Genomic DNA, 101,775 nt, shown 5'->3' on the forward strand with positions numbered 1-101,775 from the left:
AGGCTGGAAACAGTTATTGTTAAATGTGTTTCCATGACCTCCATGTTTTTTTTCCCAACCTAAGTTGTTATATTTTATGTTTTTTTTTATGTGGTGGTGTTGTGATATTTTCAAAACTCCAGAAAAAACAAAAAATGGGAGGAAGGGGGTGGAGGGTAAATGGACTGATGACTGGATATAAAGCAGTAGGCATTGTCAAGGTTGACAATTGTGGAGAATCCTCACATAAGAGTAGAGAAGGCTGGAGGTATGGTGAAGAGGTAAGTGTCTGTATGTTGTATGTGAAGTGCTCATGAAGGGAATATGGCTGAATTCATTCACCAAAAGCTACAGTACTGTACAGTGAAAAAAAGCAGAGACCAGCAACAGAGCCTTATGGGACCCCGATAAAGAAGAGTGGAGCTGAGGATGTGCTAGAGGTGGGACATTGAAAGAACAGTTTGATAAGAAAGAAGTGAACATGGAAAGGTGTTACAAGTAGTTTCTTATGATTAGATAGGAAAACAAAATGAAGCACACCACAGTGCACTCAAACAGAAGTGTATGTTTTATTTATTAACATTAAAAGAGTTCCATAAAGTTAAATTAAAAAAAAAAGAAAGAAAAGTTGGATTTAACCATTTATACTTCACAACGGCCTAAATGTGTCTCTCTTCCCATGTACAAAACAAAAGATATCTGACCACATTTAATTACTGAATGACTAAATATATAGAACAAAACGCACACTTTTCAGATAACATAATACCAAAGCCTAAAAAGCAAATACTGACTACAAAATGTGAACTTTTCCACAATAAGCTGGAAATTCTATAGTCTTATAAACCTAAAAAAAACAAGTATGTTCTGAAACTACAAATCACGCAATGCTGAGGGGATCATAAAGCACTGCATTACATATTTCTACCCTAAAGTCCGATACAAACCAATAACACTTCTGTTATAAATCTTCAAGACCAGTGGTTCTCAACCTGGGGTACTCGCTGTAGTAGCGGGGTGGGACACACAGGAAAGTAGTATCCTGGGGAACACTAGTCCTATGCATAACAACAGGACCCTAATGTAAAAGCCTGTCCCTGTATAAGAAAGAATGTGGACTGTAATTTTGGTGTCAATTGTACATAAATTGTAATGCAGTATGTGACAAATACATATGTACAATTTATGCTATTCTTGTTTTTACAAGTATTTCTTTTATATATGGTTTCACCTAAACAACATTTGTATCTACATGCAATTAATAGTCATTACAAATGTTTAGCATATGGTCGAGGGAATAACACAAATAGGCTGCCAGGGGTTACCACATGTAAAGTCACAGAGAACCACTGTTCTAGACAGAAAATAATTCCACTTATTTTCACCTAATCAGTGTCATTAGCCAATTGCAAAGTGTTATAATATTGTTAGTGATGCTATCTCCTGCCTGGATAATAAGGGGAGTATTTATTTAAGCATGGAGAGAGATAAAGTGGAGAGAGATTAAGCACTAATCAATCAGCTCCTGTCATTTTTTCCTATAATTAAAATTAAAAGACGATTGGTTGCTGCTTTATCTCTCTCTGCTTTGATAAATAACCCCCTTAGGGAGGAAGCTATTCATTTTTTTTTTTTTTACTGAAATTCTTCTTTGAGCTATGTGATAAAAATATACACATGTAAAATGTACATAAAGCAAATTGGTGATATATCCTTCTACAACTGTATTAAATCTATGTGTGGATTTTTGTTTGTTTTAAAACCGGCCTCTGACAAAATAGCTGTTTTGTTAAGGTAAAACTCATACCTACAGTAAACACTTCTTCACTGCATTTCCTGCGTTTACAGTGCATTCTTGTGGAGGTGTGTGGTAATGCACTCAAACACCCATACTGCAGCGCAACACAATTCAATACATGTAAAATCACAATTATCTATTGTCTCTTGTGGTACAATATTACATGTGCTTTATTTAGATTAGAAACACATCTTAAACACCTAACACCAGTAGTCTAAACAACCCTTTATTAATGCATTAAAGATGGAGATTAAGTCACTAAAACACACTGCTGCACAAATGAAACTCTGGTCTAGGAACAAGTCCCAATTCTACACCTGTGTGTGCTATTTTGTCCCCCACCCCTATGAGGCAACATCTGGCCTACAACTACTTGACAAGTTAAAATACCAATTTGATTTTGTAGAAATAAAAACCACACTTGTTTTTCACTGTAACACTATTTTCTATGAATCTTCATAGCATGTCAAGAACAAAAAACTATTTCTTGTGACACGATTATTGAAAAGCATACTGCATTGGGAATGGTTAGCATAAATAATACCTGCTCTATGGAGTGTAGCTTCAAACAGCTAGTCTTACTGTACATATATACTGTGACGTCATGCATGGGGAAATGCTGAGATTAAACATGCACAACTGACAAAAGCTGCTAGGCCGCCTAGTGTCCCTGGCACATTTACATGTTGCATTTTCTTTTTCACTTCCACTAATCAAAGTCACGATTGGTCAGCACCAATGGAGCAGCCAGTGTCCAAACATACAGGGCAATGCACACCCAACTTGAGGAGATCTTCACCCAAACAGATGGCCATTTGCTAGTCATTGTCTCATATGAAGAATCAGGGCTGGAAAGGATTAAAAAAAGGAACAGTTTAGTGAAAAATATATTTAACACCTGAAAGCATGAAACATAATTCAAATAAGAACAATGCAATTTCCAATTACATCTATACAATATGGATATAGTCTATTTTTGGTCCAATTTATACATGTATACAGGCACTCTGTTATGTTGCATGTTACAATGTAACAACTGTGATATGTTGTTAATGAATGGAAACCTCTCTGCATAATTGCATTATACCTATTCTAGCCTTACATTGGATTTTAAAAGTGGGTGGAAATGAGGTCACAGATAAACTGAATTTTAAGATTTGTTGCTTTTTATTATAGCTTGTAACCCAGGGTTAATCCTGCATTAATATTCCTTGTGATGTATTACTAGAGATCAGGGCTCTTTCTTTTATACAATTGTTTTGTTTTGAAATAATGGAGATAAAGGGGTTTGTGCAGCCCATGTGATGGTCAGAGGGTCGTGTGATCCTTGAAAACAAAATTGCCTATAAATCCGAGTGAGGTCATTAATGAAAACATTTTATGCTTGAACGACAATCATCTACGGTCTGTAAATGGGGAACCCACCTGTACCAGTTGGTAAGTGTCATCATGATGTACAATGATGCCAAAAACAGCATGAAGTGAAAGAATGAGTAGCTGTAAGTAACCCCATCTCGTTCATTGTCCACAGCACGGTTCACATCCTCAGAATCACCCAGAGAGCCATCACTCCTGCTCCCATCTTCTATCAGTGTGGACTCATCACTGGTTAGAGTCAGTTTGTTCACTTGGCTGTTAGATGATGTTCGAATGCTGAGTACAAAAAGAATCATTAGAAACAAATATAGCATAAATATAAGACTGGATATTCACATACAGACAAAAAAAGGTAACAGAATGAATGTAAAGCAAAACATAAAATAAGATTTTACTCACCGGTAAATCTATTTCTCGTAGTCCGTAGTGGATGCTGGGACTCCGTAAGGACCATGGGGAATAGCGGCTCCGCAGGAGACTGGGCACAACTAAAGAAAGCTTTAGGACTACCTGGTGTGCACTGGCTCCTCCCACTATGACCCTCCTCCAGACCTCAGCTAGGATACTGTGCCCGGAAGAGCTGACACAATAAGGAAGGATTTTGAATCCCGGGTAAGACTCATACCAGCCACACCAATCACACCGTATAACTCGTGATACTATACCCAGTTAACAGTATGAAATATAACTGAGCCTCTCAACAGATGGCTCAACAATAACCCTTTAGTTAGGCAATAACTATATACAAGTATTGCAGACAATCCGCACTTGGGATGGGCGCCCAGCATCCACTACGGACTACGAGAAATAGATTTACCGGTGAGTAAAATCTTATTTTCTCCAACGTCCTAAGTGGATGCTGGGACTCCGTAAGGACCATGGGGATTATACCAAAGCTCCCAAACGGGCGGGAGAGTGCGGATGACTCTGCAGCACCGAATGAGCAAACTCTAGGTCCTCCTCAGTCAGGGTATCAAACTTGTACACTCTTGCAAAAGTGTTTGAACCCGACCAAGTAACAGCTCGGCAAAATTGTAAAGCCGAGACCCCTCGGGCAGCCGCCCAAGAAGAGCCCCTTTCCTCGTGGAATAAGCTTTTACAGATTTAGAGTGCGGCAGTCCAGCCGCAGAATGTGCAAGTTGAATCGTGCTACAGATCCAGCGAGCAATAGTCTGCTTAGAAGCAGGAGCACCCAGCTTGTTGGGTGCATATAGGATAAATAGCGAGTCAGTTTTCCTGACTCCAGCAGTCCTGGAAACATACATTTTTCAGGGCCCTGACTACGTCCAGTAACTTGGAATCCTCCAAGTCCCAAGTAGCCGCAGGCACCACCATAGGTTGGTTCACATGAAACACTGATACCACCTTAGGAAGGAATTGGGAACGAGTCCTCAATTCCGCCCTATCCATATAAAAAAATCAGATAAGGGCTTTTGCATGATAAAGCCGCCAATTCTGATACACGCCTGGCCGACGCCAAGGCCAACAGCATGACCACTTTCCACGTGAGGTATTTTAGCTCCACGGATTTAAGTGGCTCAACCCAATGCGACTTCAGGAAATCCAACACCACGTTGAGATCCCACGGTGCCACTGGAGGCACAAACGGGGGCTGACTCTGCAGCACTCCCTTAACAAAAGTCTGAACTTCAGGCAGTGAAGCCAGTTCTATTTTGGAAGAAAATCGATAGAGCCGAAATCTGGACCTTAATGGAACCCAATTTTAGGCCCATAGTCACCCCTGACTGTAGGAAATGCAGAAATCGACCTAGCTGAAATTCCTCCGTTGGAGCCTTCCTGGCCTCACAGCACGCAACATATTTCCGCCATATGCGGTGATAATGGTTTGCGCTCACTTCTTTCCTAGCTTTAATTAGCGTAGGGATAACTTCCTCCGGAATGCCCTTTTCCTTCAGGATCCGGCGTTCAACCGCCATGCCGTCAAACGCAGCCGCGGTACGTCTTGGAACAGACAGGCCCCCTGCTGCAGCAGGTCCTGTCTGAGCGGCAGAGGCCATGGGTCCTCTGAGATCATTTCTTGGAGTTCTGGGTACCAAGCTCTTCTTGGCCAATCCGGAACAATGAGTATAGTTCTTACTCCTCTCCTTCTTATTCTCATTACCCTGGGTATGAGAGGCAGAGAAGGGAAAACATACACCGACTGGTACACCCACGGTGTTACCAGAGCGTCCACAGCTATCGCCTGAGGGTCCCTTGACCTGGCGCAATATCTTTTTAGCTTTTTGTTGAGGCGGGACGCCATCATGTCCACCTGTGGCCTTTCCCAACGGTGTACAATCATTTGGAAGACTTCTGGATGAAGTCCCCACTCTCCCGGGTGGAGGTCGTGTCTGCTGAGAAAGTCTGCTTCCCAGTTGTCCACTCCGGGAATGAACACTGCTGACAGTGCTAACACATGATTTTCCGCCCATCGGAGAATCCTTGTGGCTTCTGCCATCGCCATCCTGCTTCTTGTGCCGCCCTGTCGGTTTACATGAGCGACCGCCGTGATGTTGTCTGACTGGATCAGCACCGGCCGGTGTTGAAGCAGGGGTCTAGCCTGACTTAGGGCATTGTAAATGGCCCTTAGTTCCAGAATATTTATGTGTAGGGAAGTCTCCTGTCCATAGTCCTTGGAAGTTTCTTCCCTGTGTGACTGCCCCCCAGCCTCGAAGGCTGGCATCCGTGGTCACCAGGACCCAGTCCTGTATGCCGAATCTGCGGCCCTCTAGAAGATGAGCACTCTGCAGCCACCACAACAACGACACCCTGGCCCTTGGAGACAGGGTTATCCGCCGATGCATCTGAAGATGCGACCCGGACCACTTGTCCAACAGATCTCACTGGAAGATCCTTGCATGGAACCTGCCGAATGGAATTTCTTCGTAAGAAGCTACCATCTTTCCCAGGGCTCGCGTGCATTGATGCACCGACACCTGTATTTGTATTAGGAGGTCTCTGTCTAGAGACGACAACTCCTTGGATTTCTCCTCCGGGAGAAAACCTTTTTTTCTTGTTCTGTGTCCAGAACCATACCCAGGAACAGTAGACGCCTCGTAGGAACCAGCTGCGACTTTGGAATATTCAGAATCCAGCCGTGCTGTTGTAGCACTTCCCGAGATAGTGCTACTCCGACGAACAACTGCTCCCTGGACCTCGCCTTTATAAGGAGATCGTCCAAGTACGGGATAATTATTTCGGCCATTACCTTGGTAAATACCCTCGGTTCCGGGGACAGACCAACGGCAACGTCTGGAATTGGTAATGACAAACCTGTACCACAATTTTGAGGTACTCCTGGTGAGGAGGGTAAATAGGGACATGCAGGTAAGCATCCTTGATGTCCAGTGATACCATGAAATTCTCCAGGCTTGCAATAATCGCCCTGAGCGATTCCATTTTGAACTTGAACCTTCGTATATAAGTGTTCAAGGATTTCAATTTTAGAATGGGTCTCACCGAACCGTCTGGTTTCGGTACCACAAACATTTTGGAATAGTAACCCCGGCCTTGTTGAAGGAGGGGTACCTTGATTTCACCTGCTGTGGAAGTACAGCTTGTGAATTGCCGCCAGTACTACCTCCCTTTCTCCGAGGGCAGCAGGCAAGGCTGATGTGAGGTAACGGCGAGGGGGAGTCGCCTCAAACTCCAGCTTGTATCCCTGTGATACTACTTGCAGAACCTAGGGATCCACCTGTGGGCAAGCCCACTGGTCCCTGAAGTTCCCGAGACGCGCCCCCACCGCACCTGTCTCCACCTGTGGAGCCCCAGCGTCATGCGGTGGACTCAGAGGATGCGGGGGAAGATTTTTGATCCTGGGAACTGGATGTCTGGTGCAGCTCTTTCCTTCTTCCCTTGTCTCTGTGCAGAAAGGAAACGCCTTTGCCCCGCTTGCTTTTCTGAAGCCGAAAGGACTGTACCCGAAAATACGGTGCTTTCTTAGGCTGTGAGGAAACCTGAGGTAAAACAATTTCTTCCCAGCTGTTGCTGTGGATACGAGGTCCCAGAGACCATCCCCAAACAATTCCTCACCCTTATAAGGCAGAATCTCCATGTGCCTTTTAAAGTCGGCATCACCTGTCCAGTGCCGGGTCTCTAATACCCTCCTGGCAGAATGGACATTGCCTTAATTCTGGATGCCAGCCGGCAAATATCCCTCTGTGCATCCCTCATATATAAGACGACGTCTTTAATATGCTCTATGTTAGTAAAATATTATCTCTGTCAAGGGTATTAATATTGACAGGGTATCAGACCACGCTGCAGCAGCACTATTCATGCTGAGGCATTTGCAGGTCTCAGTATGGTACCTGAGTGTGTATATACAGACTTCAGGATAGCCTCCTGCTTTTTATCAGCAGGCTCCTTCAAAGTGGCCGTATCCTAAGACGGCAGTGCCACCTTTTTTTGACAAACGTGTGAGCGCCTTATCCACCCTAGGGGATATCTCCCAACGTGACCTATCCTCTGGCGGGAAAGGGTACGCCATCAGTAACTTTTTAGAAATTACCAGTTTCTTATCGGGGGAACCCACGCTTCTTTACACACTTCATTCACTCATCTGATGGGGGAACAAAACACTGGCTGCTTTTTCTCCCCAAACATAAAACCCCTTTTATGTGGTACTTGGGTTCATGTCAGAAATGTGTAACACATTTTTTATTGCCGAGATCATGCAACGGATGTTCCTAGTGGATTGTGTATATGTCTCAATCTCGTCGACACTGGAGTCAGACTCCGTGTCGACATCTGTGTCTGCCATCTGAGGTAACAGGCGTTTTTTTGAGCCCCTGATGGCCTTTGAGACGCCTGGGCAGGCGCGGGCTGAGAAGCCGGCTGTCCCACAGCTGTTACGTCATCCAGCCTTTTATGTAAGGAGTTGACATTGTCGGTTAATACCTTCCACCTATCCATCCACTCTGATGTCGGCCCCACAGAGGGCGACATCCCATTTATCGGCCTCTGCTCCGCCTCCACGTAAGCCTCCTCATCAAACTTGACGACACAGCCGTACCGACACACCGCATACACACAGGGAATGCTCTGACAGAGGACAGGACCCCACAAAGCCCTTTGGGGAGACAGAGAGAGAGTATGCCAGCACACACCAGAGCGCTATATAACACAGGGATCCCACTATAAATGAGTGTTTTTTCCCTTATAGCTGCTTATATTACATTATATATATATATATATATATATATATATATATATATATATATATATATAGCGCCTAAATTTAGTGCCCCCCCTCTCTTTTTTACCCTTATGTAGCTTGACACTGCAGGGGAGAGCCAGGAAGCGTCCCTCCAGCGGAGCTGTGAGGGAAAAATGGCGCCAGTGTGCTGAGGGAGATGGCCCCGCCCCTTTTCCGGCGGACTTCTCCCACTTTTTCTGGAATTCTGGCAGGGGTATTTTTACACCTATATAGCCTTCCTGACTATATATGGTGTAGATTTGCCAGCCAAGGTGTATTATATTGCCCTCAGGGCGCCCCCCCAGCGCCCTGCGCCCATCAGTGACCGGAGTGTGAGGTGTGCATGAGGAGCAATGGCGCACAGCTGCAGTGCTGTGCGCTACCTTGTTGAACACGGAAGTCTTCTGCCGACGATTTTCCGGAACACTTCTTGCTTTTGGCTCTGTAAGGGGGCCGGCGGCGCGGCTCCGGGACCGAACGATCGAGGTCGGGTCCTGTGTTCGATCCCTCTGGAGCTAATGGTGTCCAGTAGCCTAAGAAGCCCAAGCTACCACCAGTTAGGTAGGTTCGCTTCTTCTCCCCTTAGTCCCTCGCTGCAGTGAGTCTGTTGCCAGCAGGTCTCACTGTAAAATAAAAAACCTAAAATATACTTTCTTTCTAGGAGCTCAGGAGAGCCCCTAGTGTGCATCCAGCTCAGCCGGGCACAATATTCTAACTGAGGTCTGGAGGAGGGTCTTAGTGGGAGGAGCCAGTGCACACCAGGTAGTCCTAAAGCTTTCTTTAGTTGTGCCCAGTCTCCTGCGGAGCCGCTATTCCCCATGGTCCTTACGGAGTCCCAGCATCCACTTAGGACGTCAGAGAAATAACAATTTTGATGTTTGAACTGTGCAGGTTTATCTTGCATTTTCTTGAGGATCAGAGTACTGTTGGTTAATAAAATTCAGCTAATTGGTCTCTGCATGCCACTGCATGCTACAATAGTTCTACGAAAGTCCAGCCCACACATTTAATCATAGGCAAGAATGCCATTAGCCACACGCTTTACTGCACCGCTTCAGCTCCTGGGTAGAGCGCCCAGAGCTATTCAATCAGCAGCCCTTGGTAAGCATTTCATTCAGATTTCTGCCTGCACCCACCAAAGGCTAGCTGAACGTCCCCCATTGACTGTAATCACTGATAAAGAGGAGTGTTTTCAATACTGCTGTTGTAAAGGATATTTTAGGTTTACCAGTTAAAAAATAGATGTATACAGTTTTTCTATTTATAAATTGCAGTAGTGAGGTATCTGAGCTCCTGCATTTTTCACTTATGCTAGCCCATTGTCTTACATCTCTTAAAACGGCCACAGAGGCACTTCATTCACAATTCAGTCCCTGGTCCTTCTGGCTCTTTGCTTCAATTCACCAACAATTGTCTCAGGCAGGTACTCAGCCCTATTATAGAGTCTTGTAACATACTTAGGCACAGATTTATGAAGCCTTGGAGAGTGATAAATTGCACAGTGATAAAATACCAGCCAATCATCTCCTAACTGTAATTTTTCAAACACAGCCTGTAACATGGCAGTTAGGAGCTGGTTGTTTGGTACTTTATCACCGTGCAATTTATCACTCTCCAAGGCTTGATAAATCTGTGCCTATGGGGTAAATGTATGAAGCAGCGATAAGAGTGGAGAAGTGAGCCAGTGGAGGAGTTGCCCATGGCAACCAATTGGCTGCTTCGTATAATTTTATAGTATGCAAATTTGTAAATGTTACTTCAATGCTGATTGGTTGCCATGGTCAACTTCTCCCACTGGCTCACTTGTCCAATCAAGTACACATATCTAATCAAAAGGCTTCTGCAGTAATTGAAACATCTGTTAAGCAACAACAATCTTTCTCTCGTATATAATACACACACATACCTGGAGTACAGAACACAGAGCAGGAAGAGAACAAGTCCCACAATTCCTTGAGCATCCCACCATTGCACTACTTGAATTTGTCCTGGAGTAGTAGTTGTATTGTAGCCAATTATGCCAAGCAAACTGGGATTGCATTTCCGATCTATGAGACATCATGGGACAAAGAAGTGAATTGTGTATAGAAAGCTGTACTCATTAGTACAACACCACAAACAACTACATACATATGCATACCTGGCTCGTTGGTCATGGCAGACCAAGTCAGATACATGGTGTAAATAGTTATCACAGAAGACTGCAGCAGACCGGATCTGGGCTGAGATTCCTTAGACAGAAGCAGAAGTACAGATACATGCAATGTATGTTGTGTTTCTTAAAATCAACTTCATTACTTAATACAGTACATCTATTAACAAGGCTCAGGTATGAAAAGCATGTCATTTATTCATAGGACTATTTTTTATAGCTGTACAACTTTCAAGTTATCAGGTAGGCCAACCCATCTAAAACAGTCATGGAATTAGGTTATCCATATGACAGAAGTAGCCATACTTAAAATATTACTAGGTTTCCTCTCTATCTAAGGAAGAGGACCGAAAACACTGCCCTCTGCTATCTCTTATAGGAATAAGGACTAGAAAACAAAAGCTCCCACCAAATGCTGCAACTTGGCCAGCATTAGCTCAGGTTTGGTTGCACAAGTTGTATGTGACGGGTCAGAGTTTTCTTTTTTGCCTGAATTTGGGCAGCATAGGAACCAAGAGAAAAATCTAAGTGGAGTTCTGGGATATTTTAAATCTGTACTCCTAGAAGGAACACTTTAAGCAAGGACAAAAGTATTAAAGCTATTGAGCATTCTTAGGGGTATATTCAATTGAAGTCGGATCCATTCTGACATTCATTTGTCGGAATGGATCCGACCTGGGCTATTCAAATGACATCTCAATTCGACCCGTGGCTCTCCCCGTCTAACCCCCCCAAGCTCTCTGCCTCTCCAGTCCCTCCTCTCTGTCCCTGCATCACAGCCGCCGCTCACGGCAGCGTCCACCCGGCTCCAGCAAGCGAGGTCTCGTTTGACGGCCTGATAGTTGAGAGGGAGATTTTAACCAGGAAGGGTCTTCCATTTCAAGGTAGTTTCCACTATGGTTCAGGTCCGTAAGGTGATTCTTCCAAATACGGTGGTAATGTTTGGAGGTAAATATGTTTCTTGGTGTGAGGGTCGAAAATGTTCTCCTGTGGACTTTCGTATGGGCCGCTTTCTACTGTTCCTGCAAGCAGGAGTGGATAAGGGCCTAGAGTTAGGCTCCATCAAGGTTCAGATTTCGTCTCTCTCCATCCTCTTCCAGAAATAACTGGCGGTACTTTCTGAAGTACAGACCTTTCTAAAGGGGGTGTTGCACAATCAACCACCCTTTGTTCCTCCCACTGCTCCGTGGGACCTCAATGTGGTACTGACCTTTCTCCAGTCGGATTGGTTACATAGGGTTGCCTTAAATACCTAACGTGGAAGACTTATGTTACTGGCCTTGTGTGACGGAATTGGGGGGCCTTGTCCTGTAAGAGCCCATACTTGGTGTCTCATGAGGATAGGGCGGAGCTCAGAATTCGCCCACAATTTTTGCCAAAAGTGGTGTCGGCCTTTCATGTAAATCAACCTATTGTGGTTCCTGAGTTATCCGACACTTCTGTTGCTCCAAAGTCCCTGGACATTGTGAGGGATTTGAGGATTTACATCAAAAGACTGCTCGACACAGGAAGTCTGACTCGCTTTTCGTCCTTTATGATGATCCAAGCAGTCCACTGCTCGTTGGCTCAGCTTGACTATTCAACAAGCCTATACTTCGGCTGCTCTGCCGCTGCAGAGTTCTGTTCAGGTCCACTACACAAGTTTCTTCCTGGGCGGCTGCCCGGGGCGTCTCGACCTTACAGTTGTGCGGTGCAGCTACTTGGTCCGGTGTGACCACGTTCGTTAAGTTCTACAGGTTCGACACCTTGGCCAAGGATGACCTTCAGTTTGGTCAGGCGGTTTTGCAGGGGTCTCAGCACTCTCCCACCCGTTCTGGAGCTATGGGACGTCCCCATGGTAGTATCCACTAGGACGTTAGAGAAAATAGGAATTTAATACCTACCGGTAATTCCTTTACTGGGCGACCGCCTCAGTGCTTCGTTTTTTAAAGTGTTCTATTAATTAATACATTTCTTATGAAGAAATCAGGATTCTATTTAGAGGCAATCATAGGTATCACTGTTTTCAAAGCAATCCTTTCAGCATTATTTTTACAACCAAATCATAGGCTACAAAAATGTAAAAAGCACTGCAGTCCTCAATAGTTTACCCCAACTAACATGCCTCTATCAGCCAGCAAGCTTAGGGGTACATACCTGGATCTTCGGCAGAACGGACATCATAGAAGCTCCAATACATAAAAGCAAATTCACACTGATAAAAGCTTTGTTTTCAGAACAGCCCTCGGGATGGGTGTAATAGACATAGAATAGCACTACAGCTACCAGTGACAAGGCATAGTTTATGCCAGTAGCTGACAGCAATGCTGCGGAAAAAGAGAGAGACATATATTGTGGATTTTACAAATATACATATATGATTTGATTACTCAATAAATCACACTTTAGTGTACTTTGGATGCAATACATATGCCAGATTAAGTATATTATAGGTATACTATAATGAAAAAAAATAAAAAAAGAAGTCTTTAGAATCTGTAATTACACAGTGCTACATAGTCTGACTCACCTGCGTACCAGCACCGAGAGTTTCCTTCTTCCATCTTTTCAACCCAGGACTCATTCCAAGAGTGAGCAAAATCAATCAGCAACACTAGCTGGATGAGGATGAAGCAGAATGCCCCTCCCATTCCAACATAGAACCACACTGCAATCAATTACAAAAAAATAGTGTGACTACAGGAAAAGGAAAATCAGAGAGGACATTAGGGAATAAAAGATAAGTACACTGGGAAGCTAAAAACTGAATGTAAAAAAATAAATTACATATTTTGATGCGTGTAATTTATTTGCAACTTTAATTCTGCAATGTAAGTCACGCCAAAAACATTGGAGAGTTCAGATTTTATTGAACAGGTGGAATTTATTTTTTGTACGGACCTAGAATTACCCATAAGAGTAAATTTATTTATGTATGTATGTATGTATGTATGTATGTATGTATGTATGTATGTATGTATGTATGTATGTATGTATGTATGTATGTATGCATGCGGTTTATCATATTGAAAAAGAAAAAATAAGACAATTCCCACCTTAATATGGTAGTTGTGTAAAAAAATCATTTTACATTGAAATGATACACTTAAGCATTAGGCAACCAAGAAAAAAAACTGGCACAAACAACAAAATGGAGAATAGTTGTTATACACCCATCAGTAAGCAAATTAGTAAACATAAAAGAAGCTATGACATACTAGCTGGCAGGGCTGGACATCCCAATAACTCCAGTTATGATACTTATACATAGTCAGAACGGGGTGCAGTTACATTACCATCTGTCAGGATCCCGGCGGTCTGGATACAGACCACTAAATCCTGGCAGTCGGAATCCCGACCCAAGCCCAGAATTCCCACTTGGGTGGTGGTCCATGCCACCACCTGACGGGGGATATAATCGATTGGTACCCTTTGAGCCCCGGTGGCAAACACATAAAGCCCGCGAGGGGACACTGCGCTTGCCGCCAAGTTCGTGAGCAATACCAGTGAAGCTTCTTGTTGAGTCGAGAAGCCATCATGTCTGTTTGTGGGCAGCCCCACCGGTGGATGATCTGCTGGAACACTTGATGGTGGAGTCCCCACTCCACCGGGTGGAGATCGTGACGACTTAGGAAGTCTGCTTCCCAGTTGTCTACACCCGGAATGAAAATTGGCTCTTGCATTTCTTTCAACCCAGAAGAGTATCTTTGACACTTCTCGCATGCAGGCTCTGCTTCTTGTCCATCCTTGTTGATTAATATACTCCACTGCTGTTGAGTTGTCCGACTGTACTTGGATTGCGTGATCCTTGAGCAAAGGAGAGGCCTAAAGCAGAGCATTGTAGATCACACGAAGTTCCAGAATGTTGATCGGAAGGAGGCTTTCGTGGGCTGACCACCTGCCCTGAAACTATGCCACTTGGGTGACCGCTCCCCATCCTCTCAGACTCGCATCCGTCGTGAGGAGGGTCCAATCCTGAATCCCGAAACTCCTGCCTTCCAGGAGATTGGAGGACTGTAACCACTACAAGAGGGACATTATGGCCTGAGGGGACAGCCGGATTAGCCGGTGCATCTGTAGATGTGAGCCGGACCACTTGTTCAGGAGATCCAATTGAAATGTTCTGGCATGGAACCTCCCATATTGGATTGCCTCGTACGAGGCGACCATCTTTACCAGCAATCGTATGCAAGGATGGACACTCAAGTAGGCCGCAGCACCATTCGGACCATCTCCTGAAGTGTTCTCACCTTGTCCTCTGGTAGGAACACCTTCTGTACCACAGTATCCAGCAACATGAACAGGAGCCGCTGAGTTGGCTCCAGGTGGGACTTCTGTAAATTGAGGATCCACCCATGGTGTGACAGAAGATGGATAGTGCGGTCGATATGGAGCAATAAAAGCTCCCTGGATCTTGCTTTTATCAGAAGATCGTCCAGGTAAGGGACCACATTGACCCCCTGGACCCAGAGATGGAACATCATCCCTGCCATCACCTTCCTGAACACCCTCTGAGCCATGGACAGGCCAAAAGGCAGGGCCTGGAACTGGTAGTGATCGTCCAGCAGGGCAAACCTCAGGTACACTTGATGAGGTGGCCAAATCGGAATATGAAGGTAGGCATCCTTGATATCCAGGGAGACCATGAATTCCTGTTCCTCCAGGCCTACAATCAGTGCTCGCAAGGATTCCATTATGAACTTGAAAACCTTTCAGGTAAGGGTTCAAGGACTTACCAAACCGTCCGGTTTCGGTACCACAAACAGGTTAGCGTAATAACCCTTGCCTCGTTGTGGTATAGGTACTGGAACAATGACGTGGGACTGGACCAACTTTTGGATGACCTGCATATCCTCCAAAGCTGGTAAGCTTGATTTGAAATCGAAGTTATGGTAAGAACTCATCGTTGATAACGTGATTTCTCTTATGTCCACAGGTATCCACAGGATAACATTGGGATATGGTTGAGCGACAGCGAAAATGGCACCAACACGGTCACAAGCTTTCTGGCGTCCCAGGATGCATCGGGGTTTCACCATATAGTCCCGCCCACTGACTCAGTCAAATTAGTTCTTTCCACAGCGATTTAGGCAGGAGCATCAGGTAGAAACCTATTTAGGCGATAAGAACACACATACACACCCTTCCATACAAGAGGGAAGAGGTTTAGCGATTGTCAAGATCCTCAAATCAGGTGCGTCAGGGTGGGATCCCTGTGGACATAAGAGAAATCACGTTATCAACGGTAAGTTCTTACCATAACGTCTATTTCTCTGGCTGGGTCCACAGGATAACATTGGGATTCCCAACGCCAATTTTAGTGGTGGGGACGCTCCTGATTACACAGGAGGACCTTTCGCCCGAAGTCTGCGTCATGAGAGGCAAAAGTATCCAAGGCATAATGTCTAATGAATGTGTTTATGGAAGACCATGTGGCTGCCTTACAAATCTGTTCTGCTGAAGCACCCTGTTGTGCTTCCCATGAAGGACCTACCTTACGTGTAGAATAAGCAGAGACATTAGCCGGAGTAGGGAGATCTGCATGAGAATAAGCTTCTGATATTACCATTCGGAGCCATCTTGCGAGCCTCTGCTTACTAGCAGGCCATCCTCGTCTATGAAATCCGTAGAGGATGAAGAGAGAATCTGTTTTCCTGATGGCACTAGTACGATCTATGTAGATTCTTAAAGCTCGGACTACGTCCAGCGACGCTTCTCCCGCAGATAGTCCCGATACCTGAAAAGCTGGGACTACAATCCTTCATTAAGGTGAAACTTTGAAACCACCTTTGGAAGATAACCAGATCTCGTTCTGAGAACTGCTCTGTCTGGAAAAAAAATTAGGAAAGGAGACTTACACGATAACGCTCCTAAATCTGACACTCTTCTGGCTGACGCCATTGCCAGTAGAAAAAGCACTTTAGCCGTTAACCATTTAAGATCTGCTCTCTTAAGCGGTTCAAACAGAGGACCCTGGAGGAATTTAAGAACTAAATTCAAATCCCAGGGAGCTGCAGGAGGAACAAATGGAGGTTGAATATGTACAACTCCCTGAAAGAAAGTACGTATATCCTGTAAATCAGCAATCTTTTGCTGAAACCATACAGTTAACGCTGATACTTGAACTCTCAAGGAAGCTACTTTCAAACCTTTATCCAATCCTGCTTGAAGGAAATCCAAAATCCTGGATACTTTAAAAGATCTTGGATTCAAACTTTTTTCAGTACACCAATGAATGTAGGCTTGGCATATTCTACGATACACACGAGCTGAAGAAGGCTTTCCTGCTCTAAGCATAGTTTGGATTACTTGTTTTGAAAATCATCTAGCTTCTAAGATAGAGGTTTCAACAGCCACACAGTCAAAGACAGACGATTCAGATGGCTGTGACAACAAGGACCCTGCATTAGCAGATCTGGACGTTGAGGGAGCCGTATCGGTGCTTCCACGGACATTCTCAGTAGATCTGTGTACCAATGCCTTCTTGGCCAAGCTGGAGCTATTAGAATTATTGCTCCCTTTGCTTGCTTTATTTTTCTCACTATTCTGGGTAACAGAGATATTGGAGGGAACAGATACGCCAGATGAAATTTCCATTCTACTGACAGTGCGTCTACAAGGACCGCTCCGGGATCCTTTGTTCTCGATCCGTACCTCGGAACTTTGTTGTTTAGACGAGATGCCATGAGATCTCTCTGGTAGACCCCATCTGTTCACTAGTGTCTGAAACACTTCTGGGTGTAATGCCCATTCGGTTTCCTGAATGGTGTGTCGACTGAGAAAATCTGCTTCCCAGTTCAGAACACCTGGGACAAACACTGCTGACAATGCTGGGGGATGGAGCTCTGCCAATCTTAGAATGGGCATTACTTCCTCCATCAATCTCTTGCTGTGAGTTCATCCTTGATGACTGAGGTACGCTACTGCTGTCGCATTGTCTGAGCGAATCTGGACCGGTATTCCTTGCAGACTGCCCTTTGCCTGAACTAGAGCCATATAAAATGGCCCTTATCTCCAACAGAGTTATTGGCAGGCGACTTTCCCTTGTGGTCCATTTTCCCTGGAACCAAAGGCTTCCGAGTACCGCACCCCAGCCTTGCAGACTGGCATCTGTTGTCAGGACTTGCCATTCTTTTATCCAAAAGGGTCACCTCTTGTTTAAATGATCTGTCTGTAGCCACCACGCTAGCGACCTTTTTACGTTTACTGGAAACTTTATCATCTGCTTTTTTATCGTCTGATGAGTTCCGTTCCATTTGGTCAGAATAAGGTGCTGCAATGGTCTGGAGTGGAATTGCGCATATTCCACCATGTCGAAGGTTGATACCATCAGACCCAACAGTCGCATTGCTGCATGGACTGACATTGTTTGGGCGTGCAACGCTTCCTGAGCCATGACCTGCACCCTTGACTATCTTTTTCTCTGGTAAGAGAACCTTCTGTAGGTCTGAATCCAATATGGCCCCCAAATGAACAATCCGCTGTGACGGATTCAGAGACTACTTTTTCCAATTTATGAGCCACCCGTGTCTCTGTAAACAAACTATTGTCTGTTGAAGATGGCTCAAAAGCAACTCCTGCGAACGTGCTAGGATTAACAGGTCATCGAGGTATGGGAATATTCTTATCCCCTGTTTGCGCAGACAAGCTGCCATAACCACCCTGGGTGCTGTTGCTAGCCCAAAGGGCAAAGCTTAGAACTGAAAATGTTCCTGGAGGATGGACAACCTGAGGTAACACTGATGAGACATTGATATAGGCACATGTAGGTAAGCATCCTGTACATCCAGAGATACCATGTAATCTCCTGGTTCCATAGCCAACATTATGGAGCGTAATGTCTCCATGTGGAACCTTGGGATCCAAATGTATTTGTTTAACATTTCAAGATTGAGAATTGGTCGAAATGACCCATTCGGTTTCTGGATCAGAAATAGATTGGAGTAAAACCCCTGTCCCCTTTGTGATGGAGGTACTGAGACAATCATGTCCCTTGGTTGCTTGTAGAGGCTACTGGAACCAAGCCGTAGGAAGGGAGCTGCATGTATGGGTTAATAGTGTAACCTAACCCTTGAGGTGGTGCTACCGGAGTTAACATGTCCGCTATTGAAGATAAAGTCTTTGCGAACATATTCCATGGTGGCTCTGTTGGTGGTTGAACCAACTCCTGTTTTTTACTTTGCTGAAAAGCAAAACAGTTCGCACACAACCCCTCATAAGTGACCAATTGGTCCATACCAATTAACCCTGTCTTACAAGATAAGCATGTTAGGGATGTAGGAGTGCTTGATAAATTCTCCTCGTCACTTTTGCCGCTCACAGACATGGTAATAATCTGTTAATGACTACACAATTTGTGACTGAAAATCACCTATATATGGATATATAGAAGTGAGATCAATCTGACCACAGCCGTGCACCCGAATTGAGGGTCAGAACAGGACTGACAACATAGAAAAGTCAGCACACATACTAGCAGTCAGTCACATGTTAGGCATTAAACATTGTCATATGAGAATACAACGCCCATAACAACTAACAAGTAAGTAGGAAAATTGTACTTCTGTTTTTAACTGTTTTTTTCAAACATCACATGCAGAAACAACAGTAATTATACAGATCTCATATGCAATATGTACTAAAAATTAACAATTCAAACTAACAAGTAGAGAGAATTTTTAGTACTGTATACCCTTCCTCCATAGAGCGGGATACAGGGAGACTCACCACACTTCCATATCCAAGCAAATGCGCTCGCAAGACGCTGAGTGGATTCAGACGCTACTGATGTACACTACCGCTACTGATAACGGACACAGTCGCTCACTGACGGACACGGACGCTCAACAACTTCTACGTGTATGCAGACGCTAAGGCCTGCGACTCGGTCTAGGCGGGATCTCTAGTGTACACAACCGCAGCGTCTAAGCTGCGACAGAGTAGCGTCTGAGACGGAAGTGAGGTCATTTAGTTCATGGACGGGAGACACGCGGAAACTGGTCATGAACTCGGAGGAGGGGTGGCCAGGAGAGCGTCTGAATCCCCCTGTTGACTTAAACTCTAAGGATCGCGGCCTCTACCTAGTCCTGGCGCCTATGATCCCTAGAGCGTAGCGCTGTCTCACTCAAGATGTTCGGCGCATCAACACACTGTTTGTAGTCTCCACCAATACAGTGTAGCGGTGTCCAGACCCCTCTAGTAAGAGGAAATCCATAGACTTACCTTCCCCCCATGCTCCGGCCACAGCCTGGTTACGTCTGCTGGACCTGCTAGAACATCCGACACAGACGCCCGCGTACCACGAGGGTAAGCGTTGTTGCGACCCGGCGGGGAGTTGTTGGAGCGACTCTTTCCAGTATGCGTTTAATACGCTGTTAAGAAAAGTCGCTCAAAAAACATAGTAAGTCTATAAAAATAACATAATAAAAGCTTCATTCACAGCAGCCCTGTGACCGTGCGGCTTCCTGCCGCACCAAGCAAAAAACGGATTTGACTGAGTCAGTGGACGGGACTATATGGTGAAGCCCCGATGCATCCTGGGAGGCCAGAAACCTTGTGACCGTTTTGGTGCCATTTCCGCTGTCGCTCAACCATATCCCAATGTTATCCTGTGGATAATCCTGTGGACCCAGCCAGAGAAAAATCGTTAGGGAGGAGCACCGTCGAACTCCAGCTTGTAGCCCTGAGAAATTAGATCCCTGACCCAGGTATCCTGGCACAAAGCCTCCCAGACATGGCTGAAGTAACGCAGTCGATCTACCACCTCGAGATCCCCTCAGGGTGGGTGGGCACCGTCATACTGAGGTCTTAGGGGAAGCAGAACTGGTGGTCTGGTCCTGAGAGCTTGCAGGGTTTCTTGACTTACCTCTGGTGCCTATAGTTGCATTTGAGACACCTCTGGCCTTAGATCAAAATCTGTTAGACCGAAAGGACTGAACAGACGGCCCCGTGTAGGAGCGTCTCGATGGCGGGGCCCCAGAGGGGAGAAACGTGGATTTCCCAGCCGTTACTTTGGAAATCCACGTATCCAACTCAACCCCAAAGAGCCATTCCCCGAAGAGGGGAGGGATTCCACGTCCGCAATCCACTGATGCAACCACAAAGCCCTGCATGCCGACACTGTCATGGCAGAAGACCTAGCGTTAATATTTCCCATCTCCTTGAGTGAGTCACGCAGGACGTGTGTAGTGTCCTGCATGTGTTTGAGGAGAGTCACCATAGTGACCAGGGGAATAGCCCCGGAGAGGACCTCCTAATCTGAGTAGCCCACGTATGAATGACATGTGTCATCCAGCTATGACCGGCCTTTGCGATACACCTGCTGCCATGTAAATAGATTTTAGTGTAGTCTCTATTTTCCGGTCCCCAGGATCCTTAATGCTGAAAGGTGCAAATGGGAAAGTGCGCAAAAACTTTTTTGACACTGGTAATTTTTTGTCTGGATTTTTCCAAGCTAACTTAAATAGGTCATCTAACTCTGCAGAATCAGGGGAAGTGACATTAGGCTTGTTTTGTGTAAAGAAAAACGACTGCTGTGACGCAGCGGCCTCTAGAGGCAGCTTTAACACTTCCCATATAGCCAAAATTAGGGGTTCAATACCCTGAGCAGAATCTGAATCCCCACTAACGGGATCCAAGTCCTCCTGTATATCCTCATCTTTATCAGAGAGCAGAGCAGGTAGATCACGCTTTTGTGGACCTGCATGAGAGAGAGAGGGGGGGCGTGTAACATCTGCACAAGCAGCTAAGTCTGCAACAGCTTGTTGTAGTAGCTGAGTTTTCTGTACATTAGCAGTGAGCTGGGATGACATATCAGACATCATAGTTTTAAGAGACCCTAGCCAGTGGGGCTCTGGACTCTCTCCCCCAGCCCCTTCACTGATTTGTGAAGATTGGCTGCATTGTTCACAAGAAACAAAATCAGATGACAATGGAGAGAATCTGGTGTGGCATACACTGCACAGTTTGTGTTTACCCATGTTTCACAGTAAGCACAATGACATACACATAGACAGTAATACTTTGTAAGCCTGCCCTTACTGTATGTGAGGGGAGACACACAGAGAAAGAGACACCAGCACAACCCTAGCTGCACTGCCCCAGTGAGGCCGACAGCTAACTATAACACAGCAAATACTAGTAAATTCTGTCCTGGAGAGGACATAGATGGTGTACAATAGCAGCTCTTCTCCTTTGCTTCACCCTGTACCAGATTTCCAGCGTGTCTTGTGAGGCAGGAAGCGCTGTGTGTGCTGTCCATGGCTGCATTAAGCAGAGGAAGGCGCCAAAATGCCTCTGGTCCTGCTCTGAGTTAGCTCCACCCCCTCCAATTGCGCCAGAGCTATAATGATATTTATACTGGCAAAGTCTCCTGTGTGGCTTAAAAACATTGCACAAGTGCTAGTTCAAGCTAATATAAGCCAGTCTACACGGGGACTCTAGCGGGACCCCCCCAGGAGGGTCCCGTAAGCCGCTCCTGCGTTCAGCCGCATTTTGAACCAGGGGACCTCCCCTAGCAGGACCCCCGGTTTGTACTCACCACAGACATCACCTTCAGGCTAGTGTTAGTGGTGTGCGGCGTGCTGCGATTGTGACAGCCAAGGTGCAGTCTCCAGCGGGACGCTGAACAAACAACCTCTCAGGACAGTGGTCCTGCAGCGGGGAAGCGGCTCTGCACCTCGCAAGGCCGGTGACCTCCCCCCCCCCCCCCACTGGTGCAAGTGGGCTATTTCATCTGCCTACAAGCTGCCGGCTACCAGTCCTCCCATTCACTTGCTGGAGAATCGGAGGACGCTCATAGAACGGTGCTTTCAGCCTTGAAGCACAATTGCCGGTAATACATAATAAGATTTTACTCACCGGTAAATCTATTTCTCGTAGTCCGTAGTGGATGCTGGGAACTCCGAAAGGACCATGGGGAATAGCGGCTCCGCAGGAGACTGGGCACAACTAAAGAAAGCTTTAGGTCACCTGGTGTGCACTGGCTCCTCCCACTATGACCCTCCTCCAAGCCTCAGTTAGGACACTGTGCCCGGACGAGCTGACATAATAAGGAAGGATTTTGAATCCCGGGTAAGACTCATACCAGCCACACCAATCACACCATATAACTCGTGATACTACACCCAGTTCACAGTATGAAATACAACTGAGCCTCTCAACAGATGGCTCAACAATAACCCTTTAGTTAACAATAACTATGTACAGGTATTGCAGACAATCCGCACTTGGGATGGGCGCCCAGCATCCACTACGGACTACGAGAAATAGATTTACCGGTGAGTAAAATCTTATTTTCTCTGACGTCCTAGTGGATGCTGGGAACTCCGAAAGGACCATGGGGATTATACCAAAGCTCCCAAGCGGGCGGGAGAGTGCGGATGACTCTGCAGCACCGAATGAGAGAACTCCAGGTCCTCCTCAGCCAGGGTATCAATTTTGTAGAATTTTGCAAACGTGTTTGCCCCTGACCAAGTTGCAGCTCGGCAAAGTTGGAAAGCCGAGACCCCTCGGGCAGCTGCCCAAGATGAGCCCACCTTCCTTGTGGAATGGGCTTTTACAGATTTTGGCTGCGGTAGTCCAGCCGCAGAATGCGCCAGCTGAATTGTGCTACAAATCCAGCGAGCAATAGTCTGCTTAGAAGCAGGAGCACCCAGTTTGTTGGGTGCATGCAGGATAAACAGCGAGTCAGTTCTCCTGACTCTAGCCGTCCTGGAAACATAATTTTTCAAGGCCCTGACTACGTCCAGCAACTTGGAATCCTCCAAGTCCCTAGTAGCCGCAGGCACTACAATAGGTTGGTTCAAGTGAAAAGCTGATACCACCTTAGGGAGAAACTGGGGACGAGTCCTCAATTCTGCCCTATCCATATGGAAAATCAGATAAGGACTTTTATATGACAAAGCCGCCAATTCTGATACACGCCTGGCCGAAGCCAAGGCCAATAACATGACCACTTTCCGCGTGAGATATTTTAGATCCACGGTTTTTAGTGGCTCACACCAATGTGATTTTAAGAAACTCAACACCACGTTGAGAACCCAAGGTGCCACTGGAGGCACAACCGGGGGCTGAATATGCAGCACTCCTTTTACAATGTCTGAACTTCAGGTACTGAAGCTAGTTCTTTCTGGAAGAAAATCGACAGAGCCGAGATCTGTATCTTAATGGAGCCTAATTTTAGGCCCATAGACACTCCTGCTTGTAGGAATGCAGAAATCGACCTAGTTGAAATTCCTCTGTTGGGGCCTTTTTTGGCCTCACACCAAGCAACATATTTCCGCCATATGCAGTGATAATGTTTTGCAGTTACATCTTTCCTGGCTTGAATCAGCGTAGGAATGACTTCCTCCGGAATGCCCTTTTCCTTTAGGATCCGGCGTTCAACCTCCATGCCGTCAAAGCGTAGCCGCGGTAAGTCTTGGAACAGACAGGGCCCCTGCTGCCGCAGGTCCTGTCTGAGCGGCAGAGGCCATGGGTCCTCTGATATAATTTCTTGAAGTTCTGGGTACCAAGCTCTTCTTGGCCAATCCGGAACCACGAGTATCGTTCTTACTCCTCGCCTTCCTATTATTCTCAGTACCTTTGGTATGAGAGGCAGAGGGGGGAACACATAAACCGACTGGTACACCCACGGTGTTACCAGAGCGTCCACAGCTATCGCCTGAGGGTCCCTTGACCTGACGCAATATCTTTTATAGCTTTTTGTTGAGGCGGGACGCCATCATGTCCACCTGTGGCCTTTCCCAATGGTGTACAATCCTTTGGAAGACTTCTGGATGAAGTCCCCACTCTCCCGGGTGGAGGTCGTGTCTGCTGAGAAGATCTGCTTCCCAGTCGTCCACTCCGGGAATGAACACTGCTGACAGTGCTAACACATGATTTTCCGCCCATCGGAGAATCCTTGTGGCTTCTGCCATCGCCATCCTGCTTCTTGTGCCGCCCTGTTGGTTTACATGGGCGACTGCCGTGATGTTGTCTGATTGGATCAGTACCGGCTGGTTTTGAAGCAGAGGCCTTGCCTGACTCAGGGCATTGTAAATGGCCCTCAGTTCCAGAATATTTATGTGTAGGGAAGTCACCTGACTTGACCAAAGTCCCTGGAAGTTTCTTCCCTGTGTGACTGCCCCCCAGCCTCAAAGGCTGGCATCCATGGTCACTAGGACCTAGTCCTGTATGCCGAACCTGCGGCCCTCTTGAAGATGGGCACTCTGCAGCCACCACAGTAGAGATACCCTGGTCCTTGAAGACAGGGTTATCAGCCGATGCATCTGAAGATGTGATCCGGACCACTTGTCCAACAGGTCCCACTGAAAAGTTCTTGCATGGAACCTGCCGAATGGGATTGCTTCGTAGGAAGCTACCATTTTTCCCAGGACTCGCGTGCAATGATGCACCGATACCTGTTTTGACATCATGTAGTCCCCTTCTTCCAGGTTCGCAATCACTGCTCTGAGTGACTCAATCTTGAATTTGAACCTCTGTACGTAAGTGTTCAAAGATTTTAGATTTAGAATCTGTCTCACCGAGCCGTCCGGCTTCGGTACCACAACAGTGTGGAATAACACCCCGTTCCCTGTTGCAGGAGGGGTATCTTGATTATCACCTGCTGGGAATACAGCTTGTGAATGGCTTCCAAAACTGTCTCCCTGTCAGAAGGAGACATCGGTAAAGCCGACTTTAGGAAACGGCGAGGGGGAGACGTCTCGAATTCTAATTTGTACCCCTGAGATATCACCTGAAGGATCCAGGGGTCTACTTGCGAGTGAGCCCACTGCGCGCTGAAATTCATTGAGACGGGCCCCCCACCGTGCCTGATTCTGCTTGTAAAGCCCCAGCGTATACGGAGGGCTTGGCAGAGGCGGGAGAGGGTTTCTGTTCCTGGGAACTGGCTGATTTCTGCAGCCTTTTTCCTCTCCCTCTGTCACGGGGCAGAAATGAGGAACCTTTTGCCCGCTTGTCCACGAAAAGACTGCGCCTGATAATACGGCGTCTTCTCATGTTGAGAGGCGACCTGGGGTACAAACGTGGAATTCCCAGCTGTTGCCGTGGCCACCAGGTCTGAAAGACCGACCCCAAATAACTCCTCCCTTAATAAAGCAATACTTCCAAATGCCGTTTGGAATACGCATCACCTGACCATCGACGTGTCCATAACCCTCTACTGGTAGAAATGGACAACGCGCTTAGACTTGATGCCAGTCGGCAAATATTCCGCTGTGCATCACGCATATATAAAAATGCATCTTTTAAATGCTCTATAGGCAAAAATATACTGTCCCTATCTAGGGTATCAATATTTTCAGTCAGGGAATCCGACCACGCCAACCCAGCACTGCACATCCAGGCTGAGGCGATTGCTGGTCGCAGTATAACACCAGTATGTGTGTAAATACCTTTTAGGATACCCTCCTGCTTTCTATCAGCAGGATCCTTAAGGGCGGCCATCTCAGGCGAAGGTAGAGCCCTTACAAGCGTGTGAGCGCTTTATCCCCCCTAGGGGGTGTTTCCCAACGCACCCTAACCTCTGGCGGGAAAGGATATAATGCCAATAACATTTTAGAAATTATCCGTTGTTATCGGGGGAAACCCACGCATCATCACACACCTCATTTAATTTCTCAGATTCAGGAAAACTACAGGTAGTTTTTCCTCACCGAACATAATACCCCTTTTTTTGGTGGTACTCGTATTATCAGAAATGTGTAAAACATTTTTCATTGCCTCAATCATGTAACGTGTGGCCCTACTGGAAGTCACATTCGTCTCTTCACCGTCGACACTGGAGTCAGTATCCGTGTCGGCGTCTATATCTGCCATCTGAGGTAACGGGCGCTTTAGAGCCCCTGACGGCCTATGAGACGTCTGGACAGGCACAAGCTGAGTAGCCGGCTGTCTCATGTCAACCACTGTCTTTTATACAGAGCTGACACTGTCACGTAATTCCTTCCAACAGTTCATCCACTCAGGTGTCGACCCCCTAGGGGGTGACATCACTATTACAGGCAATCTGCTCCGTCTCCACATCATTTTTCTCCTCATACATGTCGACACAAAAGTACCGACATACAGCACACACACAGGGAATGCTCTGATAGAGGACAGGACCCCACTAGCCCTTTGGGGAGACAGAGGGAGAGTTTGCCAGCACACACCAGAGCGCTATATATATATACACAGGGATAACCTTATATAAGTGTTTTTCCCCTTATAGCTGCTGTATAGTTAATACTGCGCCCAATTAGTGCCCCCCTCTCTTTTTTTTTAACCCTTTCTGTAGTGTAGTGACTGCAGGGGAGAGACAGGGAGCTTCCCTCCAACGGAGCTGTGAGGGAAAATGGCGCCAGTGTGCTGAGGAGATAGGCTCCGCCCCTTTTTCGCGGACTTTTCTCCTGCTTTTTTATGGATTCTGGCAGGGGTTAAATGCATCCATATAGCCCAGGAGCTATATGTGATGCATTTTTTTGCCATCCAAGGTGTTTTTATTGCGTCTCAGGGCACAGCCCCCCAACGCCCTGCACCCTCAGTGACCGAAGTGTGAAGTGTGCTGAGAGCAATGGCGCACAGCTGCAGTGCTGTGCGCTACCTTGTTGAAGACAGGACGTCTTCTGCCGCCGATTTTCCGGACCTCTTCTGCCTTCTGGCTCTGTAAGGGGGCCGGCGGCGCGGCTCTGGGACCCATCCAAGCTGGGCCTGTGATCGTCCCTCTGGAGCTAATGTCCAGTAGCCTAAGAAGCCCAATCCACTCTGCACGCAGGTGAGTTCGCTTCTTCTCCCCTTAGTCCCTCGATGCAGTGAGCCTGTTGCCAGCAGGTCTCACTGAAAATAGGATTTTGGTACTTACCAGGTAAATCCTTTTCTTTGAATCCATAGGGGGCACTGGAGTACTCTTGGGATATGGACGGGCTTCCGTAGGAACAGCACTGAATATTTAAATTTAGAAACACTCCACCCCTCCATATCCCCGAGCACTTCTCAGTGTTTTTTACTGAGCCGAACAGGAACTATAGAGATGTTGACAATGGAGTATTACATATAACATAACTGACAATAACGAAGTTAACACATAACGTTACTGACAACTAAACAGTTGACACCCTAACCAGCACTTGTAATTTGAACCAGTCGGTGAAAGTGTGTTACCATAAGATCCTCAGAACTAACCACAAGTAGGTAAAACTGCTCTGGGTGGGCGTCCAGTGCCCCCTATGGATTCAAAGAAAAGGATTTACCTGGTAAGTACCAAAATCCTATTTTCTTTATCATCCACTAGGGGTCACTGGAGTACTCTTGGGACGTACCAAAGCTTCCCCCGTGGGCGGGAGAGCTGTTTGGCACTTGTAACACTAGGCGGCCAAAGCTAGATGTTGATGCCGCAAAAGTATCAAACTTGTAAAAGCGCACAAACGTGTGCACTGAAGACCATGTAGCCGCCCGGCAAAGCTGCGTCGCAGAAGCCCCACGACCAGCTGCCCATGAAGTTCCCACAGAACGTGTGGAATGAGCGGTTACTGACGTAGGCGGTTGTAACCTAGCATGAAGGTAAGCCTGACGTATGGTCAGTTTTATCCATCTGGATAAAGTTTGTTTAGATGCTGGCCAACCTATCTTGGCAGCATCATAGAGAACAAATAACGTATCCGTCTTACGAACTGAAGACGTTCGGGATACATAAACGCGTAATGCGCGTACCACATCCAGAGTTCCAGAATGTGCTGTCAACACAGGAACTACTATTGGTTGATTGATGTGAAAAGATGACACTACCTTTGGTAAGAAGGCGGGATTCGTCCGAAGTTCCGCTCTGTCATCATGAAACACCAAATACGGTGGCTTGCATGACAAGGCACCCAAATCCGAAACACGCCTTGCCGAAGCTAAGGCTAGGAGAAAAATTGTTTTCCAAGTGAGAAACTTTATATCCACTTGTTGTAAGGGTTCAAAATATGAAGACTGTAAGAACTCCAAAACCAGATTCAAGTCCCATGGCGCTGTAGGTGGAATGAATGGAGGCTGTACCCTGAGTACACCTTGGAGAAAAGTGCGTATAGACGGCAATAGAGCCAATCGTCTTTGAAAGTAAATTGACAAAGCAGATACCTGCACCTTTAGTGTAGATAAACGCAATCCTCCATCTAACCCTGTTTGTAGAAACAACAACAGGCGGCATACCTTGAAAGCTGATGTCGGAAATTTCCGAGCTTCACACCAACCTATATAGGCACGCCATATTCTGTAATAATGAGCTGCCGTAACCGGCTTCCTAGCTCGTAACATGGTTGGTATAACTGAATCTGGAATGCCCTCTCTTCTTAAGAGGGCGGTCTCAACAGCCACCCCGTCAAACGCAGCCGCGCTAAATCGGGGTAAAGAAACGGACCCTGTTGTAACAGGTCTGGACGTATCGGGAGCGGCCAAGGATCGTCTGCGAGTAATCCTCGGAGATCCGAGAACCAAGCTCTCCGAGGCCAATGAGGCGCCACTAGTATGACTGTGACCGACTCTCTTTTGATCCGTTTTAGCACCAGAGGGAGCAGCGGAAACGGTGGAAACAGATACACAAGACTGTACGGCCACGCGACAGTGAGAGCATCCACCGCCACTGCCTTTGGATCTCTTGTTCTGGACACATACTGGAACGTTTGGTGATTGTGTCGAGATGCCATCAGGTCCACCTGAGGATAACCCCATCGCTGAACCAACATGTGAAACACTTCTGGATTTAATGACCATTCGCCTGGATGAAAATCCCGACGACTGAGATAATCCGCTTCCCAGTTGTCCACTCCCGGAATGAACACGGCCAACAATATCACCTGGTGGCATTCCGCCCAATTGAGGATTCGAGCTACTTCCCGCATTGCCATGCGGCTTCTCGTTCCTCCTTGTTTGTTGATGTATGCGACCGCCGTCGCATTGTCCGACTGCACTTGGACAGGCTGAGAGCGAATCCTGTGCACTGCTTGTCGTAGCGCATTGTAAATTGCGCGGAGTTCTAGAACATTTATAGACAGCAATTTCTCGTGATCCGCCCAGAGACCCTGGAGCTGACAATTTTGAATTACCGCTCCCCAACCTCTGAGACTGGCGTCCATAGTTAGAATTATCCAATTCCAAAGTCCGAACCGTCTTCCTGCGGTTAAATTGTGTTCCTTGAGCCACCAGAGCAGAGATACTCTTGCTATTGGCGACAACCTCACCCTGTGGTGAATCTGCAGATGCGAGCCCGACCACTGGGCAAGCACGTTCAGCTGAAATGGACGAGAGTGAAATCTTCCGAACTGAAGCGCCTCGAAAGCTGCCACCATTGTGCCTAAAAGGCGAATGCACAAGTGTACCGACACTGTGCGTGGCTTGAACACTAATTGTACTAGATGGCGTAGCATTTGTACTTTCTGTTGTGGTAGGTAAATTCTTTGATTGACCGTATCGAGAATCATACCTAGGAACTGAAGGCGTTGAGACGGAATTAGATGTGATTTCTTGAAATTTACAATCCAACCGTGGTGAACCAGTACATTGTATGTTAGCAGCGCATGTTGGGTAAGTATCTGCTGAGACGGAGCTTTGATGAGCAGATCGTCTAAATACGGAACTATTGTCACTCCCAGGGATCTGAGGTGAGCTATCATCACAGACATCACTTTGGTGAATACCCGAGGCGCTGATGACAGGCCAAACGGTAGAGCCTGAAACTGGTAATGGTTCTGGCGTATTGCAAACCGCAAGAATTTCTGATGAGGCTGCCAAATTGGAATGTGTAAGTACGCATCCTTGAGGTCTAGCGCAATCATAAATTCCTTGGTCTCTAACCCCGCAATTACCGAACGTAGAGACTCCATTTTGAATCTGTAGTAAGTTACGTACTGATTGAGCCCCTTTAAGTTCAATATTGGTCTGACTGAGCCATCCGGCTTCGAGACCACAAACAGACTTGAATAATAACCCTGACCCTGTTGGTGTACAGGGACCGGAATTAACACTGCCGAATCTAGTAGGGACTGAATGGCAATTTGCAAAACCGTCCTCTTGTCGTCCGACAGAGGCAATCCTGTCTTGAAAAACCGCAGAGGCGGAAGACAGTCGAACTCTATTTTGTAACCTTTTAACACTCAATTGCGGATCCAGCCCTCCGCGGATGTGTGGAACCACGCCACATGGAACGTCTGAAGGCGTGCTCCCACAATTGGAGAACCGAGATGGGCTGGTAACCCGTCATGCCACTGGCTTGTCGGTAACCTTAGCGTCTTGGCGAGTTGTGTTGGTTTGATGGAAACCACGTCCTCGACCACGTCTAGCAGGCGTGGCTGATCCTCTGCCACGTCCTCGAAAGGGCTGAGGTCTAAAGGATTTGAACGAAGGTCCAGCGTACCTTCTTCTTGGAGCCGGTGGAGGCAATGGTAAGAAAACCGACTTACCTCCCGTAGCCTCCGCAATCCATGCGTCCAATTCTGGACCAAACAACTTCTTGCCATCGTAAGGCAACGCCTCTATACTTCGTTTGACCTCTGCCTCCGCCTGATAAGTACGCAGGTAGAGTGCTCTTCGTGCCGTAACTAGCGACGATGAAATACGAGAAGTGAGCTGACAGACGTCAGTAGACGCTGTACAGAGATACTCTACAGCCTCAATCATTTGATTTACAAGAATTATTAGGTTTTCATCATGTAGAGAAGATTTGAGTTCTGTAAGCCATATTATGAGCGCCTTAGTTACCCAAATGCCAACCAATCCAGGTCTCAGCATCACACCTGCTGCTACATACATGGTTTTTAGCATAGTTTCTATCTTGCGATCTGAAGGATCTTTAAGCGTAGTAGCTGCTGGCACTGGTATGGTTAATTTCTTGGTAAGCTTTGACACTGAAGAATCAACTATTGGTGGATTCTCCCATGTACACGTTACCGAGTCTGGAAACGGATAACTAGACTTAAATCTGCGAGGTATAGAAAACCGTTTATCTGGATTCTGTCGTGTTTCTACTAACATCTGATTTAGAGAATCCGACACAGGAAAACTTACTGGCGTCTTCCGTCGTTTAGTAAATACGACCTGATCATTGGTGAGAGGCTGCTCAGCTTCAGGAAACCTTAGAGACTGACGTACCGCTCTGATGAGATCATCAATGCCGGAACTGTTAACATCCTCGCCATCTGACTCCACTTCGCCCTCCTCACCCTCATCGTGTTCCGTGAGGTCTGGCATGGAATCGTCAGAATGCAACATAGCAGACACTGGAAAATCATAAGACATATGAAAATTATCCCGTTTGCCCAAAATGGATTTGGACCTTACGCAAGGCTGAGATGCCTCCGGTAGTTCTGGCTGTCTCACCCTAGACTCAGATCTTATCGTTTCTCGCTCCAGACGAGCAGCGGTCATTTCTGTCTGTAATCTATCCAGTACATTTACTAACATACCCCACGGAGGGTCCGGTGAGGACATTGGTTGTAAAACTGGAGCAGAAATCGTATTCTGAACGGAATCCACAAAACATACTGTACATGTGGTAGATGCATCCGGTAACACACTGCCACATACTTTGCAATTATGCTTTTTAGTTTTTGCTGGTGCCTTACTCATTATGGCGACAGACAATACAATACACAACAAACAGACACCTGCACGACTCAGTAAAATAGCAATAAGGTGTCTCTGTATATATATCTGGCCAAGTGCAGTACACGTGGCCAGTACTAAGAAAATGTGATCCCAAATTCCCACTAACACCCCTGCGCCTCCGGTGGAGTAGAGATGTAGGACAGGAACGTTCTGGAATCACAGCAGGAAGACACAGGAAGCATGGTTAAACATGGCTGCCATGCTATCTTATACATATAATCTTAGTGCTGGTTACAAAACTTTCACTGATTATAATGCAACAATCCCTGCAGCCTCTTATCTGCTGCTGCAGTATTTCATATGCCGCTTATTGTGTGTCCCCCCTGTAATGGCTGCCTGCTCTTTTCGACTAAGAGCTGCGGCAGCGCAGCGTGTGGGGCCCCCGCGGTTATCGCAGAGCGCTGTGAGCCCGAGTGAGCCGCGTGTCATGGGTCCCGGAGTAATAGCGGCGGCCAGCCCCGTGAGCGAGAGAGCTGCGGCGGCCGGCGGCCTCTGAGAGGAGATCAGCGCCTGCACGGAGGTTGGGAGGGCGCTGAGTGGGGAGAGCAGCGGCGTGGACAGACGCCTGGAGCGCTAAGCACTAACAATGTCCCCACACCTCGGGGCGGCAGCGGGAGCTGACCGCCCCGTCTTTCACATACCTGAATCCTGCAGTTGTGCGGAGGCTCCGACGGGGCTTCTTAAACAAGCGCCGGCCAGCCTGTGCAGGAGGCTGTGTGCGTGTGTGGCTGTGAGGGAGCTCTTTCAGAGAGGCCCGACACGCCCGTGCTGCTATCAGCAGCTGCACTATCCCTGACCCTGCCTTTTGGAAGGGGGAAAGGGATGCGTCAAATAGTAGAAAAAATAAAAAATAAAAAATTTCTTCAAGTAACCGTGACTTCAGTTACCGAGCTGTTGCCACGTGCAGCACAGAAAAAACACTGAGAAGTGCTCGGGGATATGGAGGGGTGGAGTGTTTCTAAATTTAAATATTCAGTGCTGTTCCTACGGAAGCCCGTCCATATCCCAAGAGTACTCCAGTGACCCCTAGTGGATGATAAAGAAAATAAAAAACCTAATCTAAAACTTTCACTAAGAAGCTCAGGAGAGCCCCTAGTGTGCACCCTTCTCGTTCGGGCACAGAGATCTAACTGAGGCTTGGAGGAGGGTCATAGGGGGAGGAGCCAGTGCACACCAGATAGTCCTAAAGCTTTCTTTAGATGTGCCCAGTCTCCTGCGGAGCCGCTATTCCCCCATGGTCCTTACGGAGTCCCCAGCATCCACTTAGGACGTTAGAGAAATATAAAATGGGTCACACCGAACCATGCGGTTTCGGTACCCCAAACCGTGTGGAATAGTCACCCCGTCCTTGTTGAAGTAGGGGCACCTTGAGTATTACCTGCTGGGAATACAGCTTATTAATTGCCTCTAGCGCAGCCTCCCTGCCTGAGGGAGTTGTCGGCAAGGCATATTTGAGGAAACGGCGGGGGGGAGACATCTCGAATTCCAGCTTGTACCCATGAAATACTACTTGAATGAAACAGGGATCCACCTGTGAGCGAGCCCACTGATCGCTGAAATTGTTGAGACGGCCCCCCACCGTACCTGGCTACACCTGTGGAGCCCCCGCGTCATGCTGTGGACTCAGAGGAAGCGAGAGAAGAATTTTGATTCTGGGAACAGGCTGACTGGTGCAGCTTTTTCCCTCTTCCCATGTCTCTGTACAGAAAGGAAGCGCCTTTGACCCGCTTGCTTTTCTGAAGCCGAAAGGACTGTACCTGATAATACAGTGCTTTCTTAGTCTGTGAGGAAACCTGAGGTAAAAATATTTCTTCCCAGCTGTTGCTGTGGATACGAGGTCCCAGAGACCATCCCCAAATAATTCCTCACCCTTATAAGGAGGAATCTCTATGCGCCTTTTAAAGTCAGCATCACCTGTCCAGTGACAGGTCTCTAATACCCTCCTGACAGAATGGACATTACATTCATTTTGGATGCCAGCCGGCAAAAGATCCCTCTGTGCATCCCTCATATATAAGACGACGTCTTTAATATGTTCTCATGTTTTACAGGGTCACCGACCACGCTGCAGCAGCACGATCTGCAGGTCTCAGTCTAGTACCTGAGTGTGTAAATACAGACTTCAGGATAGCCTCCTGCTTTTTATCAACAGGTACCTTCAAAGTGGCCGTTCCTAAAACAGCAGTGCCACCTTTTTTGACAACCGTGTGAGCGCCTTATCCACCCTAGGGGATATCTCCCAGTGTAACTTATCCTCTGGCGGGAAAGGGTACGCCATCAGTAACTTTTTAGAAATTACCAGTTTCTTATCGGGGGGAACCCACGCTTTTCACACACTTCATTCATTCATCTGATGGGGGAACAAAACACTGCCTGCTTTTTCTCCCCAACATAAAAACCCATTTTTAGAGGGTTAATGTCAGAAATGTGTAACACATTTTTTATTGCCGGGATCAAGTCACGGATGTTCCTAGTGGATTGTGTATATGTCTCAACCTTGTCGACACTGGAGTCAGACTCCGTGTCGACATCTGTGTCTGCCATCTGAGTGAGCGGGCGTTTTTGAGCCCCTGATGGCCTTTGAGACGCCTGGGCAGGCACGGACTGAGAAGCCGGCTGTCCCACAGCTGTTACGTCATCCACCCTTTTATGTAAGGAGTTGACACTGTCGGTTAATACCTTTCACCTAACCATCCACTCTGGTGTCGGCCCCACAGGGGGCGACATCACATTTATCGGCATCTGCTCCGTCACCATATAAGTCTCCTCATTAAACATGTCGACACAGCCGTACCGACACACCGCACACACACAGGGAATGCTCTGACTGAGGACAGGACCCCACAAAGCCCTTTGGGGAGACAGAGAGAGAGTATGCCAGCACACACCAGAGCGCTATATAATGTGGGGATTAACACTATAACTGAGTGAAATTTCCCCAATAGCTGCTTGTATATATAATATTGCGCCTAAATTTAGTGCCCCCCCTCTCTTTTTAACCCTTTGAGCCTGAAAACTACAGGGGAGAGCCTGGGGAGCTTTCTTCCAGCTGCACTGTGAAGAGAAAATGGCGCCAGTGTGTCTGAGGGAGATAGCTCCGCCCCTTTTTCGCTGACTTTTCTCCCGCTTTTTTCTGGATTCTGGCAGGGGTATTTACCACATATATAGCATCTGGGGCTATATATTGTGGTATTTTTGCCAGCCAAGGTGTTTTGATTGCTGCTCAGGGCGCCCCCCCCCAAGCGCCCTGCACCCTCAGTGACCGGAGTGTGAAGTGTGTATGAGGAGCAATGGCGCACAGCTGCAGTGCTGTGCGCTACCTTGGTGAAGACTGATGTCTTCTGCCGCCGATTTTCCGGACCTCTTCTTGCTTCTGGCTCTGTAAGGGGGACGGCGGCGCGGCTCCGGGACCGAACACCAAGGCTGGGCCTGCGGTCGATCCCTCTGGAGCTAATGGTGTCCAGTAGCCTAAGAAGCCCAAGCTGGCTGCAAGCAGGCAGGTTCGCTTCTTCTCCCCTTAGTCCCTCGCTGCAGTGAGCCTGTTGCCAGCAGGTCTCACTGAAAATAAAAAACCTAAATCTATACTTTCTTTCTAGAAGCTCAGGAGAGCCCCTAGTGTGCATCCAACCTCGGCCGGGCACAAAATCTAACTGAGGCTTGGAGGAGGGTCATAGTGGGAGGAGCCAGTGCACACCAGGTGACCTAAAGCTTTCTTTAGTTGTGCCCAGTCTCCTGCGGAGCCGCTATTCCCCATGGTCCTTTCGGAGTTCCCAGTATCCACTAAGACGTCAGAGAAATGTGGTTTACGGTTTAAAAGTCAACATCTACTTTCAATATTAAGAACGGTCCACACTTGAACTTTTATTTTTACAAAGGTAAAGAGACTTATACGTTGTTAATAGTCATACTAATTTATCAGATATTTAAAAGAGACATTTTACATGGTATTCATACAGTGATCGATAAAAGGACTTTCTGTATACCCGATTCTATTTGTGCACACATATCCATTAATCTACCCTTCCGAAGAATAAAATTCTGTTGCCATTAATGTCTTGATACATTGTCATTTGCTGAGAAACATAATACATTGATATTTTAGAATTTTTATGTTAACTATATATTAAAAGTGCTATTTTAGCAGAAAATCCTTTTGTATGGTTCTAATTAGCGCAAGGCAAGTCACTTTCTTGCAGTTCTCCTCCCAGAAAGGAAGGTTTGGTTTGTTTTGTGCTATCACAGGCACAATACACCCTGCTACTATTCAAAAAAAATAAAAAAATAAAAAAATATATATATATATATATATATATATATATATATATATATATTATATATATATATATATATATATATATATATATATATATACACACACACATATACATACACTTACTTAGAATATAATTGTGTTTTGTAACATTGAGCGCCTAGAATAAGTAAATAGCAAGGGACATATAGCTGCCAAAAATCACCTGTTGTAAAGGGTCCTTCAGGAATGAAAAATGCACCAACTGTAATTCCAATGGCTGCGGCAAACTTAAAGAACCAGAGTCTGCAAATAAAGAAAGGTATTAAAATGATTCCATTGCTATCTACCTTCAATTTAATGATTACAGGAGAAAAAGAAACATTGTGGTCAGTTTCCTTTATGAGAACATACTGCTAAATGTTGTTTGAAAATTTAAATTGTAGAATTGATTTTTTTAAAAACTAAAAAAACATTGTTAATGACAACATAAAAGAATTGAGAGCCGTTAGTAATTTGCTATCTTAATGTGCCTGTTAACATGCACATGTTATACTATTGCCAACATGAATTAAAAACATCCAATTATAGAGCAAATGTACTAAGCCTAATAGAGAGAGAAACCACCAACCAATCAGCTCCTGTGACATGGCAGTTAGGAGCAGATGGTAAGGTACTTTATCATGCCCCAAGGCTTAGTACATATGCTTGCAAATATCTTGTGACTTATTTTAAAAAAATACTGGTACATTTGTGGTTACGAATTAATGTCTCACCCATTGTGAATTGCAGCCCGTGGATCCTGACTACTCTTCACTTTTATCATAAGGAGAGAAAAGAGGAGGAAAAACATGGCCATCCCAAAGCACACACGATACACAGCTTTGTACCCGACCAGCACATCACAGTTGACATGAGCACTCACTCCCGGGATCGTTGATCCCATTCCTCCATCACAAAAGCCTGGAATCTGCAACACAATTTTATTACAGATATGAATTCTTATAATTGTGATAATGCATCAAAGTGATTTCTTTCACACTAGCTTAAAAATAGTTCTAGATCTTTCTGACCTTTTTGAGATGTTCCTCCATCCCTGGAAATAACATCACACAAGCAACTCCGACCCCAAGAAGTAAGAAGAAGGCATAGATAAGCCGAGTCACTGTGGAATTATTCCCACTTGGGCAGCACCGGCACAGCAAACATGGGGCACTGCCACAAAGACAAGGGATCTGAAGAAGACATGTAAAATCACTGGATGCAGATCAAGAAATACATCAAATGGTACAGATACTAATAAGAACATTACAATTAGGATTAGTATATTACCACACACAAGACAGTAGACAACAGGAAACAATCTGAAATATTACAAGTCTATAGTGAGTCTTGTAATAGTCCTGCAAGAGGTCTTGTAATAGTGAGTAAGGTTAACAGATGCATACAGGGTTTACAGCTTCCAGCTGGCAGTATTTGGAGGGGGTGTGTATAGGGATGCTGGCCTTCAGAATCCTGGCCGTAGAATGCGCGGGGGGGGGGGGGGAAAGAATGATGCGAGACCCTTGCAGGCTCGCTGCGCTCGCCATGCTGGACACCCACGAGTGGGAATGGTCCCTGCTGATAGGCATGCCGACAGTCGGGATTGTGAGGGGGCGGGATGTAGGGGGAGGTACCATAACTACATCCCTTCGGAGGGGCGGCTCACAACCAATCTGATGTACTCATTATGGCATACTACTCTGATGTAAAAGTCCCCATTTAAGAAAAACAAAAACACAACTTTCCATTTAACGTCTAGACTCATGTTTCCTTGGATACCACTATGCCTACTCAAGCTACCCTGACTGACTTAGGTTACATAATAATGAAAACATAAAAAAGTTATAAAATATATTATCACTTAGAAGCGCAAAATATTCAATGTTAATACAATTTTAATAATAGTATAAGCAATAATGTATTGCTTTAATATCATTAAAATTGTATTAACTTTGAATATTTTGCGCTTCTAAGGGGTAATATATTTTATTACTTTTTTGATATTTTCTGTGTATATTGGCTACAGAGATACTTTATAGAAGCTGCATGTGATCAGAACACCATTTGGGGCTAATTACTACTTTTCTATTTTTTGGGTGCGATTCAAACGGACAACCTTGTCGTGACTGTAAAGCTGCATTAGCCCACCATACTACTAACGCAGCACTGTCTTTCAAGTGTTTCTAGTTATACACATACAACAGATTTTTATCATCTTAAATTGCGCCTGAAAATATATATAGAATTCTATAAATAATGAGACTGTATAGCAATTAGATGTGAGACCTGTAGTGGTTTGTAAATATCACACTCTCTTCGGGTTGGGCATGGCATAACGGCAATGACAATGCCGGCAGTCAGAATACAAACACCGACATCCCGACAGGCGGCCACAGCTAAACTAACCGTAACACTCCCTTCCTGCAACCTAACCCCAACCCTCCCCGGCATACTTCTGTTCAGAATTCCGGCGTCGGCATTCTGACAGCTGTCAGGATTTCAGTGCTCGTCTTCGGGATGCCAACTACATCCCCTCTCCATCTTCAGACATGCCATGTTTAATAAGTAATGGGATATGGAAAACCAAGTGCTCACCTATATTAACAATAGGATTTTAAATCCTTTTCTCGTAGTCCATAAGGGATATTGGGGACACATTAGTACGATGGGGTGTAGACGAGGTCCAAAGGAGCCAGTGCACTGTAAATTTCTTACACTGGGTGTGCTGGCTCCTCACCTCTGCGCCCCCTCCCACAGGCAGTTATAGGTAAAACAGTGCCCGAAGGAGAAATTACATATTTGAGAGAAGGAACATAACAACGAGAAGTGTGGTGAGATTTATACACCAGCACACCATAACATAGCTGGGCCAGCAACAGCTGGCAACATAAACAGCTACGGCTGAACAGGTAACACATAACAAAGAACCTGCAGAACGTCACCGCACAGAGGCGAACGCCCAATATCCCTTATGGACTACGAGAAAAGGATTTACCGGTAGGTATTTAAAATCGTATTTTCTCTAGCATCCATAAGGGATATTGGGGACACATTAGGCCGATGGGGATGTCCCAAAGCTTCCAGAACAGGCGGGAACGTGTGGAGACATCTGCAGCACTGCCTGCCCAAACTGGGTATCCTCTTTGGCCAGGGTATCAAACTTGTAAAACTTCACAAAGGGTGTTCTTCCCCGACCAGATAGCAGCTCGGCATAGTTGCAAGGCCGAGACTCCACGGGCAGCCGCCCAGGAAGAGCCCACTGATCTAGTAGAGTGGGCCTTCAGAGACTTAGGAACAGGTAAGGCTGCCGACACATAGGCCTGTTGGATAGTAAGTCGAATCCAACGAGCAATGGACTGCTTCGAAGCAGGTCAACCCTTCTTCTGTGCATCATAGAACACGAACAAGGAATCAGTCTTTCTGATCTGAGCTGTACGCTTGACATAGATCTTCAAGGCACGCACAGCATCCAATGCCTCCGGAGGAGCAGAAGCGTCAGAACAGGATGGAATCACAATAGGTTGATTCAGATGAAACGCGGAAACAACCTTTGGCAGGAACTGCTGTCTAGTCCGGAGCTCCGTTCTGTCCTCATAAAAGACCAAATACGGACTTTTATACGATAAGCCCCCAATTCTGAGACACGTCTAGCAGAAGCCAGGGCCAGTAACATCACCAGCTTCCACGTGAGGTAGTTGTCTTCTACCGTCAGAGGTAATGCCACATCCAAATCCCAAGGAGCCGTAGGCAGCACAAATGGAGGTTGGATGTGAAGCACTCCTTACAAGAAGGTCTGAACTTCAGGCAGCAGAGCCAACTTCTTTTGGAAGAAGATTGAAAGAGCCGAAATTTGAACCTTAGGGGATCCCAGCCGTAAGCCTTGATCCACTCCAGCCTGCAGGAAACGAAGGAATCTTCTCAAGTGAAAATCGGCATATGGCTATGTGCGTTCCTCGCATCAGGAGACTTATCTCCGCCAGATATTAGGATAGTGTTTTGACGTCACAGGTTTCCTGGCTTGCACGATAGTGACAATTACCTTTTTGGAAAGTCCATTGTGAGCTAGGATGTTCCGCTAAACTACCATACCATCAAACGAAGCCGCCGTAAGTCCGGGTAGACGAACGGGCCTTGTTGAAGACGGTCATGTCCAGAAGATCCATGTACTACACCCTCCGAGGCTAATCCGGGGCAGGCAGAATTGCTTGTACTCCTTGATGCCGAATCCTCTTGAGCACCCTTGGGATCAACGGAATCAGAGGAAATATGTAGAACAGCTGGTAAGGCCAAGGCGACGTCAGCGCATCCACTGCACACGCCTGAGGGCCTCTGGTTCGCAAGCAATAGGAGCGAAGTTTCTTCTTGAGGCGAGACGCCATGTCGATCTGGGGGCAACCCCACCGGTCGATGATCTGTTGAAACACTTGGGGATGTAGTCCCCACTCCCCTGGGTGGAGATCGTGGCAACTCAGGAAGTCCGCTTCCCAATTGTCCACTCCCGAAATGAAGATTGCGGATAGCGCTAGTGCATTTCTTTCCGCCCAGAGGAGTATTCTTGATACTTCTCGCATGCAGGCCTTGCTTTTTGTCGAATGATGTATGCCACAGCCGTGGCGTTGTCCGACTGTACCTGGATTGCTTTATCCCGGAGTAGAAGGGAGGCCTGAATCAGGGCATTGTAGATAGCCCGAAGTTCCAGGATGTTAATCGGAAGAAGGGCCTCTTGGGCAGACCACCTGCCCTGGAACTGCACCCCTTGGGTGACAGCCCCCATCCTCTCAGACTCACATCCGTCATGAGGAGAATCCAATCCTGATTTCCGAAGCGTCAACCTTCCTGGAGATTGGAAGACTGCAGCCAGCACAAGAGTGAAATACTAGCCCGGGGTGACAGTTGGATAATCCGGTGCATCTGAAGATGGGAACCGGACCACTTGTTCAGGATGTCCAGTTGATAGGGTCTGGCATGGAACCGTCCATACCGGATGGACTCGAACGAGGCTACCATCTTTCTCAACAATTTTATGCAAAGATTAATGGAATCTCGAGTCGGTTGGAGAACCATGCGAGAGGGTTCTCACCTTGTCCTCTGGGAGGAACACTTTCTGCGCTACAGTATCCAGTAGCATTCCCAGAAACAGGAGCCGCTGAGATGGCTCCTGGTGGGACTTCTGTAAATTGAGGATCCACCCGTGGTGTGACAGAAGGTGTATAGTGCAATCTACATGGAGCAGAAGGAGCTCCCTGGAACTTGCTTTTATCAGGAGTTCGTCCAGGTAAGGGACCACGTTGACCCCCTGGACCCTGAGCTGGAACATCATTTCCGCCATCACCTTCGTGTAGACCCTCGGAGCTGTAGATAGGCCAAAGGGCAATGCCTGGAACTGGTAGTGATCGTTCAGCAGTGCGAACCTCAGATACGCCTGATGAGGGGGCCAAATTGGGATATGGAGGTAGGTGTCCTTGATAACCAGGAACACAAGGAATTCCTGTTGTTCCAGGCCTGCGATCACTGCTTGCAAAGATTCCATCTTGAATTTGAAAATGCTTTAGGTAAAGATTCAAGGACTTCAGATTCAAAATTGGCCTCACAGACCCGTCCGGTTTTGGCACAACGAACATATCTTGTCCCTGCTGTTGCAGGGGTACTGGAACAATGACTTGGGACTGGACCAACTTTGTGATGACCTGTAGTAGCATAACACGCATATTTTCCACAGCTGTTAAGCTTGATTTGAAAAATCGTTAGGGAGGAGTTCCGTCGTACTCCAGCTTGTAACCCTGAGAAATAAGATCCCTTACCCAGGCGTTCTGGCAGGAACTTTCCCAAAATGTGCCTAAAGTGACGTAACCGGGCTCCCGCCTCGAGATCCTACCGGGGTGGGCGGGCACCGTCATGCTGATGTGTTTGCGGAAGCTGAACTGGTGCTCTGTTCTTGAGAGCCGGCAACGGCTGGCTTCTTAGGTTTTCCCCTGGTGCCTCTAGCTGCATTTGATGCACCTCTGGAACTAGATCGAAAACTGGTGGACCGAAAGGACCGAGTACACGGTCCCGGGTAGGTACGTCTAGCGGGCAAAGCCCCTGAGGGAATAAACACGGATTTCCCAGCAGTTTTGGAGATCCATGCGTTCAAATCGCCTCCAAAGAGCCATTCACCTGTAAAGGGAAGAGATTCCACATTACGTTTGGAGTCAGCGTCTGCAATACACTGACGCAACCATATGGCTCTGCGTGCTGACACAGCCATAGCAGTGGTTCTAGCATTAATTTTGCCAATCTCTTTTAGGGAGTCACAGAGGACTCTTGCCATGTCTTGAATGTGTTTTAGTAAAGCCACCGTATCAACTAGGGTCATGTCACCCGAGAGACCCTCCTGAATTTGAGTAGCCCAGGTGTGAATTGCATGTGTCATCCAGCAACCTGCAATGACCGGTCTTTGAGATACCCCTGCAGCAATGTAGATAGATTTCAGTGTGGCCTCAATTTTCCTATCCCTGGGTCCTTTACTGTAAAGGAGCCCGGAGCCGGGAGTACCGCCTTCTTAGAGAGGCGAGAGACCGAGACGTCTACAGACGGAGATTCTTCCCAGAACTTTCTACCCTCGGGGGCAAAGCGGAATGTATTCAAAAACCGTTTTGACACCTGATATTTTTTCTCTCGATTCTTCCAGGCTAGTTTAAATAAATCATCTAATTCCTTCAGGAAATGTAACAGTCATTTTGTCTTGAGGGAGCAAAAACGACTGCCGATTTGCAGCGTCCTCTAGGGGGAGCTTTGGCACATCACTTATAGCTAAAATGAGGGGTTCAATACCCTGTGTAGGAGTGGAATCCCCACCTATGGGATCCCCATCATCCTGTATTTCATCATCAGAATCTCATAAAAGTGTAGTGTGGACCTGCAGTAGAGAGGGAAGGGGAAGGGGGGGGGGGGGGGGGGGGGAGAGAGATGGGGAACATCAGCCATGGCAGCTAGATCTGCTACTGCTTTTTCAGTTCTTGTGTTTTGTTGGCATTTGCAGTGTGCTGAGATGACCTATCAGATATCATAGTTTTGATAGCCCCTAGCCAGGTGGCCTTGTGACTCTCCCCCTCATGTCCTCAGCATTTTGTGAGGACTGCTCACATGATATGGAACCAGATGAAAGAGGGGAGAGCACAGTTGTACCAGAAGTACTGCTAACAGCGCTAATAAAAAGTCTATGCAGACAGGTGTGAAGATCAATCAGTAATTTAATACAATGAATAAAAATAATAAAAATGCTAAAAAATGAAGCAATTAGGATAGTGTAATACACGTGTTAGAAATATTTAAAAACATAGCTGGCTGTAAAGTATCCAAATAGGGACCTGATAAGGACACAGTAATGTTATACATCCAGTGGTTGGTGGACCTTCATTTTCCTAAGCCAAGTGCAAGGGACTGTCTTTTCACAAATAATTACCAATCCTGCAGGTGATAATAAAAGATTCCCTGGCGATGGTCCAGCAAGACACAGTTTCCAGCACACCAGTTGTGGGAAATGTGAAAGTCCTCCGTATAGCAATAGGATGGACGTGTACAAAGAGTCCCAGGCTGTAAGGAGTCCACCGTCCAAATATTCTGGAAAGTATGGTGTCCACAGGTCCAACAAGTAGGTCCTACCTGTTGGACCTGTGGACACCATACTTTCCAGAATATTTGGACGGTGGACTCCTTACAGCCTGGGACTCTTTGTACACGTATTAAATTACTGATTGATCTTCACACCAGTCTGCATATACTTATTATTAGTGCTGTTAGCAGTACTTCTGGTACAACTGTTTTCCGTTTAGTTTGGATTGACTATCCAATTTCATACAGCTGCTCAGGTGAAACAGCTCTATCGAGCGCGAGGTACACCCACCTTTTTGAGTGAGGGGAATTTTTTTAACTAATTGAAAGAGGAGAGAATCTGGCACTAAATACACTGCACAACTTTTGTTTTACCATAATGAAAACACAAGCCACATACAACACAGACTGATTACAATGCAAGCCCGCCCTATTGCATGTGAGAGGAGACGCAGAGGAAGAGAGGGCCCAGCACACCCAATGCTGCAGAGCCCCAGTGAGGCTGTCAGCGTTTTTACATAACAGTGAGAACTGCTTATACAATGCAATTCCCTCAGAGGAATAAAATCTGTGCACAATTAGCGGCTCTCCCTCTAATTAACACCCTGTACCAGTGATCCAGCGTGTGACAGTCCGGAGGAGCTCTGAGGCTGCTGCTTATGCAGGGGAAGGCGCCAAAATGCCACTGAGCCTGCTCTGATGTAGCTCTGCCCCCCAAAATGGCGTCAGAGTTACAAAGTTATATTTATACTGGCCCTGTCTCCTAACTATGCTATAGCCTTACATGAATGTTTGGTACAGCCATCGCTAGGCAGTCTCACGCAGGGGATATAGCTGGTCCCCCCCAGGAGGGACCCGTATGCCTCACAAGCGCTTCTGCTGCACCAAGAACCGGGGGACCCCTCTAGCGGGGTCCCCAGTGTGTACTTGCCACCGATGATCACCTTCAGGCAGTGTTAGCGGTTGCGACAGCCAAGGCGCAGTGAACAAACAACCCCTCAGGACAGTGGTCCTGCAATGGGGAAGCGGCTCTGCACCTCACGAAGCCGGTGTCCGTCCCCACCTCTAACTCCAGAAAAAGAGGGTTTTTGATCCTGCACTGGCCTAGGTTCAAAGTAAATAGGTAATAGTAGAGAGGCCAAAAATGGACAATAATACTTAGATATTGGAAATTCCTATCTGTCCGTATGGCGGTGCGCCCAGAGTCAGAAAAGGGGAGACCAAATATAGGCAAAAAGAGAAAAGTATGACTCTTGTTTGGGCGCACTCTTATGTTATCTCAGTGTTAAATGATTGGTAATGTGACTGAAAGTTAATAATGTGGTCTCTATTTCTACTCTTTAAGATACACGGGAACTCAACAAAACAAGTTGGACATAAACAGCCATTGATATGCTCGATGGGAAAAAAGTCTCCCAAATTTAAAAATGTTCAGATCTTAATTATACCTAGATAAATGCATATCGGAAGATAGCTACATACTATGCTGCTTCCGTCTGCCAAAGATCTGTACAAACTGTGTTTGTATTAATGCAGCCCTAAATTGGGTTTAGTTCGTGAGTGGGAGAGCCCACACACAACTTAACAATTCTAATAATTAACCACTATGATGAATGAGTTAAACAGTGACAAATGAAAGTTCAAGAAAGTAGGATTTTGGTACTTACCAGGTAAATCCTTTTCTTTGAATCCATAGGGGGCACTGGAGTACTCTTGGGATATGGACGGCTTCCACCGGAAGAAGGCACTGAATAAATTAATTTTTGAGACTACTCCTCCCCTCCATATCCTCGAGCACTTCAGTGTTTTTTACTGAGCCGAACAGGATCGATAGAGAGATTGACAAAAGGAGAATTACCTATAATCTCACGGACAACAATAAAGTTGACACAAAACGTAACAGACAACTAAACAGTTGACACCCTAACTGATTAACCTTTGTTAAATTTAAACCAGTCGTGAAAGTGTGTTACCATAAGAACCACTGAACTTCCTAAAACAGATAAACTGCTCTGGGTGGGCGTCCAGTGCCCCCTATGGATTCAAAGAAAAGGATTTACCTGGTAAGTACCAAAATCCTACTTTCTTTTTCATCCACTAGGGGTCACTGGAGTACTCTTGGGATGTACCAAAGTTTCCTCCGTGGCGGGAGAGCTGTTTGGCACTTGTAACACTAAACGGCCAAAGCTAGATGCTGATGCCGCGAACGTATCAAACTTGTAAAAGCGCACAAACGTGTGCACTGAAGACCAAGTAGCCGCACGGCAAAGCTGTGTCGTAGAAGCCCCACGACTCGCTGCCCATGACGTTCCCACAGAACGTGTGGAATGAGCTGTTACTGATGTAGGTGGCTGTAACCTAGCATGAAGGTAAGCCTGACGTATGGTCAGTTTGATCCATCTGGATAAGGTCTGCTTAGAGGCTGGCCAACCCCTCTTAGCCGCATCATAGAGAACAAACAACGTATCCGTCTTACGAACCGTAGACGTTCGGGATACATAGACGCGTAATGCGCGAACCACATCCAACGTTTCAGCATTCTCTGTTAATACCGGAACTACTATTGGTTGATTGATGTGAAAAGACGACACTACCTTTGGTAGAAAAGCGGGATTCGTCCGAAGTTCCGCTCTGTCATCATGAAAAACTAAATACGGTGACTTGCACGACAAGGCACCCAGATCTGAAACTCGCCTAGCCGAAGCTAAGGCTAAAAGAAAAATCGTTTTCCAAGTGAGAAATTTAATATCCACTTGTTGTAAGGGTTCAAAGTAATCGGACTGTAAGAAATCTAAAACCAGATTCAAGTCCCATGGTGCTGTAGGTGGAATGAAAGGAGGCTGTATCCTCATTACACCCTGTAGAAACGTATGTATTGACGGCAACGAGGCCAATTTCCTTTGAAAGTAAATTGACAACGCAGATACCTGCCCCTTTAGTGTGGAAAGACGTAGTCCTCCATCTAACCCCATCTGTAAAAATAACAAAAGACGGGATAAATTAAAAGATGATGTCGGAAACTTCCGAGCTTCACACCAACCTATATAAGTACGCCAGATTCTGTAATAATGAGCTGCCGTAACCGGCTTCCTAGCTCGTACCATGGTTGGTATAACAGACTCCGGAATGCCCTCTCTTCTCAAGATGGCCTTTTCAACAGCCACCCCGTCAAACGCAGCCGCGCTAAATCGGGGTAAAGGAACGGACCCTGTTGTAACAGGTCCGGACGTAGTGGGAGTGGCCACGGATCGTCTGCGAGTAAACCGAGGAGATCCGAGAACCAAGTTCTCCGAGGCCAATGAGGCGCTATTAGTATGACTGTGACGGACCCTCTCTTGATCCGTTTTAGCAACAGCGGGAGCAGCGGAAACGGTGGAAACAGATACACGAGGCTGTACGGCCACGCGGCTGTGAGAGCATCCACCGCCACTGCCCCTGGATCTCTTGTTCTGGACACATATCGTGACACCTGATGATTGTGGCGGGATGCCATCAGATCCACCTGAGGGTAACCCCACCTCTGGATCAACATCTGAAACACTTCTGGATTTAATGCCCACTCTCCTGGATGAAAATCCCGACGACTGAGAAAATCTGCCTCCCAGTTGTCCACTCCCGGAATGAACACTGCCGACAATATCACCTGGTGATATTCGGCCCATCTGAGGATCCGAGCTACTTCCCGCATTGCCATGCGGCTTCTCGTTCCTCCTTGTTTGTTTATGTATGCGACTGCCGTCGCATTGTCTGACTGCACCTGAACAGTCTGAAAACGAAACATGTACACTGCTTGTCTTAGAGCATTGTAAATCGCCCTGAGTTCCAGAACATTTATGGATAGCGATCTTTCGTGATCTGCCCAGAGGCCCTGGAGCCGATAACTCTGAACTACAGCTCCCCAACCTCTGAGACTTGCGTCTGTTGACAGAATTATCCAATTCACGACGCCGAATCGTCTCCCTGCAGATAGATTGTGTATTTTTAACCACCAGAGAAGAGACACCCTGACTTGTGGCGACAATCTCACCCTGTGGTGCATCTGCAGATGTGATCCCGACCATTGCGCTAACACCTCCAGTTGAAACGGACGTGAGTGAAATCTTCCGAACTGAAGTGCTTCGAAAGCCGCCACCATTGTGCCTAAAAGGCGAATGCACAAATGTACTGAGACTGTGCGTGGCTTGAGCACTAATTGCACCAGATGACGAATGACCTGTACTTTCTGTTGTGGCAGGTAAACCTTTTGATTTACTGTATCGAGAATCATCCCTAGGAATTGAAGTCGTTGACACGGAATTAGATGTGATTTCTTTAAACTGACTATCCAACCGTGCTGAACTAGTACATTGTACGTTAGCAAAGCATGCTGGAGAAGCAATTGTTGAGACGGAGCCTTTATGAGTAGATCGTCCAAATACGGAACAATTATTACTCCTAGGGACCTGAGATGAGCTATCATCACGGACATTACCTTGGTGAATACCCGAGGCGCTGATGAGAGGCCAAACGGCAGAGCCTGAAACTGGTAATGGTCTCGCCTTATTGCAAACCTTAAGAAACTCTGGTGAGGTGGCCAAATCGGAATGTGTAAGTACGCATCTTTGAGATCCAGTGCAATCATGAATTCCTGTGGCTCTAACCCTGCAATTACTGACCTGAGAGATTCCATCTTGAATCTGTGGTAAGTGACGTAATGATTGAGACCTTTTAGGTTCAATATTGGCCTGACTGAGCCATCTGGTTTTGGTACCAGAAACAGACTGGAATAATAACCCTGCCCCTGTTCCTGCACGGGGACCGGAATTACAACTGCAGCATTCAGCAGAGACTGAATGGCAACCTGCAGAACTGCTTTCTTGTCGTCCGACACAGGCAGTCCTGTCGTGAAAAATCTTCCTGTCGGAAGATAATCGAACTCTATTTTGTAACCCTCTAATACTAAATTGCGGATCCACCCATCTGTGGACGTCTGCAGCCACGCCCCCTGAAAGCTCTGAAGGCGTGCTCCCACAATTGGAGATCCGAGATGGGCTGGGAGCCCGTCATGCCACTGGTTTGTTAGTGGTCTTAGTGTCTTGACGACGTGCATTGGATTGTCGGGCACTACGTCCCCGACCTCTTCTACCAGGCGTGACTGCTCCTGTGCCCTGCCCACGAAAGGGCTGAGTTCTAAAGGATTTGAACGCCGGACCAGAATATTTCCGTTTAGGTATAGTTGTAGGCGATGGAAGAAACACAGACTTTCCTCCAGTAGCCTCAGAAATCCATTTGTCCAATTCAGGACCGAAAAGCTTCTCGCCATCATAAGGCAATGCCTCTATACCTTTTTTAACCTCCGTCTCCGCCTGCCAAGAACGCAGCCAAAGTGCTCGTCGTACTATGACTAGCGATGAGGACAGGCGAGAAGTAAGCTGACAGACGTCAGTAGAAGCTGTACATAGATATTCAGCAGCTTCCCAGATTTGATCCGCGAGAAGTATAAGATGGTCATCTTGCAGAGCCGACTTGAGCTCTTTTATCCATACCATTAATGCTTTAGTAACCCAAATGCCAACCAACCCAGGTCTCAGCAGCACTCCAGCTGCTGTATACATGGACCTTAGCATAGCCTCTATTTTACGATCTGCAGGGTCTTTAAGCGTAGTAGCAGTTGGTACTGGTATGGTTAACTTCCTTGTAAGTTTAGATACGGATGAATCCACCGATGGTGGGTTCTCCCATGTAGCTGTCATGGACTCTGGAAACGGGTAACTCGATTTAAATCTACGAGGTATAGAAAACCGTTTATCCGGATTCTTCCGTGTTTCCAGTAACATTTTATTAAGAGATTCCGAAATAGGGAAACACATCGGAGATCTCTGTCGTTTAGTAAAGACTACCTCATCATTCGTCAGGGGCTCCTCAGTTTCCGTAAACTCCAGCGACTGACGTACTGCTCTGATGAGATTATCAATACCTGGGCTGTCAAAATCGTCACTATCTGACTGTTGGTCTATTTCGCCCTCCTCATACTCATGTTCAGTGAGGTCTAGTATCCCAGAGACTGGAAAATTATTAGGAAAAGGAAACTTATCTTTTCCACTCAAGGTGGACCTCTGACCAGATTGAGACTCCCCTGGTAACTCAAATGGTCTCATTTTAAACTCAGATCTTGCCGCCTCTCTTTCTTCACGAGAGGCGGCCAGCTCTGATTGTAAACCAACTAATACATCTGCAAGTAAAGCCCATGGAGGGTCCAGAGATGCTGGCTTTACTTCTGTGGAAATCGTATTTGTGGCTGTATTAACAACACATGCTGTACATGTGGTGGATCCATCAGGCAACACACTCTTACAGACATGACATGAAAAATGTTTCTTAGATTTTGCTGGTGTCTTACTCATTATAAAGACAGACAATACAAACTACACACAGACAGTCTGCACGACTCAGTAATAACACCAAAGTTCCTTGTATATATCAGGCAAGTGCAGTGCCTGCCAGCAATAAGAAAACTGACCCCCAAATTCCCCTAGTACCACTCTTAAGCCGAGATGTAATAATAAGAATTTACTTACCGATAATTCTATTTCTCGGAGTCCGTAGTGGATGCTGGGGTTCCTGAAAGGACCATGGGGAATAGCGGCTCCGCAGGAGACAGGGCACAAAAGTAAAGCTTTTACAGGTCAGGTGGTGTGTACTGGCTCCTCCCCCTATGACCCTCCTCCAGACTCCAGTTAGGTACTGTGCCCGGACGAGCGTACACAATAAGGGAGGATTTTGAATCCCGGGTAAGACTCATACCAGCCACACCAATCACACCGTACAACTTGTGATCTAAACCCAGTTAACAGTATGATAACAGAGGAGCCTCTGAAAGATGGCTTCCTAAACAATAACCCGAATTAGTTAACAATAACTATGTACAAGTATTGCAGATAATCCGCACTTGGGATGGGCGCCCAGCATCCACTACGGACTCCGAGAAATAGAATTATCGGTAAGTAAATTCTTATTTTCTCTATCGTCCTAAGTGGATGCTGGGGTTCCTGAAAGGACCATGGGGATTATACCAAAGCTCCCAAACGGGCGGGAGAGTGCGGATGACTCTGCAGCACCGAATGAGAGAACTCCAGGTCCTCCTTTGCCAGGGTATCAAATTTGTAAAAATTTACAAACGTGTTCTCCCCTGACCACGTAGCTGCTCGGCAGAGTTGTAATGCCGAGACCCCTCGGGCAGCCGCCCAAGATGAGCCCACCTTCCTTGCGGAATGGGCCTTAACAGATTTAGGCTGTGGCAGGCCTGCCACAGAATGTACAAGTTGAATTTTGTTACAAAACCAACGAGCAATCGACTGCTTAGAAGCAGGTGCACCCAACTTGTTGGGTGCATACAGTATAAACAGCGAGTCAGATTTTCTGACTCCAGCCGTCCTTTAAATGTATATTTTTAAGGCTCTGACAACGTCCAACAACTTGGAGTCCTTCAAGTCGTCTGTAGCCGCAGGCACTACAATAGGCTGGTTCAGGTGAAACGCTGATACCACCTTAGGGAGAAAATGCGGACGCGTCCGCAGCTCTGCCCTATGTCGAATGGAAATTTAAATAAGGGCTTTTATAAGACAAAGCCGCCAGTTCAGATACTCTCCCGGCCGAAGCCAGGGCCAGTAACATAGTCACTTTCCATGTGAGATATTTCAAATCCACATTCTTTAGTGGTTCAAACCAATTGGATTTGAGGAAATCTAAAACTACATTTAGATCCCACGGTGCCACCTTAGGCACCACAGGAGGCTGTATATGCAGTACTCCTTTGATAAAAATCTGGACCTCAGGGACTGAGGCCAATTCTTTGTGGAAGAATATTGATAGGGCCGAAATTTGAACCTTAATAGATCCCAATTTGAGACCCATAGACAATCCTGATTGCAGGAAATGTAGGAAAACGACCCAGTTGAAATTCCTCCATCGGAGCACTCCGCTGCTCGCACCACGCAACATATTTTCGCCAAATACGGCGATAATGCTTCGCGGTGACTTCCTTCCTTGCCTTTATCAAGGTAGGAATGACTTCTTCTGGAATGCCTTTTCCTTTTAGGATCTGGCATTCAACGCCATGCCGTCAAACGCAGCCGCGGTAAGTCTTGAAAAAGACAAGGACCCTGCTGAAGCAGGTCCCTTCTCAGAAGTAGAGGCCACGGATCGTCCGTGACCATCTCTTGAAGTTCCGGGTACCAAGTCCTTCTTGGCCAATCCGGAGCCACTAGTCTTACTCCTCTTTGCCGTATAATCCTCAATACCTTTGGTATGAGAGGCAGAGGAGGAAACACATATACCGACTGGTACACCCAAGGTGTTACCAGCGCGTCCACAGCTATTGCCTGCGGATCTCTTGACCTGGCGCAATACCTGTCCAGTGTTTTGTTGAGGCGAGACGCCATCATGTCCACCATTGGTTTTACCCAACGGTTTAATAGCATGTGGAAAACTTCTGGATGAAGTCCCCACTCTCCCGGGTGAAGGTCGTGTCTGCTGAGGAAGTCTGCTTCCCAGTTGTCCACGCCCGGGATGAATACTGCTGACAGTGCTATCACGTGATTCTCCGCCCAGCGAAGGATCCTGGCAGCTTCTGCCATTGCCCTCCTGCTTCTTGTGCCGCCCTGTCTGTTTACATGGGCGACTGCCGTGATGTTGTCCGACTGGATCAACACCGGTCTTCCTTGAAGCAGAGGTTCCGCCTGGCTTAGAGCATTGTAGATTGCTCTTAGTTCCAGAATGCTTATGTGAAGAGACTTTTTCAGGCTCGACCACACTCCCTGGAAATTTCTTCCCTGTGTGACTGCTCCCCAGCCTCTCAGGCTGGCATCCGTGGTCACCAGGATCCAATCCTGCATGCCGAATCTGCGGCCCTCCAATAGATGAGCCTCCTGCAACCACCACAGAAGGGATACCCTTGTCCTCGGCGACAGGGTTATCCGCAGGTGCATCTGAAGATGCGACCCTGACCATTTGTCCAACAGATCCCTTTGCATGGAATCTGCCGAAAGGGATTGCTTCGTAAGAAGCTACCATTTTTTCCCAGGACTCTTGTGCATTGATGTACAGACACCTTTCCTGGTTTTAGGAGGTTCCTGACCAGGTCAGATAACTCCTTGGCTTTTTCTTCGGGAAGAAAAACCTTTTTCTGAACTGTGTCCAGAATCATCCCCAGGAACAGCAGACGAGTTGTCGGCATTAATTGGGATTTTGGAATATTCAGAATCCATCCGTGCTGCTTTAGCACCTCTTGAGATAGTGCTAAACCCATCTCTAGCTGTTCTCTGGACCTTGCCCTTATTAGGAGATCGTCCAAGTATGGGATAATTAATACGCCTTTTCTTCGAAGAAGAAATATTATCTCGGCCATTACCTTTGTAAAGACCCGAGGTGCCGTGGACAAACCAAACGGCAGCGTCTGAAACTGATAGTGACAGTTTTGTACAACGAACCTGAGGTACCCCTGGTGTGAGGGGTAATTGGAACGTGGAGATACGCATCCTTGATGTCCAAGGATACCATAAAGTCCCCTTCTTCCAGGTTCGCTATCACTGCTCTGAGTGACTCCATCTTGAACTTGAACTTCTTTATGTATAGGTTCAAGGACTTCAGATTTAGAATAGGCCTTACCGAGCCATCCGGCTTCGGTACCACAAATAGAGTGGAATAATACCCCTTCCCTTGTTGTAGAAGAGGTACCTTGACTATCACCTGCTGAGAATACAGCTTGTGAATGGCTTCCAAAACCGTATCCCTTTCTGAGGGGGACGTTGGTAAAGCAGACTTCAGGAAACGGCGAGGTGGCTCTGTCTCTAATTTCAACCTGTACCCCTGAGATATTATCTGCAGGATCCAGGGATTTACCTGCGAGTGAGCCCACTGCGCGCTGTAATTTTTGAGACGACCGCCTACCGCCCCCGAGTCCGCTTGCGAAGCCCCAGCGTCATGCTGAGGCTTTTGTAGAAGCCGGGGAGGGCTTCTGTTCCTGGGAAGGAGCTGCCTGTTGCTGTCTCTTCCCTCGTCCTCTGCCTCGTGGCAGATATGAATAGCCCTTTGCTCTCTTATTTTTAAAGGAACGAAAGGGCTGCGGTTGAAACGTCGGTGCCTTTTTCTGTTGGGGAGTGACTTGAGGTAGAAAGGTGGATTTCCCGGCCGTAGCCGTGGCCACCAAATCCGATAGACCGACCTCAAATAACTCCTCTACGCATCGCCTGTCCACTGTCGTGTCCATAAAGCTCTTCTGGCCGAAATGGACATAGCACTTACCCGTGATGCCAGTGTGCAGATATCTCTCTGTGCATCACGCATATAAAGAAATGCATCCTTTATTTGTTCTAACGACAGTAAAATATTGTCCCTGTCCAGGGTATCAATATTTTCGATCAGGGACTCTGACCAAACTACCCCAGCACTGCACATCCAGGCAGTCGCAATAGCTGGTCGTAGTATAACACCTGCATGTGTGTATATACCTTTTTGGATATTTTCCATCCTCCTATCTGATGGATCTTTAAGTGCGTCCGTCTCAGGAGAGGGTAACGCCACTTGTTTTGATAAGCGTGTTAGCGCTTTGTCCACCCTAGGAGGTGTTTCCCAGCGCTCCCTAACCTCTGGCGGGAAAGGGTATAAAGCCAATAACTTCTTTGAAATTAGCAGTTTTTTATCGGGGCACCCCACGCTTCATCACACACGTCATTTAATTCTTCTGATTCGGTAAAAACTACTGGTAGTTTTTTCACACCCCACATAATACCCTGTTTAGTGGTACCTGTAGTATCAGCTAAATGTAACATCTCCTTTATTGCCAAAATCATATAACGTGTGGCCCTACTGGAAAATACGGTTGATTCGTCACCTTCACCACCGGAATCAGTGCCTGTGTCTGGGTCTGTGTCGACCGACTGAGGCAAGGGACGTTTTACAGCCCCTGACGGTGTTTGAGGCGCCTGGACAGACACTAATTGAGTGTCCGGCCGCCTCATGTCGGCAAACGACTGCTTAAGCGAGTTGACGCTATCCCGTAATTCCACAAATAAAGGCATCCATTCTGGTGTCGACCCCCTAGGAGGTGACATCCTCATATTTGGCAATTGCTCCGCCTCCACACCAATAACGTCCTCATACATGTCGACACACACGTACCGACACACAGCAGACACACAGGGAATGCTCTATACGAAGACAGGACCCACTAGCCCTTTGGGGAGACAGAGGGAGAGTCTGCCAGCACACACCAAAAAGCGCTATATATGACAGGGATAGCCTTATGATTAAGTGCTCCCTTATAGCTGCTTTTATATTAATATATTGCCATTTATTCTGCCCCCCCTCTCTGTTATACCCTGTTTCTGTAGTGCAGTGCAGGGGAGAGACCTGGGAGCCTTCCTGACCAGCGGAGCTGTGACAGAAAATGGCGCCGTGTGCTGAGGAGATAGGCCCCGCCCCTTTTTCGGCGGGCTCGTCTCCCGCTATTTAGTACATTTAGGCAGGGGTAAATATCTCCATATAGCCTCTGGGGCTATATGTGAGGTATTTTTAGCCTTTTTAAAGGTTTTCATTTGCCTCCCAGGGCGCCCCCCCCCAGCGCCCTGCACCCTCAGTGACTGCCGTGTGAAGTGTGCTGAGAGGAAAATGGCGCACAGCTGCAGTGCTGTGCGCTACCTTAAGAAGACTGCAGGAGTCTTCAGCCGCCGATTCTGGACCTCTTCTTGCTTCAGCATCTGTGAGGGGGCCGGCGGCGTGGCTCCGGTGACCATCCAGGCTGTACCTGTGATCGTCCCTCTGGAGCTTCATGTCCAGTAGCCAAGAAGCCAATCCATCCTGCACGCAGGTGAGTTCACTTCTTCTCCCCTCTGTCCCTCGTTGCAGTGATCCTGTTGCCAGCAGGAATCACTGTAAAATAAAAAACCTAAGCTAAACTCTCTAAGCAGCTCTTTATGAGAGCCACCTAGAATTGCACCCTTCTCGGCCGGGCACAAAAATCTAACTGGAGTCTGGAGGAGGGTCATAGGGGGAGGAGCCAGTACACACCACCTGACCTGTAAAAGCTTTACTTTTGTGCCCTGTCTCCTGCGGAGCCGCTATTCCCCATGGTCCTTTCAGGAACCCCAGCATCCACTTAGGACGATAGAGAAATAGGAATCCTGGAACAGACAGGAGAACATTAAACATGTTAAGTACCAAGTTTTTCTACAAAGCTTAACACTGCCAATACTGCTAATGTCTCCCCCCACCCCCACGACCTCCGTGTACAGCACCGGGTCGGGGCCTGTGGAACTTTGCATAGGGCCGTGTGAGCGGCCTGTACCTGTATGCCAAGGCAGCGGGGAACTCCTCGACTGATGCGGGCGGTCAGCGGGAGCAGAGAGCGTACTGCATAGAGCCGTGGAGCGGCCTATGCACACGCGCTCCCGGCCCGCCACACACAGCATAGAGTGGAGTGGCCTCCTGTGTAGCCAGGCAGCGGGGAACATATCGGCTGCTGCGGCGCAGGGAGCAGCGGTCTGCTAGGTTAAGATGCTGGGAGCGGCGGAGAGTGAGAGCGCGCTGCATAGAGCCGTGAAGCGGCCTATGCACACGCGCTCCGGGCAGCGGTCGTTAGTGAGTAAAACATGCCCAATACAATCCCCAATAGTGGGGCGGCAGCATAAGCTGACCGCCCCTACCCAACATACCTGGACCGTAACAAAAGTCTATGACGGGGCTTCTCATCCAAGCTCCGTCCAGCTTTTTGCAGGCAGCCTGCAGGTGGAGTGAGGGAGCTCTTTACAGAGAGGTCCGACACTCACGGCTGTTCTCAGCCGCTTCCACTGTCCCTGACCCACGCCTGTTAGAAGGGGGGAAAGGACGTGGAAATCCTTGAAAGGAAAAAAAAAACTTAGAAAAAATTCCAATACTTTGTGGACGAGCTCCACTATGCCTTCTAACTGTGTCGAGCACAGAAAAAACACTGAAGTGCTCGAGGATATGGAGGGGAGGAGTAGTCTCAAAAATTAATTTATTCAGTGCCTTCTTCCGGTGGAAGCCGTCCATATCCCAAGAGTACTCCAGTGACCCCTAGTGGATGAAAAAGAAATAGTAGGATTGAGTATAAGTGGTGATACGGCTGTTGGTGTTGTTTCTATAGGGAAGAGATTCTTCCTACTTCACTGGGTATTCCCTAGCAGTCGCCCGTCTAGGTACTGACCCTGCCCACCTCCGTTTAGCTTCCAAGATCGGACGAGATTGGGCGTGATCGTAGGGGTATGGTCGTAGGAAGATTTGACCCTATACCACCAATGAGAGTGCACCGAAACGGAAGGATTAATTCCTCCTCAAGAAAATAATGATGGGAATACGTGGGAAAGGCGAATAGCAACAGATAAGTAAGTGTGAATCTGCTGTCCACGTTAGACTGAAGAGACGTGTCTCCAGAGGGGACACGCTCCCCAGAATCGTTGATGAGAGTTCACAGAAGAAAGAAAAGTGAGAAAATAATAACAAGATAGAAAAAATAATAAGAGTGATTGAGATTGACAATTGAATTGAATTATGGTGGGTCCCTTTGGGTCACCTCAATCGTATAATATAAAATACACCACCTCTAACTCCCACTGTGCAGGTATGCTGTTGCCCAAACAGCATACCGAAATAAATAAAAGTTTAAAATAAAATGAAGAAAAACTCTGGAGCTAGCAGAGTGTGCATCCTCTCCTGAGGGCACCTATTTCTAAACTGCCTGTGGGAGGGGGCATAGAGGGGATGAGCCAGCCCACCCAGTGGAAGACATTTAAAGTGCACTGGCTCCTTTGGACCCCATCTATACCCCATCGTACTAATGTGTCCCCAATATCCCTTATGGATGCTAGAGAAATATCATTACTTGTTACTCTGGAGGTTGGTTACCTCGGGTTCCAATGTATAGGCAGACAATGTCTAAGTTGACACCATATGGTCGACAGATTCATTTCCCGTGTCAACCTTTTGTCAGTTTTGACCTAAGGCATGTCGGCCATATAGGGATGACCTAATGACAGTGGAACTAGACATTGTAGCTCCACTCCTGGTTACTTCCATAACTGTGCAGCTCCTAGAGGACTGGAGCTAGACGGAAGACTTAAGGCAAGCACCAAGGTATCGGATGATCAAAGTATCAAACTTCTCTGCTCGGAGACTTGACAGCTGATATGGTAGCACCTGCAAGTGTCTTACAAACAGCACTTGGCCTCAGACACTGGACCAGTTACAAAGGTGGGTATAACCATATAATCATTCTGTAAGGTATATTATAGGTATCCTGTTTGAGTAATACATTGTATAATAGAGATGAGCTCGTGGGCACAAAACCCACACATCCCATAGGTACTAAGCTAACATCATACAAGTGCAGTTAGCAGGGAAACTAACAAGACTGTCTGGTGCTGGTAATGGAATAGAACTTGAAAAGCCATGTGATATGCTTACGTCCTAAATCTGTCCTTGAAAAAGCAGATGTTCTCATACATCATCTTAAATTAATTATATATCATGTATCATTTATGCACAAATGCTTAAGAGATCAGTGCCGCTCTGCCATGCATCACACTAGGGAAGTTCTATGGTGTAAATGTCCCTGGATAATAATGCTCTAAACAGAATGGTGGAATAGCACACATAGGTATGGCTAATAAATACAGAAAGCAGGATGTATTAATATACATCGCCGCTGATCGCATATGTACTTACATATGCGATTAGCATTGCTGAGGATAGCTCTTCCGATACGAGCTGTCCTCCGCGATCCCCAGCGGCAGCCTGACTTCCGGGATTCGGCCCCAGGGAGTCAGTCTGCGCATACGCAGGGTGACGGGGCGGGCGTGGGGCATGCTGGGGGGGGGGGGATAGAATTTCACACAGCACTGCGGAGAGAAGCCCGTAGGCTTCTATGGGGTATTGACAGCAACAGCTAGCGAACCCCTCTGCGGCGCTGACCCTGGTGGCTGGGGCATAGTACATTCTGGAAATGCTGTAAACGGGAGTTTACTGTATTTTCCGTTTAGTACATCCTGCCCACAGTGAGAGCTGTGAATATAAAGCAGGCTTTCAGTAATTGTCCAAACATCACTATTTTTCCTGCTATTTCAGCAATAGTTAGATTTCATAGATAAGCCGATTGGCCTACCCTCCAGATAGGGAAATCAAGCAATTTTGCTTCACAATATTCAGGAAAGAGTGGAGAAATTACTGATTTTTCCAGTGTATATGGTTTATTGCATCATTGTGCCACTCCCATAGCTCAGAATGGGGGCTGAGAACTTAATTAACTTTTGTTAAAAATACAATTCCATAGTGTATAGTGTTATGTCCACTTGCATGCCAAGACTAGAAAAAGCAGTGCCGAACAGTGATATCTCAGCTGTTTCCTCCCATCGGGCATCGGTCAAGCATCCCCTCTGCAGTCTGTCAACAACCTCTTATGGCTGGGGTGGGCTATAAGTGGCCCACCAGCTGCTGCTGAACTACACATACCAGCATGCCCTGCAAGTTTTAGCATAGCCACATAGCAAAACTGTGTCAAGGAATGCTGGGAATGGTAGTTCTACAGTTGCTCATAGATGAATACTTTGGTTCAAACCAGTATGAAATTTGATAACATACAGAAATGCTCCTTAAATACTGGTCTTTTGATTAATATGTTTAATACGCAGTACAGTGTAATGTGTTTGTAGATAGATAGATAGATAGATAGATAGATAGATAGATAGATAGATAGATAGATAGATAGATAGATAGATAGATAGATTTGTCTTAAGTCACCAATGTATGGATGTATGTGCATGAGCAGACTACTAAACAGCTACAGTAAGTAGTAGTATTTCAGGTTGCAGAGCACATCATAGGGCACAGGAAGCTTGGCTGGGGCACCCACTTGTCACAAGAACTAGAAACAGCTACAAAATGATGATGCCAAATGTGGCGTTAGTTTCTGTACGAAACGTACAATTATTAATAAACAGACCCCTTAATTTGGCTAAGGAATTATCTGACTGCTAATAGATAACTCGTAATTTTGCTGTTTTGTGTGCAGTTAAACTATTTTACATCTAAAGTACATAACATCAATGTATTTAAGAACACACCACAAAATAAGAATTTACTTACAGATAATTCTATTTCTCATAGTCCGTAGTGGATGCTGGGGACTCCGTAAGGACCATGGGGAATAGCGGCTCCGCAGGAGACTGGGCACAAAAGTAAAAGCTTTAGGACTACCTGGTGTGCACTGGCTCCTCCCCCTATGACCCTCCTCCAAGCCTCAGTTAGGATACTGTGCCCGGACGAGCGTACACAATAAGGAAGGATTTTGAATCCCGGGTAAGACTCATACCAGCCACACCAATCACACCGTACAACCTGTGATCTGAACCCAGTTAACAGCATGATAACAGAGGAGCCTCTGAAAAGATGGCTCACAACAATAATAACCCGATTTTTGTAACAATAACTATGTACAAGTATTGCAGACAATCCGCACTTGGGATGGGCGCCCAGCATCCACTACGGACTATGAGAAATAGAATTATCGGTAAGTAAATTCTTATTTTCTCTAACGTCCTAAGTGGATGCTGGGGACTCCGTAAGGACCATGGGGATTATACCAAAGCTCCCAAACAGGCGGGAGAGTGCGGATGACTCTGCAGCACCGAATGAGAGAACTCCAGGTCCTCCTCAGCCAGGGTATCAAATTTGTAGAATTTAGCAAACGTGTTTGCCCCTGACCAAGTAGCTGCTCGGCAAAGTTGTAAAGCCGAGACCCCTCGGGCAGCCGCCCAAGATGAGCCCACTTTCCTTGTGGAATGGGCTTTTACAGATTTTGGCTGTGGCAGGCATGCCACAGAATGTGCAAGCTGAATTGTACTACAAATCCAACGAGCATATAGTCTGCTTAGAAGCAGGAGCACCCAGCTTGTTGGGTGCATACAGGATAAATAGCGAGTCAGATTTTCTGACTCCAGCCGTCCTGGAAACATATATTTTCAGGGCCCTGACTACGTCCAGCAACTTGGAGTCCTCCAAGTCCCTAGTAGCCGCAGGTACCACAATAGGCTGGTTCAAGTGAAACGCTGAAACCACCTTAGGGAGAAATTGAGGACGAGTCCTCAATTCTGCCCTGTCCGTATGAAAAATTAGGTAAGGGCTTTTATAGGATAAAGCCGCCAATTCTGAGACACGCCTGGCTGAAGCCAGGGCTAACAGCATTACCACTTTCCATGTGAGATATTTTAAGTCCACAGTGGTGAGTGGTTCAAACCAATGTGATTTTAGGAACCCCAAAACTACATTGAGATCCCAAGGTGCCACTGGAGGCACAAAAGGAGGCTGTATATGCAGTACCCCCTTGACAAACGTCTGAACTTCAGGAACTGAAGCCAGTTCTTTCTGGAAGAAAATCGACAGGGCCGAAATTTGAACCTTAATGGACCCTAATTTTAGGCCCATAGACAGTCCTGTTTGCAGGAAATGCAGGAAACGACCCAGTTGAAATTCCTCTGTAGGGGCCTTCCTGGCCTCACACCACGCAACATATTTACGCCAAATACGGTGATAATGTTGCACGGTTACATCCTTCCTGGCTTTTATCAGGGTAGGGATGACTTCATCCGGAATGCCTTTTTCCTTCAGGATCCGGCGTTCAACCTCCATGCCGTCAAACGCAGCCGCGGTAAGTCTTGGAACAGACAGGGTCCCTGCTGGAGCAGGTCCTTTCTTAGAGGTAGAGGCCACGGGTCCTCTGTGAGCATCTCTTGAAGTTCCGGGTACCAAGTCCTTCTTGGCCAATCCGGAGCCACGAGTATAGTCCTTACTCCTCTCCTTCTTATGATTCTCAGTACCTTGGGTATGAGAGGCAGAGGAGGGAACACATACACTGACTGGTACACCCACGGTGTTACCAGAGCGTCCACAGCTATTGCCTGAGGGTCCCTTGACCTGGCGCAATATCTGTCTAGTTTTTTGTTGAGGCGGGACGCCATCATGTCCACCTTTGGTTTTTCCCAACGGTTCACAATCATGTGAAGACTTCTGGGTGAAGTCCCCACTCCCCCGGGTGGAGGTCGTGTCTGCTGAGGAAGTCTGCTTCCCAGTTGTCCACTCCCGGAATGAACACTGCTGACAGTGCTATCACATGATTTTCCGCCCAGCGAAGAATCCTTGCAACTTCTGCCATTGCCCTCCTGCTTCTTGTGCCGCCCTGTCTGTTTACGTGGGCGACTGCCGTGATGTTGTCCGACTGGATCAACACCGGCTGACCCTGAAGCAGAGGCCTTGCTTGACTTAGGGCAGGCATGTCCAAACTGCGGCCCTCCAGCTGTTGTGAAACTACATATCCCAGCATGCCCTGACACAGTTTTGCTGTCAGAGAATACTAAAGCTGTGTCAGGGCATGCTGGGATGTGTAGTTTCTCAACAGCTGGAGGGCCGCAGTTTGGACATGCCTGACTTAGGGCATTGTAAATGGCCCTTAGTTCCAGGATATTTATGTGAAATGACGTTTCCATGCTTGACCACAAGCCCTGGAAATTTTTTCCCTGTGTGACTGCTCCCCAGCCTCTCAGGCTGGCATCCGTGGTCACCAGGACCCAGTCCTGAATGCCGAATCTGCGGCCCTCTAGAAGATGAGCACTCTGCAACCACCACAGGAGAGACACCCTTGTCCTTGGAGACAGGGTTATCCGCTGATGCATCTGAAGATGCGATCCGGACCATTAGTCCAGCAGATCCCACTGAAAAGTTCTTGCGTGGAATCTGCCGAATGGAATCGCTTCGTAAGAAGCCACCATTTTTCCCAGGACCCTTGTGCATTGATGCACTGACACTTGGCCTGGTTTTAGGAGGTTCCTGACTAGCTCGGATAACTCCCTGGCTTTCTCCTCCGGGAGAAACACCTTTTTCTGGACTGTGTCCAGAATCATCCCTAGGAACAGCAGACGTGTCGTCGGAATCAGCTGCGATTTTGGAATATTTAGAATCCACCCGTGCTGTCGTAGTACTACTTGAGATAGTGCTACTCCGACCTCTAACTGTTCCCTGGACCTTGCCCTTATCAGGAGATCGTCCAAGTAAGGGATAATTAAGACGCCTTTTCTTCTAAGAAGAATCATCATTTCGGCCATTACCTTGGTAAAGACCCGTGGTGCCGTGGACAATCCAAACGGCAGCGTCTGAAACTGATAGTGACAGTTCTGTACCACAAACCTGAGGTACCCTTGGTGAGAAGGGCAAATTGGGACATGGAGGTAAGCATCCTTGATGTCCAGAGACACCATATAGTCCCCTTCTTCCAGGTTCGCTATCACTGCTCTGAGTGACTCCATCTTGAATTTGAACCTTTGTATGTAAGTGTTCAAAGATTTCAGATTTAAAATAGGTCTCACCGAGCCGTCCGGCTTCGGTACCACAAACAGCGTGGAATAATACCCCTTTCCCTGTTGTAGGAGGGGTACCTTGATTATCACCTGCTGGGAATACAGCTTGTGAATGGCTTCCAATACCGCCTCCCTGTTGGAGGGAGACGTTGGTAAAGCAGACTTCAGGAACCGGCGAGGGGGGAGACGTCTCGAATTCCAATTTGTACCCCTGAGATACTACCTGCAGGATCCAGGGGTCCACTTGCGAGTGAGCCCACTGCGCGTTGAAATTCTTGAGACGACCCCCCACCGTACCTGAGTCCGCTTGTAAGGCCCCAGCGTCATGCTGAGGACTTGGCAGAAGCGGAAGAGGGCTTCTGTTCCTGGGAAGAGGCTGCCTGCTGCAGTCTTTTTCCCCTTCCTCTGCCCCGGGGCAGATATGAGTGGCCTTTTGCCCGCTTGCCCTTATGGGGACGAAAGGACTGAGCCTGAAAAGACGGTGTCTTTTTCTGCTGAGAGGTGACCTGGGGTAAAAAGGTGGATTTCCCAGCCATTGCCGTGGCCACCAGGTCCGATAGACCGACCCCAAATAACTCCTCCCCTTTATACGGCAATACTTCCATATGCCGTTTGGAATCCGCATCACCTGACCACTGTCGCGTCCATAACCCTCTTCTGGCAGAAATGGACAGCGCACTTACTCTTGATGCCAGAGTGCAAATATCCCTCTGTGCATCTCGCATATATAGAAATGCATCCTTTAAATGCTCTATAGTCAATAATATACTGTCCCTGTCCAGGGTATCAATATTTTCAGTCAGGGAATCCGACCAAGCCAGCCCCGCACTGCACATCCAGGCTGAGGCGATTGCTGGTCGCAGTATAACACGTGTTTATATACTTTTTAGGATATTTTCCAGCTTCCTATCAGCTGGCTCTTTGAGGGCGGCCGTATCAGGAGACGGTAACGCCACTTGTTTTGATAAGCGTGTGAGCGCCTTATCTACCCTAGGGGGTGTTTCCCAACGCGCCCTAACCTCTGGCGGGAAAGGGTATAATGCCAATAATTTTTTAGAAATTAGCAGTTTTTTATCGGGGGAAACCCACGCTTCATCACACACCTCATTTAATTCATCTGATTCAGGAAAAACTACAGGTAGATTTTTCACACCCCACATAATACCCTTTTTTGTGGTACTTGTAGTATCAGAAATGTTCAAAACCTCCTTCATTGCCGTGATCATGTAACGTGTGGCCCTACTGGAAAATACGTTTGTTTCCTCACCGTCGACACTGGAGTCAGTGTCCGTGTCTGGGTCTGTGTCGACCATCTGAGGTAACGGGCGCTTTAGAGCCCCTGACGGTGTTTGAGACGCCTGGACAGGTATTAACTGTTTTTCCGGCTGTCTCATGTCGTCAACAGTCTTTTGTAAAGTGCTGACGCTATCACGTAATTCCTTCCATAAGACCATCCAGTCAGGTGTCGACTCCCTAGAGGGTGACATCACTATTACAGGCAATTGCTCCGCCTCCATACCATTTTCCTCCTCATACATGTCGACACAACGTACCGACACACAGCACACACACAGGGAATGCTCTGATAGAGGACAGGACCCCACTAGCCCTTTGGGGAGACAGAGGGAGAGTTTGCCAGCACACACCAGAGCGCTATATATATACAGGGATAACCTTATATAAGTGTTTTTCCCTTATATAGCTGCTGTATTTATTAATCTGCCAAATTAGTGCCCCCCCTCTCTTGTTTTACCCTGTTTCTGTAGTGCAGGACTGCAGGGGAGAGCCAGGGAGCTTCCCTCCAACGGAGCTGTGAGGGAAAATGGCGCTTGTGTGCTGAGGAGATAGGCTCCGCCCCCTTCTCGGCGGCCTTTCTCCCGCTTTTTTAAGGAAAAACTGGCAGGGGTTAAATGCATCCATATAGCCCAGGAGCTATATGTGATGTATTTTTAGCCATCTAAGGTGTTTTTATTGCGTCTCAGGGCGCCCCCCCCCAGCGCCCTGCACCCTCAGTGACCGGAGTGTGAAGTGTGCTGAGAGCAATGGCGCACAGCTGCGGTGCTGTGCGCTACCTTATTGAAGACAGGACGTCTTCTGCCGCCGATTTTCCGGACCTCTTCTGTCTTCTGGCTCTGTAAGGGGGCCGGCGGCGCCGCTCTGGGACCCATCCATGGCTGGGCCTGTGATCGTCCCTCTGGAGCTAATGTCCAGTAGCCTAAGAAGCCCAATCCACTCTGTACGCAGGTGAGTTCGCTTCTTCTCCCCTTAGTCCCTCGGTGCAGTGAGCCTGTTGCCAGCAGGACTCACTGAAAATAAAAAACCTAATTTAAACTTTTACTCTAAGCAGCTCAGGAGAGCCACCTAGTATGCACCCTTCTCGTTCGGGCACAAAAATCTAACTGAGGCTTGGAGGAGGGTCATAGGTGGAGGAGCCAGTGCACACCAGGTAGTCCTAAAGCTTTTACTTTTGTGCCCAGTCTCCTGCGGAGCCGCTATTCCCCATGGTCCTTACGGAGTCCCCAGCATCCACTTAGGACGTTAGAGAAACCTGGGTTAAATACTGTAGAATGGGAGAACGGTTATATATAGTTCGATATATTACCCTGAAGACTTAACTAGATGAACAATGTAAGTAAACACTGTACTACATGTAAGGGTGTGGCGTAGCCTATATATTAATTTTACAAACACATCGTTAGCTATCTCACAGCTGACTGCTAGCCTGCAGCGAGGTCGTGTGACAGCCTGTGTGCGACTAGCAGCACGGGGCACACAGACAGTGCCAGTCAGACAGACATGACACACAGTACATGTAGATGAGACATGTCAGCGCGTGTCAGAACGCCGCACAGTGGAGCGTGCCTCAGAATTCACACACACTCCCGAATACCGTTACCCAGAGTAACAGCCGCAATAGAATGCGTACATCCGCGCACACGCCTCTCACTACAGACACAAACGATCTTGTTGCTGTAAGCAGCGTTATCGGGAGAGAAAGAGTATAGGCAAGATATCATTGCCCAGCGTCAGATGTACTATAAGGAGTAACGCGCATACACACGGGGTGCTAGATGCATGGGAAGAGAGGATGTATCAGTGACCTCTCAGATAACTGCAGCATCATCATAGCTCCCATCACCAGACATCAGGGGTTACAGCTCTGAGCTTCCCTGGCATTACACATCATCCCCTCGCAGCCCACCCATGGTACAGAGGCCCCGCAGTGATTACCCAGCTTGCGGCGGTGCACAGGCCCAGGACTCCCCCCATGGTGGCCTCGGTGTCGTACGATAAAAATGGATCCTTCGTGAATGTACTCTGTTTACATCAAGCCAGACAGAAGGCTATGGGCGGTGACCCAGCTCTGTGTCACTTCCGTCTCTGTGTTACCCGCCCCAGGGCGTCATCTGTAACGTGCTAGTAAAATAACAAGACAGCGTTATGATGTGTGGCAGCCATATTACGAGAGACATGATTTCTGTTATATTCGCAGGCAGCAGGCTATGACATAATGGCCGCCTTGCCGCAGTAGCTCGTTTGGGTTTCTAGTGACCGATGTGTCTGAGAGTCACGTGTTACATCACCGTGCTGATTAATTATTATTATGATTTATTATTATTATTATTATTATTATTATTATTATTATGCAATATACAGTGATGTTATTATGGAAGTTCTTCTGCACATTTGCTTGGTTTTTAACAATCTCCAGAGAACAACATCAATTATGTCAAACCTCCCAACATGACCCCCTCCAGAAGGGACAGTCACAGAATGCTCTGCTATTGGGCTTCCCTCTTAATTTATAATTGCCATCACTTGTGGTGAAACTCCATTCTTATCCATTACCTGTTCAAAACAGGTGTCAGCAATCATAAATAAAAAGAAAAGTCCAGGTGTAGAGTGAAGGGTTAGCTCTTCTGTCTTTGTAAATATTACTTTTTATATGATCAATTTCCTTATAATAAGTATAGTGTAAAAGTGAATATTTCTACCTCCCTAATGAAGGGTTAAACATGCTATATGAATTGTTATGTGTTTGAATAGACACGTACGCACTCTCTACAAGATGCCTTTGTCTGTTCATATAATATAAGGCTTGTGTGTGTCTTATCTTCAAGGACAATTACATACCAGATCAAAACTGTTACTTCTGTGTGTTACTAAAATATCCTGCATGTAATGTCGTATGCTACTTCTATTTATCCAATCATATGCTTGCACATATTGTATACACCCATGTTTCTTTTCTATATAGTACTCTGTAATTTATTAAATAAACAGTGTGAATTTTTACTGCTTGTGTTGTGCATGTAACTGATAGCGTAAAGGTTTACACTCCCAGACGTCTGAGAGGCCATCACATCGAGGGTTAAAGAATATAAGGGCAGATCCTTTCAGCTGGGGGCTATGTCCGGAATTCAGTGATCGTCCCTGAATGGTAAAAATAGAGAATTTATTGTCTGTCTTTGCCATACAGGATTGCGGTCATACACTGAAGCTGAATCCGTGTCAGTGTTCCGGGAACACGTGACAAGGTAATATTTAAGTCCGGGACTTAATATTACGAAGTTTTATGTAAAAGCATAAAACAGGTACCAGGGATACCATAGAATCTTTAATGTCTGGGACTTAAAGATACGTCTGAGAAAGGACCAGGAGTCCAAGCGCAATTCTCCAAAGACGTTAGTATCTGGGATACTTAAACATAGACCTGGGGTCTATACGTAACGTAGATCATACCTCGATTTGATCGTCTATATATATTCTTGTATGTTTGTAGTGAGATAAGTTCTTATATTTGGTCCAGACGGCTGGTAAGTTTTCGTCTGCCAGATATCTTTACTCAAACACTTTTCTTGCTTCCTGTTTAAAACGCTGTATTTTTCTGACATCTTGTACGAATGGTAAGTATCGTACCGTCAAAAGATTTCATGTTCTCATTATACAGATAATATTGTGATATTGTCAATGACTAATTAACTGGTTAGCTGATGCATGTATAGTAGAGTTGTAAATTTTAGATATTTTCCTTTAAAGTTGTACTGTTGATTTATATTACTGTCTGACAATGGGCTCTAGTCAGAGAAAAAAACCTGCATATTCCCCGCCCCTCCCTGGTGAGACATGCAAGATGTATGTCGCCCGCAACTCTACCTCAGAGTATTACTTAGTTAACCCATGGGTGGATAATTTAGCGGGATGGACAGAGAAAGCAGGACAGGACCCATTCCTACGGGAAGGCAGTAATTACCCTTTCTATATGGAGATTTAAGAAAAAATGTCAGTTTAGCACAGAAGCGAAACTGCAGAGAACTGTAAATCTTTTAAAATCCCTCTCGCCTCCCCCCCTTGCATTCCAATGTATCCTGCGCTCAGAGACACAAATCTCTTGGCAGCAGTAACCCTTTCACACCAGATGGGATCGCCTCCAACTTCACTGCTGGAGGGTGCGTCCACTAGCTCTATCCCTAGCACCAATAACCCAGAGTTTAGATAATAGTAAAACACTGTCCCAAGCCCACTATTACCCTCGATGGCTGTATATCTTATTTGCGCAAAGCTTGCAAAGGACGCAGCTATACACATATGAAGGAGGTCTTTAAAACCCGTGCTCCTTTGCCTGTGCTTTTTTGCCTGTCGCTGTAGCTTGTAAACAGAAACCTTCATAGTCTGTTACTGCGTTTTGGAAAAGGTTTAAGGACTGCTGGACAGATGACGCTGGCTTACCTTTGCTTAACTCAGAAAGCTTACTCATTTCCCCACCCACTCATGCCTATCAGAGCTCCGGACGCTTTGACAGACAGAGCCAACCCCGCAGTCAGGGAAGATTCCAAAGACCCCGCGCACTGACGGGGCCCGGAGGAGGGTATCCCAGCCTTTATTCAACTCTCCCGTCATAGTGAAGATTCACCTCTGCTGCCACTTATTATAAATGGAAGTAAAATTCCCTTTTTAGTGGACAGCGGTGCAACAACCAGTGTTTTGTGTTCTGACTTATACAGGGTTCAGGGTATTCTCAGACATATTGTATCACCATACTGTACTCCTGTGAACCCTGTTGCCAAAGCTGATGGCAGTATAAGATTTGTACAGAATCTCAGAGCGATCAATCAGCCAATTGTCCCGATTGCACCAATTGTTCCAGATGTAAACTCACTCATTTCTGCAATCCCTGCAGATGCTAGTTCTTCTCTGTAATTGATTTGAAGAATGCCTTTTTTTCAGCATACCTGTAGATTCACAGACACAATTACTTTTTGCCTTTTCTTTTGAGGGTAAACAACTTACCTGGTGCAGATTATTGACGCACCTGTTGTCTCCAGGCCACATTGAGGCCCTGGCAACCTCACCATGGTTCAGTCCTGCTACAGTATGCAGATGATCTGCTGCTCTGTAGTAAAACTGAGGAGGCCTGCCGAGAGGATGGTGTTTCATTACTAAACTGGCTTTGTGAATGTGGACACAAGGTGTCCAAAATAAAAATGCAATGGTGTAAAAAGCATGTTGATTACTTAGGTTTTGTGCTCACTCAGGGAGAGAGGAAAGTCAGTCCACAACGCATACAGTCTGTATTGGGCCTGGTCACCCCAACTACCCAGAAGGAACTACTGTCCTTCCTGGGTATGGTAAATTACTGCAGACAGTGGATATCTGATTGCTCTTATTATGATAACATTTTGAGACAAGCCACACTGAAGGACAAGCCTAAAACTGTACAATGGTCACAAGAAATGTTAACTGCATATGAAAGTTTAAAATGTATGTTGATAAAAAGTCCGGCACTTGGCCTCCCCAGTTATGTGCTACCTTTCCATCTATATGCAAGGGACAATTGTAAAACCATGGCGGGGGTGCTCACACAGTTTCATGGAGGGAAGTTGCGCCCCGTGCATTTTTTTTCCAAAGTCATGCCAGTGTCTGTGCAAGGTATGCCTGCCTGCCTCAGGGCTTTGGCAGCCTGTGCAATGGTTGCAGAAATGGCCACTACCCTCACTTTAGGCCACATCACAGTACTCCACACCACACATGATGTCCTGGCAATACTTAAAGGCTTGCACACACAGCACATGTCAGCACAACGCCTTAGTGGATATGAAGTACTCCTTTTGAGTAACCCTACCCTTACCATCAAGTACACTGCTAGTTCTTCTGGCCCTGCACCCATTCTCAATGCCCTTTTAGGCTTGAAAGGTCCCGAGGATGAACCACCCGACCTACATGACTGTGCTGCTTCCATTGAAGCTGAAACTTCTCCCAGACTTGACATGTCTCCCGTTCCCATACCAGGCGCAGACGTAGTTTTTGTTGACGGCTCATGTAGTAGGCCCAATGACAATACATACCAGGCTGGCTATGCCATTGTCACCCTCCCTGATACTGTGTTGGAAACCCTACCAATACCTTATCAGTCCGCGCAAGCTGCAGAACTCGTTGCACTCACTAGAGCATGTCCCTCCCTTGACAACGTCCATCTGCTCACTCAACTTCAAGCTGCTGCGACTAATGCTGATCTCTCCGACTGAACTTACCCAATTCTGCAGAAAAAATCCTAAATCAGGATTAATCTGCAAAGAGGGGAAACCCTGTATACCCCAGTCCAGTGCCCCTTTGCTCGTTGCCCAGTGCCGTGGTGTTGGTCACCGTGGTGAAGCCACAACACTCCTCCTACTAACCAATGATTTTTATGTTACTAATGCCAAATCACTTGTGGACCAGTATGTTAGCAGATGCATCACTTGCCTCAGGAACAACCCTAATAAAGCTAAACACCAGCATCTTGAATACCCCACAAAAGACTCTAGGTTACTCCCCATTTGAAATACTAATGGGTAGACCCTTTTCCTACACCCTGGGCTAAGAAACCACTAGTAATACAGGAAGGAGATCTAGAACTCATCAGAGAAGAGTATGTCAGGTCCCTGATAACAAAACTGAATGAAATTGAACATGAGGTTGTTTGTAAAAACCCTTTGAATCCACAGGAACCTACACACCCCTTTAAAGTCGGAGACAGAGTCGTGGTGAAGGTGCTCCCCAGGAACAAGAGCCCAGGAGACTTCACCTATGGTCCAGAGACAGAGGTCGTAGCAGTTACCCGGACAGCAGTCCTGACAGAGGAAAGTCCTGCCTGGATCCATGCATCCCGAGTAAAAAAAGGTTCCTAGACCAGACCTAGAGAGGGAAGCAAGTGATTCCAGTGAGGTACGAACCGGGGCAGACAGCCCTGACCTCCCACCTAGCGAAGAAAGAAGAACAGAAGAAGATGAGGAACCTGTCCCCTATCTTTATCCTGGGGACTACCTTGATAGCCCTACTGGCCCTCACTCACCACACAATATGTGAGGTTGATATTACACACACTAATGGGATCCCCACCTTGTGGTATAATTCCTCTAACACACACGTAGCCACATATATCCTTGACTATTTTATGTTATATACAACAAAGAAGGAAATCAGGAATGTCTGAGACAGTATATATTTGTGTTACTGACGAATGGTACTATGACATTAGATATTATGGATCTAATTGTAATTCCTGGGAATATGTGGGGTGGAATACAGGAGTAGATTGGAAATATGGCCCATCATTTGAAAAAAAAAAATAGATGGAGCAAATATGGAGTACCCCTACTTTCTAGACTATCCATTCATAAGATGGATGAAGGCCCAAATTCATACAGGTTTAGACTAAACATAGTGAACCCTAGCAGAAGCGACAATGAGACTTATGTACTTGGTATATGGTGGCAAGCAGGGTACTATAGTGCAAGGCAAATGTTTTATTTGTGGGACATGTATAAAAACCCAAAACAAACCTTTAAAGCCCCATATTGCCACTTCTAAAGATATGGTGGCTATTACTAACCCTACCTTTGAAGACACCCTAGCTATTGAAACTGGTTTCCCTGACATTAATTTTTGGTTGGAATGGATGAAGTATAGTGCTAACAAACACAATAAAAGCAACTGTTATGTCTGTGGCAAATCTAGGCCCCACCTAGGTACAGTGCCCCTTAATATACCCCTAGAACAGGAAAATTGTTTTTTCAGCCTTTTTAATGATCACCGATGACCCCACTCCTCCCTCTAATACTCCTGCTAATCGAAAGAAAAGAGCACTCCCAGGAGGTAGCTTTGACCCCCACGTATACATTGATGCTATAGGGGTCCCAAGAGGTGTTCCAAATGAGTTCAAAGCTAGAGATGAGGTGGCTGCGGGTTTTGAGTCATTATTTCCTATAGTAACTGTAAATAAAAACGTAGCCTGGATTAATTATATATATTATAATCAACAAAGATTTGTTAATGATACCAAAGATGCTCTTAAAGGTATAGCTGAACAGCTAGAAGCCACTTCCCAAATGACATTTCAAAATAGAATGGCCCTTGACATGATCCTAGCAGAAAAAGGCGGTACATGTGTTTACATTAGTAAGGTGGAAGGCTGTTGTACATATATTCCTGACAACACTGGTCCCAATGGTAAGGTTACTTTAGCCATAAACGAGTTAGAAACCTTATCCATAGAACTTAAGAAAAATTCAGGTATTGATAACCCATGGAGCCAATATTTTGGATGGTTTGAAAATTGGAAACAGGCTATTGTGCAAATAAGCATATTCATACTTGTAACTTTAATTCTTGTAGGCATTATAGTTTATTGTGTAATCCCCTGTGGAAAGAAACTTACCTCCAAAGGCATTGATAAGGCCCTGATGTACTATGATATAACCACCAGTCCTGTCACCTCCTCTGATAGTAAGGGACCCGACGATTATGTCCAATATCTCAAGAACTGGAGGAACAAGAAAGGAGCCTCACTCAAGAATCATGTCATATAATAATCATGATTCTAAGAGGGGATTGAAGGGTTAGCTCTTCTGTCTTTGTAAATATTACTTTTTATATGATCAATTTCCTTATAATAAGTATAGTGTAAAAGTGAATATTTCTACCTCCCTAATGAAGGGTTAAACATGCTATATGAATTGTTATGTGTTTGAATAGACACGTACGCACTCTCTACAAGATGCCTTTGTCTGTTCATATAATATAAGGCTTGTGTGTGTCTTATCTTCAAGGACAATTACATACCAGATCAAAACTGTTACTTCTGTGTGTTACTAAAATATCCTGCATGTAATGTCGTATGCTACTTCTATTTATCCAATCATATGCTTGCACATATTGTATACACCCATGTTTCTTTTCTATATAGTACTCTGTAATTTATTAAATAAACAGTGTGAATTTTTACTGCTTGTGTTGTGCATGTAACTGATAGCGTAAAGGTTTACACTCCCAGACGTCTGAGAGGCCATCACATCGAGGGTTAAAGAATATAAGGGCAGATCCTTTCATAGAGCATTCTGCATACCTTTTAACTGTACCTTTTTGACCAGTACAGTATTGTTTTTTACCGTCTGTACTGGCCAAAAGGGGCTATGTACCAGTTTTCAGTGTCTCCCATTCCTATTGAAGCCTATAGGAGCGCCACTTAGCCACGCCCTATTTACCCATGACCACGCCCCCTTCCCTTATTTGTACTGATTTTCAGCTGGGCAGTGTTGGAGGGTATGCATTCTGTCCCTCCTGTAGAGGGTCTTGTTGGGAGGTATGATTATGTAACTCTGGTTATGTAGGATGTGCCCATTTCTTGCTAATGCAAATTTCCATATAATGTAGTTTAGACTCTGGCTATAGGTGAATTATGGAGATTTGGTTCAATCATCTAAGTGGTTTTTAAACTTGGTACTCAGGATCCCAATCAGTTCATATTTTCCAGGTCACCAGTGTATAGGCTTACCATACCATCCTTTTAAACCGGTACACTCATGGATTACCCAGGTTCTGTGACTGATTAAAACCAGGTGAAATACAGGCTTGAATGAAGCTAGCCACAGAACCTGTGTAAGTCATTAGCGTCCCAGTTTAAAGGGATAGTCGGTAAGCCTACCAGTGCATCTTTAAATTGTGATAGCTGGTACTCCTATACACTTGCTGGGTGACCTGGAAAACTTGAACTGTGTGGAGTCCTATGGATTTAATTTGAGAACCACTGCTCTAAGGGATCAATTGAGTTAGCTACAAGGCGTCTTGCTCCACATGTAAGTGCTGCTATATGCCGCACTTACGGTAGAATAGCTTTGAATTTACAGATTTTCATTCATAGCCCCCACAAGACTGCATACAAAAATATGCAACTCCGGGGCAAGATCGTGCCATGAAGGGGGTGAGTTCAGCTGCCATTGCTGGTGTTTGTGCCCTATTGCAACAGCAACTCTCCTCCCTCGCGGCTGATTGTGTTGTACTGCCTTTTGCACAAAATCTTGCTAAGTTTGACCTCTAGTAACCGCTCTTAGTGCATGTCATATGGGGATTGGTGGCATAAACGTACCCCATCCTGCAGAGTGAAACTTTCATGTTTTTGCACTGTGCATGCTCCGGAATTTAGCATATGCAAGTACAGATTATGCAGAGTTGTTTGTATTTTTATTAGAGATGAGCGCCGGAAATTTTTCGGGTTTTGTGTTTTGGTTTTGGGTTCGGTTCCGCGGCCGTGTTTTGGGTTCGACCGCGTTTTGGCAAAACCTCACCGAATTTTTTTTGTCGGATTCGGGTGTGTTTTGGATTCGGGTGTTTTTTTCAAAAAACCCTAAAAAACAGCTTAAATCATAGAATTTGGGGGTCATTTTGATCCCAAAGTATTATTAACCTCAAAAACCATAATTTACACTCATTTTCAGTCTATTCTGAATACCTCACACCTCACAATATTATTTTTAGTCCTAAAATTTGCACCGAGGTCGCTGTGTGAGTAAGATAAGCGACCCTAGTGGCCGACACAAACACCGGGCCCATCTAGGAGTGGCACTGCAGTGTCACGCAGGATGTCCCTTCCAAAAAACCCTCCCCAAACAGCACATGACGCAAAGAAAAAAAGAGGCGCAATGAGGTAGCTGACTGTGTGAGTAAGATAAGCGACCCTAGTGGCCGACACAAACACCGGGCCCATCTAGGAGTGGCACTGCAGTGTCACGCAGGATGTCCCTTCCAAAAAACCCTCCCCAAACAGCACATGACGCAAAGAAAAAAAGAGGCGCAATGAGGTAGCTGACTGTGTGAGTAAGATAAGCGACCCTAGTGGCCGACACAAACACCGGGCCCATCTAGGAGTGGCACTGCAGTGTCACGCAGGATGTCCCTTCCAAAAAACCCTCCCCAAACAGCACATGACGCAAAGAAAAAAAGAGGCGCAATGAGGTAGCTGACTGTGTGAGTAAGATAAGCGACCCTAGTGGCCGACACAAACACCGGGCCCATCTAGGAGTGGCACTGCAGTGTCACGCAGGATGTCCCTTCCAAAAAACCCTCCCCAAACAGCACATGACGCAAAGAAAAAAAGAGGCACAATGAGGTAGCTGACTGTGTGAGTAAGATAAGCGACCCTAGTGGCCGACACAAACACCGGGCCCATCTAGGAGTGGCACTGCAGTGTCACGCAGGATGGCCCTTCCAAAAAACCCTCCCCAAACAGCACATGACGCAAAGAAAAAAAGAGGCGCAATGAGGTAGCTGACTGTGTGAGTAAGATAAGGGACCCTAGTGGCCGACACAAACACCGGGCCCATCTAGGAGTGGCACTGCAGTGTCACGCAGGATGTCCCTTCCAAAAAACCCTCCCCAAACAGTACATGACGCAAGGAAAAAAAGAGGCGCAATGAGGTAGCTGACTGTGTGAGTAAGATAAGCGACCCTAGTGGCCGACACAAACACCGGGCCCATCTAGGAGTGGCACTGCAGTGTCACGCAGGATGGCCCTTCCAAAAAACCCTCCCCAAACAGCACATGACGCAAAGAAAAATAAAAGAAAAAAGAGGTGCAAGATGGAATTGTCCTTGGGCCCTCCCACCCACCCTTATGTTGTATAAACAGGACATGCACACTTTAACCAACCCATCATTTCAGTGACAGGGTCTGCCACACGACTGTGACTGATATGACGGGTTGGTTTGGACCCCCCCCAAAAAAGAAGCAATTAATCTCTCCTTGCACAAACTGGCTCTACAGAGGCAAGATGTCCACCTCATCATCATCCTCCGATATATCACCGTGTACATCCCCCTCCTCACAGATTATCAATTCGTCCCCACTGGAATCCACCATCTCAGCTCCCTGTGTACTTTGTGGAGGCAATTGCTGCTGGTCAATGCCTCCGCGGAGGAATTGATTATAATTCATTTTAATGAACATCCTCTTCTCCACATTTTCTGGATGTAACCTCGTACGCCGATTGCTGACAAGGTGAGCGGTGGCACTAAACACTCTTTCGGAGTACACACTTGTGGGAGGGCAATTTAGGTAGAATAAAGCCAGTTTGTGCAAGGGCCTCCAAATTGCCTCTTTTTCCTGCCAGTATAAGTACGGACTGTGTGACGTGCCTACTTGGATGCGGTCACTCATATAATCCTCCACCATTCTTTCAATGTTGAGAGAATCATATGCAGTGACAGTAGACGACATGTCAGTAATCGTTGTCAGGTCCTTCAGTCCGGACCAGATGTCAGCATCAGCAGTCGCTCCAGACTGCCCTGCATCACCGCCAGCGGGTGGGCTCGGAATTCTGAGCCTTTTCCTCGCACCCCCAGTTGCGGGAGAATGTGAAGGAGGAGATGTTGACAGGTCGCGTTCCGCTTGACTTGACAATTTTCTCACCAGCAGGTCTTTCAACCCCAGCAGACTTGTGTCTGCCGGAAAGAGAGATCCAAGGTAGGTTTTAAATCTAGGATCGAGCACGGTGGCCAAAATGTAGTGCTCTGATTTCAACAGATTGACCACCCGTGAATCCTTGTTAAGCGAATTAAGGGCTCCATCCACAAGTCCCACATGCCTAGCGGAATCGCTCCGTGTTAGCTCCTCCTTCAATGTCTCCAGCTTCTTCTGCAAAAGCCTGATGAGGGGAATGACCTGACTCAGGCTGGCAGTGTCTGAACTGACTTCACGTGTGGCAAGTTCAAAGGGCATCAGAACCTTGCACAACGTTGAAATCATTCTCCACTGCACTTGAGACAGGTGCATTCCACCTCCTATATCGTGCTCAATTGTATAGGCTTGAATGGCCTTTTGCTGCTCCTCCAACCTCTGAAGCATATAGAGGGTTGAATTCCACCTCGTTACCACTTCTTGCTTCAGATGATGGCAGGGCAGGTTCAGTAGTTTTTGGTGGTGCTCCAGTCTTCTGTACGTGGTGCCTGTACGCCGAAAGTGTCCCGCAATTCTTCTGGCCACCAACAGCATCTCTTGCACGCCCCTGTCGTTTTTTAAAAAATTCTGCACCACCAAATTCAAGGTATGTGCAAAACATGGGACGTGCTGGAATTTGCCCATATTTAATGCACACACAATATTGCTGGCGTTGTCCGATGCCACAAATCCACAGGAGAGTCCAATTGGGGTAAGCCATTCCGCGATGATCTTCCTCAGTTGCCGTAAGAGGTTTTCAGCTGTGTGCGTATTCTGGAAAGCGGTGATACAAAGCGTAGCCTGCCTAGGAAAGAGTTGGCGTTTGCGAGATGCTGCTACTGGTGCCGCCGCTGCTGTTCTTGCGGCGGGAGTCCATACATCTACCCAGTGGGCTGTCACAGTCATATAGTCCTGACCCTGCCCTGCTCCACTTGTCCACATGTCCGTGGTTAAGTGGACATTGGGTACAACTGCATTTTTTAGGACACTGGTGAGTCTTTTTCTGACGTCCGTGTACATTCTCGGTATCGCCTGCCTAGAGAAGTGGAACCTAGATGGTATTTGGTAACGGGGGCACACTGCCTCAATAAATTGTCTAGTTCCCTGTGAACTAACGGCGGATACCGGACGCACGTCTAACACCAACATAGTTGTCAAGGCCTCAGTTATCCGCTTTGCAGCAGGATGACTGCTGTGATATTTCATCTTCCTCGCAAAGGACTGTTGGACAGTCAATTGCTTACTGGAAGTAGTACAAGTGGGCTTACGACTTCCCCTCTGGGATGACCATCGACTCCCAGCAGCAACAACAGCAGCGCCAGCAGCAGTAGGCGTTACACGCAAGGATGCATCGGAGGAATCCCAGGCAGGAGAGGACTCGTCAGAATTGCCAGTGACATGGCCTGCAGGACTATTGGCATTCCTGGGGAAGGAGGAAATTGACACTGAGGGAGTTGGTGGGGTGGTTTGCGTGAGCTTGGTTACAAGAGGAAGGGATTTACTGGTCAGTGGACTGCTTCCGCTGTCGGACAAAGTTTTTGAACTTGTCACTGACTTATTATGAATGCGCTGCAGGTGACGTATAAGGGAGGATGTTCCGAGGTGGTTAACGTCCTTACCCCTACTTATTACAGCTTGACAAAGGGAACACACGGCTTGACAAATGTTGTCCGCATTTCTGGTGAAATACTTCCACACCGAAGAGCTGATTTTTTTGGTATTTTCACCAGGCATGTCAACGGCCATATTCCTCCCACGGACAACAGGTGTCTCCCCGGGTGCCTGACTTAAACAAACCACCTCACCATCAGAATCCTCCTGGTCAATTTCCTCCCCAGCGCCAGCAACACCCATATCCTCCTCATCCTGGTGTACTTCAACACTGACATCTTCAATCTGACTATCAGGAACTGGACTGCGGGTGCTCCTTCCAGCACTTGCAGGGGGCGTGCAAATGGTGGAAGGCGCATGCTCTTCACGTCCAGTGTTGGGAAGGTCAGGCATCGCAACCGACACAATTGGACTCTCCTTGTGGATTTGGGATTTCGAAGAACGCACAGTTCTTTGCGGTGCTACTGCTTTTGCCAGCTTGAGTCTTTTCATTTTTCTAGCGAGAGGCTGAGTGCCTCCATCCTCATGTGAAGCTGAACCACTAGCCATGAACATAGGCCAGGGCCTCAGCCGTTCCTTGCCACTCCGTGTGGTAAATGGCATATTGGCAAGTTTACGCTTCTCCTCCGACAATTTTATTTTAGGTTTTGGAGTCCTTTTTTTACTGATATTTGGTGTTTTGGATTTGACATGCTCTGTACTATGCCATTGGGCATCGGCCTTGGCAGACGACGTTGCTGGCATTTCATCGTCTCGGCCATGACTAGTGGCAGCAGCTTCAGCACGAGGTGGAAGTGGATCTTGATCTTTCCCTAATTTTGGAACCTCAACATTTTTGTTCTCCATATTTTAATAGGCACAACTAAAAGGCACCTCAGGTAAACAATGGAGATGGATGGATACTAGTATACAATTATGGATGGACTGCCGAGTGCCGACACAGAGGTAGCTACAGCCGTGGACTACCGTACTGTACTGTGTCTGCTGCTAATATAGACTGGATGATAATGAGATGTAGTATGTATAAAGAAGAAAGAAAAAAAAATCCACGGGTAGGTGGTATACAATTATGGATGGACTGCCGAGTGCCGACACAGAGGTAGCTACAGCCGTGGACTACCGTACTGTGTCTGCTGCTAATATAGACTGGTTGATAAAGAGATGTAGTATGTATGTATAAAGAAGAAAGAAAAAAAAAACACGGGTAGGTGGTATACAATTATGGATGGACTGCCGAGTGCCGACACAGAGGTAGCTACAGCCATGGACTACCGTACTGTACTGTGTCTGCTGCTAATATAGACTGGATGATAATGAGATGTAGTATGTATAAAGAAGAAAGAAAGAAAAAACCACGGGTAGGTGGTATACAATTATGGATGGACTGCCGAGTGCCGACACAGAGGTAGCTACAGCCGTGGACTACCGTACTGTGTCTGCTGCTAATATAGACTGGTTGATAAAGAGATGTAGTATGTATGTATAAAGAAGAAAGAAAAAAAAACCACGGGTAGGTGGTATACAATTATGGACGGACTGCCGAGTGCCGACACAGAGGTAGCTACAGCCGTGGACTACCGTACTGTGTCTGCTGCTAATATAGACTGGTTGATAAAGAGATGTAGTATGTATGTATAAAGAAGAAAGAAAGAAAAACCACGGGTAGGTGGTATACAATTATGGATGGACTGCCGAGTGCCGACACAGAGGTAGCTACAGCCGTGGACTACCGTACTGTACTGTGTCTGCTGCTAATATAGACTGGATGATAATGAGATGTAGTATGTATAAAGAAGAAAGAAAAAAAAAACACGGGTAGGTGGTATACAATTATGGATGGACTGCCGAGTGCCGACACAGAGGTAGCTACAGCCGTGGACTACCGTACTGTGTCTGCTGCTAATATAGACTGGTTGATAATGAGATGTAGTATGTATAAAGAAGAAAGAAAAAAAAAACCACGGGTAGGTGGTATACAATTATGGACGGACTGCCGAGTGCCGACACAGAGGTAGCTACAGCCGTGGACTACCGTACTGTACTGTGTCTGCTGCTAATATAGACTGGATGATAATGAGATGTAGTATGTATAAAGAAGAAAGAAAAAAAAAACCACGGGTAGGTGGTATACAATTATGGATGGACTGCCGAGTGCCGACACAGAGGAAGCTACAGCCGTGAACTACCGTACTGTGTCTGCTGCGACTGGATGATAAATAATGATATAAAAAATATATATATATATCACTACTGCAGCCGGACAGGTATATATTATATAATGACGGACCTGCTGGACACTGTCTGTCAGCAGAATGAGTTTTTTATTTTATAGAATAAAAAAACACCACACAAGTCACACGACGTGTGTTTAACTTTTACAGGCAGACATTCACAATACAATATAGTATACTATATACTGGTGGTCAGGTCACTGGTCAGTCACACTGGCAGTGGCACTCCTGCAGAAAAAAAGTGTGCACTGTTTAATTTTAATATGTACTCCTGGCTCCTGCTATAACCTAACTGCTCCCCAGTCTCCCCAACAATTAAGCTGTGTGAGCACAGTCAGATATTATACATAGATGATGCAGCAGCACACTGGGCTGAGCACAGATATGGTATGTGACTGAGTCACTGTGTATCGTTTTTTCAGGCAGAGAACGGATTATATTAAATAATATAAAACTGCACTGGTGGTCACTGGTCAGTCACTAGTATAACTAACTAATACTATCGGCAAAATTCTGCACTCTCTGTCTGAGTACTCCTCCTAAGCTCCAGTAAATGAAGTGTCACTGTCTCACTCTCACTCTCCTATCTATTTCTTCTCTAAACGGAGAGGACGCCAGCCACGTCCTCTCACTATCAATCTCAATGCACGTGTAAAATGGCGGCGACGCGCGGCTCCTTATATAGAATCCGAGTCTCGCGATAGAATCCGAGCCTCGCGAGAATCCGACAGCGTCATGATGACGTTCGGGCGTGCTCGGGTTAACCGAGCAAGGCGGGAAGATCCGAGTCGCTCGGATCCGTGTAAAAAAAGCTGAAGTTCGGGCGGGTTCGGATTCCGAGGAACCGAACCCGCTCATCACTAATTTTTATCACTTTTACATTTACAATTTAAGAGATCTACCGCAGATTTATTTTGCACAATATCAAGTTATAAAGTATGTGAAAGTCTTAATGTGTATTCAGGGCCGGCAACAGAAATCCTGGGGCCTGGTACAGTCATGTATTTGGGGCTCCTCATCCCTTTCTGGTAGGTTTAAGCTGGTCAAAGGCCATCCCATCAACATTCTCCAGACACATCCCCTGTACGTTCTCCAGACCCATCTACCTCTCCATGTCTCTGACTTGGGGCCTAATTCAGATCTGATCGCTGGGCTGCGTTTTTTGCTGCCCTGCGATCAGATAGTCACCGCCTACAGGGAGAGGGGAAACTGCTGTGCAAGTGTGCGATCACTTCGTTAGCAAAGCTGCACAAAAATTAGTTTGTGCAGTCTCTGCGCAGCCCAGGACTTACTCCTGCTGATTGGGGCCGGAGCTGATGTCAGACACCCTCCCTGAAAACGCATGATCCCACCTGCGTTTTTCCGAACACTCCTGTAAAACAGTCAGTTGCCACCCAAAAACGGCCTCTTCCTCTTCCTGTCAATCACCTTGCAAACACCCGTGCGTTTGGATTTTTCGCCCCATCTCGTCGCTAGTTGCTGTTGTGCGATTCCCCAGTGCATATGCATGCGCAGTTCAGATCTCTACAGCGTCACTCTCCTCTCTGTCTCCAGCCTAATCCCCCTCTCTGGCTCCATCCTCATTCCCATCTCTTTGACTTCAGCTACACCACCTCTCTGGCTCCAGATCTATCCCTCTCTCCAGCTCCTGCTCTATCCCCCGCACCGGTTCCAGCTTTATCCCTCTCTTGCTCCAGTCTTATCCCCCTCTTTGGCTCCATCCTCATTCCCATCTCCATCTCTATGTCTCCAGTCTCATTCCCCTCCAGCTCCTGTCCTACACCCTCCCTTCTCCAGCTCTAGCCTCATCTCTGGCTCCAGCTTTATCCCTCTTTCTCGCTCCAGCTTCTTCCCCCTCTCTGGCTCCAGCTCTATCCCCTCTCCAGCCCCTGTCCTATCCCCCGCTCCGGCTTTATCCTTCTCTGGATCCAGTTTCACCCCACTCTTTGGCTCCAGTCTCATTCCTATCTCCATCTCTATGTCTCCAGTCTCATCCCCCTCTCCAGCTCCTGTCCTACCCCGACCCTCACCCCTTCCCTCTCCAACTTCAGCCTCATTTCCAGTTCCAGTTTATCCCTCTCTCTGGCTTCAGCCTCATTCCCCTTTATCTCTCCGGCTACAGCAGTATGCTCATCGTGTCTCTCAGTATCCAGCCCCACTTACCTTGTCTGTCTTCAAGTTCTGCTGCTCCTTCCTCTTTGCGGCTCCAGTGCAATTCAGATGTGTTATGTGATGTCACGCTGCTATATTGATTTAAAAAAAAACTTTTCATGGCCACCGGGCTCCCAGTCCCCTTCATACCGTGGATGCAGAGCTCCCAGTCCCCTTCATGCTAAAGATGCCGGACTCCTATTCCCCTTCATGCCGCAGATGCTGGGCTCCCAGTCCCTCTTCACACCACGGCCACCGGGCTCCAAGTCCCTTTTCATGCCACAACATCCATGTTCCTTTTCCCTCTTAATGCCTGCGTCCTGCACAGGCAGGGCCAGCTGCAGTGCCCAGAACCTATACTGGTCTCTGCAAACTTCATAGTGGCTGGGGATTCTCAGAGTGTCGGGCCCAGTACAATTATACAGTTAGTCCCCCTCCGGTCGTCGGCCCTGTGCATATGTGAATAACTAATAATTATATATTATTAATTTCTCATGTCCTAGAGGATGCTGGGGTCCAAATCATGACCATGGGGTATAGACGGTTCCGCAGGAGCCATGGGCACTCTTAAGACTTTTCAATGGGTGTGAACTGGCTCCTCCCTCTATGCCCCTCCTCCAGACCTCAGTTTTTAGAATTGTGCCCAGGCAGACTGGATGCACTCCAGGGGAGCTCTACTGAGTTTCTCTGAAAAGACTTATGTTAGGTTTTTTATTTTCAGGGAGAACTGCTGGCAACAGTCTCTCTGCTTCGTGGGACTGAGGGGGCAGAAGTAGGAACCAACTTCCTGAAGAGTTTCATGGCTCTGCTTCTGGCTGACAGGACACCATAAGCTCCAGAAGGGAACTAAACGCTAGCCGTGTCTAGATGCTCACTCCCACAGCACGCTGTCACCCCCCTCACAGAGCCAGAAGTCAGAAGATAGGTGAGTGTAAGAAGACAGATCTTCAATCAAGTAAAGTGACGGCTGAGGTACCGCGCGGCTGGCGGGAGCGCAGCGCGCCATTGCTGTCCACATACACAGGCACTGCAGGGTGCAGGGCGCTGGGGGGGGGGGCGCCCTGGGCAGCAAATAACCTCATAAACTGAATAAAAGGGGGCATAAGATGCCAAGGCACAGCCCTACCCCCGCCAGTATAAATATTATGTGAAAAATCTCTGAGGAGAAACGTGCCATTGCGGGGGCGGAGCTTCCTCCTCAGTCAGCCAGCACACTATTCAGCGCCATTTTCTCTCATTCACAGACTGCAGAGAAGAAGCTGGTCCTCCTCCACTTCTGAACAAGTATCAGGGTGAAAAAAGGGGGGGGCCTGGGTGCTAAAACATATTGTTCATAATGTAATAGCGCTTAAAGGTTTCTGTGTACAGAGTACGCGGAACAGGGATTTTTTTCTTTGGCGCTGGGTTGTGAACTGGCTGCTCCGAAACTCTGTCCCTCTGACAGATTTTACTGTGGGTCTGTCCCATATAAGTCCCAGTGTGCCTGTGAGTGTGTGTTGTACATGGGTGTGACATGTCTGAAGCAGGGAGTTCTTTCCCGGAGGAAGGCATTTTAGGGACACAGAGTTGTAATGTGGTGGCGCTGCCGGCACACCAAGAGCCTGCATGGGTGAAAGAAATACGTGATAGTATGCATCATATCAATAGGAGATTAGATAAGGCTGAATCTCATGCTGAATGCTGGAGAAAATCTGTGGAAGATGTGATTTTTCAGGATTCTGTTCTTCCATCCGCAGGCGACCCCTCTGGGTCACATAAAAGAACATTTGCAAATGTTGTGAATACTGATACCGACACGGACACTGATTCTTGTGTCGACGATAGTGACTCCAGGGAAATAGATCATAAATTGGCTAAAAATATACAATATATGATTGTAGCTATAAGGGAAGTTCTGGAAGTCACGGAAGCCACTCCTGTACCTCAGGAGAAGGCTTATTTCTATAAAGAAAATAAATCCAAGGTCACTTTTCCCCTTTCTCACGAGCTTAATACTCTCTTTGAGGGGATGTGGGTGAACCCCGAAAATAAATTTCGTATTCCCAAGAGAATTCAGATAGCTTATCCTTTCCCGATAGAGGACAAGGAAAAAATGGGAGTCACCCCCTGTGTTAGACAGTGCACTGTCCAGGTTGACAAAGAAGGCAATTCTCCCTGCACCTGGCACGGCTACACTAAAGGAGCCGGCAGACCGAAAGATGGAAACTACATTGAAATCCATTTATGTTGCCAATGGTACGCTGCTCAGGCCCACAATTGCTTGCGCGTGGGTGAGTCGCGCTATTTAAAAATGGTCAGAAAGCTTGTCATCTGAAATTGACATGATTGACAAAGATGAGATACTCCTTAAGTTAGGGAATATCAAAGACGCTGCCGCATACATGCTAGAAGCGATGAAAGATATTGAACTCTTGAGTTCACAAGCCGCTACCATGGCAGTATCGGCTCGGCGGGCGTTGTGGATTCGCCAGTGGAACGCGGATGCAGATTCCAAAAGAAATATTGAGGCTCTCCCATATAAAGGTGAGGCCTTATTTGGCGATGGACTAGATGCGTTAGTCTCGGCGGCTACCGCAGGTAAGTCGACATTTTTGCCCTCTGCGCCAGCACCGGCAAAAAAGACATATCACTCTCACATGCAGTCCTTTCAGCCCAATAAATACAAAAAAGTGAGAGGTTCCCCCTTCTTTGCAGGTAGGGGAATGGGAAAGGGAAAGAAGTCCACAGTGGCTTCAGGTTCCCAGGAGCAGAAGTCTACCCCTACTTCTGCCAAATCTTCAGCATGACGCTGGGGCTCCCTTGCGGGAGGCCGCTCGGGTGGGGGCACGTCGCAAACTGTTCAGCCAAGGTTGGATTCTGTCTGGCCTGGATCCCTGGGTGTTGCAAATAGTGTCCCAGGGATACAAGCTGGAGTTTCAAGATGTTCCCCCATGCCGATTTTTCAAATCGACCTTGCCAGCTTCTCTTCCAGAAAGAGAAGCAGTAACAGCGGCAATCCAAAAATTATGTCAGGATCAGGTCATAGTCCTGGTACCTTTGTCACAACAAGGGGAGGGGTTTTATTCAAGCCTTTTTGTAGTTCCGAAGCCAGACGGCTCGGTCAGACGGATCCTAAACCTTAAAAATCTGAATACTTGAAACGGTTCAAGTTCAAGATGGAATCACTCCGGGCAGTGATTTCCAGTCTGGAGGAGGGGAACTACATGGTGTCGGTAGACATAAAGGATGCTTACCTACATGTTCCCATTTATCCTCCTCACCAGGCTTATCTGAGATTCGCGGTTCAGGATTGCCATTACCAATTCCAGACGTTGCCTTTCGGTCTCTCCACGGCACCGAGGGTATTCACCAAGGTGATGGCGGAGATGATGGTTCTCCTGCGTCAAAAAGGAGTCAATATAATTCCTTATCTGGATGATCTCCTGATAAAGGCAAGATCCAGGGAGCAGTTATTACAAAACATCACGCTCTCCCTGTCCATACTCCAACAACACGGTTGGATCATAAATTATCCAAAGTCACAGTTGGAACCGATGACAAGATTGTCTTTTCTCGGGATGATCCTGGACACAGAAGTTCAGAGAGTTTTTCTTCTGGTGGAAAAGACTCTGGAAATCCAGAAAATGGTAAAACAGATATTGAAGCCAACAAGTGTGTCGATCCATCAGTGCATTCAGTTGTTGGGGAAAATGGTGGTGGCCTACGAGGCCATACAGTTTGGCAGGTTCCATGCCAGAGTTTTCCAGTGGGACCTGTTGGACAAGTGGTCGGGTTCCCACCTACACATGCACCGAAAGATAATCCTGTCATCAAAAGCCAGGATTTCACTCCTGTGGCGGTTACACAGCTCTCACCTACTAGAGGGACGCAGATTCGGGATTCAGGACTGGCTCCTGGTGACCACGGATGCAAGTCTCCGAGGCTGGGGAGCTGTCACTCAGGGAGTAAGCTTCCAAGGAAAATGGTCAAGTCAGGAAGCCTGCCTTCACATAAACGTGCTGGAATTGAGAGCCATTTACAACGGCCTTCAACAAGCGGTACATCTTCTTCAAGATCATCCCGTGCAGATCCAGTTGGATAATGTAACAGCAGTAGCGTACATAAACAGGCAGGGCGGAACAAAAAGCAGAGCGGCGATGGCAGAGGTGACAAAGATCCTCCTCTGGGCAGAAAAACATGTAAAGGCTTTGTCGGCAATTTTCATTCCGGGAGTAGACAACTGGGAAGCAGACTTCCTCAGCAGACACGATCTCCATCCAGGGGAGTGGGGCCTCCACCAAGAAGTCTTCGCAGAGGGGACAAGTCTTTGGGGAGTTCCTCAAGTAGACATGATGGCATCTCGTCACAACAAGAAGCTTCAGAAATATTGTTCCAGGTCGAGAGACCCTCAAGCAATAGCAGTGGATGCGCTAGTGACCCAGTGGGTATTCCGGTCAGTGTATGTCTTCCCTCCACTTCCGCTGATCCCAAAAGTTCTCAGGATCATAAGAAGAACAAGGGTTCGAGCAATCTTCATTGCCCCAGACTGGCCAAGGAGGGCTTGGTACCCAGATCCTCAGGAGTTGCTCATAAAAGATCCTTGGCCTCTTCCTCTTCGCGAGGACCTGCTACAGCAGGGGCCGTGCGTGTATCAAGACTTACCGCGGCTACATTTGACGGCATGGCTGTTGAGCGCCGGATCCTAGCCCGAAAGGGTATTCCAAAGGAAGTCATTCCCACACTTATTCAGGCCAGGAAAGGAGTAACGTTGAAACATTACCACCGTATTTGGATAAAATATGTATCTTGGTGTGAATCCAAGAAGGCTCCTACAGAAGAGTTTCAGTTGGGACGTTTTCTCCGTTTTCTGCAGGCTGGTGTGGAGACGGGCCTTCGATTGGGGTCAATCAAGGTCCAGATTTCGGCTTTGTCAATTTTTCCCCAAAAACAATTGGCCGCTCTTCCAGAGGTTCAGACCTTCGTGAAAGGGGTTCTGCACATCCAGCCTCCATTTGTGCCTCCAGTGGCACCATGGGACCTTAATGTGGTGTTGCAGTTCCTTCAATCGGATTGGTTTGAGCCTCTACAAGAGATAGAGTTGAAGTTTCTCACTTGGAAAGTGGTGATGCTTTTGGCATTGGCATCCACAAGGCGGGTGTCTGAATTGGGGGCCTTGTCTCACAAGAGCCCTTACCTGATCTTCCATGAAGATAGGGCAGAGTTGAGAACTCGCCAACATTTTCTTCCGAAGGTGGTTTCATCTTTCCACATAAACCAACCTATTGTGGTGCCAGTAGTTCCTGACACATTCACTGAGTCAAAGTCTCTAGATGTGGTTAGGGTTTTGAAGATTTATGTCGCTAGAACAACTCGAATACGGAAAACAGAGTATTTGTTTGTCCTGTATGCTCCCAACAAGATTGGGTGTCCTGCTTCCAAACAGACTATTGCGTGTTGGATCAGAGGTACGATTCAGCATTCTCATACTACGGCTGGATTGGCGTTACCGACGTCGGTGAAGGACCATTCCACTAGGAAGGTGGGCTCATCCTGGGTGGCTGCCCGGGGGGTCTCGGCATTGCAACTTTGCTGAGCAGCTATTTGGTCGGGGTCAAACACATTTTCAAAATTCTACAAGTTTGACACCTTGGCCGATGAAGACCTCAAGTTCGGTCAATCGGTGCTGCAGGGCCATCCGCACTCTCCCGCCCGTACTGGAGCTTTGGTATAATCCCCATGGTCATGAAGTGGACCCCAGCATCCTCTAGGACGTATGAGAAAATAGGATTTTGATAACTACCGGTAAATCCTTTTCTCCTAGTCCGTAGAGGATGCTGGGCGCCCATCCCAGTGCGTACTTTACCTGCAGTTTTGTTATTTGAGTTACACAAGTTGTGTTATATTAGTTTCAGCATGTTGCTGTAATTGGTTCATGCCTGTTGGCGTGTGTTGTGTTGATAGCCATGTTGTGCGGCATGGTTGAGGTGTGAGCTGGTATGTATCTCACCACTAGTATTGAAGTAAATCCTTTCCTCGAATTGTTCGTCTCCCTGGGCACAGTTCCTATAACTGAGGTCTGGAGGAGGGGCATAGAGGGAGGAACCAGTTCACACCTATTGAAAAGTCTTAAGAGTGCCCATGGCTTCTGCGGAACCGTCTATACCCCATGGTCATGAAGTGGACCCCAGCATCCTCTACGGACTAGGAGAAAAGGATTTACCGGTAGGTATCAAAATCCTATTTATATAACTGTAATCTGTTCATTTGTTTCTAATATTAACAATGGCAGAATCAATTTTAACTGTATATATTACCATGGGGTGGATTAAGAGAGGGAAGGACCCATGCACAGGTTCTGCGCGGGTCCACTCCTCTCTGGCAGCGCAGTAGACTCTGGCTATACTGCACATGTGCTAATCTCTGTGAAAATGTCTGTCACACCAAAGTGCTTTCTATCTACATTGCTAACAAAGACGCTGCAGGGTATGCGGTGTGGGCCCCCCTGGACCCTGCACCATTATAGCTAGCTCTTTGAAAAAGCACCTGAATTGGGAGTGAAACATGTCAGAGGTTATACATGCTGACCTTATATACAGTCCTGGAGCTCTGTATTTGTATACTCAGAGTCTCTAATTGCAAAGAGAAGCCACCACAATTGCGGAGGCACTCCTGGAGCCACCAGCGACAGCAGCACTTTTACAGCAACAGACATCCAGGATCGCAGTGTGGATCAATAAATCAACAATGTTATTGTTGACAGTCATTAGATCAACACCAAATGGTCGACATGCATTAGGTGGACAGGTACAAAAGGTCGACAGATGCTTAAGGTCAACAGGGTCGAAAGGTCGACATGACAATGATCAACACACAAATGGTTATCACATTTTGGGGGATGGAGTTTGGGTTAATTCTTTTATTTCTCTAACGTCCTAGTGGATGCTGGGGACTCCGTAAGGACCATGGGGAATAGACGGGCTCCGCAGGAGACAGGGCACTTTAAGAAAGAATTTGGATTCTGGTGTGTTCTGGCTCCTCCCTCTATGTCCCTCCTCCAGACCTCAGTTTGAATCTGTGCCCGGACGATCTGGGTGCTACTTAGTGAGCTCTCCTGAGCTTGCTATAAGAAAGTATTTTGTTAGGTTTTTTTTTATTTTCAGGGAGCTCTACTGGCAACAGACTCCCTGCATCGTGGGACTGAGGGGAGAGAAGCAGCCCTACTCTCTGAAGATAGGTCCTGCTTCTTAGGCTACTGGACACCATTAGCTCCAGAGGGATTGTACACAGGATCTCACCCTTTGTCGCCCGATCCTGGAGCAGCGCCGCCGACCCCCTCGCAGAGCCGGAAGACAGAAGCCGGGTGAAAGAAGCAAGAAGACTTCGAAATCGGCGGCAGAAGACTCCAGTCTTCAAACTGAGGTAGCGCACAGCACTGCAGCTGTGCGCCATTGCTCCCACACTACACCCACATACTCCGGTCACTGTAGGGTGCAGGGCGCGGGGGGGGGGGGGGGGGGGGGGGCCCAGGCAGCAATTAGGACCTCTTGGCAAAAGTGGGCATATATACAGTTGGGCACTGTATATATGCATGAGCCCCCGCCATTATATTATACAGAAACGCGGGACAGAAGCCCGCCGCTGAGGGGGCGGGGCTTCTTCCTCAGCACTCACCAGCGCCATTTTTTCTCCACAGCTCCGCTGAGAGGAAGCTCCCCAGGCTCTCCCCTGAAGATACACGGTAGAAGAGGGTAAAAAGAGAGGGGGGGGCACATAATTAGGTGCAAAAATCAATATAAACAGCAGCTACTGGGTTAACATTAAGTTACTGTGTTATTCCTGGGTTAATAGCGCTGGGGTGTGTGCTGGCATACTCTCTGTCTCTCCAAAGGGCCTTGTGGGGGAATTGTCTTCAGATGAGCATTCCCTGAGTGTGTGGTGTGTCGGTACGTGTGTGTCGATATGTCTGAGGTAAAAGGCTCCCCTAAGGAGGAGATGGAGCAAATATGTGTGTGAGAGGGTGTCTCCGTCGACAACGCCGACACCTGTTTGGATATGTGTAATTAAGTGCTAAGGTAAATTTATTGCACAAAAGATTAGAGAACAGACGGGGAATCTACCCATGTCTGTCCCTATGTCGCAGAGACCTTCAGAGTCTCTCAATGATCACTATCCAAAACAATAGACACTGATATCGACACGGAGTCTGACTCCAGTATCGACTACGATAATGCAAAGTTACAGCCAAAATGGCAGAAAAGTATTCAATATATGATTATTGTAATAAAAGATGATTTGCATATCACTGATGACTCATCTGTCCCTGACACAAGGGTACACATGTTTAAGGGGAAGAAAGCTGAGGTAAATTTCTCTCCTCTCATGAGGAAAAAGAGCGGGAATCTCCAGACAAGAGACTGCAGTTTCCCACAAAGAATTCTCAGGGAGTATCCTTTCCCCACTAGGGCCAGGATACGATGGGAATCTTCCCCTAGGGTGTCACGTTTGCCCAAAAGGTAGCCCTGACGTAACAGCTATTCTCAGGGATCCTGCAGATAGCGTGCACATTCTGGTACACTACTCAGACCGGCGATTGTGTCGGCATGGGTTTATAGCGCTGTGGCAGCGTGGACATGTACCTTATCAGCAGAGATTGAGACCCTAGAATGTATATATAGAGATATATATATTAAAGATGCTGTCTTAAGAGATATATATATTTAAAACATGCCCAAAGAGACATGAGTCTACCTGGTCCTAGAGTCAAAGCTATGTCGATTTCTGCTTGACGTGTCCTGTAGAATATGCAATGGACAGATGATGCCGACTTAAGAGGCATATGGAAGGCTGAGGATTGTGTGGAGAAGGGTTCTCGGACCTGGTCTCCACAGCTATAGCTGGTGATTCTGATATTTTGCCTTATATTCCTGCACAGCCTAGGAAAGCACGACATTATCAAATGCAGCCTTTCGAACAAAGAAACATGAAAGTCCGAGGTGCGTCCTTTCTTGCCAGAGGCGGGGGCAGAGGAAAGAAGCTGCACAACACAGCTAGTTCCCGGGAACAGAAGTCCTCCCCGGCCTCTACAAAATCCACCGCATGTCGCTGGGGCTCCGCAGGCGGAGCTAGGCCCGGTGGGGGCACGCCTTCGTAAGTTCAGCCACAAGTGGGTTCACTCCCTGTTAGATCCCTGGGCAATAGATATTGTGTCTCAGGGATACAAGCTGGACTTTGAGGAGATGCCCCCTCACCGACGGCCCTGCCGGCTTCCCCCCACGAGAGGGAAACAGTGTTAACTGCAATTCACAAATTGTATCTTCAACAGGTGGTGGTCAAGGTTCCCCTCCTTCAACAAGGAGGGGGTTATTATTCGACCATGTTGTAGTCCCGAAACCAGACGGTTCGGTCAGACCCATATTGAATTTAAAATCCCTGAACATATACCTGAAAAGGTTCAAGTTCAAAATGGAATCGCTAAGAGCTGTCATTGCAAGCCTGAAAGGGGGAGATTTTATGGTGACTCTGGACATAAAGGATGCATATCTTCATGTCCCCATTTATCCACCTCATCAGGCGTACCTCAGAATTGTGGTACGGGATTGTCATTACCAATTTCAGACGTTGCCGTTTGGTCTCTCCACGGCCCCGAGAATATTCACCAAGGTAATGGCGGAAATGATGGTGCTCCTGCGGAAGCAAGGTGTCACTATTATCACGTACTTGGACGATCTCCTCATAAAAGCGAGATCAAGAGAGCAGTTGCTGAACAGCGTATCACTTTCTCTGGAAGTGTACCGGCAACACGGCTGGATTCTATATATTCCAAAGTCGCAGTTGGTTCCTACAGCTCATCTGCCTCTCCTGGGCATGATCCTAGACACAGACCAGAAAAGGGTTTATCTCCCGATAGAGAGAGCCCAGGAGCTCGTGACACTGGTCAGGAATCTATTAAAACCAAAACAGGTGTCAGTGCATCACTGCACTCGAGTCCTGGGAAGGATGGTGGCATCATACGAGGCCATTCCCTTCGGCAGGTTCCATGCGAGGACCTTCCAATGGGACTTACTGGACAAGTGGTCCAGATCACATCTTCAGATGCATCGGTTAATCACCCGATCCCCCAGGGCCAGGGTGTCTCTCCTGTGGTGGCTGCAGAGTTCGCACCTTCTCGAAGGTCGCAGATTCGGCATTCAGGACTGGGTCCTGGTGACCACGGATGCAAGCCTCCGAGGGTGAAGGGCAGTCACACAGGGAAGAAATTTCCAAGGGCTGTGGTCAAGTCAGGAGACTTGCCTTCACATCAACATCCTGGAAATAAGGGCCATATGCAACGCCCTATGTCAAGCGGAGTCCCTGCTTCGCGACCAACCGGTTCTGATTCAGTCAGACAACATCACTGCAGTGGCTCATGTAAACCGCCAAGGCGCACAAGGAGCAGGGTGGCGATGGTAGAAGCCACCAGAATTCTTCGCTGGGCGGAGAATCACGTAAGCGCACTGTCAGCAGTGTTCATTCCGGGAGTGGACAACTGGGAAGCAGACTTCCTCAGCAGGCACGACCTCCACCCGGGAGAGTGGGGACTTCATCAAGAAGTCTTCACGCAGATTGCAAGTCGGTGGGAACTGCCACAGGTGGACATGGTGGCATCCCGCCTCAACAAAAAGCTGCAGAGATATTACGCCAGGTCAACAGACCCTCAGGCGATAGCTGTGGACGCACTGGTGACACCGTGGGTGTTCCTGTCGGTCTATGTATTTCCTCCTCTTCCTCTCATACCCAAGGTGCTGAGAATCATAAGGAAAAGAGGAGTGAGAACAATACTCATTGTTCCGGATTGGCCAAGAAGGACTTGGTATCCAGATCTGCAAGAAATGCTCACAGAGGACCCGTGGCCTCTGCTTCTAGGACAGGACTTGTGCAACAGGGGCCCTGTCTGTTCCAAGACTTGCCGCGGCTGCGTTTGACGGCATGGCGGTTGAACGCCGGATCCTAGCAGAAAAAGGCATTCCGGATGAGGTCATTCCTACGCTAATAGAGGCTAGGAAGGATGTGACGGCTCAACATTATCACCGTATATGGCGAAAATATGTGGCTTGGTGTGAGGCCAGGAATGCCCCTAAGGAGGAATTCCAGCTGGGCCTTTTCCTTCACTTCCTACAGTCGGGAGTGACTTGGGGCCTTAAATTGGGTTCCATTAAGGTTCAGATTTCGGCCTTATCCATTTTCTTTCAAAAAGAACTGGCTTCTCTGCCTGAAGTTCAGACGTTTGTAAAGGGAGTGCTGCATATTCAGCCCCCTTTTGTGCCTCCAGTGGCACCTTGGGAGCTTAACGTGGTGTTGAGTTTCCTGAAATCACACTGGTTTGAACCACTCAAAACGGTGGAAGTAAAATATCTCACGTGGAAGGTGGTCATGCTATTAGCCTTGGCTTCACCTAGGAGTGTGTCAGAATTGGCGGCTTTGTCACATAAAAGCCCTTATCTGGTTTTCCATGCGGATAGAGCAGAATTGCGGACCCGCCCACAATTTCTGCCGAAAGTGGTTTCATCCTTTCATATAAACCAACCTATTGTGGTGCCTGTGGCTACTACTGACTTGGAGGATTCCGAGTCACTGGATGTAGTCGGGGCTTTGAAGGTTTATATAGCCAGAACGGCTAAGGTCAGGAAAACAGAATCTTTGTTTATCCTGTATGCTTCCAACAAGCTTGGGGCGCCTGCTTCAAAGCAAACTATTGCTCGCTGGATCTGTAACACGATTCAGCAGGCTCATTCTGCGGCTGGGTTGCCGCTGCCTAAATCAGTTAAGGCCTATTCCACAAGGAGGGTGGGCTCTTCTTGGGCGGCTGCCCAAGGGGTCTCGGCATTACAGCTTTGCCGAGCGGCTACTTGGTCGGGTTCAAACACCTTTGCAAAGTTCTACAAGTTTGATACCCTGGCTGAGGAGGACCTTGTGTTTGCTCATTCGGTGCTGCAGAGTCATCCGCACTCTCCCGCCCGTTTGGGAGCTTTGGTATAATCCCCATGGTCCTTACGGAGTCCCCAGCATCCACTAGGACGTTAGAGAAAATAAGATTTTACTTACCGGTAAATCTATTTCTCGTAGTCCGTAGTGGATGCTGGGCGCCCGTCCCAAGTGCGGACTTCTTCTGCAATACTTGTATATAGTTATTGCTTAAATAAGGGTTATGTTATGGTTGCATCAGGGTTGATCTGATGCTCCGTTGTTGTTCATACTGTTAACTGGGTATGTTTATCACAAGTTATACGGTGTGATTGGTGTGACTGGTATGAGTCTTGCCCTGGATTCCAAAATCCTTTCCTTGTACTGTCAGCTCTTCCGGGCACAGTTTCTCTAACTGAGGTCTGGAGGAGGGACATAGAGGGAGGAGCCAGTACACACCAGAATCCAAATTCTTTCTTAAAGTGCCCTGTCTCCTGCGGAGCCCGTCTATTCCCCATGGTCCTTACGGAGTCCCCAGCATCCACTACGGACTACGAGAAATAGATTTACCGGTAAGTAAAATCTTATTATTTCATGTTATGTGACCAGCATCAGGACAAACGTGTGCCCTCACGGGCTCTCTTCGCTCACCACGCTTCGGGCAAGGTGACTATTCACATGTTACTATTCCCAATAGATGTCCACATGGATAGTAAATCAAGCAAATGATGAGAAAATGTGAAATATCCCCCCCAAAAAAAAACATTTATGTGTTGACCACTGTCAACTTTTCATCTGTCGACCCTTTGTACCTGTCAACCTAAGGAACTAACTGGGTGGCCACTTGACATTCTGGGACATACCGCATTAAAGCCGAAGTCTCTGGTATTATTACAGTCTTCCTTTTCTGAACATGCAGTGCATTCTGGGACGTGTAGTTTTACTGACTTTCTGGCACACACAGCATTAAATCACATGATAGGTGAATTGCGATCACATCTCTGGCTGCCATTAGCATGCTAAGCATACTTGCCTACCCTCTCGCATTCAGCGGGAGGCTCCCGTTTTTTAACTGAGCCTCCCGCTGCCCCGCAAATGGTCCGGTTCCTCCCGGTTTTTCGTCTGTACTTGGTGTAAATGCGGACTGCGCATGCGCCAGTCCGAAAGTGCCGAGACGGAGAGCCTGCACAGGGTGAAGAGCTGCGGAATTGCTACAGCTGAGAAGCGGAGCACTCACCCAGCAAGCTGTGGTCACGGTGGGAGGCGGGGCTGTGGTCTTTGATTGGCAGGACCGGCTCTGGTGGTGATTTGTGGGGCAGGGGTAGCGGCCAGCGGCTCTTCGTTTGTGCTGCTCATCTGAGCTGAACCACCCTGCAGCGGAAGGGAGTGCCGGCGACATAGCATGTGCAGGGGCTGGCTAGCTATGATACAAGCATGCTGCTCCGTTCAGGCGGCCGCTGGCAGGGCAGCTCATTAATCTGAGCCGGCAGCAGTAGGGAGCTCCAGTACGGGTGTGCGGCTAGTAATAGTAAAACGTGCCAGAAAGGGGAAGGGAGGAGGGGGGAGAAGGAGGAGAGAGGCTGCCTCTAACACTAACTAACTGGACTGCATGCCCAGACCCAGCAGATCCTCCCCTCCCTTGGGCACTGTGCTGTCAGCCAGCCACCTTGTCTGGCCTGGATCCGCCTGCCTCGGACCTCCTCGTCTGCTTGTACCTGGGTCTGCCGGCCTCTCTCAGTGACACCCTGCAGCTCACCTCGATGTTTATTGGACACAGTGCGGTGAGTAACCCGGTAGCCCTATGTGTGACCCCCTGTACCCCCTACCTGTGTGTGTGTGTGTGTGACCCCCTGTACCCTCTACCTGTGTGTGTGACCCCCTGTACCCCCTTCCTGTGTGTGTGTGTGACCCCCTGTACCCCCTTCCTGTGTGTGTGTGTGTGTGTGTGTGTGTGTGTGTGTGTGACCCCTGTACCCCCTTCCTGTGTGTGTGACCCCTGTACCCCCTTCCTGTATGTGTGTGTGTGCGTGTGAGACCCCCTGTACCCCTTTCCTGGGTGTGTGTGACCCCCTGTACCCCCTTCCTGAGTGTGTGAGACCCCCTGTACCCCACTTCCTGTGTGTGTGTGACCTCCCAGTCACAGTTCGTTGCACAACAACCTCTGTCCCCAAGTGACAGTCCGTTGCCCCACAGCCTCCGTCCCCCAGTGACAGTCCATTGCCCCACAGCCTCCGTCCCCCAGTGACGGTCCGTCGCCCCACAGCCTCCGTCCCCCCAGTGACAGTCCGTCGCTCCACAGCCTCCGTCCCCCCAGTGACAGTCCGTCGCCCTACAGCCTCCGTCCCTCAGTCACAGTCCGTCGCCCCTCAGCCTCCGTCCCCCAGTCACAGTCCGTCGCCCCCAGCCTCCGTCCCCCAGTCACAGCCCGTCGTCCCCAAGCCTCCGTCCCCCAGTCACAGTCCGTCGCCCCCAGCCTCCGTCCCCCAGTCACAGTCCGTCGCCCCTCAGCCTCCAGTCATACTCCGTCGCCCCACAGCCTCTGTCCCCCGGTCACAGTCAGTCACCCCACAACCTTTGTCCCCCAGTCACAGTCCCTCACCCCACAACCTCTGTCCCCCAGCTTGTTACCACACAACCTCTGATACTTTAAAATGTATTTTTATGTGAATCTGGTATTTTCAGTGGATCTGGATGTTTTCAATGTATTATGTGGATGTGTTATTTTCAAGGGTTTTTTTTTTGTGGGCTTAGCTTTTTTAAATGTATTTTTATGTGAATCTTGCTTTTTGTTATGTATTTTTAGTGGATCTAATTTTTTTTAATGTATTATGCGGATCTGTCCTTTTGCAACATATCTTTAGGTGGATCTGTTTTTTTCAATGTATCTTTATGTGGATCTGGCTTTTTCAGTATATGTATGGGTCTTGAATTTTCAATGTATTTTTATTTGGATGTAGGTTTTTTAATGTAGGCCAGAGTTTCACATACTCCGCCATCCAGTCTAGGTTTTAAGGATAGCCATGCTTAAGCACAGGTGACTTAGTAGCTATGCTTGAGCACAGGTGACTTAGGGCAGAGCCGAAACTAGGGGGAGGGCTAGGGGGGCATGTGACCTGGGCGCCAGACTGGAGAGGGCGCCGAGACTGTCACTTAATCCCCCCTAACGCCCCCTCCCTATGCGGCAGCGATAGCTTGGAGCCAGCGGAGCTCGAGCTCCAGGCTCTGCTAGCTGCTGCCTAGCCAGGCAGGCACACGAACCGCATCGCAGAGATGACACTGAAAATAAACTACATCTCCCAGCAGCCCTTGCTGCCGGGAGCTGTACTTTACTTTCAGTTTCATCTCTGCAGCGTGCTGTGATCAGCACAGCAGAGCCGCATCAAGAGGGGGCAAAGGGGACAAATTACTAACCCCCCTCCCACCCCCCACCCCAATGCTAGTGCCTTTAATCAAGTCTGCAGCCACTGCTGCAGTGAACAAGACATTCAGAGGTTCGAAAAGGGGGCGGGGCTAAACGGCACTGTACAGACAGTGCCATGCCAGCCAGCAACAGCATGGGAGAGAGGAGGGGAGAAGAGCAGCACAGCCTAAACAGTGAGTACTGTATATAACTCAGGGAAGGGGCACTGTATGTGTGTGACTGCTATATGTGTGTATGAATGTGTGCATGTGTGTGATTGTATGTGAATAGGTGTGTGTGACTACATATCTGTATGGGTGTGGTATGCGTGACCTGGCATACCGACGCTGGTATCCCGGGAGCGGAATGCCTGTCGGGGGGAAGGGGGGTTGTGAGCGCAGCAAGTCCCTTTGCGGGCTCGCTGCGCTCGCCACGCTGGGGTGGGAGTGGTCCTGTTGGTCGGTATGCCGACCATCGGGATTGTGAGGGGGCGGGATATAGGGGGAGGTACTGTGACCGGCGGTCACATAACTACATCCCATCTGTATGTGTGCTTGTGTGTCACTGTATGTATGTGAGTGAATGTATGTGTGTGTGAGAGTATGTATTTTGTATTGGTGTGTGAGAGTATGTATGTATTAATATATGGGTTATTATTTTATTTCTCCTTCATCCGTAGCCCAAATAGATAAAAAATTAAAATAAAAAGTATGAAAATGCTGAGCTATCCCCTTTGCCCTTATGAAGTTGATATATATATGAATGCGAGGGGGGGCGCTAAGTTAATGGCTCGCCCCGGGTGCCAAAACTCCTAGTTTCGGCCCTGCTTAGGGCCTAATTCCGACCTGATCGCAAAAGCAAAATCTTTGTCTCTGTAATGTGCAAAACCATGTGCACTGCAGGTAGGGCAAATGTAACCCGTGCAGAGAGAGTTAGATTTGGGTGGGTGATATTGTTTCTGTGCAGGGTAAATACTGGCTGCTTTATTTTTACACTGCAATTTAAATTTCAGTTTGAACACACCCCACCCAAATGTAACTTGCCCATTAGAGAAAATTTTTGCTGTTACGATCAGGTCTGAATTAGGCCCATAGTTAGTACCTCAGTCAATTTGATTTAATTATCTGGACTCAAGCATGGATATCCTGAAAACCTGGACTGTAATGGCGGAGTTTGGGAAACTCTAATGGGACCCATAGTAGCGGTGTCATCAGTTCAAGTTAAAGGTGATGAGAGCAATCATCACTCTTCAAGTTGATGGCGTGCCGCTGTGGCAAAATCTGTAGCTATTTTCTGGTGGCTGTGCACAGCATGCTGCGAGGAGTGACGGGATTATCTGCTAGGGGGCACCAATAAAAATCTTGCCTAGGGCTATCAAATTGTCTAGGGCCGGCTCTGCGGGTGGGGCTCTGATATATGAGTGACAGCGCTGCTGGGTACGTGAGGTTTAGCTAGTTGTAGCTCATCTCTGTGGGAGCCGGAGTGACGGTAGAGGCGGAATGGAAGAGCAGTTCCAAGCTGCTATTGAGAGATAAAGAGGGGAGGCCTTTCCTGTAACGTGTGACAGTGGTCAGAGACAAGACAACCCCTGGGACTCAAGTGTGGGAGCTAATGGCGGAGTGGGTTCTCTTGATCATGTGGTGCTACAGGTACATAGGACCTATGGATTCCATACTGTGTATGCCTGGTGTGCAGGTAAGGTGGTCATATGCTTATAGTACCTCTCCATGCCCTTTGTTCCTCTTGCTGCATGCCCAGTGAGACATCTGGCATTTGTGGGCATGCATGTCAGCATTGGTACAAATTGCTGTATTACACTGTCCCGTGGTTTCCTGTGTGTGTTTCTGTCAGCTGCTCTGCATTTGCACATTTTCTGTGTATTATTATTTTTATTATTATTATTCAGAGCAGCTGTAGGTCTGCTGAGAACAGCAGGGTTTGTCTGAGAGCATATTTGCCTACCCTCTTGTGCTCAGGAGGAGGTTCCGTTTTTTTTTATTATCCCTCCCACTGCCCCACAAATCTTCTGAGTCCTCCTGGTTTTTCACATGCCCTCTGTGTTAATGTGGACTGTGCATGCGCCAGTCTGAAAGTGCTGGGGATGGAGCCTGTACAGTCCACATCCTGACGCGTGAGGTTGTGCTATTTAAATAGCGGCCACCGCAGAGTTGTGGGTAGTGGTGGGCGCCCAGTAGTGTACAAAGGAGAACAAGGAGGCAGGCTGTGCAAAATAGCAGGGAAAGTAATAAACCAGAGAGCTGACGTATAACTGAAAAATGTATTATACATATATCACTAAAAACATATATATATATATATATATATATATATATATATATATAATATATGTGCAAACATCTAAAACAATATCTAAAATATAGTTAATACCATGAGTTGAGTCGCTGGAAGAACAAATAATATGTTCACGATTGATATGGATAAAAGGTATCACTCTATCTGCAGCAATGAAATAAAGTATCCAATGTGTATATTTATGTAGCAGTCTCTATTAGAAAAGTATCCACATGGATATGAGCAGGCACCATTCAGTTATCCACTGATTGTATGGCTGCAGTTGTAACAGTCTCACGTGTCAGCGGCTTCACCGTTTAGTGTGGAAAGTTCAATCACTCAAGTAAATGAGAAATACCTCTCAAAGGGGAGTAGGGGGGCTGGTCCGACCGAGCGTCCTCGGTTTAGGTATTCTGCACTGCCCATGGTTGTGCTGTCCAGAGAGAAGGTATTGTAGTGTCACCCTCTGTACCCTACTCACTAAATGCATATTGTATCACCCTCTGTACCCACAATCCTTAGTGGAAATAGATACGCCCATAGGTGGTGCTAGACACGCCCCTTTGGCTGGAACTAGACATGCCCCCTCAACGGCACTCCTCCCTGAAACTACTTTTCAAAAGTAGGCAAGTATGATGCTAGGTGGCTTTACCTTGTGCTGGGCGGCCCCCAGCATGCGATTGCAATCAGTTGCAGTTTTGCTAATTTAGCAGACTCACACAAAAATGCCTCCCTTTTTCACTCAATTTAAAACACCACTTAAAATTACCACCATGCCACTGTGCCGCCAATTGTCTCCCTGCATGATGTCACCTGTCTGAACCCGGAAATAAACAGGCAGCACGCTTTAAACAGTGTGTTTTTATTTATACTACATTCACAGTGCTACATTGCTACAGTGCTTGGAGAATATGGCAAACTGGAGTGAGGATGAGGTTAGGGAGCTGTTGCGGATAAGAGGGGAGTCTGAAATCACCCACCAAATGACAGGGACTGTTAAGGATGCAATCACGTACAAAAACATAACGAAGATGCTTG

At 47.2% G+C, this 101,775-nt stretch overlaps 1 protein-coding gene and 1 pseudogene across 1 annotated transcript; both read right to left on the reverse strand.

The window, feature by feature from the left end:
* Positions 1–529: 529 nt before the first annotated feature.
* Positions 530–66,796, reverse strand: SERINC1 (serine incorporator 1). Its single transcript, XM_063917246.1, has 10 exons — positions 66,616–66,796; positions 37,426–37,587; positions 37,129–37,322; positions 36,579–36,658; positions 13,013–13,150; positions 12,640–12,809; positions 10,492–10,582; positions 10,258–10,399; positions 3,203–3,430; positions 530–2,625 (listed from the first exon to the last, which is right to left on the reverse strand). The coding sequence occupies exons 1-10, from the start codon at positions 66,652–66,654 to the stop codon at positions 2,487–2,489; spliced, it is 1,383 nt and encodes a 460-aa protein (XP_063773316.1). The 5' UTR covers positions 66,655–66,796; the 3' UTR covers positions 530–2,486.
* LOC134912832 (5S ribosomal RNA) lies at positions 57,140–57,258 on the reverse strand (annotated as a pseudogene).
* Positions 66,797–101,775: the final 34,979 nt, after the last annotated feature.

This window comes from Pseudophryne corroboree, chromosome 4, assembly GCF_028390025.1.
Source record: "Pseudophryne corroboree isolate aPseCor3 chromosome 4, aPseCor3.hap2, whole genome shotgun sequence".
Taxonomy (NCBI): domain Eukaryota; kingdom Metazoa; phylum Chordata; class Amphibia; order Anura; family Myobatrachidae; genus Pseudophryne; species Pseudophryne corroboree.

Coding starts and splice junctions, on each gene's coding strand:
- SERINC1 (XM_063917246.1), bottom strand. CDS start 66,654: ATGGGGGGAGTCCTGGGCCTGTGCACCGCCGCAAGCTGG. Junction 36,659..37,128: donor CGGGCTGCAATTCACAATGG/GTGAGACATTAA, acceptor CTTTATTTGCAG/ACTCTGGTTCTTTAAGTTTG. Junction 10,400..10,491: donor TGCCATGACCAACGAGCCAG/GTATGCATATGT, acceptor GATGTCTCATAG/ATCGGAAATGCAATCCCAGT.